The sequence below is a fragment of the Lonchura striata genome, chromosome 2 (genome assembly GCF_046129695.1).
Source record: "Lonchura striata isolate bLonStr1 chromosome 2, bLonStr1.mat, whole genome shotgun sequence".
Taxonomy (NCBI): domain Eukaryota; kingdom Metazoa; phylum Chordata; class Aves; order Passeriformes; family Estrildidae; genus Lonchura; species Lonchura striata.
In genome coordinates, this window is record NC_134604.1 from 4617604 (window position 1) to 4761782 (window position 144179).

The following is a 144179-nucleotide window of genomic DNA, read 5'->3' on the forward strand; positions in this document are numbered from 1 at the left end:
TTTGACTAGTCTAACCTTTCTGGCTCCAGTATTTAAGTATTATTAAATTCTTCTTTAACTCAGCTTGAATCCTAGGAATTTCTACAGGCTTCACTGCTCGAGATGTTTTAGCTAAAAATTACTAAATTTTTTCTGATTCCCTGTATGAAGTTTTATTGTACTCATATGAAGTTGCTTAAATACATACAAGCAGAGGTTGTGGTTAGTTTGAAGTTGTCCCATTCACCCCTGTGGGTTTTGGATTTAAAAAATCCCCCTAGTAAAATTTATCAAAACTCTCAGGGTGCACTGTTTTTCAGACAACAAACAGTTATGTTTGAGTTTTCAGCCACTCCCTCTGCTCAAGTAACAGTGATGTGATTTTGATAGCAATAGTCACAACAAATGTCTGGGAGAGTTTTTAGAATCTTTAGCATCTGAGTTTTTTCAAGACACACCTCCTGCACTTTGGTGAGGAGGGGAGTCTTTATGTTGTATTAATCCTTCAGCTACCTAAAAATATAATGAGACATTTAGAATCTGATTAAACATGCATTCCCTTTGATAACCACTGCAAGGGGAAAATGTCCCATACTTTTCCCCTATTCAACCTATCTAATAAAGCTGGTTGGTGTTGTTATTTTGATCACATGTTGTTATTTTGATCACCTATGCTGCTTCCTATGTGCTCTTGCACAGCAAATTGTGATGCTGAAGGGGGTCTGTTGGTTACCTTCAGATTTCTTACCATTATTATTGTTGTGTTTTTTAGAGGGCAATCTTCTTTTCCAAAAAACAAAAGATGTAACAACGACCATCAAGCTCTGTGCTGGCACAAAATTGCTGTATACCACATCAGATTTTTTCCTTTCTCTTGCAATAAATCTGCTGTCCTAAAGTAAGCTTGTGTGCTCCTTCTAGCTCAAAGAGGACACTGCTGTTTCATTACCTCCAAGGTAGCACCTTTTATGTGTATAGAGAAGTCTAAGGTAGAAGAATACCTCACTAAATAGAAAGTAATTCCAAATTTCTAAACATAATGTAAAGAAGATGTCTCCTATTTCTCTAGAGGTTTGCAGGATAAGCTCCTGGCTTGTAAGCACACAAAGGGGGTAACATAGAGCACTTGAGCTTACAAGCAAAATTCCTGTTAATCCCAAAGTTTCCCCAAAGGACTGAGTAGGTCTCTAGGAAACAAATACCAATAAACTAAAGAGACAGCATCACCTTTTACTCAGTTCTCCCAAGAACTCACCCTGATGCTGCAAGGGCCCTTTCGCTTTTAAGCTGTGGCCAACAGAGCTGACCACAGCTTCTCTGTTTTTGATAAAGACTCAACATTACTCATTCCCATAGTTGTGATTCCACACATTTGTGTGCAAACACCAATATATTCTCCAAGGAATGCACACTGTGAATCAATAGACAGCTTGACAAGAAGTCCAGCCTATCAAAACTGCCAAGTCTAGAGTATGACCCACCAATATATTATCTTCTTTGTACTTTTTCTCCATTTAATCTTAAATACTATCATCCAGTTTTTGCCTCTATAGACATGACACTTACGCATGTCTTATAATATTCTGCAAGGGATAAATAATTATTTCCTTTCTTACGCTTGTTGAGTCCATCAGGGCAGGCTAACCACACCAGGATGAGTTTATTGAAGCCTAATTTAAGAAACTATGTAAGATTGTGAGCTGTCTAGGAACACTACTTACTAATACACGTGTGAGAAAGGAGGTTCTGGCACTGTGAGCACAGGAACTCCCATGTGAACATTACTGTTCTCCTGGGGCAAAGCAATGAGCCTCCCTTTGCCACACTGTAGTAACAGGATATAAAATTTTCTCTGTACCACACTTGTGCTGGCAGGGTGACCATGTGAGTCATCAGAAAGGGATGAGATGAGATGGTACACACAATTTGATCTGCAGGGAAATAACCACTAAATCACATTATTATTTTGTGCCATCATAGCTGTGAATGTTAACAGGACATCAGGTCTTAAAGCATCTGTCTGTGTGTATCAATGCACTCCTAAATAAATGTTTACTACAGACTGTACTGAAGAAACTTAAGCCTTCTAATCTGGCTTGCCTGTCCATGTTCATTTTCCTCTACTCTGGCTCTGTTGAGGCTTGAAGTTGATCCAGGAAAAAAAACAGTAATGCAAACTTCCAACACTGGTTCAAAAAGCTTTGTACCTTCAAGCACCTCCCAATGGCCTGATCTACCACCCAGAGCATTTGAAACCTTTGTATTTTGGTCTCACTGCCACATTCTCCTTGTGGGGTCAGCACAGACTGAATGGGAAAACACGCAGAATCATGAAATCATTTAAGTTAGAAAAGACCCTTAAAATCTTCCAGTCCAACTCTAAAACCAGCACTGCTAATTTGGGTTGGAAGGGACCTTCATGACCATCCAGTTCCATTCCCTGCCTTGGCAGGGACACCTTCCACTAGACCAGGTTTCTCCAAGAACCATCCAACCTGCCCTTGGATGCTACCAGGGATGGGGCAGCCACAACTTCTCTGGACAGCCTGTGCCCAGGTCTTAACACCCTCAAAGTGAAGCATTTTTGCCCAATATCCCATATAGCTCTGCTGTCTGGCAGTTTGAAGCCATTCTCCCTTGTCCTGTCCCTCCAGGTCCTTGTCCAAAGTCTCTCTTCAGCTCTTGAAGCCCCTTTAGGCTCTGACAGGGGCTCTGAGGTCTCCCTAAAGCCTTCTCTTCTCCAGCCTGAGCACCCTCAGCTCTCAGCCTGTCTCCAGAGCAGAAACCACAAATATCAGCCTTAGACCAAGTCTCTGTCACTGCTCCTCTGGCTTAGTGGCATAGGAAGTTTACATGCCCTATTATTAGGAGACAGAGCCTAGAATGATGTACTTGTAACATGGAAAGCACAGCTCATTGCCTATATTTAGGTAGGATGAATCAAGGCCCTTCTAAAATGTTTACAATGCCTTTTATTTATGGCATAAACCGGAAGATAGAAATTACACACGTCCCAGATGGAGAAAGATGTTTTATAGGACACTTGGTTATACCAGGAACCCTGTTGCTTGCTTTTTCTGTTCAGCTGTTTCTTCACTTCTCCTACAGAAGCAGCAGGAAATCTTTAGGGACTGGTTTTCCCTCCTCCCCTGTTTCCAAGAAACTGCACTTCTTTGATCTCTTTTAGTAACAAAACCTGGGCCTGCCCTTTTTCCAGCGGAAACAAGTGACAAAGTGAAAAAACATCCTTATCTGAGTATAAATTGGCACAGTATCTGGACTTCAAAGAAATTCCCCTGATTTACACTTCTTGCAGACCACAATTGCCTAGGTGTTCATGGTGGGTGAGAGCCTGTGCTGCCAACCTTGGTCAGCAAATTAAAAACATTGTTAAATAACCTTTAGTCTAATGTTTATTACTCCAGGCTGACGTGGTTACACTGATTGTTGCTGTACTACGTTATGCTAGAGAAGGCTACAGCAAGGCTGTTCTGCCTTGGTGGTGGATTTCAGTGCCTATGCTGCTGGGAGTCTTGGATGTGTTTGTTCACAAGAAAAAGTGAAGTTTAATCTTTAGGTGGAGAGAGGGAAGCAAAAAACCAAACCACTGCAGAACTTCACAGTAGAAAACTTAAGAGAGCAGTTTCTTTTTTTTTTTTTTTTTGCCTTCCTCCCTCCTTTTCAATAACCAAGTTTTGCCTTGAATCTAAGATTCCAAGTGAAAGAAGCTCATGGCTTCCTCCAGAGTGAGGTTATGCAGGTGATTCCTGTTGTCTGGGCTCATTTTATAGCTTTTCCCTTAGCTGGACCCTTTACTGAGACTTTGCATGAGCAGTTGGTTTTCATTGTGCCATCTTGAAGACCTCTGGAGCACATTCACTGTTGTGTTTATAAAGAAGGATCTGGCAAACAAATCCTTCTGCTACACATAGATGCCAACTCACACAGTCCCACTGCCCTAGGAACCAGCCCCAAAGCCCATGCTGGCCATGCTGTATTGCTCACTCACATTAAAAGGGGTGTATTCCCACCTCTGAGCTTGGAGGGGCCATGCCATGAAGTCCTTAGACTGATTTCTGGGGTCTCAGTTCCTCAGGCAAGTCTATTCCAGAGCTTTCCAGGAAAAATTATTTGCAGAGAGCTCCTTCCTATGACCACTGCCCCAGACCAGGGCCAAGTCCTCCAAGCATCTCAGCCAAAGCTCAGCTTTCTATAAACAAGTAACTCCCAGGAGCTCTCTGTGCTCTTCATCACCTCTGAAGGTGGGAATGACAGAAGGATGGTCTCCTTAGCACATGCCATTTCAACTTTTATCTTTTTCCCCTGCAAAAACTGTGTTTGTAATCTTAAATCTCAATTCCTTCCATGAAAGCATACCTTCAACCTCCTTATTGAGCATTGGAGGAGAAAGTTTTGGTTCATTCTTCCCTCTATGAACAATTTCTGGTCAGTTTGTAAGAAAGAATGGGATTATTGACACATGCTTTTAGATATATTTTAGGAAAAATGCAGTTTCAGATGTAGTTCTGCTAGGGATGGGTTCTCAAATGTTGAAGCTATTCTTTGAGGAAGCTCATGCTGTCATAACAAACAATTCACCAAAATAGAAACAATACCCTGGGAATCTGAACATCAGAGTGGAAAGTCAGCTTCCTGGCAGATATTTGTAAAGTGCTTTGAAGATGTGAAGAATGACATTGTGGCTAAGAATTATTTGTTCCCTTTTTTTGTACTATGATGATGCTGAGCTTAAGGGGTTTTTTCAGTGTGTAATACAACAGAAGCAGCATCTATTCCACACTTGGGGATTTTATAAAAAAAGGACACAAACCAACCCCCACCAACACCTCCCCCACTTATATAAGAAAATCTCTGCTATCAGCAGAAACATAAACAGTTCTGGTTTATGTATAGATTTTTCCATAGTTCTCACTACTGTAGTATCTGAATAACTCTAGAAATATTTAATAGCTACAATAATGTGAAAGAGTGAAATAGTGTTGTTCATATTTTTCCCAGAGGGAACTGAAGCATGGAATTAAGTAACACAAAGTGAAGCAGAAGATTAGAAATTTAATACTGATCTAGTGAATCCCAGTTTATTGGAAGAGAAGTGAAAAGAAGAGAAGAAAAGAAAAGAAAAGAAAAGAAAAGAAAAGAAAAGAAAAGAAAAGAAAAGAAAAGAAAAGAAAAGAAAAGAAAAGAAAAGAGAAAAGAAAAGAAAAGAAAAGAAAAGAAAAGAAAAGAAAAGAAAAGAAAAGAAAAGAAACATAAAAAACCCCTCAAACAAATGAAAAAGCACTTTAATCCAGAAACCATTTAGTATAGTTTTTTGGCCTGAGTTGTACAACCCAGATAAGAATATCTCAAAGGTTCCAGGTAACCCCAAAGTCTTGGAAATGATGAATTTTGTCTAATTCCTTTGTGTTTGGATGCAAATCATTCTGACCATCTACAATCCCCCAAAAAGAAGGCTTTTGTGAGTTGTGAGTGGTTTTTGTGTCTATTTCATGTTTCAGCTGTATCACCTTCCCATCAGGTGGGCAGGAGAGACGTCCTCCAAATGCTCATCTGAGAATGGGGTAAGAGAGAGAGCATTATAAATGACATCACAGCATGAAAAATGTGAGTTAGAGCTCACCAGCTTTACAGGAACCAAAGGAATAAATCAAGAGATGCAGGTCATTTATAATTCCTTGTGTTCATAGTACTCTTGGCATTTCAAAAAGTGAGATGCACCTTTTACACTGTGAATTATTTATCCTCTGGAGATGTGATTATCACACTATTAACTTTTAGCACCAGTGGAGTGTGATAGCTGGCTGCAGATGAGACACCATCCGATCTTCAGTCGTGGCTCAGCCTGATTAGCTATCCAGAAGGCAGATTTGGGGTTGGTTTGTGTTCTTTACCTCTGATGTGACCTCCAGCTACTCTGAAACAGTCCTCCCACAGCAAAAGCTTTGCTTTCCTTGGCTTGTATAGCTCAAATAATCCAACTGTCTATTAGACTTCATATTAGGATGGGGACAGTCATGCCCTGGTATCTGCTGAGGTTCGTGAGAAGGCTTTGAGGGGATGGGTGGATCAATGCTCCCCAAGTCTTAACAAGACCCATGCCTCTGCTCGGGGGTGACTGCTACCTCACAAAGTTTAAAGAGCAGCCCTGGTGCAGAAAAATGTTATCAGACTCCTGACATGACTTTAATTGAGCCGTTTAAGGGGATTCAAGTCAAGCTTCATACTCTGAAGTGATTTGTGTGACTATGGTGAATAAAGCTTATTGCTCCCAAACTCAGAAGGGAGATATCCATACCACACACACCAAAAAGAGGATGGGAATGATAAATTTTCCCTGTATACCCATAAACAAGCTTCAGGCCAAATCCCAAAAAAGTTTTTTTTTTTTTTTTTTTTTTTTTGCTTAGGACCTCTTAGCTAGAAAAAGACTAACAATAAATTAACCTAAGATATCTTGAACGAGCTTTACCAGCTCTACTTAGGTAGTAGGGTATTTTATAAAGAACAGAGAGGGAGGGAAGCAGCTTTCTTTTCCAGTGTTGCCCTTGTTTGCTGCCTGTTAACACAGAGGCTGTTGTCAGAAGCATTCATGTTTTCACCTGATTTCAGACTCTGGGAAGAAGATTAGACTGACTATAAATTAATATATCTTAACATGCTCCTCCCAACTGTTCCACATAGAAGCATGGATGAGAAGAGACAGAGAAATAGTTTTATATGACTGGGTAACTGTTCAGTTGTTTTCTTGATTGCTTTTCTGTGATTTTTGCACAGTTTAGGAAGACTAAAACAAAATACTTCTTTTGCTTTAATCCCACTTAGCGGGCAAACTATTTTCTTGATCTGTAAGCCAGACATGGCAGGAGGACCTTAAATGCTGGAGCAACCCACACAGAGTGTCTCTTTCATTATAAAAAAGTGAAGATTCACAAGGTCTGGAGTACAGTTATGGACATCCTTATCAGCAGGTATTATGAACACAGAGCATTTATACAGAGCCTAAAGACAACTAAGGGGAGAAAAATTCTTAAGAGTATTCTGATATTCATATTTGTACACAAATGTATAACCTGGGGCTGCACAAGTCCCCAAGCCACACTCTATAGGCACAGAGGAGTTCTTGGGGCAGTATCACTACCCACTGGTGTTGTTTGTATGCTTCTTTCCCACCCTTCCACCCCAGAAGGGATGGAGAAAGGGAACAGACCTGTTCTGATTCAACACAGTCATCCTTAAGCCCTTAACCTGCTTGTAAAAGAGTTTGGAAAGTTCTTTGGCCACCTCCAAGTCAGCAGAATCACTTACTCTGTGACCCAAACCTTTGCTTCCTTTCAGCTTGTTGAGCCCTTGCAAAACCAACTATTTTCCAGGAAGGTGGAAGACCTGGAGGAACCCAAGGCACCCCTTCAGTAAGGTTGGCATGAGGAGCTTATATCTCAGCAAGCAAGAGAGACCAGGGCAGGTTTTCATCTTTGTTGTAGAAGAGCAACATCTTAGAGCCAGTTAAGCAGTCTGGCCAAAGTTTTGTGGGGTGGGACAGTGCAGGAAGGAGTTGGATGCCAGTTTCTCATGTTTTGATCTCATGCCTTTCTTCCTGCAGGTCCATGATGCAGCTGTGATGCTCTGCAAGTAATTAATATCAACTCCACACTAAAATAAAACCAGCAGTGGCTGAGCAATGAGATTCAGACAGGAAATGCCTATTCATTGTCTTTTCAATCCACTTGCATGTGAAGCCTAGAGCAGACAGCAAAACCAATTCAACTTCAATCCTTCTAACTCTATGTCATCACTGGCCATTGTCCTCTTGCCCTAAGTTAATATTCATCTCTGCTACCCGGGAGATTTCTGGCTGTTTACATATTGAAATATTATCCCTTTTATCCCTTGTGATGGCTTAATGTCTCATTCCCTCTTGGCTTCCCTCCATTTCTGATTCAAAATTTCACAATATGGGACCATTTCAAATAAGAAACAGCTCTGATCAAGGCAACTGCTGCAGCTTTCATTTTTATAGATGATGACTAATGCTTCAGCTTATGATTGTGGTCAATTTTTGTTCTCCACCCCAGTGCTTGGAACATTGATATGGGATTTTTAGTCTACTAAGTTCTCAACATATTGTTCCTATTAGGAGCTCATCTGTGACTGATGGCATCTCTGGAAATGGCTCTTCTCCCACCCACCCTGTTTAATTCCTGTTGCTGACTTCTGTTAACATGCCTTTGGTTTACCCTGAGCTAAGGACCAAGATCAGCATCACACCCACCCCTGTGTGGGAACAGGCTACTCTCTGTCCTTTGGGATCTCCCCCAGCTCCACCCTTTCCCCTTTTATGTCTTCCAGTCATCTCTGCAGCCACCAGATGATGATATTTTCCTGTGGTCTGAGAATGTTAGTGATGGCTCACCCAAAATGCTCATCATGGTGTGTGTGAAAGTTGCCATAAGGAAGAAAACTCCTACTGCTAGTGGCTTCAGATCCTAAAGCTTCAAGGCAAGTGAAGACCCAAAACATACATCCAGAAAGATCTCAGAGCAAGAATACTTAAAAATCTGAAGGGGAGACATGAGAGACAGGGGAGTTACTCAGTTATGTCCTTCACAAAACACTTCTGATTGTTCTAACAGCTCTCTAAGGGCTTTTGGCATTTGCATACAGACTCCTGACAACATCATACAGTCATGGAATAGTTTGGTGAGAGGTCATCTGCTCCAATACCCTGCCATGGACAAGGACACCTTCTGCTAGACCAGATTGTTCAGAGCCTTGTCCTACCTGGCCTAGAATATTTCCAGGGATGAGGCATTTGCCCCCTCACTGAGCAATCTGTGCCAGTGTTTCATCATGCTCACAGTAAAAAATGTTTTCCTTACATCTAGTCTAAATCTACATTCTTTTGGTTTAAAATCAATACACCTTGCTTTATTTTGACAGATCCTATCCAAAACTTTGCCCCTATCTTTCTTATAAGCCCTTTTAGGCTCTGGCAGGGGCTCTGAAGTCTCCCTGGAGCCTCCTCCAGGCTGAACATGCCCAACTCTCCCAGCCTGTCTCCAGAGCAGAGGGGCTCCAGCTCTCAAAGCATCTCTGTGGCCTTCTCTGAATTCACTTCAGCAGCTCCATGCCCTTCTGATGTTGGGGACCACAGGGCTGGAGGAAGCTCTGCAGGTTTGGTCTCACCTGAGTGGGGCAGAATCCCATCCCTTGAGTTGATGCTCATGCTTCTGGTGTTCCAGCCCAGGGCATGGCTGACTGTTTGGTCTTCAATCACACATTGCTGTGTCACCTCCAGCCTTTCATCCCCTACTACCTCCCAGCCTTCTCCAAAGGGCTGGTCTCACCCATCAGCTGCATTAGCAACAGACACAAGCTGAACTCCAGCAGCTGCTACAAACACTGAGTAAACATTTGACAAGAGATTTACTTTTCCCAAGGATCATCCCATGTACACCAGACAAAGGAGGCATCTGATGTATCTCAGCTTTACAGCTGATGTGCTGAGCAGATTTAAGAGTCATAAGGGTACCCAAATACTATGGAAATCAATAGGATCTGGGCATGTGTGTACTTCTGAGGACTTCAGGTTAAAATAATTTGATGACTGTTGTAGAATATGGTTTTTTTGCCCCTTGTCACATGATGAAATCCTCAGATCTGCAGGGTGCAAGGTGCTGCCTTCCTTGAGACAATATATACAGAGAAGAGATCTCCAAAGTTGGGGAAACAAAGACCTTTCACTAGCTAGGTCAGAAAATGGAAACATGCTTTAAACACCTCTAGCCAAGACATGACCCTCCTGCTTCAGCACCGGGGTTTTTGTCCTTGCTGCTGGATTCCATTGCCCAAATTTTCTGTTCAGAGAATATTTCCCATTCCATTACAGTACGGATCTTGACAACATGTCCCAGAAAAGAGTGAGAAAAGCCTTGGATATGTCAGGGTATCAAATCAAGTCTCTTCCTTATAGCCAGTGGAGCAAGAATGAGATCCTGGGTTGCCGGAGCTCACCCTGGGTCAGGGGTAGCTTCGTGTGCTGGAAAAGTCTCTCCTCCAACTCATGCTTCCAAAGAAAGGCTCAGCAGTCTCTCTTTTGGGTCTCAAGGCAGTTTATTGCAAGTTATCCAAAAGATTTTCTTCTGGGGTGCTGTGGTTTGCTCACAGCTCAGGCAGAGGCACACACACACCCTGACATCCTCTCTGACCCCGACTGCTTCTTCTCTCCCCGCCCAGGGCTGCTGCTGTCTTTTATATGGTACATTACGTGTTACATGGTTACAGTTTTCTCCAATGCCTATTACCTATATTAAATGGTGCTTCTCTATCTTTTATATGGTACATTACGTGTTCCATGTTTACACCTTTTCCCCAATGCCTATTACCTATATTAAATGGTGCCTTTCTACTCTAAACCAAACTGTGAGTGCCAACATCACCAAGAACATGGAGGTAAGGAAGAAGAAAGAGGGAGGACAGGACAGGCCCAAATCCCTCCATCTTAAATCTTCTGACCCCCACGTACAAAACTAAAACCTCCCTATACAGCACTCAAAAATTCTTCCCTTTACTTTGTGACTACTTCTACTATAACATCCAAACTTTTGTGACTTCTTGTTCTTTCTGCAAGGTAGGTAAATCATTCCAAAAATCACAGCTGTTTCCAGCTGCCTGCCAGGGTCTCAAATGCTTCTGACCTGGACTCTGTGGCAGAGCTGAGATCAAAAGCTGACCCTTTGACTGCCAGTTGAGTGTTTCAACCACATGAACACATTTGCTGTGATATTTGCTCTCCCTTTTTGTGAACTTTTCTGTATTTTTCATACCTAATTTGTCCCTTGTTTTGGGTGGTTAGGAACCAACAGATTCCCTAAATTAAGCAAGTGTTGGTTCTTGGACGTCCATAGATAGAAGGAAGCTCAAGCAAAACAGGGAGAAACACAGAGATCTGCAGAACCTGAACGTTTTGGACAGTGAAATTAACATCCAAAACTGGAGCCTGAATTTGATGTGCTCTTTACTACCTTGATCCTTTAGGTAGTACATCCTTATAAAGAGCCACAGTATTTGATATTTAATCTAAATACCTTCTACCTGTCCTACAGATATTAACACAACTTCTTGTCACTGCCCTGGTGGCTGCCAGTGTGTTGAGAGCTGCATTTTCTGCGTCTCCATGAGGAACAAGCATCACGGTAGCCTTTTCTGTGACTTCCCACCAGGTTATTTTCAAGTCCCTCCTTCCCTCAAGGGTTAAACTAACTGCAACAAAGATAAGCTACCAGCGGGGACAGCTTGATGGCTCCCTTCATGTCTCTGCAGAAGTAGGTATTTTGAAGTACAATATATGCATGCTGCTGCTTCATGTCCTTGCAGGCTTCTGTCTTGGGGACTCCCAGTTTTACACCTACTTGCCCAAAGCCATTTGCTGTGGTGGTTCCAAGCACCTTTTGTTTTCTCTTGGAAGAACACTCCTCACAAGTGCTGTTTCATATGCTCTCCCTGCTCCCGTTCTTGCTCTCCGTGACTCTTGGTATTTTCCATCTGTGCTATTTCAGCCACTTTGCCTTGTGTCTTTCCAGCTGGGTTGGGCTAAGCTATAAAAGGAATTTGACTATCTTCCCTTGTTCCTTGGCACAGAGCCTTGGGCTGTACACAGCTTGGCTAAATCATTCCATGCATTCCTTTCACTCTGTAGTAAGAGTGCAAAGGTTTTGTCACCGTGCCCCCCTGCAACAGGAAGTTACTGCTTTGCAGCTGCCTTGACTCAGATCTTGGGGTGGATTTATCTCAAGAATCTTGTGTACAGAAAGATTCCATGGCAGCACTGAATAATAAACAGATGATGGAAGTGTGTGCAACGAGCAAGCACCATGAAAATGCTTTATGTTCCTAGACAGACATTTCTTCCCAGATCTTTCTCCTGCTGCCATTTTCCAGTTAGAAATACATGGTTTCACCCAATTGCTCAAATGTCAGAATTTTATGAAACATGTCTCAGTTACCATTTGGTGGACCACGACCCAACTCTGCCTTTTCCACTGGTGACTCTGATGAACACATGGTTTCTGACAAAGCAGACATGATGACACTGCATAAAAGCCATGTCCCACTCAAAGGATAAGGACTAGCCACAGATTTAGCTTTCCTCTACAGAAACCTGGGAAGTAAACAAACTCACACAAACTTAATGATGCCAGAAAGGGTCTCAGGCTTAAGAAGGACATTTACCTCATCTCTAAAGCCTTTTGCATGCATCAGAAGTCACAACTACTTTACTAAAGGTGTTTGTCCTAAGGAGAGAGGCCTAGCCTTAGGGTAGGGGCCATGGGGAATCCTATTTCTGTCTCCAGTGTATATCTGTTGGCACTATATATTTGTACTTTGTGCTTGTGTCTTCTCAGGAAGCATTTGAATCCATCAACTCCATATTGCAGCCCCAGAAGATCTTCCACATTGTGGTGACTAGGACATGTGTATGTCTTCGAGTGCACATGGGGTGTCCTGGAATGGACTGTGCATGCAAGATTTCCTGGGCAGTGCTGGAAGACTGTGTGAAGTGGAGGGTGAAAAGTTATAGAGTTGGCTCATTCCTAAAGATAGATTAGCTTTTCTTTACTCAGGATGATCAGGGAGGAGGCATCGTGGCTTATTTTGGGAGATAAATTATAGGACTACATTGACAATCCCAATTTCCTGCAATTGGAGAGAAATGTATGGGACAAGGTGGCTGGAGTTTTCCAAGTGTTTTCATACCTAGTTTTATCTCCCAGAAGCCTTCTATGCCAAGCCCATCCAAGTTCCTTATTACTGCTTATTTTTAAACCCAAGCTGGATATCCAAAGTCCAAGATGACTAAAATTTCCAGGATCTGTCCACAGCCTGCTTGTTTCACCCATGCTGGAAAAAGAACTGAGAATACCCAAAATTTGTGTGATGATTTGCACTGAGAAGTTACATCATTCAGCATCTGGTATCATGGTGAACATGGGATCCATCTGAGGGTCTCACATCTCCTTCCTAGAAGATGGCCATGCTTGCTATTTGCTTATACATCAAATTTTTCTTGTGTTCAGAGTGGTAACTGAACATGTGAAGTGAATGCACATCATCTCTGTGGTCTACAGAGATGATGCTCTAGGAACTTGGAAAGGTCAGTACAACAGCATGCCTTTCTGTTTCTCTGTATTTCAGACCTCTAGTTATATATTTGGTTTATGCTATGGACAGCTGCTGGATTGCAGCTTCTGGAATACTTGGTCAGGGTGATAGGGTGCTGAGTTTCTTCACAGGGTCTTATAACTGGAGAAATAACTTCTTGAAAGAGCCTTGCCATTGTACATTGGATGTGCTGGATGGTTCCCACAGGATGCCCAGAGGAAATGGCTTTTCTCTAGCACAGTTAGAAATGTGACCTTGCAATCTGTGCTGTGGGTGATGACCTCTTTAGGAAAAGGGCACTGGGATTTTCAATGAGAAGCTCAAGACAGGAGGGAATACTTTATATACATTTGCTCCAGGGCTTATAGATTACATGCTGTTCAAAGTGTTCTTTTTTAGTAAGCTCAAAGTTTAAATTCCATTTGAAGGGGGGATTTAGCATGGGCCTCTTTGCTTTGACAAATCTGAAACACTTAACATGTACTCAGTGTTCTGGTGACTTCAGTGAGAAAAAAAACTTCTGGGGGTCTGCTCAAGCGCTGACTAATGAATTACAGTAATATTAATCCATAAGCTTTTTCCTCAACTCAAATCTGAGTCAGATTTCCTGTTGCTGGCTCTATCTCTATTTGGTGCCCAGTGAAACTGGTGGAAACTTTAAAATTTGGCAGCATGTGGCAAATAAGGAAAAAAGCTCTTTAGTTTTAGTTCTGCCAAAATCTCAGCTGAAGGTTTGTCAAGAGGTCACCAGTCCACCTTTCATTACAAACTTGCTGACTGTGAACTTACATTGTTGTTTGTTTGATTTTTCTTAAGTGTCTGATTATCCGTATAAAAGACTGAAACAGAGCGTTACTGAACAAGTTTCAACTTTTTGCTAAGAGAAGCAATAGAAAAACAAAACAAACAAAACTCCCTCAATAAATCTCCAGTTAAAATGTTGCATCTGAGCAAACTACTGACATCAGTTTCTGCTCTGGGATGAAACTTTGTCCATCTTACAGTGAGCCTTTGAGCCAAAGTAATTTTTGGTCAGGTACAGTTTCTTCACGAAGGTGAAGCCCTTAATCTCCAGTCCTTCTTTTGCTGGCAGCCTGGATCCTGAATATTCTGGGACAGATGTTCAGGGATGTGGATCACTTAGAAGATAGGGGGACCTGTTTACCTTTCTTGGAGTTAGTCTGAAAGATATTATTCAAAGCCTTTTTCTTCATGATGGATTTTTCCTTTTAGTTTTAAATCAAAAGATCTTACCTATTTTTTTTTTTTAGTGAAAGAAACCACAAGTAAATTTTCTCCTCAAAAAAACCCCAAAACCAAACCAAACAAACAAACAAAAAAAAAAACCCAAACTCACAAACCCAAACCAAACCAAACCAAACAAACAAAAAAATCCATCCCCCAAAAAACCCCCACTAGTGGTCTTGGGTCCTATATGGGACACTTAAGAAAAGAGCATGTCTTTTTACAACCACAAAATATTCAAAGTATTCAAAGCAAGTCAAAAGCCTCATGACCTTAATCCAGGAAACACTGGCTGACAATTTGTGCTATACAACTTGGCCTTCCACCCAGTTGCTGTCCTGTGCAGGTTGTATGGGTGCACCAAGATAGCATTTCTAATAATCTCCTTGGAGACAAAGAGCAGAAAAATTTACATCCTGAATGAAGCAGGGATCCAACAGAAGATTATACTTCTAAGTGTAAGTTAGTTAATGCCTGGATGCCCAAGCTTGCTCCCAAAATCCTTACCAGGAAAAGTGTGTGGAAGGAAATGGGATTTTTGGCAGAAGGTCACTTATTACGTGCATCCTGAAATGGCTGGAGTGTGACATGGGCATTGGGAAACAGCAAAACTGTAGGAACAGGCAACATTTCTTGCTCCTAAATGCGTGTAGGAAGGAGATCAAGTTGCACCCCTTCCTCTACTCTTCCTGTGCTGGTTTCCTCAGCAAGAAAACTTGCATGCATGTGTGAGGAAGGATCTAAAGTGCCTTCCAGCAGGGCTCTGGCTGAGGTGGTTGTCCCCAGGTTTAGATACTTTGGTAGAAAATCAACTCAGATGAAGGAAGGATCCTCTACATTTAATGTAGCTTTAGTTTCCCATTAAGTTTCTGAAATAAATGTGTATGCTCAGTTTTTCAAGAACATCAGATGAATTTTCAAGAGGATTTTGGTTTCTTCATGAACCTGGGTACCCATCTTCCAACTGGCCTGTACCAAACACATCTGTGTCTTACTCAGGTTTTATATCCTCTTTCTACTAAGAGCAATGACCACTGTTCTACCAGAGGGTTGCTTGGGTGATACCAGAGATGTTGGGATTGCTTGGTCCTTGGGAAAACAGTCTGGGGGGATATTTGGATACCCAGCTGAGTGCTCAAGCTGTCCATGCTTTGAACCAGCAGTGTCTGAGAGGGCACATGCTGCTCCCATCTCTGCCATGACACACGAGATGGAAGCAGTGGCTTCCCAAGAGATGAGTGTGCTTGCAGTGCACTACAGGGAAGGTCTCAGGGCTTCCTGCCCACACCCTGCCTGCTTGCCCAAGCACAATAGCACAGACCCCTCACCCAGCCAGACCCAGCAGAGAACACAGAGACATCTGAGAATTAACAGGGTCAAAAAGAGAGTTGAAAATGTTCTTGTGTAGAACATTCAGTTGGGAGGAAGAGAAGAATTCCAGATTCCTGATCTCTTCACAAATGTTCTGTTATTTTCTCACTGAAATGGTGTTTTGTCTGTATTCTCTTTAGCAACACAACATAGACTTTTCCACCCCAAAATAAGGTAAGAATTTCTGGTAACTTTTGCCTGGAAATGTGGCTGAAGTAACTATGGACAATTGATAACAACATAGACACAAAGCAGACCCCCTGTCCTGGTATTAGTTGGCAAGAATTGTCTAGCAACTCAATCTAAACTACAGCCAGGAGGGTGAGATGGGAAGGAAGCCTGAACATGTCACAGGGGAATTTATATCACAGGCTACACTTTCACATGTGATGTTCTTCCCCCCACCTACTCACACAGTAGGTTTGTGACTTTAATATGTTTATTTTTAGTAGGAAGTGTAAGTAGGTAAATACTCTGAACTGATAGTGCTCTGAGAGGATATTTTAGGCAGGGAGGCTTAATACTATATGCATGCTAATTGTTGTTATGTTTCTGGGTAATATTGATTTTGGACTTGCTCCCACACACTCCCACACTCCAGGAGAATAGGTTGTTCAGCTACTATCACAAACACTCCCTGCTACTACTGTACAAACTGCTCAAGGTGGGGATTCCACACCTCCCACATCCCCCTCCTGTTCTCTGCTAAAAAAGTTGGAGCCATTGAAGGCTGCCAAATAGGTCTTTGGAGAGAATCCTCTTGTTTTTCTGCAGGATGAGTGGAGGAGAGACTATGGCCATGCAGGTTGTGAGAAATGATACTCACTTCTAAAAAATTTAAAAGGTTTATTAAAATCTTATCAAAAATACAACAGAAGACTGAATAGAAAAAATATTATGGTGCTGGGAACAGAGGATCTTTCCCACCATCAGCACCTTGGTCTGTGCCATGCATTCAGAGTGTCACATGTCCTCCTCCAAATCATAAACACAATTGTTTAGGTTGGAGAAGATTATTGAGTTGAATTGTTATGCCAGCACTGCCATATTCACCACCAAGTCACGTTCACATCTTTTGGATGCTTCCAGGGATGGTGATTCCATCATTTCTGTAGGCAGCCTATTCCAGTGCCCCATCCCACAGCAAAGCTCAGTTCTGTGAGGCAGTCTCCATGGCATAGAAATCTAGATCTTCTAGGACTATGCTGAGGAAGCTGTCTCATGCTTCTCTTTAGTCATCCTAACTAACTAAAGAATTTCTTGGTAATTTTCAAGGGGAACTTAATTTAGATTTGACATAAGAACTTCTGTTGCAGTGTGATTTCATGGTTCACCCCAGAACCCCGGGTATCGCCCCTGAACATTTCCTCCCAGGTGGGTCGATCATTCCTCCTTTCCCCACCCTGACCCTGCCACACTGTCTGTCACTCCTGGCATTCCAGAAGTGCATCAAGTGGTTGGGCAGACTCAAAAGATGCCCTCCACCTCTGGGGGGGGCACTGGGCCATCCAGGTGTCCTTTGTCCCCTGAGACCTTCTCTCCTGTACCTGGCTGGTGCCTCCCTACCCCTTCCCCCCTTCCCTCCCCCAGGTAAAAGGGACAGCAACGATGTGGTCTGAGAGTTCTGATGGAGCAGGGATTGGATTCAGAGCCTGTGGACCAGAATAAAAGCTCTGGATTAAAACCCTCCATCAGAACCAACTCCTTTCCTTCACCATTGCCTTTAAAGCCCCTCCAGCAGAGGGAAGCCTGAGGGAGCAGACCCTCTGTGAGAGGAATCTCCATCCCACTGCCACCTGAGCTCCAGCATGTCTGGCCTTGTCTCCATGCTCCCAGCTGGCCAAAAGTGTCTCTGGGGTGAAGCACCACAGTTGCTGCCATTTGATTCAGCAGCAGGAGGGGCCAGACAAGCCATGTCCCATCCCCAGCATTGGTAATATCAATAAACTTCCATTCCTTACATCACTGCTGTCCTGCTAATCTCTATAGACTGTAGATTACTGCAATATGATCACAAAGTCCAGAAAGGACAGGACAAAAGGCAAGGGAAATAATTAATTCCTTTGGAAATCACACAAAGGACACCCTTTCTGCCTCAACCAAGATCGAGAATGTGATTTATAATGAAAACGAACTTCACTCTCCTAAAAATGTTCTTGGACACGAAAATGTTTTAAGAATGAAGTTGGGTAATTTAAACTTTTTTCTCTAGGTGTGGAAGGTAAGGAGAAAAAAGATAATGGGGGGCATAGCCCATCTCAGTCGGGAACTTGATAACTTTTTGAGCTCTTATAAATTTTGCAAACAAGGGTACCACTACCAAATCAACCATCTAGGTGCAAATCGTGGCTGTGTCTCGCTGTAACAGGAGCTGCAGCTCTCTGCAGGGGATTTTGGTAGTTCCTCTCCAGTTGTCCTGCTGGCATCTGTATACCATCATTTCCCACATTCCATCTGTACATACCATGTACATCCAAATCAACCAATTTACCAGAATAACTCTTCTACCCGACTTTTGCAAAGGGACTAAAGCTCTGGGGCCAGAGTTGTTCTTGTGCCATCTCCACCTTGATTGAAAGATTTAAAAGATCTAGGTTACATTTACCCTCAAGTCTAAAGTTTGCAACCCCTGTTCCTCAACCCATTTACTTCAGCTTGAGGTTCCTATTTTATTTCCAAACAATAACTTTCCATGAAACACCTGTGCTAACCCTAACCAGAAATAACCCCAAGCCCTGCAGAACTTTCACAGTGGCTGATCAGACAAGGCAGTTCCTCACTCTCTGTGCCCTACTATCAGTTAAATTTCATAGCAATTATTTATAATACGGCCATTTGATAACAATTATTTGTTGTAAAGCTTTACTCTCTCTTCTCTTACTTAATAAATTCTGCTTTGCAGCATCTTCCTGGGTTAAGATGCTTTGGCAGATATTTATTATGATTTTGGTCTTCTCAATTCCCTTTATTACAGGAGAACTCATGCATGCCTCAGGACAAACCCAGAGGGGAACATAATCTACAACCAAATGAGTATGTGCATCTTCAAGGAATGGCTCTAGCAAGGCTCCACGCTGACCAAAATCCCTGCTTCACAGGGAAGGCAACCCTCCAGCTCTCAAATTAGTAATTCTGGGCTTGGATGTGTCACATTTACATGGTATATTTGAACAAAAGATGTAAATCAAGAGCTAAAACTATGCTGTGGTCACCTATACATCTATATTATATATTTTAATGTGAAAACCAAGGCTGCACAACGCTCAGTAACAGCTATTGCATCCACCTGTAGATTGATGCAGTTGGAAAAAAAACATTTCCAAGCATTCAAATCTTTCTCTGGACACCTTTTTAATATTAAGAAATACTAGAAAGTGACATCTGATGACAGTGTTTTGTTAGTACTCTGTGTCTCTGCAGTCCTGAAGTGGGTGCAGGGAGAATTGAACAAGTTGAAGTCTGGAGAAGAAAACAAATATCCCTGTTTCTGGGAACACTTCAGCTACAACACTTTGTTCTCACTGAATTTGTGCTTCTTCCCTGTGGTTTGTTCTCATGTCATTGTGAGTCTCTTCTCGATATAGTATTTTTATTTCACATCCAAAACAAACCAAGAGAAAAACAAGTTTCCATCATGCTAGATTTCAAAAAACCCCACGTGACATGGCCTGAGCAGTCTGACCCTCCTTTGAGCAAGAGGGTTGGACCAGATAATCTCCAGAGCTTCCTGCTGACCTCAGTGACGCAGGCACAAAGAACTGTTCCCAGCTTTTTGCTGTATGCAGGTCTTGGGCAGCATCCTTAACAGTAAAAAAACCTGTGCAGAGACACTTCCACAGCCTTTAGCTGACTTCTGGTAGAGCCTGATATGAAGGAAGTCACAAAATACTGGAGATCTATGAGGCTGTGGAACAGTTCTGGCTAAGAGCTGTAATAAACTGATTTTTTTTTTTACCATAAAAGACAATTTCTGAATAATGTATTGCTCTAATGAGTAATATATTAGGCTGTTAAAAGTAAGGATTATCAAAGTTTTAGTAAAAGTGTCATCAAAAATGGTTCATGCTAGGTAGTTTGGGCATTCAAGTGACAGAATTAGATAATCTTGGTTCCTTCTACCAAGCCAAATTATTATTGGAGTCTAAACCCCATATGTAGTGCATAAGAGACTGGCTGATATGGCTACCTCTGAAAGGCTCAGTAACAGCCCAGAAAAGCCCATGGTCCTAATCACCCACTCCCAGCTGGGTGACAAGAGTAGCTTTTCTAAATCCATTTAATAATGGCTACAGAAAAAAGATCACCAGGATCACAGAAAATTTCAAAACTGCTAAAAGCCATACTGAGCTGGAAAGTCAATGAAAACACCAAGAAACCTAAAAAAACCCCAAGCAACAAACCAACCAACCAACAACCCCCAAACAAACAAAAAACAACAACAAAAAACACAAACAAGTAAAACCAAACCAAAACACAAACAACTCTTTTTTTTTAAAGAGGCCAAAGATTGAGCAAAACTAAATTCATAGGAAGTTTTAACTAGGACCAGGTCTGGAGTACTGAACATTTCTAACAGTTATCACAGAATGGTTTGAACTGGAAACAGGATTATTTATTATTATAAATAATCCTGTTTTGAGCTATTGCTGAGGGGGCAGTCCTGGGCTTTAAAAATTATGCAAGACTATTTGATTACTCTTCAGTCCACAGTTCTTGAAAACTTAATATCTTTTCTGTACCAAATAATTCAAAGGCCCTTTTCTCTAGAATTAATTAGCAAGTTTGCAGGTACTATTTTTCCTATTTTAACACTTCAACAACTTTTCACCAAAGTACAGTGAAAACACCATCCCCCCAAACCCATCCAAGATGATTAACTATCTGCATGCCAGTCATAGCTCTACATGCCTCAAGGTACCACCAAGTTCTCTTTTTTTTTCTCAGTTTAAATCCTTAGCATCCTAATACAACTCTCAATTGCCAGTATCAGAGATAGATACAAGGCCACTAGATTTCAAATTGCAGCATCTGTGCTGATTGGAGAGAAAAGACTGCAAATGACAAAATACTATCCCCCTTGTCAAACACAGTTAATTATCCTCAATCTTACAACTGATTTTTTTTCCCAAGCTTTTATATTTTTTTTTTCTTTCCTGTCAAAGTGTCAAGGTCCTGGCACAGGTTGCCCAGAGCCTGCCCCATCCCTGGAAGTGTTCCAGGCCAGGCTGAACAGGACTTGGAGCAACCTGGTCTAGTGGAAGGTGTCCCTGTCCATGGCTGGAGGGTTGAACGGGATATGTTTTAATGTCCACTCGAACCCAAATTATTTGATGATGATACTTTACCTAAATACTAAACTGAAATGCCTCAACAACAATTTCTTCTTGCAAAGGAATCCACAAATACACCTAAAGGTACTTCTTCCCTAACTTTCTCTTTGATAAGCTATGTTAAGCTCTACATTTATCATAAGGTAAGCATTTATTTTCTGATGGAAGAAAACAGATTCAAAGATTCTCAGGACAGACTCTGAGTAGGAGAAAAACCTGAGTCCCACAGTTTGGAAGGAAACCATGCAGAGGTGTTAGCATACATTTGTCATGGTTTACTTCAAAACTTAGGGAAAGGAGCCAAGCATAGACACACAGGTGCTAAACATACTTTTGTTCCAATACAGGCAAACCCCAAAGCAGTATTTTTCTAGTTCATGACCTTAAATTATGATCATTTTTATCTGGATTCAATGTTGCCAAGCTGAAATCATCTGCCTTTGTGTGCACCTGTGGGAATGCACAACCACCTTCACCTGTGGAATCATTAGACTTCAGGAATTATTTCTGCATTAGAAACAAAAGCATATAGTCTTAATTCAAAATTTCATAATTTTTTAGACAGTTTTAGATAGGTGGTTTTGTGTTTTTGTTTTTTTTTTTTTTTTTTTTTTTTTTTGTGGTTTTTTTTTTTTTTAATCCCATTGATTTAGTCATGTATTCTGTTCAAAGGGCCCTAAGGGGCCTTTTTCTATTTTGCTCTGAAATTTCAAAAGCTTGTTTTGTAAGTCGGAGAAATACTGAGACTGAAAATAGTCACCACAATGGTTTAACCCTTCCAGAAAACATGCAGAAAAGTCTTCTGTGATTCCTTGCATTTTTAAAGGACACATAAATTCCTCATAGTTTCAGTACTTCCTCTAACTTCAGTTCACTTTCTTAGCATCCTTTTTTGAAAATTCATGTGTGTTGCTGCAGCACCAGAGCATGTTCATTAAACTGCTGAATTCAAAGCAACTAATTAATGCCATTTTCCTAGCTCTACATTTTATCCAGTTTTCTGATAAGATACAAGCCTATTCCCTACTGGGATGATCACCATCATACCTACTCTTTCTTCCATTCCAAGAAAGGACATCAAATTAATTTCAGGAATGAAGTTGCATCTTATAAGGGACATGGAATATGCAAATATTGTTTTACACACTGTTGTTTTATTTTTAGCAGTTTGATGATATTTATAGGGCTGTAAGAAGTGGATACATGGCTGAAGGGGGATGAAATATCCCAAAGGCAGGTAGGAAAAAAGCTGCACATCTGCCAGGCAGGACAAAAGAACAGGCAGTGATGCCTGGAGTTCATGCAAAGGAGAGAAGGCCAAATGCCCAAGCACCTTATCTTACTGCCATTATAAAAAATCATGTTAAAAAAAGCCCCCAACTGTATCTACCCTACATGTTATCTCACCTTGTCCATTTCTTATCTGTAAAGGTATTCATATGATGAAGTGCTGAAACACAGAAATTCAATAAAAGAATCTGAAGACAAGTTGAAATTTGGGAAAGCAGCAATACAAGAATATCAAGAATGAACACACTGATTACCAAAGTTCCTTCTTCTAAATGTCTCACATCACCCCTAGACATCCCCACCATGTGCTTCAACTTGCCAACCTTAAATCAATCCCTTCTCAGAGAAACATGAAAAGCTTTCAGATGTTAAACAATTTGTTGTCTTCAAAGAACTGTCAGATAGTTCACTGTAGCTGTCCATACCTTTGCTCCAGTCATCACTAAAGAGGTAAACAAACGTCTTACATGAAACATCAGAATAACTTGGACCAGAACTCAACAATACAGTGAATCTATTATGTGTTGAATTCACCTTACACTATTTCTGGGTATCTATTTTTGGCTGGGGAGACCATATACCTTCACCTAAAATTGAAACTGTAACTTAGGGCAATGTTCTTAGTCATAAGCTTAAGAAAAATCTTGCTCTCTTTTATATTCTCATGGCCCTCCTGTCCTACATACACCAGGGACACCCAAAGCACTGCAAAAGCCCATGTGACAATGAAAATTTGATATAAGAAAAAATAACTGTATATGTCACCTGCTCTGGGCCCTTCACAGTTGGGTATGGAAATACAGACCATTCCTTAAGCTGACTTGTGCAAAGCACAACAAACTGTCTATTTACCAATAACCAGTATTAAGCCTCTTTTTGTCATCCTGTAGCAATGTGGAAGTTTCACAATTTAGAGCATAACTTCTTCACTTTTGTTGATTGCTGTGATTTCATTAAAACCAGTGTAAAATCTCCCAAACAGTTATAAAAACCTTAACTACCTACAATGACATATTGGCAGGGTTATTATTTAACTAAAGAAAGAAATGTGGAATGTTTAATTTATAACATATTATTCTCTTCAGTCCTGAGCACTATGGATATCAGAATCCAAACCAATACTAATTTCAACACAAAGGTAACACAAAAATCATTAGTTTCATAACCCACTATTCCAGTATTTGCATGTCAAATTTATCAGGATATTTCTCCACAATTATATTCTACATTATTTTAGAACTAACGTTGATGGAAAAAGAAAACAGAAGGAAAAAAGAAGTATATGAAGGTCCTAGTGACTTCGTTTATAAGACAACTGATGTTAGAGAAAATCAAGAGCCCCCTCTTGGGGTTACTGCAAGTTCTAACATAAGTGGATTCAGAACAGGTAAGATAAATGGTTTTTTAGGGTTTGTATTTTTCAGTTTGAGCTACTCCAATTGGAATTTAACCTTAACTACAATATCAACAGTAAAATGACAGTTTAAAAAGAAAAGACTGATGCAAAAAGCTGTATTAGACTTTGGATGAAATCTACTTACAGTACTTCAGCACCAAAACTGGGCAGTTAGGCTTATACATTAATATACAATTAAATGATATGTCAAAGTCATAAAATGCTTAGTTATTTATAATGAAATCTATACAAAACAGTTAAAAACATGGTTTTATATACATTTTGAAAAAAAAAAAAAGTATTGTCTTATTATCAGAATGTATTAAAACTGGCTCTCTTGTCCCATCTGAACCCAAACCACTCTCTGTGACTTGTAACTACCACAAAACCCCAATGTATTGCTTCATTAAGCCAAGGCATAAGGCTAATTTTGAAAACCCACTGTTATATACCCATTTAAGCTTTTAAACTCCCCAAATGGTCAAATTTAAAAACAGCATGTAAGAGTAAAATATAGATTTTTAGAAGTCTTAGCTCACTTCTAAATTCTCAAGTTCAACTTGGAAAGATGTTGAACTATTTATCCCCAATTTGGAAAAACTGATTAATAGCAAAATGCACCTCCTTCTGCTTGGTTTGTACTAGAGTTAATACAACTGCCTGTTTCACAGCAACTTTTTTCAACAACTTGTCTCACTTTAAATTTTGTATTTAAATAAATAATCAAAGATTAACTAGAGTAGATGAGCAATTTGTATGCTTATGGCAGAAAGAAATGCCTCATCTACTACTACTACTTACTACTTTTTGTAAAGCATGAAAACAAAACTCCACTAGCAAATCCACTTTGCTACCAGTTAAGAGATTTTGCTTATTTCAAAATATTTACCACAAGAATTTTAAAAAAATATTTTAAACTTCTGAAATTTTTAAGTGAGCATTGAGTGCAAGAAAGCCACTCAATTCCAAAATTTCTGGGGCTTTTCAAGCACTGTCAGAGACATTTTTTCTCTCACATGCTATTTGAAAATAAAAATATTTATTAAATGTTTTCCTTTTTTTAATGGTGTTTTGCTCAACAGCTAAAAAGACACAGCAAAATAATGATCCCTTTTCACTTAAAGCTGTTTCAGTATCTGGGTAAGGGCTTCAATAGCACAAGTTGTATTCATTACAGATTTGTTTTTGAACAGGAGTACATTCCACTGTCACAGGTCTACTAAATCTTGGTACCTACATATTCTCTTTTTTTTTTTTTTTCCAAAACAATTTTTAATATTCAGCTTTTGCAATACTGTCTTGTTAAAACATACTGATGCTTCAAGAGTCCGATGAACAATTCTAGTAGGCTAAGTGCTCTAAGACATCACAATAGAAGGGCATCTTGGATGCTCAAAATCCCAAGATATTTTAAAAGTACACTCCAATGTCTCTATTCCTTAGGATTGTTCAACAGAACTTTGAGAGGGGCTGGGCTCAGTGCCATCCTCAGTGCTACTGTCCACATCTTGCTCCATTGCTGTCTCCTCATCATCAAGGCGCTGACTGGTGAAGTTGTTCAGCTCCAGGAGCCCGCTGGGTTCCACCACCACATTGGAGCTGGAGTGACAAGGGATGGGATAGTGAGGGATAGTCTGAAAGAAAGAAAATATTGAAGTTTAATGAACAATATTGAAGGTAAAGGCATCTGTGCAAGCAGAGAGATTTGTGGAAAAGGGGTTATTTGGTTTCCAAGGGCAATCTTCCCTAACTGAGGCTTCAAAGCAGCTTTTCACTGAATTGGGTTTTGAAAGGTAAAATTTGAATAATCTTGCACTCCAGGCCTTTGATTTTCCCTTAAGGTCTGGGGCAGCATAACCAATGTCAATTATCCACCATACTGTAAACCCAAAGCAGAGATAATATTTTCTTCAGCCTGATCTTTTTCAGAGAAGACACGGTGGTAAAAGAATAATCTGAGTTAAAAAGACTCACAAGGATCATCAAGTCCAACTCCTGGCCCTGCACAGGACAACACCAAGAATCCCACCAGGCAGTTCATTGCCCAAGCACTCCAGGAGGATTATGTTTTTTGTATAAAACAGAGTTCAAGCTCTGGCCCTGCTCAGAGCTGCAGCTCAGAGGCTGAGGAAACACAACTGCTATTTATTTCTAAGATTATTATTCTGGTTATTATGTTATTTATTTTTATTTGTACTTTCATAGGTTAAAAAGCTAAATCTCTGACTTTATACAACTGAAATTCTGGGCATTGTTTGACTTTGAAACAGCTCATAGCATGCCACAATGATAAATAGTATAAATTCTCAAAAGATACAGGTTTGAAGTAAAACAGAAATCTATCTTTTTCTATATAAGTAGGACTTGAAATGAATACAGAACAGGTAATTACTACAAAAGAGAAGCTAGCCCCAGTAAAGACTTCAAGAAGTAAAATGAAAAAATTGAACTCTCTGTACACAAATTGTTTCCCACATCAGAAGTATTTTCACTGTAACACATGTATGATACATATTAAAACAATTTCAATCCACCCTACCATTTGTGTGAACAGATGCCATGCCAACTTGTCTAAAAAGATTCACATTATATCACTTGGAAGCCTTATATACTTTCTAAGCTGACATTCTGACAACTTATTACAACATAAACCATCATATTTAAGGCAGCAGAATCAATGAAAATATCAAACAAAGCAGTTAGGAAATGAGTCAAAGCATTTAGGCTGAAGATCAATAGTAATTTTATCTCAGAAGTGGTCTTACCCTAAGTGAAGTTAAAAAGCTTTCTTCTGATTTCAGACCTTATTTGCTGAACCTTTTGAATAAGCACAACTCTACAATGTCATTAATTTTACACTTGGAAGCAAATTTAATAGATAATATAAAAGATTCTAGAACATAACTCCATACTAAGTTTGAAGCAGTTTTAAGCATTGTAAATTAAAGTACTTTGTAAAATGAGTTTGGTTGGTTTTTTTTAAGAGAAGGAAAACACTGAGGGCAGAGTGAATGACACACAGTATCTGAATGATACAGAAACCTGAGCCCAATTAAGAAGAATTACACTTCAATGTAGCAACTGATTCCAAGCTAAGGGTAGAAACAGAACCAGACAGAACCAAAACCTGGGGAATAAACTCACAAGTACTCAAACATCATTCAGTGGCTATCATGGCATCAGTCACGTGTTTGCTGTGCTCAATCTTTGCCTTATTTGCTCAGTCTTCTCTTACCTGGACAACAATTTCTGATGAGCTCTCTTCAGCTTTCTTTTGTGATATATGCTGAATGTGTATAAACTGGTTTGTTGTAGGTATTCCTTGTGCATCGAGTTTCCTCTCTGTTAAAGTAGGACCAACAGCAGGAGGACTTGAGCTGGATTCTGTATGTGTCTGTTGCTGGGGGATGGAAGGTGCCATCATCCCTACTGCAGCCACCCTCGGGCCCTGGGTACAAGGTGACGACTCTGCTTCACTAGCAGGTTTACTAGTGGACGTGGCCTTGTTTGGGGAATCCACTATGGTATGTTCTATGTTTGCATCAATGTGAGCTTCCACCATAGACACTCTCAATATATCTGCTACTGATGTCTCCGTAGATGCCTGCATGGGAAATAGGCTGGTAACCAGCAATGCCAGTTTGGACACAGAACTGCCACCTGCTACCTCTGAAACAAAAGGAGGCTCACGCCCCTCAAAAGTTATCTCTGTAACAGTGGATCCTTGCATTACAGTTAGATGTTGCACCTGAAAATCTAACTTTTGTTGTGCATATTACAGTTAATTTTTTTTTTTATTGAAATCCTCAGCAATATTACCAAGGACAGAATGGTACAAACAACATACTTGCTATTAGGAAGACAATTGAAACTCAATGTTTTAACAAAGGAATTAGCAATGATAGGGCAACAGTTAATTGAAGCCTGGGGAGAAGCAGCTTTTTAGGCTGCTAGATAGGATTGTAGCAGTATAATATCATAGCAGCCTAGTTTTCCTCTGGGATTTGCAGCCCCCTGGTATGTTTGCTAGTTTTCACGTCTGTTCCTGAAAGGACCAAAAAAAAATTGTACTTTTCTGTAGTTAGTTAAAATACTTTTTTCCCCATGTTCCTCAGTCTCTGCCTTTTTCCCTCCCAAGGAAAATCAAAATACTCCTGTACATGAAAGCCATATAACTTCAGGAAGATGTAAACTACAAAGGAAGAGGAACAATGGAGAATCTTAGGAGACTGCAGTGTATTCATCTTTATTTCTACAGAAATAAAAAGTGCTATGGGAGTGGAAATTACGAATGTGTCATTACCTAAAAATTAAAATAACTAGGGACAAATCCCATGAACCAGTGGTGGCTGAAATTAATAAAAACTGTCCAACAAAATACGTTTGTGAGCCCTATGGGTTTTTCCCCTATAACATGTGCTTCTCTCTCCTAGTGTCAACCTTCTGCTGGGGTAATTACTACCAGCGGAATGAGGGATTCTCTCTTGCCAAGACAAAACACTGCTACAGCGACAGGGTCGGTGTTTTATTTTTTTTCCTTGAACAGCGACGTGTATTTTGCATGCTATCAATATTCCGTTACCTGGCTTGCTGGCTGTTTCTCTGAAGAGGCAGGTAGCTGCATTTGACTCTGGGGGGGCTGGGGTTGCACGTAGATTTTTTGTGCCGTTGGTGCCTGTTGCAGTTTGGGCAGCTGCTGCGTGGTTTTTACTGCAAGCACCTGTACTACAGTTTGCTGTGGCTGTGCCACTAAGGTAGGGAGTTGCCTTTCTTTGGCCATCATATGATGTGGGGGGTGCTGTGCATCTGGTTTGGTCTGTGCTTGCTCTTGCTGCAGGGGGGTTAGCTTTTGATGCCTTATGGAAAGTTGGGGCATTTGTGGGAGTTTGTGCTGGATTTGATCAGCCTGCAGGTGGATTGTCTGCTTCTGCTTAGTCTGGAAACACTGCAGAGTTTTCACTTGCAGTTGAGTCTGTTCCAGCTGCGGCTGACTCAGTTTTTGCTGCTTTTGTGCCTGCGATTGTGTCAGGGCAGATCTGTAAAACAGGCCAGTCTGAGGATCTAAGGTGTCCATCTCTTCCACTTCTCCTTCCTCAGTTCCAAGTTGTTCACTGTGTTTGGTAAATGCAGTGTGACTGCTTAAGGCCTTAGGAAGAAGAATTTAGAGCAAGTTAGTAAAGAGGAATATAAGAATACACAATCTAGAAATAATTTTTAATGTTTCAAGTGGACTACTTTAACTTTTTTTACCATTACAGAATGCCAAGGCATGTATAAAAAGATACTCTTACATGGCTATTTCACAGTATATAAACAATTAAAATCTATTATTATCATGTTAAACTGTGGTACATCTCTATGTGAGAACATGAGCTTCACAACTAACACTCTGAGGGATTATGTAGTTCTCTCTTGTGTCAGACTGAGGCTCAAAGCTTCCTAAGGTTGCCTGGCAGTTGGATATGAGGCAGCAGGGAGTAGGAGGTGGCTGAGCCAGTAGCTCCTCACTCAATCCAGAGTCTCTCTGCACAATTAATTTTTTATTCTGTCTCTTGAAAGCCTAATCATCTTCTATAGGGTTTCTTCTGCATGGCCCCATTTAACTACAGGATGTCCTATTTTAGCAGAGATCCTCTCCTTCCTTTCTCAAAATTGCATTGCAATTTTTCTTGGGCATTACACAAACATTTGACTTTCTGAGGCAACGAGCAACCTATCCTTTGTAAACCAAAATGTATAAATTAACTGAAAAATGGTGTTGGCAAGATCAAACAGCCTATCACACCTGTAAATATATATTGCCTGACATGAGTTTATAACTCTAACACAGTACTGTTCTGGACTGCAGCTGAAGTTCCCACAAGTTAAAGCACTGCAGAGTTGAGCAGGTCCTGATCAAAGTCCTTCAAGTGGCTTCAGCAAGACTTCACCACAAAGCTACACTTCTTGTTTGAATAGTTTGGAATCCCCACAGTCCTTATCTAAGTATGATCTGCGTTTTCGATTCAGAGAAGTTTTCTATTCACAAACAAAATATCAAATGGAAAAGATACTGTGTGCTCTCTGTACTGGCCAGATTCCATTTCAGCCCTCTTTCCCCTAGGCTACCACCAATATAATCTAATGAAGTCAGGCCACCACAATACTACAACCACCCTCATCATCGAAACACAATCACAGAATGGTTTGGCTTGGAAAACACTTTAATGACCATCTAGTCCAACAGCCCTGACTTCCACTAGACCAGGTTGCTCCAAGTCCTGTCCAGCCTGGCCCTGAACACTTCCAGGGATGTGGCATCCACAGCTTCCCTAAGCAGCTCATGCCCTCCAGAAAAGAAATAATTTATAATATTTAATCTAAACCTCCTCTCCTTTGGCTATTGAAGTGATATCAAAATCATTAATTTGCCTGTACGCTGAACATTTTTGGTGGCAGCACCGTGATACATATACATTCAGAATAAGCCCTGGTCCTATGTAATTTATATGACCTACTGCTGTTTATAGACTGCTGGGAAAATAAAGGATCCAACCTGCTGCATGATATGGGTAATGGCGCCAGTGGAGGATGCAGGAATAGATTTCACCACAACAGAAGTCTGCGTTGCTGTCTGTGACTGAGCCACGTGCTGCAGCAGAGTCCTCTGGGGCTGAGATGACTGGTGGGGCTGGGACCGATGACTGACTGAAAGTAAAGAGGTCAGTGGCACTTCTCCAGAACTAACTGCAGGAACTTCAACTGTTTGCTTTTCAGTTAAGCTTCAACTGAAAGCCTACGTAAGTGAAAAAGATCTAAGCATGTAAAATGTCTTTCTCTCTGTGCTAGTGCCCCAACCTTAATGAGCTATGCTGAGAACCCTCTTAAAGTAGCAACTCTGAGGCCTTGCTTTTGTCTCTGTTTCCTACGTAACCACACTTGGTCCAAACCTCCTCTAGCCACCCTTTCCCAATACACCAATTTTGCAAGCAGAGTTTATACTTTATGTTCAGCTGGGTTCTTTATACAGCACTATAATATTGCTGTAGAACACAAGTAATTATGTGTTTTTTACACTGTTAAAAGTACGTCCACAATTGACTGCAATTAAGAACAGCAAGCCTTGCTCACCAGGCTTCCATCACTGATAAAGTGCACACAATACTCCCCAGAGCATAAACTAAATTTGAAAGATTAGCAAGATTAGATTACTAAAATAACAGATTAGAAAATGTTTGGGTATTATTAAAGCAAGTGAGGCTGATCAGAAATGATAGATCAAAAAATGTAGACCTTGTTAGGGGTCTATGTCACTTTTGAAAACAGATCTAGCTTGAGTTACAGAGCTATAGTGATAGGCTTGTAATTAAACAGTGGATTGACAGAAAAATCATGTGCTGCAAAGAAAAAAAATTCTATATTCCAGTCAGTGATAAAATATGAATCCAAAGCTCTTTATGTCTGTCCATACTAACATGCAAATATTTGTGTAGCCTAATTTCTTAGTTACAAAGTATTTAATCACTGAAGGAGAACAAAGTTTAAACTCAGTTGTAACATAGCTTAAAATTAAGAAGTTTCTCGTGACCTTTCTGAAAGGTCTTTTTTAAAGAAAGGTCAAATTTTGAATTAATATGGTAATTTTACTTTCTCACTCCGAGAAAGTTGGTTTACATCAATACTGGCCTGCATGCTGTGCCAGATTTATCCTGGATATCTCCCAACAATTCCTACACAATTGAAAACTTAATTTAAAAATAAAGTTTCTAACCTATATGGTTGTGTAGATATTCTTCCGAATGTGAACCAATACAGTGTTGTCTTCCTGAGTCTGCAGACAGACAGAAAACGGTGACACTAAGATGTGTGAATTGCTCCCTTCATCTCATGAGGAAGCACACTCTGAATCCCAGCTCCCAAATACCTAATCCTTTGGTCAAGGCACATGCAGGACATTTCACAATAGACTATAGGTCCTTTACTATCTTACTACTGAATTTTTAGCAGAAAATATGGCTATGTGAGTTACTGATAAATTCAGAGAAGCACAAATCAAACCAAAAAGAAACTCAATTACTTGCATTCCTTGGCAATGTTCAGAGAAACTGGGAGAAGGGACAAAAATCTAAGTGCAAAATAACCAGTTTAGTGCTGCAGGAGAACCTGCTGCTGCCAACCCAGCCTGCACTTCTCTGGAAGATTCCCACATTTCAAATCAATCTTTACAGAAATCCTAATATTTCAAATAGTATCTCCATATCTCCAGGAAATTTTTAGCCATTGTACTTTGTATGGTTTCTAAGCTGCAGAAAAGTACTGAAGTCTACAAAGACACTGACTGTAATCTTCCATCTTCCCTGCAAAAGGCCTTCTTGTACATCAACTTTCACAGCAAGCCGTGTCAAAAAATGGAACCTTGAAGAGAAGCTCAATGTACAATATCTGTGTCAGTGAAGATATTTGACTGCTAATTGGAAAGCACTTTAACACCATTTATTTGGAGCTTGTTCTAAAGGAGATCCAAGGGAGCATGATTCAAATATTTGAAATTGAAGCCAAATACAGCAAGTGCCATTTAAAAGAAAAATAACATCCTCCCAAGCTCAAATTTCATACAACTTAAATTCAGGCCATTCAAGGGATGGGAGCAAGGGGAGGAGGTACAGAACAAAATGAAAATATCAGATCAGACATTTAGCACTAAAATTGTGGAGCTACAGATATGTACTAATACAGTTTAATACAATTAAGTTTTATTTCTCTTTTCCAATGTAGACTTTCCATATGTTTTTGCTTTAATTTTTTAAATAATATAGAGATCAACAATATGGGTTTAAGAATTAAAATGGAAAACAGGTAATCTGATCCTTTCATGTATGTATGGGAAGTGGTGCATACCTAGTGTTCTGGGGTAGTAGGGAACATCAGAGAGACATGAGAAAGGACTTATATAAAATTGATGTGCAAAGAGGAGGAGTCAAGAATTTAAAGAGATGAATTTGAGTAACTTATATATTTTAGAAGGGCATATTTATTAGTTCAAGGCTTTCTAGAAAATGAAAAAACTGGGGCTACATTACCATGCTAAATGCACACCTGGCTTTAACTTGGGACTAAATGGATTTTAACAAACTCAATGTCTGACTCCTTTCAATATGTACAAAAACTAGGCTGGCTTTCAGTATGCTCCTCTAGTTTCATTTTCTACTTTCTTCTTACTGGACATTTTCCTTTAAGGATGGTGGGACAGTTTGTCTTCTACATCCAGGGAACGGAAAGTCCACTCAAGTAAGCTATCCTGAAGCAATCACTCTGTTTCAGTTAGAAACATTTTCCCTTATGACCCAGCAAGGCAGATGGAATCTCTGTCCCCTGCATAGGGTCTCAGGAATGAAAGAAAATACTCATTTTCTCTACAAAAAATTGCAGCAAAAACACAAGTAAAACCTATTGTAAGAAAACTCCAAAATTAAGTCCTCAGACTTCAAGTGCTAAACCATCCTCACACTAACCTTTGACACTTACCAGTTGTGATATATTCAGCCACTAGTTCTGACTCTACAACAGCAATTGAAGGACTTTCTGGAGAATGCCTCTTTTCTTGAGTCATCTGGATTGGAACAGCCATTTGGCTCAAGTCAATGGTAGGCTGCCTTGGCTTTGATTCCAACTTTTCCTTCACTGCTTTAGAAGAAAAGCAAAGCATAAAATCAACCTCTAATAAATAAACGTTCATAATAAAATAAATCTACAATATAGATGTATCAGTTTAATTAAATATAGTGAACAAATATAGACGCAAACAAACTGATACAGGATAAAAAAGAAAGAATCAAGTTGATTCAAGGTAAGTGCTTTTCAATTACAAAACTTATTACAAAAGTGTGCTTAAGCAACAAGTAACCTCTGAAGTTATCCTAAACAATCTCATGGGTTTTCAGACCTGTTGTCTGCTGAAGTTCCAGCAAAGCTTTTATTGTGGAAGTGGCTGACTGAGATTCACTGGATACGTCCTGGTAAATTATTGTAGGGTTTGTGTCCACAGGAATTTCATGTTCTGACCAATCTTGACTTCTTGAAGCAATCACATGGACTACAGGCTGAGAATCTGTTTGCAAAAAAAAAACCAAAGGCACATCAGAGAATCATGGCATGGTTTGGGTTGGAAGAAACCTGAAAGCTCATCTCATTCCAACCTCCTGCCAAGGGCAGGGACACCTTTCACTAGACCAAGTTGTTCCATGCCCTGTCTGACCTGGCCTTGGACACTTCCAGGGATGAGGCAACCACAGCTTCTCTGGGCAACCTCTGCTGGTTCAAGTCATCATACAACCATTTTGGGTTGGAGGGCTCTCATCCAACTTCTTGCTTTAAAGCAGGGTGATAATTTAAAATTATACCAAATTACTCATTACTTATTAGTTTTGAACATTGCAAGGATGCATAGTCTCATTCTGCAACACTATTGTTTCTGTTTCAATTGATTCTTGAAGTAAGATGCTGTTGATGTTATGAACAGTTTCCAGCAAAAAACCAAAAGTTCTGTATCTCAGTTTTTTGTAAAAGATTTTGTTTGAAAAATTAAGCAGGTTTCTTTGTATGTTAAATTTGCCTTGGATTGAACTTTTTTCCCAGAAGGTTTTATCAGTTCAGGTGATCAGCATATATTCAGCATTCTGAACTAATAGCACCAAAATTCTGGTAAGTTGGTTGAATCTTCAGAACGTTTTAAAACCTTACTTACATGGCCATATAGACTATATAGAAAAGGTACAATGGCTTCACTGAGACACTTGCTTTAATTTGCTGTACTGATACGTATCACAGTCACTCCTGAACACAGGTTGGATTTTGTTTATGCCCTGTTACTTATTGCTCCTCTTACACACAAAGAGCTGGATCTGTATCATGGCTTGAAGCCAGGCAGAATTCCCATCAGGACTGCATGTCTGATACACATCCTGATGCATGTACACATCTATAAAAGGACCAAGATTTGTGTTGGTCCCATGGCAGCTTTCAGACATGCAGCAGAGAGATGTTTCCATACAATCTGGAAAGACAGTGGCAAAGCATGGACTGCCAAAATAACCTCCAAAACTTGCTACCCTGTCTACCTCTGGCAGACTCTCCAGGAAGAGAGAACAGGTTGCATTGTAACAGCAAGTTGGAGCCCAGCAAGACACCTTTATCACCACTTTTCAGGATTGAAGTGGTAAGTAGCTCAAAAGAAAAAAGAAAATAAAAGTACAGGAACAATGGTGCTTCACTGCAAACAGATGGGGTGAAACCCGTGCTAAAAGGAGATACATAGAGCTCTCTGGAGCAAGCTGGCATGCTTAGAAGACAGACTACTCACACATTATTTGACCAACACAGACCTTGAGAGCTCTGGGAAGACTCTGTAGAAGAAGAACTACTGTCAGTGTAGGTTTGTGGTTCTTCTTTCACTTCTGGGAGAGATGAGTTTCCTGTCTCTGCTACCCTTGAAGCCTGCTGTAACGTTTCAGTCACCAGCTGTCTGGTTTGTTCACTCACAACTGTTGCTTGAAATGTCACTGGCTTTGGTTTTATGAGGACCTAATTAGAAAGGTAAATTTTTTTTATAGCAAAAGCACTCACAAAAATAGGTCTGAGCAATCAGAGTACAGGGTACCACTCAGATCTATGTACACCACCTACATAACATTAATGTTTTACTTGGAAAGTCTACCTCTAAATTCAGCAACTTTGATTATTAAACCATGAAATCCAAGTAAATGGCAATGCACAAGAATGTACTTCTCATTCAGCAATTTGAAGTGTTTAATACAATAAACCACTAAACAGTTATTTTTCAGGACTAGATAAAACTAGTGTGATAAGAGAAAGCTATGCAAGTGAGCTGGAACATGCACTGCACTGGTAAGGACAAGCACTTCCACAATAAATAGAGTCTTGAACAACCAATACACACAAAATGTTACATCTCATAAAAGCTTAGTTCTTTCAAATACTAAGTGCAGCCAGAGAAAAAGCTGAAACTGAAAGCATCCAGAAATAAGCCAGAGTCTCTGTATAAAGTCCCACCAACTACACAAGGTTGCACGGACAGCCAGAACAGGTATTAAGCAGAAAATAAACTTCAATAAAACCCCAGATTTGATGAATGACCTATGTCCAGACTCTGCATCTTTATTTCTAATGGTCTAACCATTAACAGTAAGATGTAAACAAGTATCTGGAGCCATGGCCAGACAGTTTCAGCTCCAGAAAAGGCTTAGTAAATCCTTTTGGCTTGCTCTAGGCCTTCAGAAAAAAGCTAACAAATGCAGATACTGTGCTTGAGAAATCAGGATTGAGGCCACCTCATTACACCACTAAGTCTCATTCCCCACAGATATATATTAAACCTGGAACAAATGAGAAAACACACTGAAAAATTATTTACTTCCCATTAAAATGTAGGGGTACATTCCAAGACAGAAAAGGGTCCTCACTGTACCTGTGTTTTCCCTTGTTGACCATAAACAATTTTAGTTGGGATGATTTTGGTGGCTGGCTGGACCGTGGACCCTATTCCTTTTGGCTGTGTAACAATCATTTTTGTGATGGGTCTTGTGGCAGTGATGATAGCAGGTTTTGCTCCTGCTGGCACTGCCTGAATAGTTTTCTCCCCCTGTAGAGAAGTCAAAGTTTACAGATTAACTTAATGGAATTGTTCAGTGAGACCCATTTTTTAAAAAAATACAGTTATATGTGAGTGTGTGTACCATGAAATAAATCTGCTGCTACATCTACATTTATTTGATAGAAAATATATTGGATAACCAAGAAGAAAAGAACCTATGGTTTTGAATAGAAAAAGCTACCAGAATCCACTTTTCCATTACCTTATCTTTCAAGCAGCTTTGAAGGGGTGAATAAAAAGAAGTAACTAAAAGACACGAAGTTTTTAAAATTGAAAATTTCTTCAAATCCTTCACAAATGTTTTTTCAAGACCACCAATTTCTGTTAACACTAACTTTGGCAAGACATCTACAAAACTTGAACTGAGATTCCAAAAAAATTATTTAAATTGAGATTCTAAAAAAATTATTTAAATATAGATTTTTGCATTGTCTTCAGGACCAAGACATTAATTATGTATGGAATTTTTTCAATTAAAAGTTAATTTCATCAAAAAATGCAGATTCACAGCGGTTTCACACTAATCATCTAACTACAGAATAGTGTTTACATATGACTAGACTCCTGATAGCTTAAGCAGTGCAAAGACATTGAGTATGCTTTTTTTTGAGCTCTGCACAGTAACAAACCAAGTGAGTAACACATTAGTAGCCAGTTCCTACCAATATCCATTAAATAGCTAGAAATCCCCCAAACCATACTTGTTGCAAAAATACCATCCCATTTTGGCAGCTACTATTGTGTAACATCATAGTATTTCCACTTGTCTGCAAATACACCTTTAATTCTAAAACTACGGAAGTTCAAAACTTAAAAAAAAAAAAAATCATAAAAGATTTTAAAAAACCTTTTAGTAGTTCTGCTACTCAAGCAGCCTTTTAAATTTCAGACAAATAAGGAATTAAATCTTATAGCTTTATCTAGGAACATTGATCTTGATCATTTTTATTTACTAGTACTTACAGATAAGCTCAGTTGATGCCAGAAACTCGATTTTATTCTTAGGTATACCTCAAGTTATCAAAAAAATAATTCACCACTATGCAGTACCCAGGGCACAGGATGCCACAATGTTACATACCACATTAATTGAAAGTGGTTCCTCTACTGTGAAGACACAGTTTGTTTCTGCCCTTTATACCCAAATGAAAAATGGCCTGAGATGCAATTATTAACACAGGACCCCGGTTCTCACTGGAGCAAACAGGCTAAATTCTAGTAATTTTCATCTACTTAATTGCTTCAGGAATACAAGATCATAATCCATGGGAAAAAAGTTCTAAAGTTTATATTTTCCTTTATATTTGAAAACATCTCCAGTTTGCTTTAAGCATATTCTGCAAATCACAGTTATTTTTCAAAGATCCCTGACATCAAGGCATGCTGGATCTGTTAAGGAGCTCATGCACAGTTTGCTTTTAATTGAGCCTTTAGCAGAATAGAGGACAAGCAGCAGCCACCATACAGCTTGTCACTAGGCTCTCAATTTGAGACTTGAAACAATTACTTACCCCAGCATTCAACAGTGTTGTTACAACATTTTTGCCTGGAAGCCCTTGAATTGTAGTTCCTTTTCCAGTAGTTTTTTGCACAACAATCACATTGGGTTTTGATGTCATTGGAATTGTAGTGATTTTGGTTGTAGTTCCTAAATTTTTGTGGGGAAAAAAAAATTATGTGCGGTTTACCACATTCTGTATATTTTCTTTCATCATAGAAGTTGGTGAGCTATAGTGGAATCACTATTTAAATTTTACAGCACATCAAGAAACCAGCAGCATCTGGAATGGGAATTCATGTCACCCAACTCAACATTGGAAAGATTACATGCCAACTCAACAAATTTTTCACCAACAGTATAAACAGGTGTGCCAAGGGGAACATAATGTGTTCTACATGAGGACAGGCAACCCCTTCTCACAAGATACAGAGCAGATTAATACAGCTTTCTCAGGCAAACATGAAGAACTTTTCAAAGGCTGGAGTTAGGGTGGGATAAGGAATCAATAACACTCAACTCAAGGACCTATTTACATAGACAAATACTCTTCTACAAATGATCTCTGCAGAATAATCTACGTGCCAAGGATGTATCTCCAGCCAAGAGAAACACTACCTCTTTCTGTTGTAGTGTAAGTGATGAGTAGATGATTGAAAAAAAGGGAAAAGAAAATATGCTATGTTTCACAACTAGTCCATAAAAGCTAAGCTTAGAAGTGTGTTGGTTTTGTGTTTTTTGTGGATTGGGGTTTCTTTTTTCTTTTGTGACTTTTTGGGGAGCTTTTTTTCTGTTAGTTGTTTTGGGGTTTTTGTTTTGTTTTAGTTTTTTGTGTGGTTTTGTTTGTTTGCTTTTTGAAGAGCTGTCCTGGCTCCTGTTCGTATGTTAGTATTTAATTAGTTCCATTCCCTTTATCAGGTTTTTAGTTACCTGCGCTGACAAGTAATTCTGGTCAGCCTTCCACAGTCCATCAAAGTACATACACTGGAGACAGTCATCAGTGCTATCAGACTGCCATTGCAGTAGCTACTCAGACAGCTTTTTATCAACAATTTCTCCTTTCTCTAGAGGAAAGCACCATTCAGACACAAAGGAGCAGCAAACCCAAGGATTCCCTTTACTACCTTCTACCCATTAGTCATGACTGTAGATTCTTCACAACCTATTTCAGATTAACAATTCTACCAATTCTGGGAAAGGGAAGAAATGCTGAGACAAGATTATGATTTATTTAATCCTACTGACTTCAGAGGCATCTAAAGACTGCTCTTTTAGCAAAAACAATTAGGCAAACAGAAAGAAAAAAGCAGGCATGATTTCCAAACTTGTGTTCTTTCAGGACAACCATTATTATCCTCATCAGGATCACACTCAGGATTCTCCTGAGCTGCTGCTCAGGAGAATAGAAGCAAAAGTAAGGCCCAGAGCCAAATTCTGAGAGAAATAATTCCTACATTCTAATCCAAAATAAAACTTCTGTTAGACATTTTTCTTCCATCAGTAACTTTTTTCCACGCATGAAATGAACTATTATATTTTTTGGAATGAGGAAATAAACTCAAAACTAGCATTAAAAGGCTTGCAGAAACAAATATGAACCTGGACATGCTACCCTGAGGATCATATCCAATCCCTCTCTGTAAGGATGCTTATGTTTTTGTTTGTTTGTTTTTTGTCCTGAGCAGCAGCTCAGGAGAATACTTCCACTTGTGTATAATTCATTACAAGATTTCAAAATTGTCTTAATAATTCACCACACCCACAACAGACTAAAAAAAGTTACTTGTTGCCAAAGATGCTGTATCATCACTAAATATAATTCTGTGGAAATCAAAACCTGTAAAACCGTTCTATCAGTTTACAGCCTAAGAGTGTGTTTAGATAATCAGCAGAGAGACCAAGGGCTAATTGGCAGAATAACAAAGATAACCAGCACGGTCTGCATAAAACTGGGAGGGAAAGCCTAAATAGAACATGGCCTAAAGGAAAGACTGACTGTCACTGGTAAAATATCAAAATAAGGTGGAGACTGCATAGCTGAATTTAACATACACAGTCCATTTTTATTCTGGTTCTTTGGATATGCAGTGAAACAGAGAAGGGCAGCACTGAGAGTATAAAATGTTTTGAATTTGGGTCAGTAGTGTTTTCTGATCTTTCTGTCCTCTGCACAACATACTAGTCCCGGCCCCACATTTCTCTTTCCTCCCAGTTTTCCTTCATATTTGCTGTTTTCTTCTTAAACACAAGAACTACCATGATCCTTAAGAACTCTCCACTTTCAAACTTCTAATTACCTTCTTCGTGCTCAGCTATTTTTCTTCTGAATTCTTCAGTAAAGGTCCTAATAACTATTCGAGCATGTAACCCACAGAAAAGCCCTGACCAATTAAAACAAGACCAAAGGTACTTTTGAAATAAAAGTCTTACCAGTAACAACAGTATTCATATGCCTACCAGAAACAATATTACTGCTGATGATTTTTCCTCCTAGAGTAGCCAGTGATTTTGGTACTACGGTTATGATGCTACCACTTGTAGTTTTCACATAAGTAGCAGCCCCTGGAGTTCCAGCCATCCGAGCTCCCAGAGAGGGGCTCACTGTTGGCCGTGTATAAGTTGCTTGAGTTCCTGTTTTAAAGAAAGAGAAAAAAAAGTTCACTGGTACAACACAATCCTCTACTAATATTTGTGGAAAAATATGTTCGTTTAGGATAAAAGTGTCAGATTTATTCAAAGATATCCCAGCCTGCAATCTGTTACCACCCTTCAAAATTATTCTAGTAATTTTTAAATCCACCGGCAATATTCAAGTATATACTAAATTTAAATGGAATATAATAGTCTTCTGAGTATTTTAATAAATGTTCCATGACTGCCTTATTTTAATTCATGTCCTTGTATGTAAGACTGTAATTTTCAATACATGTGCAGATTCTGCCTGTAGGTTTGCCACTTGCTCCCTTAGATGCTCAGGAGTCAGGCATCTGATGACATGACCAGAACTCATCCCTTCCTCTTAGGAATGACACTTCTCCTATATTATAGATAGCTTATAAAGAGAACTAACAATGAAAGAAACCTCTCAACATAGTATAAACGCTGGTTTTTAGAACTAGTCCTTTTCTGCATGCAAAGAGAACTGAGACCGCAAAAGAAACTTGTTCAAAAATAGCAACAGCTACACAAACACTGAAATTTCATTCTGCTTATAATGCTGCAGATAGTTCCCTTAATTGCTAAAGATCAAAGAGGAAAATAATTTGTTTCATCAAGAAAGGTGTGTTCACATCCAAGAGAGCACAGTACAGATTTTACCAACTAAATGAACTGCAAAACATTTGGTTTTTTGTAATGTACTCAAAAATATATCTGTGGACTACTTTAAAAGTTATAAACAGAGTACTAACCATTAGTTTATGCTAAGGACATGAGGAGATGGCCTCAAGTTGCACCAGGAGAGGTTCAGGTAGGATGTTATGAAAAAATTGCTCATGGGAAGGGTGGTCAGACATTGGAACAAGCTGCCCAGGAAAGTGGTGGAATCAACACCCCTGGAAGCATTCAAAAGCCATGTGGATGTGGCACTTGGGACAAGGTTTTTAGGGATGAACATGCTGGTGCTGTGTTAATGGTCAGACCTGATGATCTCAGAGGGCTTTTCCAACCATAACGATTTCATGGTCCTAATATTCCCAACCCATGCTAAAAAAATAAGGAAATTAAGAGTTTTCTGAAAACCAGGATAAAGCTACGTTTTAAGTTTTCCCCATGCAAGTTTACAGTCAGAATAGTCTGCATTATTATCTATAAGAAACACAAATACAACCAGATGCTCAGAAAAACACTGGGACCTTAAATTTTAATTCACTGGTCTTTTTATAAATTCCCTGCAGGACTATGAGCAAGTCACGTGTCTTTTTAAGTCCAGCTAAGCAAAACAGGAATGGTGCTGATCTGTCTGCTTGAGTATAAATCATGTAATATAAGGTACTACAGAAGTGCAAAGTATCTGTATAGGTTGCATAAAAACTTCCTTTAAAATAAACCTGGTGGGTAGGGAATAATGGTATTTTTGTGTATCAATTCGAACAGTGGAATAAAAGAGCACTCTGCAAAAAACCTGATCTAGAATAAATAACTAGAGGACTGTGAATGTGCCATTGTGCCCACTGTTCAGAAGAGGTAAGTGTCTTTTTTTGAACCCTAGGAAAGCATGCTTGATCACCTGTATGTCTGGATTTACCCTCCCTTCCCTTCTCAGAGCCATAACTTACCAGTGGGAGTAGTGACCAGTTTAGTTGTCATGATAGTCCCATTACTGCTAACCACCATAATGGGTGAATTGCTACTGCTGGGCAAGGTCGCTGTAACTGGTTTGGGAAGGATTTTACTGGGCTGCACCTGTTGAGTGATTATTTTAACACCTAGGAAAGGAGAAAGGTCACTGTTAAAATACAGGCACGATAAGTTACTTTCTGAAATGCTTTCTCAGACCAAGACCTAGTGGGTAAGTAGCCCCACAAGGCTTCAATTCTGAGCCCATATATTCTTGATCATGAAAAAAAATTATTTAATTTTTGAGTTTTTTTTTTTTTTTTTGCTTAGTTTTGGTTGGGTTTTGTTTGTGTTGCAATACCAAGAAAGTCATCATCTTTGCCTTTCATGTGCCTGTTTCAGTTCCTAGTACTTCCACTGTCCATTCCATCACTGATTTGTTGACGTTATTTTTTATTTTTCCTGGTCCATGATACAAAAAACCAGAACTTTCCCAGGAGCCAACAGGTTACAACCAAGACTAAATAGGTTCATATACAATGAACCATCTAGAAGCAAAGTAATTCTTCATAAATTCAGTCTATAAATCCTAATGTATCATAAACCTAGACAAACTTTACCATCCTGAATAAATTAAAAACAATTTCTGCACAAGGAGTATTAGTAACTAGGGAAGCAACTGTGATTCTGGCTAGGGAAGGTTATTTCAAGTAAACTGCTCTCTTTACCTTGATGAACTGGTTATTTTAAAGACACAAAGAAATTTGGCTTAAGCTGTGAGTAGAATCAGCAAGAATGAAGGATGAGGGCACCTTAGTGCCTCCAGGATTCTGCTCCTTCTCTCTTCATTTTATGTTGGGAATGGTACCTCTGTGAGATTCACTTCTCAGTTGCAAACCAGCAAATTCACAAAATCTGTTCAAAAGTACATCCAGGAGATGTGCATCTTATGATTTGTTCCATGATGAGGTAAATGCATTGCATTGTGGTGGCCAAATGCCATGGAACACACAGCCTGGATGAATCCCAGAATCAGGTAAATGCATGGATTGTGGTGGCCAAATGCCATGGAACATCCAGCCTGGATGAATCCCATCTAGATGAAGTACTTATGTTTGTACACAAGTATTCCTAGGTGAAGAGTCTTGTCCACTTGAGACGTGGAACATCCTCCAGAGATGTTTTCTTCTGTCTACACTGACTATAAAGCAGTACAGAGCAAGTAAGCTCCAAACTGAAAGAGAAATTGAAGTCACTACATCATCCAAACACAAAACTGGATAAAAAGTAAAGTCTCAATGAAAACTGGTATCTTCTAGAAAGAATTGGTCTCACATGGTATTTCCAAAGAAACTTTTAACTAAAAAGCACAATGAGCCTAAATTCATTGTAGAAGACAAGGAAATGAAGCTCACATTGATATTGTTCAGTGGCTGGAAGCCTTTTTTATGTCTTAATTAGTAGCTACTATTTTTCTTAAGCAATGGTCCTATAATCCAAAAGGTAGTTTTATCAAAGGACAGGAGTAGGGCTGTTTATTTTTTCATTCTATGCTCTATTTTAATTATTTTATCTAAATAGTATGATATAAAATAAGAATTTTACTGACAGGATTAAAATAAAATATTGATTTTATATTAATATACATAAAAATACTTTGCACTTTTATAGCACTTATTTGAGAACTGGACAACTTTGCAAACTTTATTTCTTACTATTTCTTGCTGAGAAAAAAACTGTGTGCTACAGCAGAGAAAAGCCAAGAAAGAAAGATAACATGACTTGCCCAAAGTCAGCTGAATGAATCAATATCACGAAAATAATTCAGTCTAACTTCAAGATCTAACTATATTTGTTTTGACAAGTACCTCAAAAGTATGTTTTGATTTCTGGATGAAAGAAAATAATTAAAACATGGAGTAACTTCTTTTTCCAGGTGATATAGTTGAACAACCCTTGGATCTTCAGAAAACTGGTGTTTTAGGTTGCCAATCACATTACTTTTGAAGTTATTTACATACCTCTCAACCTCTAAGATAAAAACATATATACCTAAAGCATGGTCTGTAACACCTGAACCAAACAAGAAGAGTGAAAGAACTAAATTCTTTAATTATTGTTACTTGAAATCATTAAAACATCCTTCACTATCTACTTATATCCATGTTTGAAGCCAAATGCTATACTCAAGAAATGATGCCTACATGACCACTCCCCCCCAACACTTTGGGGCAGAATTCTGCCCTACTTTCCTGAGTTGCAGCCAGACCTCATCAATGCGACCCAAGATCAACTCCAACTACCTGATTCCTGTTTGATCTGAATGGTGGGCTTGATGCCAGCTGGCAGCTGAGACTGCTGTGGCTGCTGCTGGGCTACAGAGCACGGCACCAGCTGCTGCTGCTGCTGCGGTTGCTGCTGCTGCTGTTGGGCCTGTTGGACTTGGTGCAGCTGCTGCTTGGGAGATTGCTGATGCTGTTTGGGAAACTGTGCTAAGATCTGAGTTGGATTCCCAACCAAACCTTTTGGGGAAGGTAGTCTGGTAGAGGCAACTTTAACTGCTGATGTAGATACACCTGTGAAAGAGTAAAGGGTTTATGATTCACCAGTGCCATGAGAAAGACAAGTATTATAATTTCTAAAATAATCTTAAATTTCAATTATCATTACTACTGAGAAATACATTGATATATGTGAGGACATAAAGCTCCCATGTAGCAGAAGTGCTCTGTTAGGAGGCAATGGAGCCTTATACAGATTTTCAATGTGGCAGCAGGACAGCAGCTAATGGAAAGACCACAAACCCAGCCTACTTCTGCGCTTTTTGTAATACAAATAATTCAATAATATTTTCAAAGTCTCACCTTTAGGCTTCAAGACAATACTTATAGTGAAAATATTTTAAATTTAAATAAATAGATATATTTGTATTTATAAACGTTTATAACAGCCTAGTTTAGTGGAAGGTGTTTCGGTCCCTGGCTGGAACTAGATCTTTAAGGTCCCTTTCAACCCAAAACATTCTGTGATTCAATGACTCTAAAATCACAATTGCAAGAAAGTGGCATTAGGACCATGTCAAATATTAAACCCATTAACACTGGAAGGGAGTTATCTCCTAGCAAAAGAGTTCTTTGGCATTTTAAAAAAATCAAGTAATTTTATGTATATTATAAAATGGGGCCACCTGTTTTGTGCTTTTAGGTTAGGTGATCTTATAAGCAAAAGTGATTAAAAGTTTGCAGAAAGATGGAAAGACAAAGTTCCCAAATAAATCTTATTACTTATTTCTGTCATTCCCCTACATAGCTGTCACAACCTTTACAGCAAAATCTGATTTTGTATACAATTCTAAACTACAAATCCATAAACAACAAAACAGACAAAGTCCATATCTTATGAAGTAATTTTTTAACTAAATCCCAGTTGCAGTGGAAAACAGAAACAGATGGCAGCGATAATGACAGAAATTATAGTAAAGGTACAATTCTGGCAATTTAAATATGCAATCCTTTTCTCACTACATCATTTAAGATGACTACACCATTTCCTTGGGCAGCTCTTTTCATTCTTGAGTTGAACTTTACATTTGAAGATATTACCAGTTTATGTCACAAAACTTTTCACCAGCATCTTCTGCAATGACACTAACAGTCTTGGAGGAAAAAAAAAATGTTGGAGAGATACTCCACCTTTAGAATTAAAGCCTCCTCCATGATCAAACCCAACTAAGACTCAACAGTTCAAACAGTACGAAAGTCTGCTGTGAGCCTTTCTGCTCCACAGATTAATATCTGATTATATTAATACAAGCAATAGGAAAAGAAAATAGCTCCTCAGCCTTGATATGGCTACCAAATGCTTTGAGGAATGGAACAAGAATGGAAAATACAGACCAAGAAAAATTGTGATGTGACACTTGTAATTGTCAGGCAGTTTTTCTTTCAAGTGCTGCTCACTAAGGCCCATTCATTCATTCACAGCTTCCCTTTTAAATGGTAGCTGGTGGCTGTGAAGCTGAAACAGTCAAGCTAGCATACACAGTTGGAATTTGAAATCAGAAACCTAAGAACTTTAATCAGGCCCACTCAGGTCTTAATTATAAAGGACTAAAACTGGCATGCTGATAAAATACACCAATAAAAAGGTGTAAACACTTTTCTACCTTTCAAAATTGTCACCTGGGCATGTTAAGAAGTTGTATTTACTTGATGTTAACTTTGCCTGTTTTTATAAATTGGGCTTTTAAATATGCAATCACCTTCAAATATTGAAAAATACACATTTTTCTATATTTTTCACCAGACAAAGTTCTTGAAGCCAGTCATTTTGAGGTTATATTGTTTTAGAGCTAGGCCACAGCACCACACCACATCCTCTTTAAAAAGAGGATCTGCACACTAACTGTTGAAATACAGAGGAAAACAGTTCAACAAGAACTTTTGTGGAGTCTCTTGGATTAGTTTCACCAGCAGATTTCTTTCACATGTCCTCTGCTTAACTCATATGTAAACAAAAAGCGCATTTCCCCATTTGCTATTCTCACTGCAAAGCCCAATTCCTCAATGCAAGAGCCTTTATAAGAGAATTGCCATACCTTGTGCTACTGTTGACATAACCACTGACGGTGTGGATGACACTACAGCAGTCACAGCAATGGTATTTGCAGTGCAGGAGGGAGTGGAGCAGCTGCTGCTGCTGCCCACGGAGGACTGGGAAGCAGTGATAACCACAGGCTGCTTTTGAGTAGTTGAGGCAATGACTGATGTTGGGACAAGTTTTGTAACTGCTGCATAGTTGTGGGACTTGGAAAGGATGTTGGGTACAAAAGTTGAGCTTGGAGAGGTGGTTACTATTATGACCTAAAAAAAAAAAAAAGAAAAAAAAAAACCAAGAAGAAATTCATTTGTTCCTTGTATCTGTATTTCAGTAACATGTCTGTCTATTTAGTTTTAGGGATACATGTTTATTAAGAGCTTTTTAAGACTGTCAATCACGTTTGCTCACAAGAAAAAGTTTCACCTATTTTGAAAAAGTGGTGATAAACATTTCCTTAGAATTAGGATTTTTAAGGAAAACAATTACTATTGAATTAAAGTAGAATTATCTCGTGTCTGAAGGCAAACAGACAGGAATGAACTTGACTTCATTAAACAGGGTCAGGAAGCCTGAAACCCATCTTGAGAGAAACTGAATGATTTCCAGCAGGTTTTAAGTGTCACTCTTTCAAACCTTGCAAAAATATCAAGAAACAGCAATGAGAGAAAATAGATTACTTTTTTAATTCTTTAACAATTAACAAGCACTTGCTGAGTCAATAATGGGAAATGCTTTTGATCTACAAGGCTGTAAATAGTATTTCATCAGTGAAAGAAAAATGCTGTAAGTTTGAAGCAATTTCTGCTTTATTTAGTGCTCTCAATACCAAGAAATTCTTTCTGATTTGTCTGAAGAGAATAAATATCACCCCAGTGCAAGTTACAACTACAACTCCATGAATCTGATCTGACATAGGAAACCACAGAAGTCATGACAGCATTGACATAGAAAACCACAGAAGTCATGACAGCATTGGAAGAAGTCTATCCTTGTGCAAGTCACCTAGGAAACTAAACATTTATTAAGTATTGAATATGGGGACTGTTTACATTTAAAAATTCCTTTTATTCAACTTATACGTCCCTTCTTGTACTTATATAGTTCAAATAGAATGAGAAGCCCAAAAATACAACAATTTCAGTTTACCATGCAAGAATATTGAGAAATTACTTTAATAATGCTGTTGGCCCAACAAAAACTTTGTTAATTAAAACCTTGAAAATTTAAACTTAATAATGATTCAATGTAACAAAAGATGATAGAAAAAGAAGGCACAAAAGGGCTAAAGAAAACCTGTGTCAGCACACACGAAGTCTTACGTTGCTAGCCAGGCACTACTGAAACCTTGCCTGATAAAGAAATAATATGATAATGGCACCAGAAATAGACTTAAGCAACAAATCAATCATCAAGAGAATACAAGTTTATAATTTGCTTAAATAAAAATAAGAAAAGAAAAAAAAATAAATAAAAGGGAAATAGCCACATGGATGGAATAAAAGCAGCAAATTTTATCAATATGGCTTGTTCAGCCTCTCCTTTTGCCCCAGCTCTTAGTTTGGATCTCTGCTGCTCAGATAAATCTTTAATATCTTGATCTAAGGAAAATCAAAACCTTACTACCCCACAAGCTATAGCAGGCTGACCACTACTAACCAGTGTCTGAAGGACAAGGTTTCCACATTCTGCTGCTTTTCTACTTGATTGCATTCTCCAGTAAGAACATTTTCTCTGCAGTCTTATTTTTGCATTCTGCCTACTTTTGATTTAATCAAAACATCTTTCTCAAATTGCTCTTAGGCTACAAACATGCAGATGAGCTGAAAATGACACAGCTTGCTCTAGTGCAAGAATTGGAAGTGAAAGGATTCTATGATATGCCTCTGTAGTTTTATCCTGTTTCTTAAACTGTCAGTTTACACTAGGAATACTTCCAACTGTCTGAAGTTTAAGGTCAGCTCCATTCCACCCAGAGTAACTACTTTAGGAACACAGTCAAATGACAACTTCCAGTTTAAAAAGGCAGATTATAGTTTAGAGTGAATATGAACTATACTACAACATGGCAAGTTCAGCATCAAAACTAGTAAAGATATGTAGAATGAAACTGGGTATAATCACAACTCCTGTAGTTAACTGCATTTCCTTAAATCCATGATTATCACTTAAAATACTTTATTTAATCATAGAAGGAATAAAGCCTGTAAAGCATTACAGTTCAATGGTGACTGCTCTACTGTGACTAAGTAGGTTTGTGTCTGTCTATCCTATCTCATCTTTCAGAACTAATAGCAGAGCAAAGTTCTGTGCTGTGGTGTTTGTTGTCTCTGTTGAGAGCTTAGTGAAGGTTACTTTCACATGCATGAGGTATATCCAGAAAACATAAAATTCAGGTAAAAATTTAAGTATTAAAGTTCAAATCACAACCATTGTATTTCTGAAATACTATTCTGTTGTACATGTTGAAATGATTCAAATAATCTCATCATGGATACCAAAACTGCATCCCATGTTTTACAGCAGAGAAACTGCCTGACTTTAAACATACACACACACACGCAGAAATCAAGGTGGTAATTTTGTTGTTGATGGTTTAAGTTGTTACAGAAAATCTAATTCCCAACATGTACTGAATTTAGACCTATCAGCTCTATTTTGAGAGATGTCAAAACTTAGTCCCTGAAAAAATAAGGTTATTATAACTGCCAGAAACTTCACTAGCTGGATTCCTTCCGTGTCCTACACAGGTGACTTTATTATAAGAGAATCCAGAAACTGGAGCTGTGACATTATTAGCTGTTATGACAAATCTTCCTCCAACCTACTAAAATGTCAAAACAATTCAAAGAGGTGGCATGCAGAAACAAAGAACTTCATTCACATATAACAACTTACACTCAAATTGGAAATGTCCTGTTGGATATGAATGAACAAGACTAACTTTTAATTTAAAACTATTAAAGGGGATTTCTCCCACCAAAATAATTCAGTTATATATTTTGGAGTCTCTAAATCCAACAAAAGAGGGCACTGTGACAAGTTCAGATACAAATGCTATTCTGGCTGCCTAACAAAACAAGCACTGATTTTCCTGTCATTGCAGATTAGTAAGATAGTCAAATAATAGAATGCAAAGTGAACTCTAAAATTTCCATGTCAGAACAAGTGGAGAGGCATAACTGCAGGAAGGGTCCTATCAACAGTTCACTCTTCTGGAGACTTAGTACACTCCATCTTTAACTTCCATGATATGTAACACCCATACTTAATACAACCCTACACATGTTTAAGGCAAAAAATTACTCCTGCATAAATTATAACCCTAATGTGCAACATGATGGATAGGTAAAGTCCTGGAGTAGCTGTGGACTTGCTGCACTGAATTTAATTTGATGGTTTATGCTCATACATGGATTTCTCTAATATACCTGTGTATTCAGAGATAAAATTTTATTAAGGACATTGTTAAAGAACAGTGAATCAAAAGAATCTTCCCTGGAGTGGGAAGAGGTCAGAAAGCCAAGATCTTTATCACACATTAGTTCAGTTAATCTTGGTTTTGAGGTTTCCAAAAATCGAGATATGGGAACTCTGCTAATCTGAAAAGAGTCATAAAGCAATTAAGAAGACTAGTAGGACAAATACCATACAAAGGTTTGAGCTCAATAGTCAAACTCTCACTGTTGGAAAAAAATGCTTGTTAGTGGCCAGCCTAGCATAAATCTGTTGGTACTGAGGAAAAATTAATTCCATGGAGACCCTACCTCTCCCTGAAGTCTGCTGTATTAGATAACTGTACCAAGAATGAACTTGGTCTGAACCATTCATTTTTTTTTTAAATCTTAAAAATAGAAAAATAGACACAACTGAAATGCCTCCTAAAGAATGGCAATATAGTTATGCCATAGACTAGGCACTTAAAAATCTAAGTCCAGTACAAAATTTAAACAAGGAAAACCTTTTCTGCACTTTGCACTGTGGTGAAAGCTAGGCACACGAAGCTGAAATAATGCAACTGATTTTGACCACTGTAACACTGCTAATGTAGAATGAGAAATGGCACACTAGTACTGAAAGGAAAATACAGCCCCTGGACTTTGACCAGCTCCAAGAATAAGCATTATAGATCCCAAAAAACTAGTCTCTAGATAAAAGGCTTGGCAAGGAAAACCCATGCCACCTCTCCTGGAATTCTACTACTGCAAAGAGTAATTATAAATAAGGAAAATAGAAATAAGAAAGATTACCTTTGACCAACAGTTGTTACCATCTGAAGGCTGTTCAGTGGCCTATGTGATCCAGTTCTCAGTGGACTAGTGTCCATATCACAAAACCCAACACCACAAATGGTACTAACTGGTAACCTTGTTGGCAGTCTCACCAGACAGGCCAAGAATTGAATGAGCATGGAGACTGAATCCCCTCTCATCCCTAGAAGTGGTCCCTTCAGGTCAGGGTTGAGGCACATTGGTGGGGCAGTCTGGGGGAAGCTTGCACTCCCGCTGCCTGTGCTGTACCTGTTCTGTGGATAAAAAGAGGGCTTCAGTCTCCACGGCTGTCAATCCAGGTCCTTTCACACACAGGTGAACTAAATTCATACAAGAGTTTGGTTTTCCCTTTGTTCGTTTTAAAGAGGGATTACCTTATCCCAAGTGCAATCCTTAAAAAACAGCTAGTCAGATCATAGAAAGGAAGAGTCAAACATCACATCTCATTCATTGATAAAACCAGAATAAAGTAACATTTGGCAGCTTCCCCCACATACCTTCTGTGTTGTGGTGTTTGTTGTCTGTGTTGAGGGTTTAGTGAAGGTTATTTTCACAGGCGACATGTGTGGTGGTAAGGAGTTGGCAATGCTCTGCATTATATTACTCATTTTGGGGCTCCCACTTACAGGCACTGTGATAGTTTTAGTGACAGGAGTCACTGCCTTCGGGACTTCTTTCAGGAGAACAGGGGAAGAACTAGAAGAATTTGTTCGCCGTCTTTTGCGGGGCTTTTCATCGTCATCTGAGCAGCTGACACCTGGAAAAGAAATACTTTCTCTAAATTATGTCTCCCCTGTCTGCAGATCTCAGTGCTTTCTGAAACACTACATCCTTTTTAAGTCTTATACCCTCTTTCAAGTAAGATAAAAGAAATAAAGGATAAATTACATCTTATGGTCACAACCAAGCTGTATCACACCTCAGATGCTCTTAGTCCTTGATATGGGCCACACTCAGCGCCACGAATCAGGGACAAATCACTCAAAACCTCAAGCTACTCAGTTACTGGGTAACTTCATTTAATTTGAGAGACTAAAAAAATGTAAGAGCCAGTACAGGGCTCTCATTCTGTCTACAGAAGTTTGACTAGTGAAGCTACACACACAAAGGGATTGGGATCATGCCACACACATTTTAGTTTAAACTTTTACACCACTTCAGGTTTTTTTTTGGTGGTGGTTTTGTTTACAGCAACTGGACTATTAAAGTTTATGCCCCTTTAGTTTCCTTAGACTTCAGCCTTTGCACCTACTTTGATGTCATGTTTACCCCTACAGTACCCTTCTGCCTTTCACCTTAATACAACATCTTGAGATATAATTCTTTTTTTTATTATATAGCTTAACTGTGAAAGTCAATCCTCACTTCATCAGCTTTTGCCTTCTTTGGTGCATTTTGTGCAGATACAAAATGGCACCTAACACACAATAATAAAAACAATAGAAGTCCAGGCTCAAAAGAGTTTTCTTCCTCACAATCATATACTGCACACATAGAAAAAAAACCTGCTGCAATATTCAGCTGAGGAAAGGATAACAGCATGATAAATGGATCTTAAAATGAAACTTGCAAAAGTAGGCAACAGATTCATAAATTAGGGAAAGGCGCAGGTTAATAACTTTGCAAACCTCACAGCTACGTGGTAGCATTGAGGGCAGGAAGGCTCTACAGAAGGATCTGAACAAGCTGGTTCCACGTGCTGAGATTCAACAAGGCCAAGTGCCAGGTCCTGCCTTTGGATCACAACCTCTCATGCAGAGCTACAGGCTGGGGGCAGAGTGTCTTAAGGGTGGCCAGGCAGGAAGGGACATGGGGATGCTGGCCAAGAGCTGTCTGGGTATGAGCCAGGTGTGCCCAGGTGGGCAAGGACAATGGCACCTGGCCTGTATCAGCACTGGTGTGGCAGCAGGACCAGGGCAGTGACCATTCCCTGTGCTGGGAGCTGCTGAAGTACCTCCAGTCCTGGGGTCACTCTCTGGGCACCTCCTAACAAGAGAGACACTGAGGTGCTGGAGCGCTTCCAGAGACTTTCCAGACCTTCCAGAGAAGGGTACAGAGCTGGGGAAGGGTCTGGAGCAGCAGGAGCAGCTGAGGAAGCTGGGGGGGCTCAGACTGGAGAAAAGGAAGGCTGGGGGACATTCTTGCTCTCAACAACTCCCTGACAGGAGGGTGTAGCCAGATGGAGGCTGGGCTCTTCTCCCAGGTAACAAGTGACAGGACAAGAAGAAATAGTGTCAAATTGTGCCAGGGGACATCCAGATTAGATATTAGAAAAAAAAATACCAACAACTCACTGAAAGAGTAGTCAGGCATAGGAATAAGCTGGCCGGGGAGACAACAGTCTGGAAGTGTTCATGAGGTATCTGAATGACACACTTGGGGATGTGGTTTAGGGGTGATAATGATGGTGCTGAGTTGATGGTTGGACTAGATAATCTTGAAGGTCTCTTCCAACCTTAACAAATCTATAACCCTGTTATTTATGTTTACCATGCTAACCTGTGTCAAACTATTTAAAAAGAAAAACAATCAGAAAGAAGCTGAACAGATCCTGCCTATACAAAAGATGATTGAAAATCTTGTTCCGTGTGCCTGGAGCTTAAAGACCAAGAACACCATCACAGCAAAAAGCAGTCTTGCTTTGATACCACAAACGTGGTTGGTAGTCAATTTCTAACTAGGGCCAAGATCTAATTATAGCCAACCTCTAATTAAAATTAATATTCTGGCATTCAAAAAGTGAATGATGCAAGAACTAACAAGGACAAGAAACTGTCCAGCACCACAACAGGCAATTTTGGAAAAATGGTATTCTCTCTCAGCAGGAGTAGCAGCTCATTTGCAGGTATGTGTCCAAAGGCTGACAACTGTATCTGCAGAGACAGGAAACTGAACTTGGGAGGACAAGCAAACTTCAAAAACATAGCTTTAGTTGGCTGTAGCAGTACAAGTGAAACGTGGATCTATAAAACCAGATTTCAAGTCAATGTATTTTATCCTATTCTCAATCAACCAAAATATTCTAATCAATAATTTACTCTATGCCCCTGAATAAGCCTCCCTCCATAAAGCAGAGGTTTCATTACATAACTTTAAGGTTTATTATGGACAGGCTTCTAAGTATTACTGTGAGTGCACTATAGAAACTTGCAACTATGAGTGCACTAATCATATTGAATGTGTGCAGTCATTTAAAAATCTCAAAATCCATTTAAATCCAAAATCCACATGCAGCTAAGCATGTTAGGACATAATTGTTGTTTTGGTGGGGCACCAAAAGAGAACTTTGTTTGTGGTCCTTATGCACAAAAAAACCCCATCAACCAAGCCATCAAGACATAAGAAAGTAACATTAAACTAGCAGAGCATTATTTTATGTTAAGGACAGCTCATTTCTCCTGTTTTCACTGCTGGAGTTTTGCAAGAATATTATTCTTATCATTTCATGTCAGAAATCGCTGTACAAAGTTTTCCACAGACATTTAGTTAAAAGGCAATACAGCTTTGACTGTTACTCATACTTGGTAAGTAAGGAAGCAGAGCCATGGAAAGGTTAATGGCTCAATCAGACTGTGACTTGGAAGAGGTTACACCACAGACCAGTGGCAAAGTCCTGACTAACTCAGATCTCCCAAATCTGCTCCTAAGCAAGTTTGTTAAAATCAATGTGAATGATGTAACATACTTTGAAAGACACACAATTCCTTAAAGAAAAGTAAATAAAAACAATAACAACAAAATGAAGCACAAGAAGTAGGGAAAAAAATAAAATCTAGGGACAGCCAATGAAAATGATCATCCCTGTATCATGTGTCTAGACTTGTTCGATGCTCGTTTCCATGCAGTAATTCAATAAAATCTACATTAAAATTTTAAGATATTAAGAATGTTTTCCCCTGAATCTTCAAACTAAAACCAAGTGATTAGTGCATAGATCAGAAAAATTAAAAACCTCAATGTAATGGGTTTCATGGGTTGACAGAGCCATTAACAATGTTTTTTTGCAAGTATTTATGTACTAAGTATAATTTCTGATTAGCCAGAAGCTTATACAGATGTATACATCTAGCATAAAGATAATAATTTTTAATAATTAAATATTTTTTAAAATATTAAAGGTATGCAGAGCAAGTATGAAAATAGCATTTATCTACTATTAATCTTTACTAGTTGTTTTGATAGAATCAAATAAGAACCAAAGAAAACATTTTAATAGTAAAATAAAACTACCCATGATGAGGACATATATATGAGAACATAATCTGCTTTTAGAACTAGCTGACTTACTAGCTAAACAAAGATGGGGACACATACACTCTCTCAGGAAAAAAGACAGTTTCTAGATTCTATGTCCTGGATTTCCAGATTTAATTACATGAAGATGGGTGTCTGTTAGGAATTAGTATGAAGTTTTCACAGTTGCCAAGGAACACAAGCTTCACTATGAATGACTTCCAGGTAAATCACAAAATGGCCAGACATAGTACATATGCACAAACCCCTGCCAAACTGCATCCAAAAATAAAAAAAATCTATGTCAACTGTGAAAGTGGAGAAGAGGGACCTTTTCTAATTCAACTAAGTGACTACTATGCATTAGTTCTCAAAAAGATGGATCAGAAGTTCACTGGTATACAGAAATGTCTATATTTAATTTTAAAAATATTTTTTACTTCTTGTCCTTATAGTTTTAGTGCTCCTTGCACCATTTTGAAGTGAGTGGATTTATCCTGAACACTATTTATCTGAAAAAGGGAAGCAATAAACTCATTCTCTAGACTAAATGAAGGCACAAAGGCCTTAAATGACTTGCCCAATGTTGAAGTGTTTAGTGCTGTCTATGCTTCAGGCATGTTCTCCCTTTCTTTCCCTTTTGTTAATTAGTTGCTAGTGTCACTTACTTTTGACGTAAACAGTACTTCCACTTGGCAAGACGACTACATTGGAGGCCGGACTGGCAGGTCTGGGGGACTTCACTGTTGCTACACTGCCACTTGGAACAGGGGTAGATGTTGGGGTTGAAGTGGTACTTGTGTAGGAATAGCAAACCACCACTGAAGAGGAGAAAAGACACCTTCCATATAACTGAAGTGCAGAATCCCATTATTCTATCACTATTTTTACAACTGAAACGGAACCCAAAGACTTACTGGGTCATTATCTGTGTTTTTGCCTCTGCATTCCTGTTACTGTGGAATACTCTCCAGTTTGAGCTAAGCATGGCCATGAGGTTAATGGTCTTCAAAGACAACACAAAAATCTAAACTCCCATCCTCCCATCTCCAATAATCTGTGCTGCCAATGTGAATTTTTTGTATTAATCTTTGTTTTACACTTTATAATTTTTTAATTTTAATTTTAGCTTTAATTCAATATGTTGATCTTTTTGCTTTTCTGTAAGTGATCACATCTAGACTAGTAACTGATAGAAAAGTGTTATTGCCTCAACAGTACATCAGTTGAAAAAACCAAAATATTCTTCCAGTAGTGAAAAACTGATTGTGCTGATCAGCTTTTTTAAACCACTGCTTTAAGTAATAACACAATGATACAGTACTTCTCACAAAACCAGGATAAAACAGCTTGTTTCAAGAAGTGCTACATGTTCTCCAGTTGTATGAAGCCTAATTCAAGCCTGCTGAGCCAAGCTAGTTGGAATGTGTACTACCAAAAAAGCATAGGGAAAGCAGAAAGCAACCTTTATACTTGTTCCCATAGTACATTTAATCTGAAGAAAAAAACCCAAAGCGGTATTTTCTTGATTTTCACCAAAATTTACTTGCATTCTTAAAAGAAAACATTCTGAAGCAGCTTTCATCACTTATAAAACTTTACAAAATCTAGCCATTAGTTCAAGTTTTTAAAGCTTACAGAGCTGAAGAAATTAATCAGTGAATGTAATTTCCTGACAAACTGGGTTCTTTTTATATTTCAGTTGCTAGAGTGTCAGTAACACAAAGCAGTTAGATTAATGCTGCAGATACCACAAATGCATCTTTTAAAAAGGGGTATTTTATATTTCTGTGAATAATGTTTGGTAAGAAAGATTTGGATTTTTTTAAATAGCTTCACAGAATGGTTTGGGTTGGAAGGAACTTTAAAGCTCACCTAGGTCCAACACCCTGCCATCAGCAGGGACACCTTCCACTAGACTGGGTTGCTCCAAGCCCCATCCAACCTGGCCTCAAAAAATTATCTTTAATATTTAACACTTAAAATCTAAGATACCAGTTTATATTGCAATGTTGTTTTCACATTCCCATAGATTGCAGCAGAATCCCATCTTTCTCTCACCTTCTTTGTTTCCAGTTTCTGCAGGAACTGGAAGAGACGCGTTGTGCTGAATGGCTGCATTGGCAACAGCATTCGCGGTCACAGTGAAAGCTGTTTGTGGAACAAGCCGTGGCATCAGCGGCACCAGTCGACGCCCTTCTATGGACCACTCGGAAGAGCTGTTGGGTCCAGACATACTAAACAGAAATGCACCTTCTGTAAGCATCTTGATGAGTTTCAAAATACTCAGTATCCTATTTTGAGTATATTTTTTCCAATAGTGCAAGTCTAAAATGCAGTTTAAGACATACTAGAGCACCAATACTCAACTTTCTTTATTTGATAAAAGCCATTGCATTTGTCACCTGATATAAAAACCCTCCCATTTTAAATTGAAGAGTTGACTCTTCTTTTGTTGTTTTGTTTTACAGAGCTGTTCAAGGGCCAGAGGTGTGTGAACGCCATACTCAAACCCTCCACATTAGGTTAGCTACTATTCAGGTACAGTTGCTGTACTCCCTAGTTCTGGATTACGAAAACACCAAGAAACCAAACAGATATCATAGAAGACTATTGAAATGGACTACATTACAAGGAAAAACTTTCAGCTTCAAAGGCAAGTTTTACCTGAACAGAAGAGCTTCTGATGCTTATTAAAATAGTCCCAAACAAGGTGACAGAACATGAGATTATTTAAATACTCCCTAAGCATCTTTCTAAACAGAAAGGTGTCTTCTGCTCTAGTTTGCTCTTAACCTTAGTACTTACACTCACACTAGAATGTTTCATAAAAACACTGTTATCTAGATGGCGAAATATTTTTGACTGTTTTATATGAGTAATTTGTCAAACCAGCAAAACCAAAATGGCAAATTGTTTTTCAATGTTGTAATGTTTTTAAGCAAATCAACCCATTTAATGTATTAATATATTCTAAAAACAACTTCTCACATGAAATATTTCAAGCAAATTGCAACAAGAGCTACTACAAAGTAGTTTGTTAAATGCAGAGTATATATGCTCTGTTGTTAAATCTCGATATGCTTCAGCATTCCTCATACATATGCATATTGTATAAAAAGAGCTACATAAGATACATTTTAAAAACAAAAAATAAAGGGTACAAAAGCTAGCAAAGTAGGCTTTCCTAATGAATTAAGAGAATTATGTAAGTCAAATACTGTATTACCAACCATCACTCATAAGGAATCACCATATGAAAAATAAAGCAAATCAGCACTTCAAAACTGCACCTTATCTGGATTATAATATTTCATTGAAGTGCAACACCTCAGGACAAACTATTCATGCTCTGCAAAATCCTAAGACTAGAAGTACTACTTAAAAGGAAAACTTGATTCAGGAAAAGAATCCTGATTTGACAACTACATGTTTTTCGTTATTCCCCCCTCCCCTTTATTTAAAGGGGTGTAAGGATATTGGTGGGTTTTGTTTGGTGAACAGCATACTTCTAAATCTTTAAACTTGAAAATTAAAACTTAAAAGTCTTTCTACAGCACAAAACCAGTATGCTGATTTTAACTAGACTTGGATCAAACAATTGCTAAGTCCAAGTGTCTTGCTATTCATATTAACTTCCTTTCCTTCCTCCTCACAACATTAAAGCTACAACAGTAAAAAAAAAAAAGTCAACAGCTGTAACACAGAATAAGAAAAAAATACAGTCACCTACAATGCAGCTCTACAGTAAGACTATTAAGTAATTACCAAAAATATATAACCACTTTGTCTACTACTCCTCCACCTTTCATAATCATATGGAGCTTGTGAAAGCAAATACAAGCAGGAACCAGCCCAGCTGATGCCAGCACAGCAGCTGCATCACTGAAAGTGGTGGACACTGATGTCATCGGCTTGCTGCAGCTTTTTCTACTCTGACCATTTTTTCCTTTCTATGCTCATACACTGTTTTCCACTAATCTGCCACCTCTTTCCCTCTCTTTATCTTTCCTATGTAGTTTTCTCTTTCCTCTTAATACAGCCTTTCCAAACTGATTAAAATAAAACTAAAAGCAAAACAAACAAAAGGAAACATGCTCATCCTACTTAGGAGCATCTCTATTTTCTCAATTCTCTGTTTATTCTGGTCTATCTTACAGAATGGTCTCCATGACAAAAAAACCCTGTTTCTTACATGATACTTGTACAGTGAATGGGATAGCCTTGGATCCAAAATGTAATGGTACTAAATAACTGTTTCTAGGTCCCTGTATATCTAATACAGTAATTCCTTCATCCATAGAGTTTTTTAACTATTGATTCTTTAAACCACCATCAATCCTCAAAATTCTACCATTCAGTTAAGGCATAATGGATTTCCAATAAGGTACTCTTGGATATCAGTGACAAAATTACTTGGAACTTACTTGTGTGCAATCGTTGTTAGTCGTTCATCATTTACTGCTCTCCGAACTTCAGCACGATGTCTCTCTGTTGAAATACTATTAAAAAACAATAAAGCAATATATTTTAATCAGAGGAAGACACAAGTGTTCATCTAGAAATTCTAGCTAAAATTAAGCTTATGAATAATTTATCTAAGAGAAGAAAGGGAACATGACTTTACATTTAAGATACTATCACTTAACCCTTGCTGTCACATAGAGAATGAATCGTATTATTTCTCAAAAATATTACTGAAGAATGAAAAGAACATTACTGTTCACAGGGTATCCTTGAAAAACAACTAGATTCCAACCTCCTAATGAGTTCAATACATTTAAAGAATATGGCAGAAAAGTTCACACAGGCCACACAGCATTCTTTCTTGAGGTACCTTGGGTTCAAAAACCTTGGTGTTTTACCTTGACAAAACCACAAGACAGTGTACATTCATGACCTGACTGTAACCCTTTTAACATTCAGTATCCCAAAAAGTACCAACAAACTAGTAATGCTTCTACCATTGAAGAATGGTTGTTTTAACTCCAAGGAGAACAGGAATGAAACCTCGGCAACATGGAGAATTACTTCTCCAAATTCAGATTTATGTTGTGATCCTGGTGAAAGAAAAAGCATGTAACACCTTAAAAGAAAAAAGATGACAGTTCTTAGTTTGAAAAGATCAGGGTTACCTAAGCACTTTAGAGAGTTCTCCAAGAAGATCCTTCTTCTCTTTTGTAAGGTCTCCCTGTGCACGTAAGGCACTGATGACACCTGCATAGGCCTCCAGTTCTGAAGAATTAGAGTGAATAATATTTCTATTTAATGCTCACAGCAAAGGGGGGAAAAATGTTGTTTCCTATATTATTGAGGTTATTCTAATAATTTTCAAAATCATTAAGAGTAACATGTCTTTCAATTATTTAGTGCCATTTCAAAAGAGATTGATGATTTGGAACTCTCTCAATTACTCTGCAACATAAAACATTTCTATGAAACAATTGTCTCATCACAGAGGATTATCTAGTTTACAAACCCAGATGAATGTGTCAAGCTCTCTCTGACCTGACAATTACGGCAAAAAGCTTGAAGAAACTGTTTGGAGAGTAGTTCAGAATTCTCTTCACACATACTATTACGAGTTCTATGGAAAAGCTTGGCTTAGAAAAGAAATACACTATCAAAAGAGCAACTGGTTTTCTTGGAATGCCTTTCCCTAATCAGCATGGACAACATCAGCTCTAGTTTGTTAAATATGATCATAATCTTTTATGCCTATTTACTTGCTATGGTACAACTGCTTGAATCAGAAAGAAATGCAACACAATGTGAATTAAACCTGCTCAACACAAAATAAACAATCCAGCTATTCTTAAACATAGAACTACCACAAAGACTAACTCACAAAAATACAACTCTGATTACTAGAAATGTGTAATTCCAGGTGACTGAGATGCCATGCCAGCACTTAAAAAAATTTGAAAGTAAAAAGCTACTGATATTTTTGAATGTTGTCATACTAGACAGGGTAAAGATACATCTAACGCAAATAATTAAGTCTGCTAATTTGGCAAAGAATGACTTGCTATTCTCAGCTTCACACTGTTTAGGGGAAACCCGAAACAAGAATTCTCTTGATCCTCACACAGGTGTCTTTCATTTGACACCTCCATTTCAGCAGCCAACCCAAACAAGCCCACAACAGATCCTAGTTACCCGAAACCAAGAATAAAAAGTGGGCTAAAACCTAACATTGCTGAAGTTTGCTACAAAATAAAAGACTGATGGTTTTCTGAAAGGCTTTCCGTTTAGGATTCCAAAGAGCTAATTTACAAATGAAATCAAGGAATTATGCTGAAAAGAAATTCTGGTCTCCTGTCATGATTAAGTAGATAAAACAAAAAGCAGAGTAATTTTGGTTAACTATGCAGCCTGCACAGGCATGCTGAGTGACCTATATAAGCGTTTACAGCTTCAGTTATAAAACATGCACTAATTAATGCAATGGTTATTACTAATATCAACATTTATTTAGACAATCATGTTACAATATTTACAATACTAATTATTTTCCTCTGTTAACAACTTAAAGTAATTCTCAGATGCAACCATGGAATTATTTATCAAGGGTAAACTTTTTTTTTCCTTCTGCATTATAAATAAAGAGCCTCTACACTATAGCTGTAAAAATGCACATTCTGGTCTTTTGGAAGCTAGTAAGGATTACAGAACAGCTGTAACTTCCTCCCCTTTTGAGTTTATGCAGCAACATAAAACACACAAAATAGCTAAAATGGGTTTGGCAAGTATCATTATTGCTAGTGTTAGATGCTACGATCATCACCTCATTCAGTAATAAACCACAATCAACACCAGGTCCTGCATACCTCTAGATGCATTTGAGCCTCACCTACATCCCTGCTTCACTCCTTACAGAGTACTCCCACTACTGGTGTACTGTTAGCCACATTACGTGTCGGGCTGTGAGCTGGAAAAGCAAGGTTCTCTAAAGTAGGTGGCTATTGCTGCATGTGACTGTCACACAGCAATTGTTCCCACTGCCTGTGCTCCTTCAGCTTCCAGCCCCGTGGTGTGTCTCCTCTCAGCTCATAGAGGCAGTGCCTCAGCCTTACCCTGCTGGCAGGGCCCCCTTGTGGGGACACAGCTCATGCCAGCAAACCAAAAATAATTATTTTTGAATTTTTTTTTCCTTCCTGTCAGCCTAGTTTATGTCATTGAACGAGGTGTAGCTGCAGTTCTGTTTGGCTCAGCTGCACTAGCAAGGTTCTGCCAGCACACCACTATTAGCTGGGGTAGAATTTTTTTTTTTTTCCAGGATTCCAGCCAGCACAGCTACGTTAATTAAACTTAGTAGCACATATCTGGTCAAAGCTTTTGGTATTCTACACTTTCTCCTAGTTTCTGTACTTCTTGAGCCTTGCTCAAGACTTAGGGTTGTCATCTTAACATATAGTACAGCTTGTTGCAAAGTTGTGTGTAACATCTGCATCACTGCTTCAACAGCATGCAAATCTCATATTCCCAAGAAATGAAATACAAAGGGAAAAGGAAGGGAAGATAAATTCTCAAATCTCAAAAAATAAAGTGGATGGCTCCACCATGTATGAGAACCTTGGCACAGTTAACAAACACAGCACACCATGTCTTAGCAGTCAAAACAAAATGAGAACAAGAAAAGCTGTCACTTGACAGTCACAGGAAGTTAGAGGGAGCCTCAACTTTCTTCTTGACATCATATCCTAGATTATGGTCCTCAGAAGAAACTCTGAAAAATATAAAGCTTTTTTCTTTTCCCATCTAGTATAATTTAACTGGCAAAACCCCAAACCCTTAATTACACAAATTCAGCCTTAAGAAGTCAAAACCAACTGTGCCGGATCAGATCAAAAGTTTAACTAAGGATTGTCTCCCCTGCAGTAGCCAAAAACAGGTAAGTGAGCAAATGTTTTTATTACTTTCCAAAACACAGAAGCAGCTCACCTCATATACTTAGATCTACCAAGGACAGAGCACGAAAATATTTTTCAGTGTCTATCTCTTGGGCAGGGGGCTCAAATACTGAGCTACATTTGAAACAATGAAAAAGACTCCTGTGGTTATGGCAATTGAGTGAGGACATCATCTTCCCACTTATCTGACAACCTGTGTAACTGCAAATCACAAACAGCATTCTTTAAATCCTGTTATATGTCTTCACAATAATATCTTCAACACTTGATTCATCCCTACAGTGACAGTTAAACCAGGATTCCACTATGTTTTTTTGGGGTACAAAAAGGTGTCTAATATAGAATTTGGGGGGGGGGGGGGGGGATCAAAAACCACAACAAAACAGAAAGAAAAAAAACAACTCCAAAGGTTCTCTTTTCACAGAAAATTTTTCTGTATGTTAATAGTGACAGAAAAACACAGCCCTGCAACACAGCAACTAGGACATTCAAGAGAGATTCTACCAAATCAAAACAATTCTTCTCTACTCATGTTGCTAGGGCTGAGAGTGTCAGCCAAACATAACTTTAAGCCAGTGCTGTCAAACCAATGACACATGAAAAACGCAGGAAATTACTTGCAGTTGCCTGCAGACATTTTAAAATATTTCATGCAAGCAGCATGAAAGCAAATCTTAAAAGGGCAAAATACAGACCCACAAATTGTATCTTACTGTACCCAGTTTGCGAAGGATCCTCTTGCACTCATCCCTGCTGAGGTCCAGAAGAGTAGGCCACACCACAGGCATCCTTCCCTTGTGTCTGTGCTGCCACAGAGCTCAGCCTCGCTGGAAAAGGAATATAAACGCTCAAGCCCATCATTTAGTGATTTCCCAAGCCGATTAATGTAAACTCCTCAGCCTACTCACAACTCCAGCGACATATTCGCTCCCATTCCCGCCCCAGGCTTTACAGTGGCATGAAGGAATTCGGCAGTTTCACAAATGCATGGACTTCCTATACTCTCTAGATCAAATGCATCACCCAATCCTTTTTACAGAGTGTCTATCTCCTTCTGAAGCCTGTTTTTTACAGGCTGAAACGCTCTCCGAAATGATGTTTAAGTCTCCTCCCTCATTTTTATGCAGAGTACTCATTAAAAGAATTCTTCCAGCGAACCGCACGCTCCCCTTCCCCCCGGAGAATGCGTTTTGCGCCAGCCTGTATTCTATGACAGGACAGCAAAAACATCGTGTGTGAAAATTTGCTCTCCACATACCAACACCAGCCCTCTCCCCCCAAAAAAACAACCCAAATACGGGAACACCTCGATCCCAACGCGGAGAGATTCCGTGGGTGGCGGGGAGGGAGGGCGCATGTCCCTGATGCGGCGAGGATAATAAAGGGATAAAAAAGAGCAGCCGGAGGCGAGTTGGGCAAGCGGGGCTCGGGGCGGGCAGCGGGGGTGGGGAAGGGTGGGCACCGGGAAGGAACAAAAGCCCCGACGCCGCCGCAGCCTCCAGCGCGGGGAGCGGGGGAGGGTCTGCCACAAGGGCGCCCAGAGGCAGCCGCCACCCGGGCACTCCCGGCCCGCCCTTCCCGGGGACCGCCCGGAGCCAGAGGCGCTGGGTCGCTGCCGGGACTGGGGAAAGGGAGAACGGGAGCGGGCGGCGGCTGCTTCCCCGCATCGGCCGCGCCGGCGAGCGGGGCCCGGGGCGCTGCCCTGGGCCCGTAAGGGGGCGGCGGGTCCCCGCCGTCCCGGAAACGGAGCTGCCCCCCTCGCTGAGGCGGACTAAGGCGGGGAGCAGGACCCACCTGCCCGGCCGTGCCCAGCACATCGAAAGCTCCGCGGCAGCCGCCCCGCTCCCTCCGCCGTCCGCCAGTGCCGGCCTCGGGTTTGTTTGGTGGCGGCGGCGGCGGCGTTTACTCGGGCCAAGATGGCGGACGAGCGCGCTGCGCACGCGCGAGCGCCGCGAGGCACGCTAGGAATTGTAGTCCGTGCCGCCCTTCAGCCGTGAGGAGCTGGAAGAAACGGCTGCCAAGATGAGCGCTCGAGTGAGCAGTGCGCATGCGCGGCGTCAAGAGCATGCTGGGAATGGTAGTTCTCTCGGTGTTTCTTGACGCGTGGGAAGCGGCGCACACCGTCCCGCCGCGGCTCGGCGGGCGGATACGGGCAGCCGGAGGGGACAAAACACTTTCGGCTGTCTGCAGTTTTCTCACTTAAAGCGGACGCGGTGGCTGTAGCGAACCGCCCCTAGGGAACAATAAGGAAATAAATCCCGCACCTGCAGCCGCTCCGAGGTGCCTCTGTTCCCCCGGGGACAGCAGCCACCCGCATCCCAGCACCGCCAGCGTCAGGGCCTGGCCGCTGGTTTGGATGTTACAGCGATTATCATTTGTTTTCCTGAAGATTTATCGGGAAAAAAAAAATGCATGTTTTATGATTGGCTTTTCACAAATGTTACAATGAATATTGTGGAAAAACGCCAATCACTTGGTTTTTAAAATATTAAAAGTTTAATAATAATAATATGGTTATAAAAATAGTAATACAATTAGAGTAATAAAGTTTAGAGGTAGGACAATTACAAGACAATAAAAAGCAAAGAATTACAGATGTCTGTATGCTCTCAGACACTAAGTCACGAAAAGCATCCCCTGTGAACAAAGGAATAACCTTAAAAACAATAGCCTGATGCATATTCATATATCCTTCATGGTTATGCATACATTTTATTTAAAACAAGAAACTCTGTCTGTTGTATGTCAACTGTTTCCTTTAATCCCCAAGGCGTCTTTGAGTCTGAGCAAGGCCTGAAGAAATTGGCTTCTTCTGATAAGAAAACCATAAATTCCTCTCCTCTGGAAGATTTAGGTGTTCCTTGAAGCGAGTATCTCATTGTTAAAAAAAAAAACTCCCCCCACATACATAGTCTCTATTTGAACATTATGTTGGAACCTAAAACTGTATTTAACACACTACTTAAGAGAATACAGCATAACTTTCTAACATGACACATAAAATAATTTTTTCTAACATGACACATATAATATTTGTGAAAAATGCTTATTTTGTGATTGGCTTTTCGCAAATATTACAATGAATATTATGTGTATATGTGTCATGTTAGAAAGTGTTAGAAAGTTAATGCTCTACCTGCTTTTAAACAGGATATACTTGGTGAGGGAGCTCTTACCTACTTCCTACCATCCAGTTTTCTGTATCCTGTTTTTTTTTCTAAGCTTTATTTTATTTTTACCTAATTATGGCTTCTGACCAGTACAACCTCTATCTAATTATTTCATTACTTAAAAAGTTTGTGGCTTTTACCATTACTTCTTTGACTACCTGAAAGAAGGTTTAGCCAGGCGGGGATTACCCTCTTCTCCCAAGCAACCAGCAACAGGATGAGAAGACAGATCAAATCAAGTCTTAAGCTGTGCCAGGGAATGTTTAGATTGTACATCAGGAGGAATTTTTTTCACAGCAAGTGTGATTAGCTATTGGAAGGGTCTGCCTAGGGAGGTGGTAGAGTCATCATCCCTGGAGATGTTTAAGGATAGCCTGGATGTGCTCTGGTATAGCTGACAAGGTTATGATCCATCATAGGCTGGACTCAGTGATTGCAGAAGTCTTTTCCAACCTACTTGATTCAGCGATTCTGCGTGGGGTTATCCATCAGGCTGCAGAGTACCAACATCCTCCTAGATCCAAACAAAAGAAAATAAGAGAACACCATGATGACCTCGATGCCTGTTTTTAAAGGAGACACAGTGTAGCAGATATAAAGATGGGAAGCAGCTCCAAGCAAAGGCAAGCGAGCTGTGAGTTTCCTCAGAGAGGGAAACTAAGGGAAACTGAGCCACAAATGATCAGAACTGTAACAATGAGGTGGAGACCTGTGGCTGGCGACCAGGAGCTGTGAGCAAAGAGAGAGGGGCAACCAGTCGTGGAGTTAAAGGGGGCATGGGAGGTACTGTGCTTGGAGAGTGAGGGTTTGATGAGGAAACTACATAGGGCTGCAGATACATGAATGAATCAAAAGGGATAATGCGGCAGGGAGAGCAGGAAGACCAGGCTGACATGAGTATGGACTGGAGAAGAAAAAGCTGGGTTTTGGGGTGGCCATGGGGTAACACATGCACGCTGTACCACGTGCACACACACTTGGCATCACGCATGAGCCCATGGCTTCACATGCACGGCGCAACACACGCGTGCTGTAATGCACACATGTGGCGTTGCACACAGGGTGTAACAAATACACACAAGCCATAAAACACGCACACGATGTAAAAGGAACAGCATAACACACACACATGGGGTAGCACGCACATAATGGACACATGTGCTTAGCACACACACACAAAGACACAGACATGGGGTAGCATGCCCATCATGGACACACATGCTTAACACACACACACACACACACACACACACGGCAACACACACGTAATGGACATATGCGCACACACACGCACACACACACAGGGAGTAGCATGCACATCATGGACACACGCACTTAGCGCACACACACACATACGGGGTAACACACACGTAATAGACACATACATGCACTTAGCACACACGGGGTAACACGCATGTAATGGACACGTGCTTAGCACACACACACACACATGGGGTAGCATGCACATAATGGACACATTTGCTTAACACACATGGGGTAGCACGCACATAATGGACACGTGCTTAGCACACACACACACAAAGACAAAGACGCGGGGCAGCACGCCCATCATGGACACACACACTTAACACACACACACACGGCAACACACATGTAATGGACATACATGCACACACACACACACACACACACACACACACACAGGGGGTAGCACGCACATCATGGACACACGCACTTAGCACACACACACACGGGGTAACGCGCACGTAATGGACACACGCACTTAGCACATACGGGGTAACACGCACGTAATGGACACATACATGCACTTAGCACACACAGGGTAACACACGTAATGGACACATGCACTTAGTACACACACACACACACACGGTAATATGCACGTAATGGACACACACACGTAATGGACACACGTGCTTAACACACATACATACGTACACACACACGGGGTAACACGCATGTAATGACATACACACGGGGTAGTATGCACGTAATGGACACACGTGCTTAACGCACATACATACACACACGGATTAACACGCACATAATGGACACAAGCGCTTAACACACACACACGGGGTAGCACGCACATAATGAACACACACACATACAGTAACACGCACGTAATGGACAGACAGACACACACACACGGGTTAACACGCACATAATGGACACAAGCACTTAACACACACACACATACAGTAACACGCACGTAATGGACACACAGACACACACACACGGGGTAACACGCACGTAATGGACACACAGACACACACACACGGGGTAACACGCACGTAATGGACACACAGACACACACACGCACCTCACACGCAGACCCCGCCACCCGCGCATGCGCGCCCCCGCCGTCCCCGCTCCCCGCGCGCACGCGCGGGGCCGTGCCCGCCGCGGCCGCGCGCGGTGCAGTGTGGGAAGGAGGCGGCCCCGGCCCGGCGGAGTGCGGCGCTGAATCCTCCCGGCCGCTCACAGCACTGTGGAGCCGCTTCCCGCCCGGCCTCCCCTCCGGCCGCCGCCGCCACCTCCTCCTCCTCCACCCCACACACGCACCCTCCCCCCCCGCCCCCCTCCCGCCGGCCCGGGGATTTAAAGGGGCAGCGGCGCCGGCCGGGGGAACCATGCCGAACTTCTGCGCGGCGCCGAACTGCACCCGCAAGAGCACCCAGTCCGACCTGGCCTTCTTCCGCTTCCCCCGCGATCCGGCCAGGTGAGACCACCGAGGGAGGGGCGCCCGCCTCTCCCGCTCCGGCCCCGCCACCGCGCTGCCTGTCCGAGGATACTCCGTGCCGGAGCGCTGGCTGCCTTCCCCCTGCCCGCCCTGCCTCCCCAGCCGCGCCTCCTTACCCGAGGGCGCCCGGAGCGGCGGCGGCGCCCGCGGAGGCCGCGCAGGTCCGGGCGGGGCGGGGCCGGGACCCCGCGGGCTGCGGCGGCGGCTGCGCCTGCGCCGGCAGCGCCGCGGCTGCGGCTGCCGCCCCTCGGCGGAGCGGCGGCGCTCCGGGGCGCCCGGCCGAGAGCGGGCCGGGGGCTGCCCGCCCGTGGGCAGCCCGCCCGTGGGCAGGGCGAGGCGGTGCGGTGAGATGTGTGGGGCAGCTGGAGGGGTGCCGGAGCCATCGGCTCACGTAGGGGAGCCCTGCGGTGTGGGGCCCGCGCTGGCTCAAGCAGTGAAGGTCCGTCAGTCCTGCTCTGTGGGTCAGGCGGTGTGGTATGTGCGTGGCAAGTGGGACACTCCTGCGACGGGGAGGAACTGGCACAGGATTGCCGGTGACACGCAAAACCTTACATTTTTAATAAAGGTTTGTCGGGAACGGTAATTTTTATTTTTAGCGCTGGACGCACACTGGGATTTTCCTTGTAGCAGGGATTTTCCTTTAAAGGGCATGTGCATCCCTTGGGGATTCTCGATCTTTTTTATTATCTTGCACTAATTTATATATACATAGACTCTTACAATAGGTTCATGCATATTTATTCTGTTGATTTCGAGTTACAATTTACAGTTGATCCTTTGTACAGAGAACTCTCTAATGTTTTTGTCTATTTTTGCAGACTTCTTTTCTTAGTTTTAGAGTTCAAGGGGCCCCTCTTATCTCTTTACCTTGGAGATTGCATTCTTTTATTTTTGGCTGGGACAATTTTACAAGCACAGCAGAGTTAACAGACTATAATATACAAAAAATATACAAACAGTATATTTCATTTATCTTAGCAAACCACTACGCAGTACACTTTACTTAAATCCAGATGGATTTTCTACTCTGTTAAATTTTACTCTGTTTCATTGGGATGGTGGCAAAGCATCATGAGAGGTGATGGGAGAAATTCCCAGTGGGTGAAAAGCAGGGGTGGTGTACTGGTAGAGCAAAAAGTGTGTGAGTGACAGCGGAAAATACTATGAAAAATAAATAATGTACTTAGACACAGAAACCCCCATTAAAGGTTCACCTTTAAATCAAGATAACACTCTTAAAATCAGTTGATTTAACATGATGCTCACAATATTGAAAGGTGAATAGGCATAGAGCAATACCAGTTACCTCTTTTCTAACAGTCAATAGTTAAGGCTGGGCTTTTCATGATTTATACATGGCACACACTCCCTTCCTTCCTTGAAGCTGCTTGACCTGATTTTTTGAAAAATCAAAACCCCATGGGAATCATGCATATGTAGTATTTTCTAAGGAAACAAACACACCAAGCAATTTCAAATGAAGATACATAAAAGCTTATATAGGTAGGAGCTGCTCTCTAAAGTTGTGATTTTGGATATGTTATGAAGTTCTCCTGGATGAATGCAATTCCTTGCTGTGAAGGCTATCCAGACCCCTTGATGTCTAATACATGCAAGGTATTATAACACAATCCATATTCCATATGCTTTTGCTTTAATAAGAACTGAAATCAAAGTGTTTGCTTACCTACTCTTATTCTTTCATTTTCATGATCTGCTCTTACTGTTGTCTCTTTCTACCATCTGTCCTGTCAGATGTCACAGAGACCTTTAGCATCTCACTCAAAGGAATGTCTGCAGTTTGTGTGGAATTTAAGAAAATTGGCACTGCCTGAGCTTCAGTCTTAATTTGTAAGAGGTCCATGCTGTAAAATGTGAGTCACATCAAGCTGTACAGAATTCAGCAGTAGATGACAGTTTACTGTATGAAGAAAATACCCTCTTCAGTTTATAATTTTTTTATGGAAGGACATTTTGAGTGAGTTTGTTCCATGGTAGGAGTGAGGAGTTGTAGTTGAAGGTGCGCAACTAAATGATTGCATTTTAAAGATTAATTTTTTAAAAACTCTATTTTATAAACTCTAGTATGGTTTAGGTTGGAAGGAACCTTAAAGCTCATCTCGTTCCAAGCCATGGGCAGGTACACCTTCCATTAGACCGCCTTGCTCCCAGCCAACCCTTGGAACACTTCCAGGAATGGGGCAGCCTCAGCTTCTCTTGGCAACCTATGCCAGGGCCTCCAAACCCTCACTGTAAAAATTTTTCTTCATATCTCTACCCTAAATTTCCCCTCTTAGAGTTTGAAGCCATTTTTCCCCATGTCCTATCACTAGAGTTCCTGATGCAGAGTTCCTCTCCTACTTCTTTGTAAGGCCCTTTCAGACTCTGGAAAGCACTGTGTGGTCTCTGCAACCTTCTCTTCTCCAGGCTGAGCAGCCACTACTTTCTCATCCTGTCTCCATATGGGAGGTGCTCCAGTCCTCTTGCCAGCTTTGTGGTCTCCTCCAGATTTGGTCCAACATTTTCATGTCTGTCTTTATATTGGGGCATACAGTATTTTAGATGGGGTCTCACAAGATGGGCAGGAGGAAGGAGAAACTATATGTAAACTGTTCATAACATCTTTGTGCTCTTAAAAACAATCAGTGACAAAGATGATGTTCTAAGTTCTCTAGAAGTTCCCCCCTTCATATTTTACAACTTTCTGTCCAAATTTGATAATATATTCTATTTTACCAAGGGCATTTAGAGACTAATAAATCCATGCATCCATTTAGTTTTACAGACTTGAGGGTGTTTTATTCTGTGGGTTTGTCTACAGCAGTCTGCAGATGGAGATGAAAATATGTTCCTTGTACTGCTTGCTTTCACTTTTATAGGTCAGATGGGGATGGTGAGCAAAGTACATTGTCACAAAATGTTATTTGCACTTGGCAGCTTACAGTGGGAAAGCTGAAAATAAAGTTGTTAGAATACATTTTAAAATAAATCTTAATTTAAAAAAAGTAATTGATGGTAAATGCATAGTCTGGGTAAATTGTTTCTACTACCTTACTGTTTTCAGTGTTTCCATAATAGCTGGGTAATTATCTTTAATGTTTTGCCTGCTCAGTGCTAAGCAGTTCCAGTTAGACATTCCAAGTCTCATCTTTCAGGTATTACGAAGTCAGAGAGAGCTAACCTGTTAAGACTACCTCTTTCATTTTGGCTTCTTGAGAAGATAAAGGGTTCAGAGATTAACCTTTGGAGAAGAACCACCAGTATTTAATTGTCTTTTCATATCAAACTAGTGTAAGTAGCCTCTGTTACCTACATAAGGTTTACAGTTTTATGCAGTGTAGGCAGTGATCCTCACAGTAAAATATGTTTGTTTAACTCTCATCTGTGATTGTGGCTCTGTTCATCATGGTGGCTCAAGTTACAGTTGAAGTATGAGTGTTTAGAATAAAATACTTAAGCAAAGAGAAGGTGTTCTGCTGCAGTTGCCCAGTAGTGAGGTGATATATACTCTAGTTGCAACTCAGTAAAATGCCATTTCAACTTCATGGGATGTCAGCAGATCTCTGAAAGTGTAAAGTTTGTGACAATGCCTAAGTGGTATTAAGGAAACTTTCCTTCCTGACCATTCAGGAATCACACTAGGAGTCCCCTTTGCAGACCAAGACTTTAATTGCTGTGAGCAAAGCCCCTCCAGGGCATGTGGCTCCAAATGAAACAGTGCCATGTGACTCCCTGGACATACCACACTCATATCCTTGACCCTTGGTTCTGGGTTTTCTTTAGTAGAGTCTCAGATGTCTGGTTCCTTTCAGCACTTTAATCATAACGTGATTACAGCTTGAGCTGATGCCTCTGGGGATTGATCCTGAACCAATAAATCCTTGGGCTTTTATATCTTTACAGTCTCTGCACCCATTCTGTAAGTGCTGCACTTATGTACAGCATTATTCCAAGTACCAATATAACAACTAACAGTATTACTATAGGGTACAGTACAACATAGATTCCTGTGCACAAATACTTAAATGATTACGAATAAAAAATCACATAATGATCATGATGGTTGATCATCCACTACTCTTTTGATGTGAGAATGGTGTATCCAGTTTTGTTATCTAAAACATACAGCAAATAGTATATGGCAGTATATAGTCCTTCCTATTTAACTTCCAATTTAGATTTTACTGAAAATACCTTAGTTGATCCTTCATCTCCAGATTGTATGTCATGTAGCTGTATTTTGTTTTATATATTATTTATTATTTTATGTGAAGTTGTCTCCAACCATTTATTTTCTAAGGCTGATCCTGGATATAATTCTCTGCCAAACGCTGTTCCTGTTGATGACCCCTGTAGAGGTTGGTGAGAGTTATTTCCAATATCTTGCTATCCCATAGTACTACTCCTAAACTCCAGGCTATTTTAAATCTACCTGATTACAAATTTGAGCAGTTCCCAGCCATGGGAGTTGGAGGTCTAAGCAGCTGAGATTCCAGCTGTCCTGGGAGTCTGAGTCTTTTAACCCCTTCTTCGACAATTAAAGCTTTGTGAAACATTAATCTTCCTGGATCTGAAAGAGAAGAGAGATGGTCTGGGACCTGGGATGTTAGAAGAAGAAATCCTAGTGGGAGGAGATGATGGAGTGGCCTTGGCTGGACTTTTCTTGTATAGCCATAGACTGAACCAATTTCTCCTGCAGCAGAAACTGCATTTTTAGGGGGATGCAATGACTTGAGCCAAGAGAGTGACCGGCTGCAGTGACTGCCAGGGCTGGAGTGAGAGTGACCTGCTGCAGTGATGCCATGAGAGTGGCAGGAGTGGAGTGAACAGAGAAGGATGAGGAGGGTGTGGTGGTGCCCTCAGTCTTCAGAGAAAAAGAAGATGTCTGTTCTCGAGATCCTTGGCTCCAGGGGAGGAGAAAATGAGGGGGACTGTTATCCCAAAATGAGAAACTGTTGTTCTTTGGTCCTTGGCAGAGCATCCTAAAAGGTGGAACCCTATGAACAGTCTTGGTCTGTGCACAGTGGTGAGAGCACTGTACATGGAAGGAGGATTGTCACACTGGCAGACTTTTTTAACACAAAGAGGTCGCAACTGTGTTTCCGGGGGGGGTCTGTGCTACAAGAGAGACTCCTCTCTCCCCTGATGGGTGAAGAATTGATTATTTGAGGGGTGGTAACTTGATTAAGGGTCCAAGTTTTATCTCACTGTGTTTTGTTGGAAATTGGGTGCGGGGAGGAGGAATATTTTGGAGGGTTTTCATTCTGGATTCTGTGTGTGTCTTTTATTATAATGGTAGGTTAATAAAGTTTTTTTCCTCATTTCTAAGCTCAAGCCTGCTCTGCTTTGTTTCTGGTCACATCTCACAGCACTCATTTGGGGAAGGTGTACTTTCATGGGGGCACTGGCATTGTGCCAGCATCAAACCATGACACCCACTCAAACATCTGACAAGACAGCCTCTGTTCTTATATTGTTGAGTAATCACTAGGGTTTTTTTCTCCCTCCTTACTGCTACAAACAATAATTTCATGTTTGTAGCCAAAAGTAATAGTAAATTTGCTTTCTTCTAACTCTTAGCAACAGAACAAGTAATTGCTCAGAGAGTGATGACATATACTCCATTAGGGGGAGTTGAAGCTGCAGCATTTGCATCAATTACTGCAAGTGGTTTGCTCACCAGGGGAACAGTCTGCAGTTGCATACCTTAATGGAGTCCTGTCAGTTAAAAGAAATATTTCTTTGTCTTTGTGGTATGTCTTGGAGAACTAACCAAAGCAAAAGTAAATACATGTAAAAATACATATCTAAGGAGAACTTTCTTCGGGCATGGAAGCACTGTCTGTGGAATGGTTGTTTTTTTCTACTGTTATTATTTCACTTTCATAAATCTAAACTCCCCCAGTGACCACAATAAATAAGAAGAATACTATATTTTGAAGGGAGGTGGAAAAGACAGCTATCTTAAAAACTGCCTAGAAAACATTATGACGTTGGACTATAAGAACATCTGTTTTGTTTTAAATTTTTCTTTTTAAGTGCAAATTCTTTAGAATTAAATAGTTTGGTTTCATGAGGAACTGTGCTACAATCTGTGTGTGTGTGTGACAAACGCAGGAATATATAAATGAAGGGAAAATAATCCTGAATTTGATGGGGTGATGCTGAGTGGTGAACAAAAGCAGAAAAAGTAGCTTTTACAAAAATTTGATGGGATATTCCAAAGGAAGTTGTAAAGAACTTTCCTGAACCTAGTATCAAGATTACTTGCACTCACTTGCACTCTAATTTTGAGTATGGCTTGAAATTGTAAGGGATTTTGTTTTATCCTAAGATTATCTAATTCTCCTTACATGCAGATGTCAGAGATGGGTAGAGAACTGTCGAAGGGCAGATTTAGAAGATAAAACTCCAGATCAACTCAACAAGCATTACAGATTGTGTGCTAAACATTTTGAGACATCTATGATATGCAGAAGCGTAAGTAAAAACAAGTATTTGTTTACTGCATCTTGCAAAATGTGACTGACATTTTTCACCAGAGTGCTGCCTTTTAATCTTTCAGCTCCTGGGTAACTCGTCCTTAGGAAAATTAATTTCTTAGTCTTAATTGTATCACTGCCATTCTCTGGGGCTCCACACAGGCTCTCAGCCATTGAAAATGAACAATCAGAGGACAGGGAAAAAGTGGTGCTCCTGGAAGTTTAATGTGTTTGTTGAACACTGTCCATCACTGCAGTGCTTTCTTTCACTTGTTTCACTAGAAATTACAATATTATATAAGTTTATTTGGTAATTTGCATATCTCTAATTATTTAAACTTATTAATGTCCTGTTCCTGAAGTGTGTACATGGTGTGATTTGGTTAAATTACACTCTGTTGTGGCTACAATATTTAAACACTCTTTACATCTGTCAAGCTATAATTTCCTATTACATTTTCATCCAGCTAAAGTCAAGGCACTGCCTTCTGTTAATGAAGTAATAGCTTTCAGTTTTTTTTTGTCAACAATATGATTTTAACAGCTTGCATAAGAGTAGGAAAGGGTGGACATGGGACTTTGTATCAGGTTTATTTTCAAGGCTGAATTTCACTCTGGTACATAAGCAAATAGCATCTTTTAGTTATGAATGGTAATTAAAATATGCAGGTAAAACTCTGAAGTCCTAATGATATTACACATGATGAGGTCTCTAATTAGCCAGCATCCCTGAAACAGATGAAAATTGAAAGTAATTATGATTCTGAAAGGAAATGCTATGAAACTGGGTTGGTTTGAAATGTATTTCAATCTAAAGACAAGATGACATCAGTTACAATTTTGTACTTAGTAGAAATTAGCCAGTATAGGCAATACAGGTTTACAGTATATCCAAATATAATATTTTACTTTAAATATTTTTTTTTAACTGGGAGCATGCACATGATCATCTAGAAGTCTTTTCTTCTTTTTTTTTATTCACAGATAAATTTTCCCTCAATATGATCTTTCACAGTAGTGCTTGGTGGACTTCATAGTTCTGCAAAAAGAAGTAATTGAACATTTTCACAGTGAAATGTTTCTAAAATTGTGACATAAGGAATTAAACCCAAAACACAATAGTAACAAAATGTTTTCTTTCTCATGTATGTCTTTTTATCCAGAAGGTTATTAAAAAAACCCCAAAAAAACAACATAATACTGCAGTAAATTAAAATTCTTACATCCAGGGTCTTTGATATAAAAATAATGGGAGAAAAAAGATTTGTAGTTTGGATTGGAGTTTTCTGTAGTATCTCTGTAGTGTTCTTTAATATCCCTGAAATGTAAACTGCATAGCTTAGTTTTCTCTTTGGTAACATCAAAAAGTCAAAGTGCTTTAGAATAATAACATAAACAAGAAAAGAAGGAGGGAAAAAAAGGACACAGTGTCTGAAATTTCTCAAAGTATTCCCTAGTCGAGATGTTTGTTTTCTTACAGAGCCCATACAGAACGGTTCTACGGGATAATGCTGTGCCAACTATATTTGATCTTACAAGTCACTTGAACAATCCCCACAGCAGACATAGGAAAAGGATAAAAGAGTTGGTAAGTTTTTAATGTAAAATTATTGGTTTATTATTAAAAGAAAAAATGACAAGTAAGTTAATATGAAACTTTTACACAAAAACGTAAATTAAAAATATTTAGCCACTTGAGTGTTTGTATTTTCTATGCTGTCTATTCCTGTATCTTTTTTGCTGATTATAAGTTAAATGTATTATAAAAATTTTATCTACTAAGAAAGTCTTTAAGAAATGATCTGGAAAATTAAAGTTGGTCCAGAGCTGATTCTTTCACCCAAATCAAATACATAGTTTTCCTTTCCTTATTACTACAGTGACAACTGAAGACAACTGAAGCATGATGTCCTAAAATTCTTGGTTCATGTTGATTGTGGTCTTTGGTTCACCCATTTAACTTCTGAAATCTGAACCAATTCAGACATGCTTGTTTTAGCTTACTGTTCTGAAAAAATGATCCACAGATAAAACCAAGATTGAGAAATTTTTTTGTGGGATTGTGTCTTGTGTGTCATTTAGGGGAGAAAGTATACTGAAAGTATATTTCAGGGTTATAAGTATACTGACAATTAAGAGGAATTTCACTCCTAATCTCTGTTTATACTTGAAAAATTGCAGACAATTTCTAAATACTTCTTTGTGAGTTTGGTTGCATCTGTTGACTGAAAATGGAGTTAAAGGTAGTTCAGTATACTGGCAGTATATTGCCAAATTGCAATAGTATCTATTGAATGGAATCTATTCACTAATAATTATATATATTGAAGAACCTTCTAATACAATTGTTCTAGATACATGTTATCACTGTAATAAACTACCTCAAGAAACCTCCTGGTCTTAGAATTTCTAGCACTCTTTGGCAAATGTTAGCTGGTCTCATCTACAGTATTTTTTTTCTGATCTTGATATGTTAATATTTTAAGGTCATGTGTTAGACATTGTCATCAGTATAAGTTCTTTTTATTTGTTTTTTTTAAGAGTGAAGATGAAATAAGAACATTGAAGCAGGAAAAGAGTAAGTGATCAAAATAATTGAGATAATAACTTTATTTACTACTGCTGATGAAGAAATGCAGGACTCATAACTTAGTTTATATATAGCAGGAGGATAATTGAGTTCCTTCTTGATTCAGCCAGCCAGTCTAAATTATTTCCAAAATACTCATTCACTTTTAAACTGGAAATATTCTTGTCTGGACTCTGGTAACTTAAAGGTAATGGGCAAGTAAATGTTATATTTTTGACACTTACAGTATTTTCATTTTGTAGTTGATGATGCTTTTGAACGGAAACAGGCAACTCAAGAATCGAATGAAAACAATGAGAAAAATACTGTCTCAGAGGAAGGAGGGGAAGAACAAGAGGAAAAAGCTGTCCCCTTAACACTGGAAGAAAGAGAAAACAAAGATTACCTTAAATCATTATTTGAAATTTTGATCTTAATGGGTAAACAAAATATTCCATTGTTTGGCCATAATGTTGATGAACTTCCAAAAGGTATTTTTACTTCAGATAACTTTCAGGCTCTACTGGAATACAGAATAAATGGTGGTGATGAAGTTTTGAGGAAACGATTTGAGATGACTGCAGTCAACCTTGAGTATTGTTCAAAAATTCAGCAGAAACAAATGCTTGAGATCTGTGAAAACTGTGTTAGAGAAGAGACACTGAGGGAAGTAAGAGACTCCCACTTCTTTTCTATTGTCACTGATGAAGTAGTAGACATAGCAGGAGAGGAACATTTGCCAGTGTTGGTGAGGTTCGTTGATGATTCTCACAATCTAAGAGAAGAATTCATAGGATTTTTACCATATGAGGCTGATCCTGAAATTTTAGCTGTTAAGTTCCATGCAACTATTACTGAAAAGTGGGGTCTAAACATGGAGTACTGTCGGGGTCAAGCCTACATTGTCTCCAGTGGATTTGCTTCTAAAATGAAAGTTGTGGCTACAAGACTCTTGGAAAAGTATCCACAAGCTGTGTATACACTATGTTCCTCGTGTGCCTTAAATGTTTGGCTGGCAAAATCTGTTCCTGTTGTTGGTGTTTCTATTGCATTAGGAACAATTGAAGAAGTTTGCTGTCTTTTTAATCAGTCTCCACAATTACTAGTAGAACTGGACAACACAATTTCTGCTCTTTTTCAGGACAATGACGAGAAGGGCAATGAGTTGAAGAAGATCTGCCGTTCTCAGTGGACAGGCAGGCATGATACTTTTGAGGTGTTAGTGGACCTCCTGCAAGCATTGGTACTGTGCTTGGACGCTGTGAGCAGTGACTTCTCTGTCAGGTGGAACAACTTCATTGTTGGACGAGCATTTGTACTTTCAAGTGCACTAACAGATTTTGATTTCATTGTCACTATTGTAATTATGAAAAATGTTCTGTCTTTTACAAGAGCATTTGGAAAAAATCTCCAGGGACAAACATCAGATGTGTTCTTTGCAGCTGGCAGCTTAACAGCAGTATTGCACTCTCTGAATGAAGTGATGGAGAATATTGAAGTTTACCATGAATTTTGGTTTGAGGAAGCCACAAATTTGGCTACAAAACTGGATGTACAAATTAAACTCCCGGGAAAATTTCGCAGGGCACAACAGGGGAACTTCGACCCTGATATGACATCAGAAAATTACTACAAAGAAATCCTAAGTGTCCCAACAATAGAGCATATTATTCAAGAATTAAAAGATATTTTCTCAGAACAACATTTAAAAGCTCTTAAATGTTTATCATTAGTACCCTCAGTCATGGGACAGCTCAAATTCAATACGTCTGAGGAGCATCATGCTGACATGTTCAAAAATGACTTGCCCAATCCAGACACACTTTCTGCTGAGCTTCACTGTTGGAGAATCAAGTGGAAGCACAGAGGAAAAGATATTGAACTTCCAGCTACTATTTATGAAGCTCTTCACTTGCCCGACATAAAGTTTTTCCCTAACGTTTATGCATTGCTTAAAGTCTTGTGCTTACTTCCATTGATGAAGGTGGAGAATGAAAAATACGGAGTAGGACGGAAGCGCTTAAAGGCATACCTGAGAAACACCTTGACAGGACAAAGGTCAAGCAACCTTGCTTTGCTGAACATAAACCTTGACATAAAACATGACTTAGATTTGATGGTGGATACTTACATTAAACTCTACCCAGATAAAGTGGAATTTCAAGACTGTATTCCTTCAAACAATTCTGAAGTAACAGATGATGCCTAACTTTTTAAACTCTAACCAATCTGTTGAAACAGCTTCTTCTTAATTAAGTTTCAAAGCTGGGGAAAAAAACTTACTAAATCTTAAAAAATCACTGCAATTGTGTTTTCATTTTAGGCCTTGGGCTGAACAAGCTGTGGTCAAAGATCTAAATTATGTGTTGTTAGTCCATACTAAATGTGTTTGGCAAAGAAAATCAAGCCTGACACAAGCCCATGTTCTTGGCAGAGATACTTTCTACATCTGATTGACTTAACTAGGTGCTCGTTTACTTTATTGCATCGTGGAAAAATACATTATGATTGTAGATCTGATGGGGCTGTTACATAGTCACTGATTAATTAGGATAAGAAAATCAAACTATTAAAAAGAGTATAATCTATTTCAGTTCTGTTACTTAGGATTTTTTTTAAAAACCCAAGCTTTTAAGAAAGTCTTTGATGTATATTTAAGTGGCATTTTAGAGAGTGGATTCAGCTATTGCATGATCCCCATGCTGTGAACAGGTCTCAGTGTAAAGTGAATGTCAGTGATACAGGGGTACGTTTAACGTTTTGTTGGAAGAGTCAACCTCTTTAATCTCTTGATGACTGTTTGCATTCCTTTGTGTCAGACACAAAACTTTTTTCTTTAGGCTTAAAAGGCATGGCAGGAGTTTTTAAATTCTTAAAAGACACAAAAATCTTAAAATTTATTCCACAAATGTTTAAATCTATTTGCTCTGCCCCAACTCTGATGCAAACCCATCCATCTTACAGGATGTTTATTTGTAAACTCACTCTGCAAAGATTAAAATAAGAGTTTGTTGTTTGTCTAGAAGTAATATTGGAAATATTGCTGTTATTTTTGGTGAGAATGAAACTTTTTTGTACAGTTTATGAAAATTTAAAATAAAATGTGAATTGCTTTTTACATGGCATTGGATTTCCTAGTAAAGCTATGCCTCTGGAAATGTGTTCTGTAAAGGTGCCTTTTATTTTAGCAATTTTTTCTTCACTGTTTTTGTGATTCTAGTGAGCAGCCTTTTCTAAAGACAGAGGAATCTGTGTGATTGTACCACTGATCTGTATGTTCTGCAAGGTTTTTTAAAGTATTTTGAGATAGCACTAACTACAGTGCTTTTACTGATCGAAGTTCTGACAATCAGACAGAAAGAGATTAAATTTTGAATTGTTCAAGAGTAAATTTTTTCAGCTATCCTGATGCATGTCAGGTTTATAAGTTATTTATTGAATCAAACATCACATGGCTTGGGTTGGAAGGAACCTTAAAGCTCATCCAGTTCCACCCTCTGCTATGGGCAGGGACACCTTCCACTGTCCCAGGTTGCTCTAAGCCCCATCCAGCCTGGCCTTGAGCGCTTCCAGGAGTGGGGCAGCCACAGCTTCTCTGGGCAACCTGTGCCAGGGCCTCACTGCCCTCACAGCCAAGGATTTCCTCTGCTATCTAAAGTAAATTTGCCCTCTTTTAGCTAAAAGCCATTCCCCCTTGTCCTCTCACTACAGTCCCTGATGCGGAGTCCCTCTCCAGCTTCCCTGTCTGTAGCCCCTTCAGATACTGGAAGGTCCTGTGAGGTCTCCACACAAACTTCTGTTCTCCAGGCTGAAGAGCCACAGTTTTCTTGTCCTGTCTCCATATGGGAGATGCTCCAGTCCCATTACCAAGTTCTTAAGTAAGTGGGTAAATTACAGTACTTTTACGTTCTTCACAGTTGCAGTGAGAAAGGCTCCCAGCAACAGCAAATTGAATGATTCTAAAGAATATGAGTTTGTAGTGCTCTAATATAGTCAAAACAACAAGATCAAATTTGGAAAAAAACCCACCTTTTCTAAACATTATCTTTTCTTTCCACTAGTATTTGTATATGCTTTCTAACATACTTTCATGTTATTGCAATTCTTGTCTCAATATAAAAAGTGTTTTAGCTAATAGCTTTCTCTGTTCCTCTCAATATATGAAAATAACTCCCAAATCTTGGTTAATGCTATTAAATATTTTTTTAAATTAAAGTCATATGGAAAATTGGCTCTTTTTAAATATTATCTCAATTACAATTTTAATAAAATAAATAAAAAATTATTTCCCATCTTGGAGTTCTGTGAGTTGCCCTGCTAAACACAGCAACACTGTGGTCATGAGCCCTGTGTCAGTAAAATCAGGTTGGATGAGCCCAGGAGAAGGAAAATTGATATCCAGTACCACAGAATTGGCCAAAAGATCTGAACACTGCTTTCTGACTGTGTAAATGAGGCCTTTCTGACCAATATACTGAGACAAATTGAAGAAGGGAAGCACAATAAAACTCTGCTTAAGTTACAAAGTGTCTACTGAGGTCAGCTAAAGACACGTGCTTGTGATAAACATTGCTAATTAGCTGGCTCAATCTTTTGCTTTTGAGCTGCCTTTCACAGAGATATTTAGCTTGTCTGTAAATAGGGAGCTCTGACTTACTGTAATTTGATTTGTCCTGTTGGTGAGGAATCTCTTTGATTTTTTTTATACCTATAGGAGTTAATCTGAATCGGGATGATTTGGTAGGATGCTGAAAACTAAAAGAAGGGCGATTAAAATTAGACGTTAGGGAAAATTCTTGTCTGTGTGGCTGGTAAAACACACAGGTTGCTCAGAGAAGCTGTGGCTGCCCCATCCCTGGAAGTGTCCAAGGTTGGAGCAATCTGGTCTAATGGAAAGTGTCCCTGCCCATGGCAGGGGAGTGGATTAAGATGGTCTGTAAGGTCCCTTCCTACCCAGGTCATTCTGGGATTCTGTGATTGGTCTGTGATGTTGAGGAGCAAAGGCATAGCAGATTGCAATGGTAGGTGCCTCTTCAGCAGGAGAGGTTTCTGTGGAGGAAAACAATTCACTGAAATTACAGTGTTTCCCATCTATTTCTAGGGGTGCACAGAAAGAATGCAACTGTAGTGTAATCCAGTTACACAATTTTGCTACAGCAGGTCTGCGACTGATACAAATGTGTCTGAAAATGAAATAATCACTGAAGAGAAATTTGGATTCTGTTTTGTTGAACAGATTCTGGAGAAAGGGAATTACAGTTTTTAAATATTCTGTCAATTCAGGTCAGCATAAATTTCCAAGGTCTATGTGAGGTATTTACATTAGTTTGACCTGGCATTTTGGCACATTCTATGTAATGCAGTAATTAGTCTGTTAAAATTAATGCAAGTATTGCTGCTCAGATATAATTTTTAGTGAAAGTAGATTTCTATAACTGCTCAGCCTTCCATGGTCTGTGAAAACAATGCTTGTTTTAATATACAAAATGTATTTCCTTTTCCCATGCACAGAATTCCTGCTAGAAACCAGTATTGATACTTGGAAAAAGAGCATGTATCATTTTGTCTCCTGTAGTGTTATTTCTGTCATTGTCTTCAGAAATCTTGTATCCACTTGTTCAGGTGCCAAGGTTGTGCTGTAAAGAAGTGGAGGAGCAGAACCACTTAAGGATTCTAGGTGCAACTATTCTGTCTTCCACAATCACTTTCTGTGCAACAGTGCAAAATCTCAGAATGGCCACAAACATCCCAATTACTCTTAAGCAGAGGAAAAGAAATCTCTTTATTGTATGTTTCAAGAAACAGCCACTGACCTGGAATAACAATAGGTGTTATCCCAAAGAAGCATAACATTCCATAATTTCGAGACCTCTCTACTTTCCATAAGGAAAATAGTTCCAACAAGAAATAGGAATCTCCCCAAAATTTTGCCTAAATGTAATTAGTGAGACATCAGCTCACTAATTACCACTCAAGAAAAAAAAAAAAGAGTTGTCAGTTTTAAACACATCTACAGCAGTTTCAAAATATGTGCATGCTCTTTATAAGCTATATTTTTAAAAATAACACTGTTAATCAAATAGAATTCAGTGTGCGTGTTCCGTAACCCAGTAATTGTTCATTTGATTTTTGTCATATTTTGCTGTGTTTCTAATTATTTATTTTCCTACAGCAAACTTGCTTTTTTCTTAAAACCGTGCTGATGGGTCTTCTGTTTAAGCTGGCAAGAGTTATCCCTGGAAGTGTCATTGCAGTAAATGCGAGTACTAGTGCAGTTTGTTCAGGCAGATTGAGAAGCAGCAATGACAGAGCAGATGTCCCTGTAATCCCCTATTCCTCTGTTTTGTAGTGTCTCAGAATTAAATATATCAGTGAGTAAACTGGCCATTTGACTGCTCATGTGATCTTAATACTCTTGTGTTACTCCCAATGCCCCCTGCCCCCCCCATGCATGTTGGCTAGGAAGAAATTTGTGTTCCAGTTGTAGAACTTGAGGTGCAGAGTAGATGATGGCTGTTACCGTCCCCCAAGGCCATCTACAGACCTTCCTCAAACCCTCATGGCCACAGGCTCCAAAAAGCAACACTGTAATAAAAAGATGTTTTTCAAAAATAGTTATTTTATATAGGCACCTACTAGGATGCCTTCTTCTATGATACCATGCTCTGAGCCTGGCACATGGAGTCCCAGCTGGAGCCCCGGCTTCCCTTAGAGCACCCAAGAGAGTGTCCCTGTGGCAGCTTCAGCTTTAATAAAAGGTGCTAAGAAACACTGATTTACATTTAAAAATGGAGATCCCTGTGAAAGCCAGTGCTGGAGGCAGCTCAGCGTGTCTGCCAGTAGTTTCAGGTGTCTCATGGTGTCTTTTTCACAGAGAGGGGACTGTGGAGTCTCTGATCATCTGTGGCAGTCTACAGTTGGAGCTGTAGACTGCTGGGACCACACACACCACTGTTAGAGTGAAAATTCAGCTTGTCACCTCTTCAGCCAGCAAATGTCTGAGGATCTTGGCAAAGGAGTGTCTTTCCTTGGCCCTGGAAGAACCTATAGATCAGCAAGAAAATACCTTTTGCATGGTCCCCAAACCTCAGGGTGATTTCTTGGCAAGTAGATTCTGGCAGCCAGGAGTCTTCAGAATCTGTTGTCACCAGGATGCAGAGATTGAGGAAAAGAACTCACTAGGACCTTGGGTTTTTTTGTTCTGTCTTATCCCTGAAACACCACTTCAGTCTTCATAGCTGTTTCCTAATGAAGCATTTCCTGGAAGCTCCTACTGTACACAGACACTTCTGTACAGTAAGCACTTGCTATCTTGGTGAAGGAAAGATGGAAATGGATTTGGGTCATTAGGGAAGTGGGAGAGGGATTGGGAGATCTGTGAGAGAGGTCAAGGGCACCATTTCATTGGTAATGTGATGTTGGAAGCTGGTGTAAATTCTGTACCATAACTAAAAATGGAGTCCTGGTCTTCCCCATCTCCACCTGCAGTGGTGTCCTGATTCTTTGTGCCCTTCAGGCAGGACAATATAGTAGAGCATAGATCCCATCTAAGAGTGCAACATTCCTCTTGAGAAACTTCAAGGAAAAAAAAGTGCTGAAAATGCAGACACAGCCATTTTCTCTCCTATTTGCTTTTCCAAGGTATGCATAAGCTCCTGAACATGTTGCTGGTGTGGTCCTTCAAGTGTCACTGGTTTTCTTCCAAAACTCTTGATATGCAAAGAGCTGCAAGGAGGACAGGTCTTTTTCCAGATCTAGGTGCTATTTTTCTGTGCTTGCATGCCCCATAGTTTTGTGCCCAACTTGCTGCCCTCTAAGATCACGTGTTTTGAATGTCAGCATTCTTAGCTGCCTGTGTTTTACATTTCCCATTTGGAGATTTATTGAAAGGCTGTGCATTTTAGAAAACGTTCAGCACTGCCCCTCTCTGGAGCTTGAAAGGAGCTTGAAAAGTGCAAGCTGGAAAAAAAGGAGCTTGATTGTGTTGTTTCTCTGTCTGATAAAGGGTAAGCCCATATCCAGCTGTGTGCTCTAGCAAGGTGAACTTCAGAGTCTCCGTCTCTTGTGGCTCTGCAGGACACATCTTCCCTCCCCATATTTATATGAAATTGGCCACTTGGTTCAAAGATTCTAGTGGAAGCTTGAGAAGTTCACACAAATAGCCCAGGACATTTACAGGGTTTAAAAAATTGTTTTCCTTTTAGAAACTAAAAATATAAAGTTTGAATAATAGTATATGTAAGAGCATGCAAAACTGTTATCACCATTTCTGTCTGGCAATTTAGCACATTCTAGCAGACAAGCAGTGTAATTAATTTACTTTTGTTTCCTACTGAAAAATCAGGCAGATTAGGATTATTTTAGCTTTTTAATATGATGCATATTTAATCTAAATAGCTTACTGAAGACTAGATCACTATACTTGCTGATTGATTTTATTCTGAAGAATTCAGTCTTGCAGCCCTGTCGTGTAAGGACTCATTGTCGTGTGACCAGTGCAATTCTGGTGCAGGGGTTTTGTCCCTGCATGGTTGCTTTGGAGTCATTCTTGACACTGGCAGCCCTACAGGACTCTCAGGCTGCTGACAAAATTTATCAAGTGCAGCTGCTGAGGAAGGATGCTGAATGTACACAGCCCATAGTATGTAAGGGAGAAAACATTTCCTTTTTCTCTGCTTTCCAGGTCACGGAGGTCCTCCTGTGCAAACAGAGACCTAAATGCTAAATTGCTGCTTGGCAGCCTTCAGGATGGCCTATGGGGTTATCTGCATTTAAATAACAGCCACCTTCTTTGCATTAATCTAAATGTGCTCAGAACAACTAGGGATGTGCGAGGAAAACCAGAAGGGAGAGCATTTGTTACTGGCAAATGTATCCAGAATTTATAATGATGCTGGTGATGGATTCCTCAGGTTTCAGCTGGTTAATTTGCAGCATCCTTCCCCTAGCTGTATTTATGGACAGTGCCCTTAAAATCAGAGGCCATTAAAATGACTTCTTTCATATAAGTTCAGATCTCTGAGTACTTCAGCTATTCTGGGAAATATGGCACAGAAAGACGATCAAAGGGATTCAAAGACTGTAATAATTGTTTTTATTGGACTACAAGAAGCCTAGAGAGGGACTTGTGACAAGGGTGTGCAGTGATAGGATAAGAAGGAATGGCTTTAAATTGAAGGAGAGTGGATTTAAATTAGAAATTGGGAAGAAATTATTGTTTGTGAGGGTGGTGAGGCCCTGGCACAGATTTCCCAGAGAAACCCCAGAAGTGTTCAAGGCTGGGTTGGAGGAAGCTTGGAGCAACCTGGTCTAGTGTCCCTGAGCATAGTAAGGAGTGGAACAAGATGAACTTTAATCCCTTCTAAACAAAACTCTTCTATGGTGCCATGATTCTATGAAATAAAATTCTTGGTTACTTGCTCTCAGTAAGTGATTGTCTGCTTCAGTGGTCATTTCTAAATACTTAAGACAAATGACCTGTTTTTGATAGTTCAGAGGTTGTCTTTACTCTCCCTTGGCCTTTTTGGACTGACTTTTCATATTTCTTAAGGAGTGAAATAGCTTCGGACACAGAATTTATGCAAAGGAGCCTTGTAAAACCTAAGAGTCTTCTGGAATCTGGCCACGCATTTTCCTTTACTTCATGGGCTGGCACTTTGAAAGCAAGTGCAATAATGATGAGAGAAGGAAGAGGTTTCTGGGAACAGCAGCCAAGTCTGTCCAGAGGAAGTACTTAGAGCTAGATTTGTTGTGGATTTGAACTCTTCAAGTTTGCATTGAAAGGAAGTATCAAGTGACAATCCACATTCACTGGTTCCTACTTAGTGGTCAATAATGGTTGTTATCTTCTGTGTATCTTCTGTACTACTCCCAGTCTGTTGGGATGTTAAGCTCATTAGACTTAACCTAGTAGAATAGTCCCCTGAAAAGAAACTTCAATTCCCTTCCCCCAGGGCAAAGGGGAATAAAACTGAATAAAGTTACGTAAAATATTTTAAACTTTGTATCATTTCCATCATTGTCACTTCCCTCCATCTGGTCTTCTTGGTGGTGAGGATCCCCTGCACTGAAAAATATAGAATCCCGTGGATTAATATATGTTTGGGCAGGTGGGAATGCCCAGGTGCCTACCCTGATGGGGCTAAGTTTGAAACTGTCCCTTGCAAGAGTCTAGAACTGTTGCATCATTTGCAGTGTGATGTGGTGGTCTTCCATGCAGCTTTTGTTTATACAGTTTTGCTATAATAGGCAAAAGTCTTTCATAAAAAACATTTAAGCCATAAATCATAACATTTCAGTCTCCAACTTAATGACTGCAGGAGTTAACAGTCTTGAAGACAAGGATTTGACAGGGAAGGCAGGAATATTCAGGGTGGAAGATGGTTGCTCTCAACAGGGTGATTAATTAGCACTTGATCAAGTCATTAGCAAGCAGGATGGATTCTTTGTCATGTGAAGGCTTCAGAGTTAAATTAGATATTTTTCCAGAGCATGGTACCCCAGCTGGGTGCAGAGGCATTAGTAGACAGCAGTGTCCTGCCTCGAGGTCCCTGCAGGCCCAGGGAGAGTGGGTGTTGTTTGCTGCTCTCTGCAGGACCTTGCAGTCTTGCACAGGTCAGGAGGGGGAACAACAGCAGCCCCTCCTAAGGTGAACATCCTCCCCAAATTCTTCTGGGTGAGACCCCCTTTTACCTGTGAGAGGTTTGCTAGCACAGCTGATGCTTGGCAGACTTTCTGTGTCTCCTTGTCTGCAGTTGTGGTTGGAGGTGGAGACTTTACTGGATGTGACAAGTCAAAATGAGAGGAAGAGGAAGGACAGTGAGAGGACCAATGTATTCAGCAGAGCATCTATGTGCACAGCTGAAAGGTTGCAAACAATTTAAAAATGGTCTTCATTGGTTTGCTTAATGGATTTTATGTGGACTCTACTAATAAAAGTGTTGTTTCTCTTTGCAACTTAAAATGTTGGAATTACTCCCTCAAAAAACATGACTACCACAAAAAAACACTACTAAAAAGTCACTACTTAAGTTGAAAGGGTAATTTAAAACCCCCCCTCCTATTTATTTTTCTATTGATTCCTCTAAACTTTTTAATGTTCCACAACTGACATGGAATCACATTAAATACCTGATTCCAAATATTTTGAAGATCCCTAGCTGTCTCTTTGGCCCAACCAGAGGGTGATTAGGTGTTTCAGTGTTTTAGTTTGTGATGGATAATTGACTTCAAAGCTTAAATTTGATTTTTGCAAACTGAGCCAGCAGTTTACTGGTTTTCAGTTGCAAATGAGTTGGGGGAGGACCATGGATGTAGTTTGGTACCACAGACAAGGTGATGAGTAGAGATTTGCTTACATTAGACATAGCAGTACTGAACATTGCTAAATACCCATTGTAATTCGGGCCACAGCCCACTCTTGATGAGCAACTGTCTTGTTATTGCAGCAACAATTTCCCATTATTGGCCAAAGGTCTTTTGTGAACCCTGAAAAGTCATAAAAGTGAGAATTCCTACCTAGAGTTAGACAGCCTAGTCCTAGACATCGTTCATCTTTCCTTTGCAGCATTTAATGGATTCACCATTGTCTGTGACTAGAATAAATTCAGAGTAAGGACTACAGATTTTAATGAAGGTAAGTTAAATTATAAACCTGATAGGACAAGAGGAAATTACTTTAAAATGAAGGAGGGTAGATTGAGATTAGGAAGAAATGCTTGGCTGTGAGGGCATTGAGGCAGAGGTTGCCTAAAGAAGCTGTGGCTGCCTCATCCCTGGAAGTGTGCCTGGCCAGGTTGGACAGGGCTTGGAGCAAATTGGTCTAGTGAAAGGTGTCCCTACTCATGGCAGGGGGGTAGAAAAAGATGATCTTTAAGTTCCCTTCCAAACCTTTCTATGATTCTATAATTCACATAGGTAAATGGCACGCAGGTAAAATGGCAGTATTTCCTGCTCCGCTAAAAAATTGAATTTTGCCATTGCAAAGATTGAGGGTGTGGTTTTGTTTTGTTTTGTTTTGTTTTTGTTTTGTTTTGTTTTGTTTTGTTTTTTGTTTTGTTTTTGTTTTTGTTTTGTTTTGTTTTTTAAGCAGCTGCCACAGCTGAATAGTGACTGGTTTGTGTCCAGTGAAGAACAAACTTGGACTAAATGGAAAAGCTGCACAAAGATGTTCAACATAATAGGTAATATGAATCTTTAAACAAAATCCAGTGCCATCCAAGCCCAAATACAGAAAATATTTTAAAAAATTTTTGGAAAGAACAGATGGAAAAAAAATTCTTACAAGCTGTATAACAGGATCACATACATCAGCCCAGCAGCAACGGCATATAGAATCCTTCACACACGGGCAAAAAACATAACCAGAACCAGACACAATAGTGATATGTCCAGCTCCTCAAAAAGAAGGAGAGTCAGGGTGAACAGTGTCTTGGTAGGATGAGGTCAGGCAGGAAGCACAGTAGTTAAAGTGGTATTTTATCTCCATAGAGCTGGAGTTTGGAAGATACAGGAAAGCATAATTTCAATACATTTTTTCAACTGCTTAGTTCAAAATATATCATTGAGCTCTCAACCAGTCCTTTTTATGTGTGGTGGAAAGAAGGTGATAATCAAGCTGTCCAGAAAATGAAGCAAATCTTCAGAGTCCAATATTTTCTCCTGTGTGTTTCAATGTTATTCTGCCACTAGATGTCCTGCTGACCTCACAGAGAAGAGGATGAGCTGCTTTCCTTGATGAACAGCAGAGACCAAGGTGGAAATGAAGCTGTGACAAAACCTGCTTGTAACTTTGAATTCCTTAGGGATTGTTTCTGTTTAATAATACTTCTTAACACAAAGAGTCAGTGAGAACATTCTCATCTGCCTCCTTTTTTGAAGTGTCACAGTGGGAATAAGACTCTTGCTGTCATCCATCACTGAGCCTATTTTGAAGCACTTGTTTTCTACTTTAATATTTTAATTATCTTCCATAGCCCATCTCCCTGGTGGTGTGTTTGCTCATTTTGTGGGGATTTTCTCCTTGGATCTCATATACATGGTTGCTGAAGACTAAGAGCAGCTCACCACTCTGTGTTTCCATTCATTCTCAGCAAAACTGAGAATCTTTCAACACCAAATGGCACCTTCCCAATCTCAGTATGTTTCCCATGACAGTTCAGGATAGCGTCCAAATGCAAGGAAATTCCAGGGATGCTCAGAAGCCTATGGCAGGGGAGAGCTTGGAAGAAAATATCAGAGTTCATGTTTTAACAGACTTTCCTCAAGACAATGGTGAGCGTTTTCTCCCTTTCCATGAAATATCTCTGTATCTCAGTAGCAATTATCAGAAAGGAAGTGCTGTAGAGGATAGGTGGGGCTTTGACAAACAACTGTATGATACAAATTCTAGGACTGACAAAATTGGTCAACATATCTTCTGAACAAATATGACAGCACACTCAGCCTGAGGGTAATAGCAATAGCTGCTGGACTAGAAGGTGGGATCCAGAGCTTAGGCTGGTCCCCAGGCCTGATATGACATCCTAAATAACAGATCTGAGAATGGGAGGATGTGTGGATGTCTCCTCTCTTTATGTGCTCCTTCTAAGGGAAAAATTGTACCTAAAACTAATGTGTGATTGAGTGCAAATCCCTTTTCTGCCTTTCACATTTATTCTCTTTGCCTTCTTTATTATGACTTGGGTCAGTAGTAAAACTTGGCATAGGACTGAGCACTGTTCTGAATTGCAAAGGAATAATTTCCCACTCTGTGGCTAAGGTAATGCACTGAACATCTCCACTCCTCAGTTTCACCACCTTAAAGCAGAGCAATAGTGACCCAAAGAGCTTGTGACCTTGTAATGTCACAAATCCCAGGGGACAGAGATGACACTGAGCTGCATGAGCTCCTGTGGCTCACCAAGTAAGAAAACTAGTAAGGTTTTATGTGCAAATCGTGCTGCAGCATTGAGACTATTTCCAGTAATCAAATAGTCAAACATCATACAAAACCCTTAAATCTCTGATTTTATCCACAGAATTGAATGGCTTTATCTGTGTTTTTTCCTAGAAAACTGATAATGCCATTAGCACTTAAGAGGAGTTCCATGGGGATTTTTACTTTATTTGAAGTCTGGTTGAGTCTAGCTTAATTATCTAATTTGTTCTAGTTCATCATCCAGCTCATTGACTTTCATTTAGTGGTTCTTCCAAGATGCTCCAAAGCCTGTGGTGCCTGGTCTCCTTTGATCATAGATAGAGAGAGAATGTTACAGCCATAGGCACAAAGACACTGAGTTGGTTCATTGCTTCATTTAATTAGAGCAAAAAGCTGGAACTCAAATGGGAATGTGACACACTTTTTCTAGTTTACAAATGGCATCTCAACTATTCTGAAATAGGTTCCTTTGGTGGTATTTCAGTTGTTTTGCCAACCAGCTCCTCCTTTGCTTTGTGAAGAGTTTGTACTCAGAGACAGCAACATTTATGCTTTGTAAGTGTTTTGTTCACATTTTCTGTGTTGTATTTGGGTCAAATACAGAGATGACACTTCCATACTGCAATTAACCCACTCTTTTGATAAATTGACTTGATCTGAAGAACTTACCTGGTGGTTCCTGGGATAGCATTTCCAAACAAAGCAAGTAAAATCTCTTACCCAAAGCTGAATTTTGCTTCTGTAAGACCAGCCATCACCCACAGGCAGCTGGAATGTGACACCAGAGCCCAGCATTCAGCTCAAAGTGAACAGCAGTGCTCATTTAGCCTGGTAAGTGCCAGGAGATAAAGAGAGGTCTCCAACATCAGACAGATGGGGAGCTGCAGGAACAAGTGCAGAGGAAGCTATGAAGATGCTCCAAGGGCTGGAGACAGGTTGGGAGAGCTGGGGATGTTGAGCCTGGAGAAGAGAAGGCTCCAGGGAGAACTTAGAGTCCCTGCCAAGGCCTAAAGGGGCTCCAGGAGAGCTGGAGAGGGACTTTGGACAAGGGCCTGGAGGGACAGGACAAGAGGCAATGGCCTCCCACTACCAGAGAGCAGGGTTAGGTGGGATATGGTGAAGAAATGCCTGACTGCAAAGGTGGTGAGATCCTGGCGTAGGTTTCCCAGAGAAACTGTGGCTTGTCTCATCCCTGGAAGTGTTCAAGGCCAGGTTGGTGTCTTGGTTTGAAGGTAAATTTAGGAGAAAAACACTCTGAAATGAGTGTTTATTCACTAAATAAAGCTGCTACAGTGAATAAAGCTGCTACAGTTTCCTCAGAGGCGGCTGTGAAGATGCTTCTCAGTGAACATGAGAAGCATGTTCCTGCTATGAACACCCACATTTGGACTCTGATTTTGGGAACCATGAGGTGGCGCAGTTAGCCTGGATGTCAGATCACAGCTAGCTACACACTGGTTACGTATCTTCCCAAAATATGTGTCCACTCCCCAGCTGCATAACTACAACCACATGCTAAGGAGCTGCTGCTTTATGGTTTAGCTGAATCACCTAACCCCTCTTATGTTTTGCCTTCCAGGGGGTCAGTGAGGTACTGTGGGAGAAGAAAACGCAGTCAAGGGTGTTGTGGTCTCATGTTAGCAAGTGTGGGATCCCCTTCCTCTACTTTTCTTAAATAGGACTTAAAAAATAAACTAACTCTAAATGCATTTCATGCCTCCTCCCCAGGAAAGCACTTCAAGGATATTGCTTGTTTCATTCGTGAGGCAGCAGAATGCAAACTAACAGATACAGACCGTGTGGCAGAAGATGGTGGTGGTGGCTACCCTCCCTCTGCATGCCCCATCTCCACTAGTGGGAAGAAAAGTTTGGAGAGCTGTCTGCTGCTTCTGAGTAGCATTCTTTCCTCTGTCATTGTGTGTCTTTTGGGCTTGCAAAGGTATGGTAGGTCCAGGATCCTGGCTGACTTCCAGGAAGGGGGAATGCACTGAATATTCTCAGGTTCCTCCTTGGTTTGAAGTGGAGCTGTTGTTTTTTTCTTGCTTCTTCTCCCCAGTGATTGCAATGCCTTGCTGCATTCTCACAGACTGCCACAGAGGGGGTGCATTCCAGTGGAAAATCTACATCTGCTCGTGAACAGGGACACTGCACATGCAGAGAGGACAGCTTGAACCCTGTGTTCCACATGAGCTCTATCCTGGGATTAAAAATCCTTTGGGATACAAAGGGCATTTCTACCCTGGGATGCCATATTTGCTCACGCAATGCCTGCAACTCCACTCAACCTAGAGCTCACCTTCCTGTGGTGAAGCTGAGGTAGATGGATCCTCTCCTACTGCTGGCAGTCAGCATGGCCATGATCTTACATGGACAGGTGCTGTGTGGGGCCATGCAAGCACTATGTATAACACACTCTACCAGGAAGTTGTGGTATTCTTTCCCTAGAGCATCACAGATCTCAGGTGAGATACAATTTGAATTTACCCTCCTGCCTCACAGGCATGTTTTGCTTTGTCTGTAAAGGCCCTTCCAGTATTGTCGGATGCTGATCCTTATCACCTGTACACTTGAGAGATCAAAACAGCCTCAAAAAGCACCTCCAAACTCTGCCATGAGTGCCCTGCAGCCTGCCTGTTCTGGCCACATTCCAGCACAGGAGAGGAGCTCCACGCTCTCCCCTGCAAGTACCACACCATAACCATCTCCTCTCCTGGCCAAAGCTGCAGATCTCCAGAATGTGACACAGACCACTGCTGCCCATAACAACCAGTGGGTGCAGACACTGCCCTTGGCTCCAAGTGCCCCATGTAGAGCAAAGACCACAGGGGCTGTTTGTTAGGGTGGGTCTGTCTCTGCTGAAGTGCTCTGCAGTTGCCTTCCAAGCTCAGTACAGTGGTCACCATATCTCATCTCAAGCAGCACCAGTTTTTTGGCAAGGCTTAAACCAGAAGAGTCCTTTCATGACACTGCTTCACTTGACAGTCACTGCACTGAAGCCACCATCTAAGCCATGAACCTAGCATTCCTCTGGGCACCTCAGAAGTCCAACTAAATCCATGTGAGACCTAAATCTCCCTTCTGAGGTGCCTTCCTCCACTCATCAGGTGCCCAGAGCTTCTGAAAGAACATGCTTCAAGGTGCAGTTAATTGTATTTCACGTTTTCTTCACCTTCCAAAATTGCTTCCCACCTTCCCTCAGCAATTCCTATGATGCTGGTTCCAGGATCAGTTACCCAAAACCTAGCAGGTCTCCCACTTGGGTGTGCTGAGATGTGGAGGTATCATACCTCCTGTTTAATTTCTGGTCTTGAGACAGTGCATTGGGATCAAAGATGGGGGCAACTGCTACAGCAGGAACCTGACCACCCTTGACACTGGGTGTCACTGGCTGGGGTGCACCCAGCCTGCCCACAGCACCCTTGGTGCCCGACTCAGGCACCACATCTGCTTTTGCTATCAGCTCCTGGCTGTGAGATGAGCCCTGCAAACCTACACATTCCTCCTTGCTTACACAACATAAGCTTTATTTGTTTTAATCAAAGGAGGCCCTGATAATTATTAACATATTTAATTATTTTTACTCTGAGTCACTCAGCTCAGACGTGGAGTGATTACAAGGATTGTCTTTACTGCACAGACCCAGCTCTGCAGCATTTGCACCACCAAGTAATGACTATTTGCGGACAGAGCTCCCATTGATGCGGGTCTCACAGCCTGACTTTCCTTCCAGTTTAAGCTGCTTTTTGCTTTGCTTGGAAGTGCTGGCCTTCACAGGAGTAAAACTGGGCACATTCAGACAATTTTCAGGGCTGAGACTTTGCATGCTGAGGTTGCTGACTCTGGGACAGCGCTGGCAGGGAATGATACTCATCTGAGCTTTGCTCCAGCCCTGCACCTCAGGAGGGGTGTTAGTCCATCTGCACTCCTCAGAAACTGCATCACCCCACCCAGGACCTCCCCTCCCAGCCTTGCCAGTGACTTGCATGGCTTCCCACCAGCAATGACAGCAGACTGCAATAGGTGGTCTTTGTCTGAGGAAACTCATAACTCTGCAACTTTGCACTTCCACCTGATTTATGAGGTTTTCCAGCCTGGGCTGGCCCATAAATTGCAATCATTCCTAGCCTCAGTGGTTCACGGTGAGGCTACCTGGAACTGTCAATGTGATTTCCTCCTTTGTTGTCCATCAGGGCTTTGGAAGGAAGTGCTGCCCTTGGAAAATACCCAGCAGCAGTTTGGAAGGTCTGGGCAGTTTGGATGGGGACCAGACCCATGTTTCTGGGGTGCTTTTGCATTGGGATACATCTACGCCATCCTGAGTGAGTTGGTTCCTGCTGACTCCTGCATGACCTGGGACTTTGTCCCTAAAATACAGCAGGGCACTGTGACCATGGATTTGCATTTGGACAATGCTCTCAGACACATGGTATGACTCTTTGGGATGGTGCTATGCAGGGCTGGGAGTTGGACTTGATGATCCTTCACTCTCCTAGAACTCAGTTTATTCTGTGATCTGGGGTTCTTTGATCCCATGGGACTGCCTTGGTGCTGAGCATTCAGGAGAATTAGTGTGGCTTTTGAACAATAATTACTTTAATTCTCTGTTCCACCAGTGAGGTGAGATTGCATTAACCAAATATACAAGGAAATTATGGAGGGTCTCAAGGATGCACAGAGGAGGCCTTGGCAGGGCTGGGAATTGAGCAAAAAAATGCAGATTCATACACAAGATGCTGGCCCTTGCTGAAATACAGAACTTCTTTTGTCTTGGCTGATTTTACTGTAGATTCCAGGAAACAGAGCTGTGTCCTGGCATGTCAAGGCTTGTACCTATCAAAGTTAGTGTCTAATCTTGATCAGGAATTTGCATGTGCAGTGATCACCCCAAAGTCCTTGTATTTTTGGTGTCATTTCATTGCTCTAAAATTTTTGTGTATGTTCTGAAGCAGTCCCCAAAAGCCACATGGCCACAAGCTATGCATGAGACCCTGTAAACACAAAGTGCAGGGGAGGGGGCAGAACATGTGCTTGGAGCTGATTTTAGCTCCTGCACCTTAAGTACATCCTGGCCCCTGTGATGGCCATGTAGCACTTCTTGGGTTATTATAATCCAGATGGGCTGCCCGAGCTAATTCCCAGCTTCCAGGAGTGACTGTTTTGGCAAAATGAAATGAAAGAACACGTGGGGTGGCTCTCTCAGTGCTGCTGCTGCTGAGACTTGTAGCAACACTGCATCCTCCATCCACCACTGCTCTCCATCCCCTCCACAACCAACCAGACAAAGCTCCTTTATTGCACAGCCAGAGCAGAGAGGGGAAAAAAACAGAGCAATTAAAACCAAGACTACATTAAGGCAGAGAAAACCACAAAAAACAGTGCCTGCAATCCCAGCAGTGCTAAACCTATCTGCTGACTTCCCTTCTGAAAACAATCTTGACCCCACCTGGGTGGGAAAACGCCTGTAGTTGTAACCACCCTGCCACAAAAACACTAAAGGAGGTATTTGTCTGAGCATTTGATTGCAGAGCTTGGCACTCAATTCATTTCCTTCTACAAAATAAGAAAGCCAAGATGCTTCAGGTAACAGGGTTAACTGTCAGGCCAAGAAGTCTGGGGGTTTCACTTCCTACAAGTTTTGGCACAGTAGCTACCTCACACACAATTAATTACCTCAGCACCAGATTATAGTTGCAGGCTCCAATAGAAGTGAAAATAGGAACCAATTAAATTAATCTATATTTACTTTGTAAGCATATTTTCCTTTGGTAATTCTTTGCTTTAATTTGATAGATTGAACTCCAGCATTTTGTTTTTATTAAGTGATACAACCCTAAAACCAGAGGATGAAATCCAAACCTGTAAAGCTAAGAAATCCCTCTCTTTCATGTTCAAAACCATGTATGACATGCAGTTAAAAAAAACCAAAACAGAATGTCTGCACATATCTGGACTAATAAAAGCATACCATGAAATATGTGGTAAAGTGCCAGCATGTCTTGCTGGAAGTACATCAGCATGAGCTGGGTTGGAGCTGGTGGTTGACAGAATGTTCACACCAGAGCTTGAAACTGAGATAGACTTTGGTGTCACAGTGGGCAGGCTCACAAAACAGCTTGCATGGGAGAGAGCCATGGTGTAATGTCACCTGCTGTCAGGGAACTGCCTTGCTAAATGCAGCTGCTTAAAATAGGATGGTCCCAGTTTATGCCATTATCTTTTGGCATAAATCAGAAATGGTTAAATACTTTTGTGCTCCAGTAACTGCTTCTTTTTCACGCAGTCTGGATGTTTCTACAGCACATACATCTAGGAACAGCTGAAGGCCTTTGTGTCTTTTGTGAGCTCCATACACAGTGACTCAGAATGCAGAAAATGCTCCCGTCACAAACTCACACGGGGAGCTGATAAGGAGCTGTAGGAGGAACCTTGGAGCAACAAACTGGGAAGGCAGGGATGAGCAAGGACCTGGAGTGGTAGATGAGATGTTTCAGAAACTTGGCAGGCAGCAGCCCAGCTCCAGAGCAGGGCAAGGGAAAGGCTCCCTGGAATGAGAAAAGGCTTGGGATCCTGAGGTTTCCCCTGAGGCACCCTAGCAGATGGTGGAAGTCCTGCTTTTTATTGAAGTAGGATATTAATAAGGTCCCAGTTCTTCAGCAAAGGCTCACCTATGGCAGAGGAAGCAGGACTGGGCTGCACTCCAGTGGTTGCAGGGAATTCCCTCCTCCAAGCAGCTCGACCATCTTCCTCCAAAGCCAAGAGCAAGAGAGAACTAGCAGCTGCCCCAGCACCGTTTCTTCCCACCCCAATTCTTGTGATATCTCTGCCCCTCCAAGAGAAACCTTGGGATATCAGACATGCAGCCAGATGCCCTCCTTCCCCGAGTTTGGCAGCTCCTTTTCTCTCCCTTAAGTACCTGGTAGTTACTGTACCTTAGCAACAAAAATGGGCGGAAATTTCCTAGGAGAAAAGAAAAACAAAAGGAAAAACCTTAACCTCCAACGACAACAATAAATGCAGCAGAGCTAGGGATGCCCAAGATGGTAATCTTATAAATGAATGTTCCAATTTATTAATTAAAGAAAATTTATTAAATGGTACAAATGTAAATTTAGAGAATAACAACGAAAAGCCATTATCAAAAAAAAAAAAAAAAAAGGTCAGTGCCGAGTCTGGGATCAGCTCTGGGTGAGACACAGGTTTGACCCCTACAGCAGAGGGTCTCCTATGCTCCACACTGACTGTCCTGTCACAGCAATTTTTATACAATTTTTCTTGCCCGAGGCAGAGTCTCTTTTCTTCCTTTTTGGACTGCACGTATTCATGTGGAGTTCTTTTCTCTGTGGCAAGTTGAACAAAACATGTCTGGAGAGTGATGAGAGTGATGAACACCCGTGATTGAGTTCCTGGAATTAGGTATTGAGATGTATCTCCTGATGGCTCTGGATATGTCAGTCTCAGATATTTATTGTGTCTTCATTGTTTGGGTGCTCTGGGCCACCTTGATGGATGATCCATCTCTGGGCTGGCCACATTCATTTGCCTGTGAATGAAATCCTCTCTTTCTTGTCCAGGTGGTTTTGACATTGTGTTGCAATCCCCATTGCTGGCTTGTGCATTTAAAAAACTTTTTATAAGAGTATATCTTAACTGTACATAACTATAAAATATATAACAAATTTATTTGCACAAATTATCATATACACGTGTAATAATAGTGTGACTCTGTGACTTGGAGATCAGGAGAGAAATTTATTTGCACTGATAATGGTGGCCTGGACTTGTGCAAGATGGAAGCAAATATATGTCCTCATGGACTGTCACTGTTACTTCATGAGGAGCTGGGAAGAAGCCTCTGCCTTCCACTGAGCTGGCAAGAATGGGGGGAAAATGGGGAAAGCTTGCCTCTTTCTTTTCCTGAAAGGAAGCTCACTAAAGTTGCCAAAGATTTCTTGCGGACACTTTAATACCTTTAGAAAGCCATTGAGTTTCTTTTGGGCTCTGAAAATCTATTTCCAATGTTGCTGTTTTGTCACCCTAGCATAGTGTGTAAATTTTATAGCCATAGAATTGCTACTCAATTTTCACCCTCTTGATGGTGATTTATGGATTCTGTAATAAAGCTTAAACCCTCTTCCTCTCCTTGTTAGTGCTGTTTTACACACTTCACATAGATCAGTGCCACAGTACTTGGAAGAGTTTATTGGACAAAGTCCCATAAAATCCAGATTTCTCTTCATTTTGGATCTCCCATGCTTTAAATCAGGGAGATGTATGGCAATTTCATCTCAGTGGACCCACAAACAGAAAGTGGAGAAGGAGGGAAAAAAAAGGATCTTCAGGACATCACAAGGACACTTCTCTGGTATCCTAGTGAGACAACAACATCAGGCTGTCACAATGTGCTGGATAGGTCCTTGTTTTCTTTGCCCATGCAAACATATATTGCTCACTTAACAGAATACTTGGGAGGATAGAGATAAAATTGCACAATCATAGACTATCCTCAGTCAGAGGGAATCCACAAGGATCATTGAGTCCACCTCCTGGCCCTGAACAAGACACCCAAAAATCACAACACATGCATTTGTTTGTTGCTGAGCTGTTGCAGGTCAGGAACATTGTTTGCTCCCCTCCAGTGCTCCAAAAAACCTCCCGAACCAAGGAGACAAAACCACTGTTAAGTGAAAGACATGCTGCATCTTTGCAGTCTAGACTTCCCCTGACCTATTTGAGCTGATTTCCCTTTCTGACTAATAGTTTGTCCCTTTTAGGGCTCTTCTTGCTTTCTGGTGGTGACTGTGATGAAGAGGCTCCTGGGAATGTTCTCTCTGACATTAGCTGCTGTATTTCCACAGGGCTGGGCTGTAGATGGGGTCAGATACAGAAAGCCAGAGCTGGGCCTTGGGCAAAAGGCACCAATCCTGATCTGTGTGTCCCATGGTCCATCTGCTGGTGACCTGCGATGGAGGAAGCTGTTGTGGGTGGTCAGTGTCCAGAATCTAAAGAAAGGCTCCAATACGTAGTTCTTCAGCCACGATGAGACATTTTACTGCTTTACCACCACACCCCAAGAGCCATTGTTATATTTGACTTACTCTTCCACCAGATGTAGGTTTTCTGTTTTAAAGCAGAACTTAAAAATGAAAACTGTGCAAAGAGTGATTTACAGTCTGTGTTACCACTGGGCCAAGAAGTGAGGGCCTGAAGAGATGAACTTAGTCTCCCCAAATACTCCACTTCTGCTTTTCACCTTCCATGAACTCCAGCAGATTGATTGTGCATAGCCTCTGTGCACTCTTTTCTACTCCAGTTGAATTTGGACATCCTTTAGAGCAGGAGATCTAGCCAGGCTGTGCCAGAATAACTCCAGAAGTGAAACTGTATGAGCCATCATTGCTGGGACATGCTCAGCAAACCATGAGAATATCACATTATCATATCTGTGCCCTCAACCCTTCTCCATCCTTATTGGAAACCTCTTGTGAGCCTTGAATGAGCTTCGTCCTCTGTCTCCCTTTAAAAACTCATTTCTGACTTAATAATTTTAGGAGAGAAGATGTGCTTATTGAAACACATGAAACTTTAACACTGTCAAATGTCCCCACCAGACAGAGAAATTAAACTCCTGGGTTGTTCCAATTCTTGTCTCTTCACCCCTCACCCTTTTCCCTCATGTGCATTGACTGCATCAATAGAAGTATATTTTGTAAGTTGTCCAAGCTATTATTATGTCAACATATTTTGAAAAGCCCTTGAAAAAAGTAAAAAGTCACAGAAAGATTCAAAAGCTTGGAAAAAACAAATCTCATGGTAGATCTTCACCTGCTTCACTTACCAAGGAAAGGGCAAGAGGAGGTTCAGAAAGCGTGGAAGTTTGCTCTCAGGAGAAAAGAGCCAGAGGCAACAGAGCCTTGTAGTCTATCAGAGGTCCAAGGCTGGAGCCCAAAAGCAGACATATTTCATTTCAAAAAGAGCTTTAACAGTCGGAATGATTAAGTGTTGAAACAAAATACCAATGAAAGTAGTAGAGTGTTCCTCCTCAGATATTTTCAAATTGTGAGCAAATGCCTGTTGGAACAGAGGCTTCAGCCAAGCACAAGTTATTGCGTTCCTTATTGGGGTATGCAATTTTATAGGCCATATTATATAGAGATCAGACTAGATGATCTTATGGTCCACTATGACTTTAAAATATAAGAAATAGGTAGTTCTGGATCAAAAGGAGCCAGGTTTCCTCTGGATTTGTATTTTGAGGCTGACTAACTCTGCTGCCTTAGAAGACACAAAGTCCAATTGAAGGCTTTCTCATTTTATAGCTGTGCTTTTAAAAAAGCAGACTCTACTTTCAAGTTGTATTTGTCTGGCTTCAAATGTGGTTATGGGTCTGCCTCTCTGCTTGACTGACTAGAAAACCTTTGCTCTCAGGAGGATACCAAACAAAACTTTTTTGGCCTCTAATCTCCTGCAAGAGTGGTTGAGCTTGGCCAGCAGAGTCAGATGCTGTTAGAGTGGGAGTAGACAGACATGAGCACGCACAGTCTCACAGTCTGACAGAGAGAAGTTTGCAGCAGCTTCCTTCCTCCCGACTAAAAACAGAGAATTATAAAAGTTAACATTAAAGGAAAATTTTTCTCTTCAGATGAGCCAATCAGTGCAGAAATCTGGTCTCTACTCAGTTTTCATGACAGGTTGGCAGCTCACCCCCTTTAATAAAAGCTAAAGTGTAATTCATTGTCCACCTCATCTTACCGAGTTAGGATTCAATTAAGAGCATTTCTGGGCTGTATTTTAGGAGTTAGTGTCTGTCAAGATTTTACCTTGCTTTAAACCCTTCCTGTCTCTGTGTCATGCTGTGTGGAAAACCTTCACTCTTTGAAGGAATCCATCTCCTGTATCTTTTACCCCACACCCTCCCCAGACATGAGGGTGAGCTGATTTTTGTTAGGCAGCAATAACAACTTGTCAGGATGCCAAGTTCAAAGCTTCCAACCTACTGCCAGTGTGAAGCCCAAGAGTGAGGTCACGACTAATCTCAGACTTCTGACCTTTCAGACACATCTACCATTACTAGATCAGAGAGCAAAAGTAGAAGAGCTTATTTTGAAAGGTTTTAGATTTCAGGTGAGGTCAACAAAAGATTTGCCCAGATGGAAGAAATCAAGAGGATAATATGGCACATATTAGAGGAGATGAAAGGCATTGTGTAAAACAATCTCCTCCTTAGCCTAGAAAGGAAAGTCTAACTACCAGGGTAATCTTCCAGTAATGGCAAGTAAACCCAAACAGTCAGAAAAATGTAGCAGAAATCAGGCACTGTCCTGGAAAGAGCAATACAAGCTTAGAAATTCAGAGTGACAGGATTTATAAAATCTGCCAAATAGCGTACACTCCAATCTCTTAAACTAGTGGGACTTAGGTGTCTTGGTACTTTTGAGAATCCCATGGGGCATCCTTTTGCATTTTAAGCAGTGTGAATATCTTGGTAACCCCACTGTGGGAGCTTGATTTGGCACATTTGGAAAAATAATGAAAAATAAGTGTCATGTGGAAATTAGAAATATTTAGGCACTTCACCCAGAAGAACCACACAGAAAGACATTTATTATCCAGCCCACTTCAGCTCAATAGACATCAACAGACCTGGTATCACCATGCCATTTTGCAGATATGTGTTCCCAGCTATTCTGGGAGCCTGTAATGGGATTGGAAATTAAAACCAGATTTCCTGACTACCAGCTCTGAGCCATTGATTAAATAGAAAAAGCATCAAAAAATGGATTTCAATTTCTGAAACCTTTTGGGAAAATGACAGGATTTTTTTTTTTTTTTTGAAATTTCTTTTTCTTTAGAGGAAAGAAGGGAAACCCCATAGAGATGTGACTACAGTCCTTCCCTCTCCAGGTTTCTTGTATATGTCCTCTTGCAGTTTTTCTTACTCAGTGATGATGCCCTGGAGGAACAGGAGCACTGGTGAGTTCTTTGCTGGGGATGCACCACTTGGACTAGCAGGTGGATGTGTTAGCATTTCATCTGCATCCAGGATTGCATCAGTAGAAGACCATGTCCTAGGGTAAAACGATAAATTACACAGAAATTAAGTCAATGCTGCCTTTTAAAGAATAATACTGAAGTTTTGCTAATCTGAGGTGACAGATATGTAAGCACTCAGATCTCTTGGAAGGAAATCCAGCCCCAAAAGATATTTGTTGCTCTACCCAATGCACTCTGGAGGGTCTTGTAAAAGAAACCTTGTTTTCCATTCCTTGGACACTTTTGTTAGTGTTTTGGATAAAGACAAATAACAGAAGATGCTGCTGTCAATCTCTGTGCATAGGATTTTATCTGGGTTATCTGGGCTATTTTCAGCTCAGAGTGGACAACTACACCATATGGGATTACCATATATGTGCTGCATTTATTACTATAAACATAAATGTTGTTACAAGAATAAATCAAATTAAAATTTAGACTTTTCCATGTAAGTTCAAATATGCTTTTCTCTCTTACATTTGTTATGGCCCATCTCTGGAGGAGCCACATACATTCACTTGTAAATGAGGTTTCAGCATAGACTGAGTTTCACCTGTGTGAGGGCGACTCCTAATACAGATGTGTGTTTTCTAAAAATACTCAATATTATATATACCATACTAAAACTGGTGAGAATTACATTCAGTACACAAAACACTTGCAAGCAATGGGGCTACAAGCAGGGAGAACTCAAGTGTCAAGCCTCTGAGCAGGAGAAGTCCATGGCCAAGAGTATCTCTGCTCCCAATGGGGAAAAGACTGCCCACTCCTGCCAAATCCCCCTTCCACCACCCCACCTCCCCCCAGGCCATTACAGTGGCATGCCAGAGCATGATTTTTTTTTCTTTTGTTTCATAACCACTGCATATTAACCTAGAAAACTCCCTTCCCCCTTTCCTGACAACAATGGGAAGAAATTCCCTGAGAAGCCTAACACACAACAGTATCAGAGCCAGCAGGGTACTTCATTCAAGTATTTTGTGGTGTTTTTTCAGGCTCGGGCTAGAAAATAAATCAAATTCTGTTACAAGACAGAGTGAGACATGAGAAGACTGCAGACATCTCCCAGATATCCGTGTGAAATCCGATTTGAGCACCTTTTGCCTGACTTCCAGTGGAGCAGCCTCCAGATAGGAGGTGTGATGCCTCTTGTGGGAGAATTACCATCCATCAGCAAGGATATCACAAGTGGTTTGTGTACAACTCCTACACTAATCAAGGCATTCTCCTGGATAGATGAGCTCACCATGTCTCAGGCAAATGACCACTGGACTTCCAAATGAGCCTGATAAACAGCATATTTTCAACTGCAATCCAAAGAACCTTCAATGCCGTAGAAATAAGACTATAAATTATAGTGCAAACAAGTCTTAGCTGGAAATATGCTGTATCCAAAAATGATAGCAGTAGCACATGAAAGCAAAGCAGTTGATAGGAGGGGGAGTACTAATCTAGATGTGGGGTTTTTTGACTTCCGTTTTACTCATCAGATTTAAGTTTAAGGAATATAGACAGAGTGAGCAATGGTTCACTGTCCTGAATCATCAGGGGACAGATGGATATTCCATTGAGACATTGCTCTGTGGGCTGATCAGAGAGAGCATCTTGCCAAAGAAGTGAACACAAATCTTTGGGGACAATTAATTCTTTATATAACCCAAACGTGTTTGTTTTGTTTTGGTGGTGGTGTTTTTTTTTTTTTTTTTTTTTTTTTTTTTTTTTTTTTTTTTGTTTTTTTTTTTTTTTTTTGTGTGTGTGTTTCTTTTTTTTTTTTTTTTTGGTTGGTTGGTCTTTTGGTTTTGGTTTTGGTTTTGGTTTTGGTTTTGGTTTTTTTTTTTTTTTTGCCTTACAACCTGTTACATTTCCCTGTATTTGTATTTCATTCTGAATGCATGGGGACCCGTTTGCTGTAGCCTTTTTTGTCTGATTGCTCCTCTTAGAGCTCTTCCCAGTGGTGGCCCACAGTCATCTTTCTTTCAGATACGGTATTAACTACAAAAAAGGCACATAGTTAGATGTGCCAACTTCTAGTATATTACCTGAATCTATTTCCTAGGAAGAAATTATGTCCTTTACATATATGGAGGGCAATATATGGGCAGTTACATCTCTGTGGCATCCTTTTGCATTCAAAGTCACATCACTATTATATAACATCAAGTAGTCTTTAGTCTCCCCCTGTTGCCAAGTTGTTTTTTGTCAGAATGCTGTCTGCCTTTGAAATGGCAATCATAACATTTTCATGAGGCAAATGAGAGAACAGTCCTATTACAGACCATTAATACAAAGACATAATGTAATGAAAGTCCTCACACAGGGGAAAAGCAGTAGGTGATGTTCCCACAAAGCTATGAGTGAAATCTTCAGTTGTCCTTCTTTCCCCAGTTCTTTGATCATTGAAGCCATTTACAATATTATTATTTTACTTATAATTTTTGTTCTTATTTGCTCAGATGAAAAGGAAGAGATACAATTTCCTCCTTTACAAATGTGTATCTCTGGATTGATTCTCCTCAGCAAATAATCTGAGCTCTTTTTAGAAAGACAAGCAGAAAGGGATTTAGGTTTCTGCATTGAGAAAAGAAATGTGAGGTACTGAGCTGTTATGAATAAGCCTAATTTGATTTAAGTAGAATAAACTTAAGAGTGGAAATTAGGACCTGGCATTTTTTTTCTTCCTGAGATGTGATGTAAGTTGGAAAATATTAAAAAAGATCTGATATGATACAACAGAGAGTCTGAGAAAATTATGCTTTAATCATGCTGCTTATTATTATATATGGCTTTTCTATCACAGGGAAAAAACCCTCCTACTTATTTTACTAATTTTTATAGTTCCAGAAAATGAACCTGTTGTTATTCAACCAGTTTCTCTTCAAGGGAAACCTTGAGCACTTCAATCAATTTCCTTCAAGCACCAGTTTTTAAATCTGCAAAAATACATTTCTCTGTGTCAGAGCAAAGAGCACGACTTAAGAAAGATCACCTCCCCAGCTCCAAAAATATTATTTTGGGATTTTTTTTTTTTTTTTTTAAATCCTGGACAATGTTTAAAATGAAAGTGCTTTGGGCAATATTGTTAGAAAGATCACTACAGAGATACCAGAGTGGGAAGGACTGGGAGAACTGTGTGCAAAGTTAGTATGTGCCTAACTCCTGTGATGACTGGCACAATTGCTCATCCCATAGCAATATGTTTGGCACAAGAACAAGGAATTCATGCTTCTGTAACCTGATGCAGCAGCGAGCAGCAAAGGCATTGGGAAGGTTCATCTGAGTGGTTTTTGCTTGGCTTCACTTTGGCACCCATCTCCAGCTCCTGCTGAGCCCGTATTAAATGGTGCAAAAAATCAAACTGCTTCATATGGATTTCAAAGGAGGTGAGTTTTCACAGCTCCCTGGTCATTTCTAACAAGCTGTGTCTACAGCACGTCCCTTCAGGGTCTGGCCAGCTGCTGTCAGCTCTCCTACCAAAAAGTAGTACCCTATGACTGATGATGTATAAAATGAAATATTACTATTTTTTCTTGGTTTTTGTTGCTTGATGCAAAGCCTGCTGTAGGTGCCTTTGTTCTTTGCAAGAATGGAGATTAATAATTTTTATAATGAAAGGCTTGAATGACCTCCCTCTGAGATGAGCAAAGTGACTTCAGAGGGGGCTGCAGGAGTGCTGGGCAAGTGGTCTGGGTTTTTTTTCTCCTTGCTATTTGCTTTTCTATTATGAAGGACAAATTTGGGACTGTGCATGGCAAATCTCATCCAGGCTGAAATCAGTATTTTCACCTACTGAATATCAAATTGCCTCTATTGAGGATCAGCATTCAGCACTGCCACCAGGCATTTCACAGCACATTAATTAATCAATCCAATCAATACACCTCATGATCCTGACAACACTGCAGAGCCATGCTTTGGGCAATCTCATCCTGAGTGCAGCCTGACTTTTCATGCCAACACACCAAGAACCCGGACCTCCTGCAGTGCTGATGGATAATGCAGGACCTGGTAAAGCCTGTTGTGACCAAGACAACTTCTTGTGGAACCTCAGAAGGCCTTTTGTAAATGTGGTCTGCAGCTCCTGACAGCTTTCTTTCTGTTGCCTGGTTGGCCTTAGCTGATGCCCAAGGGCAAAGAATACAGCACCAGCTTGTCAGTGAGTAGCTAAAGGTGTTTTCTGTATTTGCCATGCACGTGCATTACGTGGGGTCACAGAATGCTGTGGGTTGGAAGGGACTTTAGAAACCACATAATTCCAACCCCCCTGCCGTAGGCAGGGATGTCTTCCAATCAAACCAGGTTGCTCCAAGCCCTGTCAAACCTGGCCTTCAACACTTACAGGAATGGGGCAGCCACAGCTTCCCTGGGCAAGCTGTGCCAGGGCCTCACCAACCTCACATGGAAGAATTTCTTCCTAACATTTAATGCAAATTTACTCTTTTTTAGTTTAAAATAATTTCCCCTTTCCTATGACTATATGCTCATATAAAAAAGCTGCTCTCCCTCTATTATAAGCCCCCTTTGGTCACTGGAAGCTCTAAGCTCTCCCTGAAGCCTTCTCTTCTCCAAGCTGAACACCCCCAGCTCTCCCAGCCTATCTCCAGAGCAGATGTGCTCCAGCTCTTGGAGCATCTCTGTGCCCCTGATCTGGATCTGCTCTAACATGTCCGCGTCATTCTTATGTTGGAGACCCCAGAATTGGGTACAGAACTCCAGGTAGGGTCTCATGAGGGCAGAGTAAAGAGAAAGATTCTTCTTTGACCTTCTGACCCGCCTCTCTTTTGGTGCAACTCAAACCTATCAGTGCACCATTCCCAGAGTCACTGCAGTACTGGGACAATGCATGAAGCAGAGAGAGCAAGCTCCAGGTCCAACTCCCATGCCCCAAAGTCTGTTTAATATAAAATCCTCTCTTCAAGGACATATCAGATATTAAGCTTTTAAGATCAGATACTACACGTGGCCAGCACCAGCAGCAAATCTGTCCTTTCTCTTTGCATGGCTCCTTCAAAGGAATAGATGCATGTAGATGACCCAGCTGATGACAATACTTATCATTGTCTTGTTATTTCTTAGCCTGGAGCTTGTGAAAGGAAAAAGCTGCAGTAAAGCCACTTCAGTTCTCCTTCTGCTCATCTTTGGGACTTTTCATAAAATGTCAAGCTCTGTCCCTTGCTAGAATGGGACCAATTCATGGGGAAATTTGGATGCAAACCAAGCAGTGTTTTGGCCTTTCTTGTCCCAGACTAAGATGCTTCCATGACAGCAACATCACCAACCCCCCACCTCCAACAACCAGCAACACCAACTGAAGCAAGTCCCTGGTGCCAACAACATTTGAAGACTCTGTCAGAACTGTACTAAGTTCTGATGAAGTACTGCATTATCAGCTGCGAGGCACATGTCATCACTCAAGGTTTGTAGTAGGGTAATTGAGATCCAAGCTTAGAGGCAGATCTTTCACGTTCTGCATGTCAATGACCTTGAGAAATGTGACGTTCTCAACAGCAGGTAGCAGCTACTGGAGATTTTTCTGCTAACATGGAAAATAAAAAAAGGTACAGGAGGAGCAAACTTATTGTTCTGAAATGGACTGCCTCCATTCATGTACTGGCTGATCGCATGCATCCATATTCTGCAGTGCCAACTCCTTCTCCTCATACAGTTTTATTCCCATTTGGCTTTGTTCCCCAATGTAAATCAGCCAGAGTCTCCACAGTGATGGAGTCAGGTATCAGCCTGGTGTTTGGTTTCAGCCCATCTCCTCAAAGTTTACCATAAGTAAAGACATAGAGAGGCAGCAGGTGGGTGTCATTTCTTCCCCAGATCCTTGGCAGCTACCTGGCACTCGTGTGAGAGGGTCTTCAAATAGTGTTGGAAAAACCCACCATATAACTACAATAATTTAAATAAGTAACTAACCTGGAAAATGTCAGAAGGCACACAATCAAGATAGCAATTCTCAAAGGTAATCTAAAACACAATTTAAATGCATTAGAGTTTCTGTGTTTTGGTTGTTTTCTTTTGTGCCAGTTTGGGATTGGATGGAAGACTTATTCCATAGGGGAAACCCAGAGTATGACTCAAGTCTGGGAGGTCAGAAGGCATATGATGAGTTTCTTTTTCTGTTCTCTCTTCTTCACAATGTTTTTTTCATGCTTTTTTTTCCAGTAAGAAGTAAAAGAGCCTGAGGAACAACACCCTTTTCCTTCTTCATGAAGCTATCATGCTTTCCATTTCCCACCAGTGATAAACTTTTTTTTTCCCTCATAGGAAATTACAAGAGAAAGAATGGTTGAATAGAAGCAAACAAAAAAGAGTAATTTTCTTTTTCCATTGAAAGGTGTTTTTCATCCCCCCCCGCCCCCCCCCTCAAAAGGTCTGATAACTATTTTACCACCCTCTTTTTGCAATTAAGTCCTTTTTTTCCTTTGAGTTAATCAACACACTTCACTCAGATCCGAGCTTTTCCTAGCAGGATATAACGACCAGATAATTTTGTTGCTCCAGTTCCAAACCTGCAGAAGACCTGGTGTGATGGAAATCTTAACTACTAATCAGTAATTAGTGTGTAAGGAAAATTACCCCCACCACAAACCCAGCCTATCGGGAGCTGCCCTTACAGCAGAGCTGGGTGTGAAGGTTTCTGTCCTGCTTTGTGCCTCAAATGGGGTAGCAGACGTGGAGAGCCTCTGTGGTTCATTGCCACAGAGATGTGCCTGCAAGGTTATCTGACTGTTCATGTCTGAGTGTCATACATTTGGTCTCTGCTCCATCAGCCTGTCCATCCTCTCCAGGAGAAGTGCATGGTTGAGAAGAATACATGTGCCTTCTTCTGTGCATTGAGCACCAATAGCTCTGTAACCTTTCTTCACCCAGGATCATCCTTCACCAGTACCTCCATCTACCCAGTAGCCCTTCAGTAATCCCCTGACTGCTCCTGAGGATGACCACCAGGGATGTGCTGCAGGGAAAGGGAGCAATGCTGTTTCCACAGAATCGGCAAATGGTTTGGGTGCAAAGAAATCTTCAAGAACATCTTGTTCTAACCACCCTGTCATGAGCAGGGACACCTTTCACTATCCTAGTTTGCTCCAAACCACATCCAACCTGCCTTGAACACTTCCAGGTGTGGGACAGCCACAGCTTCTCTGGGCAAGCTGTGCCAGAGCCCCACCACCCTCACAGCCAGGAATTTCTTCCCAATATCCCACCTTACCTTGCCCTCTGGCACTGGGAAGCCATTTCCCCTTGTTCTGTCACTCTAGACCTTTGTCCAAAGTCCCTCTCCAGCTGTCATGGAACCCCTTTAGGTACTGACAGGGGCTCTAAGACCTGCCTGGAGCCTTCTCTTCTTCAGGCTGAGCAGCCCCAGCTCTCCCAGTGTTTTAGTGTCATCCCAGTGTCTCTACAGGGGTAAGGGAAGGCTGCTGACAACAATGATTTTCTAATCTATCAGAAAGTGGATTGGAGATTCATTTCCTACCAAACAACACTGTGACCCTGTGGTCATTTAGAACCGACACACACATCACAACATCCTGCAGACAGTAATTTATTTGAAGGAGGGAAGGAATATATTGTGGAGCAAGGGATGGGGCAGAAGGTGACAGCTGCCTGGCGTTCTCAGGCAAGGGTGGGTGCAGGGAAGTTAAAGAAGAGGCTAAACTCATTTCCTAGCAGTAGCTCAGGAATAGGAGAACTGAATAGCCACAAGAGGATGGCTTTGCCAGCCACAGGTTTGTATTGTTAACTCTTCTGCAGTTGAACATTCTGGTATTACATGTTGACACAGATGTCAAAGTTATTGGTTAAACCCACTTAACTCCCCCTCTCTATTTGAACCTTTTCTTTGTTGTACTTCAAGAATTTTTTGCCTTGCTCTGTTTATTCAGCCAGCTTCAGTTGTGGATACATTTTCTCTGTTTCTTGTCACAAATATATTCTTGTTTAAATGTCAAGATTGACTATTCAGGAGGTTATTAGCCTCAGGAAAAAAAATCAGGACAGTATAATAATATGCCATGATCCTGGCATGTTCTCACCATGGCAGTGAATGTTTATGCAGATAAGAAGAAAAACAGAGATTCTGAAGGGAGGTGAAACTTCAGTCTCCTGTACAAATCTGATGTAAATCTCCAATTGCCTTTTTTACTTTTTTTCTTTTTAATGTGTCATGTTTTTTCTGTGAGAGGTGGAAGGATTTCTGAAGAGACACCAAAAATTAAAATACTTGAGCTTTCCTTTCAGAAGAGAAAAACTCAAAATAGTTGAATAGAAACAAATAAAGAAGAGTAGATTTTCCATTGTAAAGACATTTTAATTGCCCCAAAATGTCTGATGAGGCAATATTTGTCCATGTCTGCTCTGGGAGTTTAAGTCAATATTTGGTGGAAGTTAGAAAGAGATTCCTGCTATTGATCCACATTTGCTTATTCTGGGTTTTTTGCAGTTTTCCCAACACATTTGTTCTTTGTCAGAGTCTGAGACAGGATATGGGATTGCTCAAAGCTCCGATCCATTCCTGGCAGCCCCTCTCACTTTAGCTCAGTTTGCATGGCACAGTCAGGAGGTCAAAACAGGGTCCTGCTCTGGGGTAGGGTGGATTAAAATGTGGAGGAGGGCTCTGGATGTGCTCAGCTGAGAGCAGAGCTCAGTCCACACAGCTCTTGGGTGGAGGGCAAAGTGTTGTACCCACTTCAAAGCACCTGGCTGGACCTGATGGCTGGACTGGGCACTGAACTGCCCATCTGCATCCTCCCAGGTCCACAGACCTCATGTCAAGACAACAATTTATAAACACTTACCAGGAAGGAGTTCAACATTTCTAACGCTCTCATCTATGGATTATTTATTTTGGCATAATTCTCTTCCATGCTGTTGGTGCTTAGAGAATCCAGAATACAAACACAAGTACAACTCTAACAGCAGGAAAAGAAACAGAATTTTGCTGATCCTTGTCCAGAGGACAGGCTTGAGACATCTGCTTAGAAAGTCTTTTGAGGGGAATATCCACTACCTATGCCCTTGTTTAATGCTCTTTGTCTGGAAAAAACAAAGTTCTAACTCTTTCTCAAAAAACAAGAAAGCATTCAGCAGTTAGCAGGAAGTCAAAATTAATTTATCTGTGAGGAAATAATATGTGTTATATATATATAACCAGTTTACATACCAGAGTTTGTGTGCTCATTGGACTGTGCTTAGGTGTGGGCTGCAGCTCCTTCCTGTGTTTGCACAGGAATATGTGACTATGGATTAACACACATTAAAACACCTTGGAGCTGGTTTATTTCCTCTGATCAGACCAAGATAAAGCCCTATTTCAAGCATCCCCATGCCCCGTGGTAGTGAAATACACAGTTTAATTAACGTGGTGACTTAGAGAAGACCTTAGATTTGGGGATCTTGATACAAAACAGCTCCCCACCCCGAGTTGTTGTAGGAGGTCTGCAAATGAAAGCATGACAGGGAAAAAATGACCACCCTGTGGGTTCATTAATGAATGTAATGGAAAACCAGAGGGATTTGAAAGGAGTCTGGGTTTGGCTCCATCATATTAATCAACAGCTGGTTTTGCCCTCCTGTAGCCTCCTTGACTATAAAACAATGCAAAGGGGTTTCTTCTCATGCACAAATGCCACTTCATTCAGTCAAAGGCAACTTTCTGTTGTACACAGCACAGCAATGCAGATCTGGAGGGGAGACCAAAATAAGAAATAAAGAACCAGACAGCAAGAATGGGAGGAGGAGAAATGTATCCCCCTAAAATACTCTGAAGGCTCAGTCTGAGGCCAGCTTTTCAAAGAACCACATGAGCTGGCAGTCTGCATTGGGGCTGCTTTCAAAGGTTAAAATGAAAGTTTTGAAACCATCAGAAGACAAGCCTTAAGTTTGTGCCAAAATAGTGGTGGAAAATTGTGGCATAACTGTTCCTAAAATTCCCTGATTTTTAAATTTTTTTAAACTAAGTTGGATGGATCATTTGGAGAAGCAGACATATTTTTAGGTACTTGTCAGCTCTTGAAAGGCATGACACAATTCTTTGCAATCTGGTTTTCTTTCAAAGGCTTGCATGAGAAATTTATAAACAAATGAGTTATTTCAGATCAATGAGCTTCTGCTGCTTTTGTGAATGTATTACTTTGTGTGTCCTCTACTCATGTGGGTATATGACTGCTTTTTTTATGTTGCTTTGAATCCAGTTTTTGCTGAAATTGTGTGAGTGTGTCTTAAAAGTTCCTTTGGGGTAAAAGACCTGGGGATAAAAGTCCTTCCTGCAGGAACAGCAAACAGTTATGTTGGTGATCAAATGCACAGCACATGGGTACACTCAGTTTTGGGATCTCCATCACTAAGTACTGCCCTGTTGATGTGATTCAAAGCTGAAGCCTTGGCTGCTGCCAGGGGCCACAGTAGGATCCTGATGAAATCCAAAGTTGGGCAATGAAAATTTCTGTAGAAATTTCAAAATTTCTATCTCGTCACCTTTCACAGTCTGGGGTCACCCAGATCCTCTTTGCTGCCCTCACCCTCACCTGCTCTGTGCTCCATCACCTCTCCAATTCACCTGTCTGCTGGGGAGGCACCACCACATGGTGAGCCTGGAGTGTTAAGTCCTGTGGGGCTTTCCTGGCACCTTCTGATGGTTAAATGTTCTCCTTTATTTCTTTTGCTTCCATCTGATTTTCAGGACCTGGTTTTAATGGGGTATGTGAAATAGCCAGGGAGTAGGTGTTTGTGGCTTGCATGTTTTAGCAATCATACTTGATGATCAAAGCATGAGGAGGCAGGCATGGTGGGATTTATATACAGTAGGGTCCTTGCTGAATATATATATTGAGCCATACAAACTATTGCTACCTTCCAGCTTTATTATACCTTTACTAATCTTGAGTGCTTGTTTTTCTCTTCTCCTTCTCCTTCTCCTTCTCCTTCTCCTTCTCCTTCTCCTTCTCCTTCTCCTTCTCCTTCTCCTTCTCCTTCTCCTTCTCCTTCTCCTTCTCCTTCTCCTTCTCCTTCTCCTTCTCCTTCTCCATCTCCTTCTTCTCCTGCTCCTCCCCCTCCCCTTCCCTCTCTCTCTTTCTCTTTCCCTTGCCTTCTCCCTCTCTTCTTTCCTCTTCTCCCTTCTCCCTCTCCCCTACTCACTGGTGGCAAAAAATGCAAGGTAAAGCAAGCCATGTAGAAGAGACAGAGGTCTGTTCTCAAAACCACCCTTTAAAGCAGGTGACAGTTGTCACCTGGGTGTAAATCAGGGTTTTCCATAACTAGGGCTGTACAGGTTTGCAGCAGCTCACTGTCTTCCCTGTTTCAATGCAATAATGCTCAGGAGTGGAGCAATGCCTCTGAGTATTACAAACATGAGGATTGAGATGGTGGGATGAACCTTTCTGTCTCTGAAGCTGGCCAGGGTGGTTAGATGACTTTTTCTGGGAAGGATACATTAGGGTTCCTTTCATGGCATTTAAGACAAGGGTAAATAAATCAATTGCAATTCTTGAGGCTTGGACAGAAAAGCTTAGTTTAATCTCTACCTCTGAATGGAAGTGATGCCTGACTGGAAGAAGCCTTTATGTGCTCCAGGGCTGGACATATCCTTTCACATATCGTAGCATAAGCTATGGCAAGGGATGCTTAATCACAACCTAAATAAAACTAAATAATGTAATAATGCAGGGAAGTCTTGAAGCATAGATGTTAAAAATAGGTTAGGAAGTACTGTAAAATATTTGATAGCTGTTAAGTGTGGGAATCCAGAGCTTCCCTCTGGCTGCCCTGGAAGGCCTGGGACCCTGGCAGGGGTCAGGAACCCCCCTGGACAGAGCCCCCAGAGACACTGTCTGTGATCTCTGTCCATGGAAAAGAGTTTTCACTTTTACAGGATGAATTACCAGCTCTGAGTGTTTGATATCAGTAATAATTAAGTGTGGCCCGGGTGCAAAAGTAAAATTTTAGGATTCTAGATTAGGGGTCCAAAGGGGACAAGATGGAGGAAATTGGGTGTGTCTTGTCCTTTTTCTCCTTCTTCATGCCCTCCATGTCTCACTGTGGTGTTGGCATTTTTCTGTTGGTTCAACCTGGGGACACACTGTCCAACGTAGGTGACAGATATTGGCACGTTATTGTAAATCCAGCCCAGGGAGTTTCTGGTATTTAATGTTTGTCACATCCCACTGAGGGCAGAGCCCCACACACTGCCCTGCAGGACAGAGCTGGGCAGGGCAGCAGAACATGTGAGAGATAAACAGAATAAACAACCTGGAAACCAGCACAGACCAATTATGGCTTCTGCTTTGGCAGGGGGCTGACAGACAGAGACTTTCTACAATCTCAGGATCATCAATAGCTCAGATTCCGACAGTTAACATGTACTGTTAGTTTGGTTGTGGTAAAAGGGGTTTAAAGGGGTAGTTGTCAGAAGTACAGTACTCTATGTACCATAATACACCTAAGTAAAGTGCACCACCCCCAGGCGAAACGAGCCAGCCTGGACAGAACTGTAATGGGCCAATCAAGCGCCCTAAACCTTCATGCAAATGAAGGATTCAAACAGAAACCAAACCAAATGGACAAAAAACAGGATAAAAAGGGAGCTTCTGACCCACTGAACCTGTGCCACTCCACCTGGAACATTGGGACATTGCTGCTCAGCAGACTCAGCACTGGCGCTGCAGAATCCTCGACAGGAATGCTCTTGCTCAGCCCATGGGCCCCCTTGCTTTAGGCCTTTATTTTTATTATAATAAATGCTGAAATCATTTTTAGTACCAGGAGCGTGGTCCTGTTTTTAACAATAGATAACCAGATTCTGGGGCAGATGAGCAGCTGGCTGGGTAGGATCCCATCCATCCATCTATTGTGCGTATTCTGCAAGACTTCTTTATCTTTCAAAAAATTGTGTAGAAGATGCAGGTCTAGAGCTCCAAGCATTTGTGCTGGGAAGACAACTTTCTGACTCTGATGGCTGTTCAAATGGAAAAGCACAGCATCTCAATATACTTCAAGCCTTGGGGACTCATTCATTTCATGGCTGGGGTAGAAAGAGAGAGGTGGATTCTCAGCTCCTACCAGCAAATTTCTTAGCACTTACCCAATTTATTTTTGCTTACCTAAGTATCACCAGTTGGCTCTGAACCAACAGAAGCAAAGGATGATAGGGCCAGTTTTAAAAGGGCCAGACATAAAAGGAGCACTTATCTCCAGCTAGGCTTTATCAGACAAGAAGGCAAGCCTTATCCCAGTGGTGTAATCCCCTCTTCTGGAGGCTCTTGAATGCCAGCAAGAACAAAAATGTGCTGGGTAGTTACTGTTGCCTGGGGAAATTTGAAAAATCACCTGAGGGCTTCCCACTACGCCCACCCTGGCCCACCATCCCCCTTGGCTTTGTCAGCAGATAATTGTTCACTTTGCAGTAGTTCCTTAGGAAAAGCTGAAGCATCTTGTTTCTTCACCTGGCTCACTCTCTGCAGGGAATGGGTGGATTACCCTGTTGGTAACCTCCTTCAAAAGCTCGTTGATGTCATCAGTGTGTTTCTGCTATAATAATAATACTGGTGGTGTTTCAAGCCTGGCCATATCTGATTCGTAATGTTTTACCTTAGATCAGGTGCTGGAAGTGTTTGATGTGGTGCCAGCCAAATACCAAAATGTATTCTGCAGATGGGTGGGCCAGAAACGATAAATGCTACCATGGGATGAAGGTTCTGAATTGAAAACTGTTTTGGGGTGATTTATGATGATTAATCTCTTCACTGATCATTCGTTTTATGCTGAAAAATTGCATAATGCCCTCCATTTCCACAGACTGTGTCTGTGCTAGGTGTTTAGGTGGCAAATGTGCAGGCATGGAGTAGGAAAAAAGTCAGTCATCATCCAGATAAGCTGGTTTACTGACAGACCTGCATGGCTGGGGAGGAAGAGCAGCTGTGGTTGATCTGGAAGAGCACATTCTTCCACCATCATACCTGCTGGAAGAGTCTGTCCCATGGCTGGCATTGTGTAGTAAAATCACCAAGCTGATGAAATGCTTCTAGGGGAGATAAATGGCAGCTTACCCACATGGAAATGCATCCACATTGAGAATGATGACTATTAACAAAGACAAAGCTTGACTGACTTCACCTGCCATCAGTGGATCTGGAATCCTGAACAGCAGGCTGCATTCTGTCCCTTCACCCATCCTACAGCAAATCCCATCTCCCCATGCAAGGCATGCAAGATGAGTCTTCTGCTTTTTGCTTTTTGCTGATGTCTTTGCCAAGTCTGCAGCAACTTCTGCTGTTTCCCTGCTTTTTCTGGAAAAACCTCTGCAATAACACCTGCTTTCCCCCTAACTTTACACTACCTCTGGGTTTAGCAACAGCTGGAAAGATACTTAAAATCTCTTTTGCCCACCTCCACCTTTGCAGGCTGTTTAAGTCTCAGGCTTATCCTTCGGGCTTTCCCAGCCTCAAGAAAGGGAAGCACGAGGAGGCAGGGGGGAAAAGCTGATTTCTTAAGTGGAAAGACAAGATGTGCCCCTCTCTTGCATCTCCCCCTCAAGTACAGCCTGAATCAGAGTGTGAGAGGAGACTGGGTGTAAATGATTGTGGAATCTTTCTGAGCTGATCCATGGAGGAGTTTCTGGTCCACCAAGCCTGGTAAGCAGTGACAGCATTTCCATCAGTATTGGCTCTGTGGTGCTCCAATTCATCAGGCACCTTGATGGGAAAGTGGTGCATTTCTTTACAAGACAAAGCTGAAGGGAATACCTGAGCTGCAGCAGTAAATAATATAAGTTACTGTGTGTAGTTCTTTATCATCTGTATCTAATGCAAATGCTGACTGCCTCCAGGGTAATAAAACATCACCCTCAGAGGAAATAATAATAATTACCTACCTGTAACAGTTGCCTTAACAATTTCCTGTAGCCTCGTTACAGCTAATATTTAAGGAACTATATAATATATAATAAATAACATTAATTTATAAGCCAGATTCTTAACACTTATATAAGACCTTTCTAAATGTTAATCCATCAATACTCAACACTTGGAAAGGCTTAACTGAGTGTCAAATAATGAGAATTATCTTGATACCTCTGAGGATAGCCACAGAGGTCATCATTATTTTTAGCAAAGAGGCTGGAATTCAAGCACTTGATTCTTATACCACAAGATATCATTGCAGTCACTGGTTTGGTATGTGTAGGTAGGCACATATACACCTATATTTAATATAACCAACGCTGAAATGGGTTAAGTGCACCATGATGTGCAGAGGTGGGTCTGACATGAAGTAACAGAAGTTTTAGGGAATGGATAATCTCCAGACATGCATATGTGTTCATACATACGTGAGGTTGGAGATAAACCTTATAATTTTCCACATCTCACTAGGAATGTGGAAACTGCTCTTTGTAAGCAGGTTTGTAAAATTCAGGAGAAAACACAGACTTTTCCTTACATCAGAGGCTCGGAGGCAATGTCAGAGCCATGGCTGCAGTGGAAACAAAGAAGCAAACCTGATTTAAGAGCATAAATAAATGCAGGTGATCGTATCAAATTAATTTCATGTGCAGTTGTCTTGAAAACAAACAAGAACAGGTCAGAGCCATTCTGCTTGTAATGGATGTTGAGATTTCTTAACTAGAGGTCAAATCTCTTTGCTGATTGGTGATTTTAGCCTATTGCTCATAGGATGGTGCTAGTCAAAATTGTCTCCTCACTCATGCCTGGGGGAAGAAAGGAAAAAGCAGTGGAGGTCATGAGTACTTGGAAGACACAGCCCAGCTGTGTCTGTTCACTTTGCCTTGCTCTGGATTGCACATTTGTGGAGCAGCAGAGCACTGCTGGAAAAAGGGAGGCTGCATCTAACCAACATGACATTGTCCAAGCTGGTTGAAAACCAGATATAATGACCTTCACGGCTCTACATTTTGCTTTTCAGAGCAGGTCTTGAAGAAAAAGACAGGGTTTGGAAGAGCACATTTTATTCTTGTCATTAACAGGTTAAATAAATAATAAATTCCTGGAGGAAATGCTTTACTAATTAAGGTCAAAAAGGAAATTACTGGTTTAAACTGAAAATAGCTACTCCAAAAAAAAAAAAGCTGGACTGCACTACAATCACTCACATGAGTAAGTACAGCAAACACAGTTTAGCCTGGAAGGAGCTAAAATGTGCACAGATAAAATCTTACTTTGAAAGCAGCAACAAAGGAAACCTAATTTATATCTCAGTTGGTGACTTGATATGTTTTGCAGAGTTTCTCCATAATGTATTGTAAATCATAATTCATTTTTACAATGCATGAAATTAAAATAGTACATTTCAGGATTTTTTTTTTTTTTTTTTTTTTTTTTTTTGAGAGAAAGAAAACTCTGTAAGCAGCATTGGGATATCAAAAGAGATTTTGTCAAGGAGAGACTTCTTTTGACTTGGGACCTTTGTATCAGGCTGGAGATTGGCAACTAGATGGACAACAGTTAATAAAAGCATGTCTGATAGATGTGTGGGTGCTTGAGTAAACTGGAGCAGATCAGAAGCTGACTGCAGAGTCTCAGCATGGTGCTGGTTCTCAAGGAGCAGGGTGCTGGCTGGAGCCTTGCCAGTGCTTGTGATGGGAGCATGGCAGCAGTCATGGAATCCTGTAACAGAATCACAGAATGGCTTGTGTAGGAAGGGATCTACAAGAGCATCTCATTCCAACTTCTCTGCCATGGCAGGGACATCTTCTGCTAGACCAGATTGCTCCGATCCCTGTCCAGCCTGGCCTTGGAACACTTCCAGGGATGGGGCAGCCACAGCTTCTCTGGGCAACCTGTGCCAGGGCATCATCACTCTTGTAGCCAAAAATTTCTTCCCTATATCCCATCTAACCCTGCTTCTGGTAGTGAGAAGCCATTCCCCCTTGTCCTGTCCCTCCAGGATTTGTCCAAAGTCCCTCTCCAGCTCTCCTGGAGCCCCTTTAGGCCCTGGCAGGGACTCTAAGTTCTCCCTGGAGCCTTCTCTTCTCCAGGCTGAGCAGCCCCACCTCTCTCAGCCTGTCTGCAGAGCAGAGGTGCTCCAAATGTGGTTTTTGGGACATCTTTGTGGCCTCCTCTGGATTTGCTCTATGTCCCTCTTATGTTGGGGGCCTCTCTCTTTCTTTTGCTACTTAACCTCGATTCAGCAAGCACTGCTGTTCTGTGGGAGCTGAATGTTGGGCTCTGATGTCATATTACAGTAACAAAATTCAGCTTAGGGAAAGGGGTTTCACCTGCTTTGTTTGAAAATGCTGTCCCAGGAATCACCAGGTAAGAAGCTCTTTGTATCAGGCAGCTGATATGAAAAACTTGCTAAAATATTTGAGTTTCTTTCAGTTTGGAAATCTCATCTCTAGTATGACTCAAAATGTGGTACAGAACAACAGCAAAATACTTTAAAATATAAATGGTCCATATCTTGATAAGTCAAGACAAAGAAAGTGAGAGTGGATTAAAGGAAAAACAGCTTTCAAGGGTCAAAACCATTCCCAAACCTACATTTATCCAAAGGAGACATCTGTTGCATTAAGAAGCTGTATATAATTTCTGGAGTTACTAATTTCCTTCATGTAGGAAGAGTTACTATCTCTGTGTGTTTCTGATCTTTTCCTTTATGCTGGAATATATTGTGTGTTTCTCATCTAGGGTAGCATTTAATTTTTTCACGAACACTGGGAAAGTCACAGGACAAAGCCAAGGAGGTGACTCTGGTCACCTTGTCCAGAACACAGCAGCTTCAGACATTTGCTGGAATTATGAGCCCCCAGTGGAGCTGGGCAATGTTGTCCCTGTCTGTACATGCAAGAGATGTGTTTTGCTGAAAGATGCCAGTTGTAGGTGGGAGACTGTGGGTCTCAGATTCAGTCAAAGAAAGAAACTGAGAGTTTCTAGCCAGGCAAAAAGCCTGGGAAAGTGCTGGGAAACAATGTAAATAATTCTTTATCTCTCTTATTGTTCACATTGTTTATAGTTAAGTTCTATCACTGTGCGTCAAGCACTCTGCACCAATGCTGTGGGTTGTTTTCACTTCAGAACCAATGGATTTGATCCTTGCAAAACTCTGTATAAAAGAGCAGTGTATTTTGAATAAATTGGAGTTTTACTCTCAACAACCTTCTGAGTCAGTCTCTTCATTCCCGTCCTTCCTCGCTGGCAACAGGAGACAACGAGTGCTTCTGTTGGACCAGGGCTGGGGGCACTTGCAGCTTCAAGTACAGGATTTACTTGACTCCTTTTTAATTTAAGCCATGAGTCATTGCCTGTCTACAACAGTCACAGCCAGAAAGCCCTCTAACACAAAAAACCCAAAAAACAAAACCAACAACAACCTATCTGTTAAATAGATGTCCTCCCTTTTCGTGCTGTTTAGACAAGAGACCACCTGCATCCTGTTTGGTGATCTCAACCTTTCATCAGACAAGCTTTCTTTGACACTTCTTTTTCAAGATACCCATTCCTTTGTCTTTCACAACTGTGTGGTGTACCCAGAATAGATCTGCTGAGTAAAAAAGAAGAGTTACATTCTTCAGCCTGCTGTCTGCTCTGGGATGTGATCATGCTGTGCTGCACAGGCACAATTCTGGCTTGTGGGCAGCTTATAGCCCACTGGGACCCTTGGGTCTGTTCAGCTGGGCCCAGCCTGGGCTGCTGTGTGGGGTTATTCCACTCCTGACATGAGATTTTACATTTCTCTTGAGGTCTGGGGGCTTCCTGGGGGCCTAGCCAGGCTGAGTTTAATGACAACATCCTTTGGCAGCATTCAGTATCTCCTATTTGATCAGCTGGTCTTCCCTAGAGGACTCTTGGCCAACTCTAAGATGTCGTTCAACCTGCTGCAAGATCAAAAAGCCTCTGTGGAGCTGATTGATGATTTATGGCTGAGATTGAGGCTTTGTCCAAACTGTTGCTCTATTTGCATAAACCTTTCAGGCTGATGGAGGACTCCACAAATTAAGTCTCTGACTTTTATTTAGACTCTGTGAAAATTGAGTTGTTTCCAAGTGACTTTTCATCTCACCTCAGCGTGAGGAAAATCCAGTCATGGAGTGAGGATCCATGCAGATCAAGGGCTCGCTTTGTAGATCTGAATCAAGGATTTTCAAAATGTTTTTTCCAGGGGCAAGTGATACGACTGAACCAATTTAATGCACATATCTTTTTACTGCATTTACTCAGTGTCTGTTTATGATGACTGTAAAGCAAACCCAATGTTTAGGCAAGTGGGCTCCCCTTTATGTGCTGGGATTTCGTGTCTACCGTGGCCTGTTAGGCTTTCGAAAAGGAAAACCAAAAAAATGTGCCTAGTTTTACAATAATGCATTATTGCATCATTCTTCATGTTATAAACCACAGAAAAAAGTGGAATTATTTTTATTATTTGTATGACATTAGGCCTCAGGAAGAGCCCAGATATAACCCCATTTACTACTGTGCAACCAAATACGGTTTGTGTTGGACTGAGTAGCCCAAGAAGGTGTGTTACTCTGTTCTGAGAACTTCTTAGCTCAATGTCTTGCTTAAGTTCATGTACAAAATCTGTGGCAGAGCTGGACCTGGATGGTGAGGACCTTTGAAGTACAAAGGGCAAGCAGAGAGCTGTGAAGAGGTTTCTGAGAAGGGACCATGGTGGTTTGCTGGGCCAGCACTCCCCTGGTGTCTGAAACCTCCTGCTGTTGATGTTCCAGGAGAGAGAAACTGGACAGAAATGATGTTTCCTCATTTTTGAGGGCTGGCTTTGCAGCCTGGCTATTTTTTTTTTTTTTTGGAAGCATTTAATAGTCATAGCTGATCCCCAGATGTGTGGCTAAATATAGTATTTTTTTTTTCTCTCGCTAATATTTGGATATTAAAAGCTAGAAAAGAAACTAATGTTAATAAAGAGATTATGGGCAGATTACTCCATGTTTTCTTGCCTTTTCTCGTGAAAATGTTTGTGCTGGTCCTAGTGAAAGGCAAGCTCCTGGATGTGACACCCATGTTGGGTCAGGATGGCACTGCTGACTTTTGCCTGTCCTGCTGAGCTGTGTGCATGTCTTCGAGCAATTTGCCATTTGTCAGAAAGAAATGGGAGACAAAACTGCTCTATCTCATGCTGCAAATGCAGGTGTGTCCCAGGGGTAGGGGGAACTGAATGAAATCTCCCCTATCCAAAACCCTGAATGCCACTCTTAATAATAAAGAGATTATATAAATGCCAATCTCCTAATAATAAAGAGATTTACTCCAAGCCTTTTCCCATAAAACTCTGAGTATACATCTGTGTTGTAGGATGAAGGAAAACATCCTTTTGAAACCTGAAAGCAGAGCAAGAGGTAAAACCTTATAAACTTGACTTGGATAATTTGTAATCTCAATACTCGCTGTCTAATTTCAGTGATTTATTGCATTTTGAACCAACTGCTTCTAAGTTTGGGATTTCAAATAAAACCCAGGTTTTGACTGTGCCTGTGCAAAGGGTACAGAAGACCACATGGAGAGCTGGTCCATGGGTCAGCCATGGATACAACCTCAAGCTGAGAAAGTCTGGAAAGCTGGGGGAAGGGTCCCTGGTTTCTAATACCCTTTTCCTCAACATGGGCCAATGTCAGAAGTGAGTTATTAGGACAGATGGCCCCTTTGATCTGTCCCAGAAAGGTCATTCCTGCATTCTTATTCTCATCAGTGTTTGTTACAAGTAACACTACATCCACAGAAATTTACAGATGTAAAATGAAGACCTAGGAAACACCAGTATAATAAAAAAAAAAATCCTTATTTTATCATTTTCTTTCTCATGACGAGGCTTACAGTGATATAAAAATAATTCAACTTCAGACTCAGCTTCCACATGGACTATTTTAACCAGATTAGATAAAGACAGACTTTATTAGAAACTGGTATTTTCACAAATGTGCTGCAAAAGAAGGAAAATGGAGAGCAGCAGCAATGTCTATGGTCAGCATTTCCAAAGGAAACAATATTTATTGATCATATAATGTGTGAGTATACTTGCGTCCCTATGCAGAACTTTGAAATACTGAAATCAAATTTGTCCCAGCTCTGGCAGAACAAAAAAGGACTCAGAGAGAGGAAGTTTGAAAATTCTGCAAAAGCTGATGGAAGGGAGAGAATCCACTATTTCCTGCAGCAAAGTTACTGTGTCACTAAGCAGCAGATAATCCCCACTCTAAAAGTTACTTTGGATATACTAATGATGGGAAAACTTTTGGCCAGATCTTAAAATTAATGAGCTATGCAATAACACCAGCTTCCAAGCACGGGTTCTGCAGCTCATGCAATAATTTCTTTTGCCAGGGCAGCAGTTTCAAGGATTGTGTTCCATCGTGTCCATCTGTAGTTGCCTATGAGTGAATGTGAGGCAGGCCCAGGTTCTTGGTGATGGGAATGATTTGCAACACCAGGTTGCACTTGCTGCCAGTCCTGTCTTCCCTCCCTATTGCCCTTCAGCCTCTCTTAAAACAATTCTTCCCAGTTCAGGGAAGCTGCTGTGCCCCTGTCCTCCCTGCTCAGCTATTTCAAGGCAGCTGCAGGGTTTGAAAACTGGTCTTTCTTTCTTTTCTTTTCTTTTTTCTTTTCTTTCCTTTTTCTTTTCTCTCCTCTCCTCTCCTCTCCTCTCCTCTCCTCTCCTCTCCTCTCCTCTCCTCTCCTCTCCTCTCCTCTCCTCTCCTCTCCTCTCCTCTCCTCTCCTCTCCTCTCCTCTCCTCTCCTCTCCTCTCCTCTCCTCTCCTCTCCTCTCCTCTCCTCTCCTCTCCTCTCCTCTCCTCTCCTCTCCTCTCCTCTCCTCTCCTCTCCTCTCCTCTCCTCTCCTCTCCTCTCCTCTCCTCTCCTCTCCTCTCCTCTCCTCTCCTCTCCTCTCCTCTCCTCTCCTCTCCTCTCCTCTCCTCTCCTCTCCTCTCCTCTTTTTTAATCTTTTTTTTTTTCTTTTCTTTTCTGGAGACACTTGTTTTTTAATTTCATGCCCAGGCACCTGTCCCAGTAGATCTCTCCTGTGCTCATGGCAGCCCATGGCAGATCAGCCTCTTGTCTACAAGGGTCATCTCTGGGTGGACTCCACAGGGCTGTCTTTGTAAGCACCAGGGACAGAGGGAGGGCAGCATTTACCTGCATCTGTCTCTTGGGTCTTCTCGTGCTCCCACAGATGCCCTGGCCCAGCCCAGTGATGCCTGCTGAAAAATTGGGAAGAATTTTCCTGCAGAGCCAGGGCTGGGGGCTTGCAAGGGCTGTCCCAACTTGGCAGGCAGAGCAGGGCAGCAGATGAACACAAAGATAGTCTCAGCATCACAGGACACATTTTACTAACTGAGACCATGAAAAACCCTGGGGGAGTAGGAGGAAAAGAGGGAATGGAGCAAGCGAGATGCTGGAACCAGCAGTGGCTGCCTGCTCCAAAGAGTCCTCTAATAATGCCAGTGGAGGCCATTCATGCTTTACTGGGATCTCCAAAAGTGTTTATGGGATGATTTCTGTGGAGTGGTTGTGCTGGAAGCAGTTTAAGGGAGGTATGCTGTTATTAGAAGATTTTTTTTTTTAAGCTCCATTTTGGACACTTCTTACTCTTACATAACAGCAAGGAATGAGCCCCAGCAGCTGTTTGCTATTTATTAGAGTGCACAGAGGAGCAGTGAGGAGGGAAGCAGCAGGGAGGGCTTCAGCAATGTGGAGAATTCTTCCTTCTCCTTTTCCACAGGTTTTCTGCAGGGCTTTATTCAATGCTTATAATTTCCTGCCCCACACAGACATCACAGCAAAGTCCTGAAGAGCATCCCATGAAGCCAACACTGTGTGAGCTGGTACTGCCCAACCCTCAAACTGCAGACTCAGAAATCATCATTATACCGTTTATACTTTTTCTGTTTTCATGTTCATCTTTTATTATAAAGAAAGTCTTCAATTTGTTCCTTCAGACATTACATAGTCCTGACCTCTCTCCTGTATGGCAAATGGAGAGATAGCAGATTTATGCCCTGAGAGACAACAATTTCTAATGTCTGGTGTCTTGAACAGTCCTAGTTCAAGCTGTCATAAAAACCTTTATTTTGCCCTATATATAACTCCATGTAAAATTCTCCAGACACATTTATGAGGCTGATTATGGCTTGTGACCAAACTGTAGGGAATAAAAGTGGTTGGCAAAGCCAGTAAGACTCCAGGAATTTCAGCCCATCAGTGGAGAAGCTCTTTTGCTGCCATATGGCCACTGCAAGGAAACTGAAAAAACTCAGTTGTGAATCACTCATTATGGGAGATGAAACTTTCTGCATGGGGAGTCCATTTTCAATCTGGGAATATTTTTGGTGCAGGGAGAAGGCCAGTTGGGGAAGGTCAGCTTTGGAGTCTGCTATGTCACTGCAGTCCTGCAAAAGCTCATTCAGCAGAGGCAGCTTTTAAACTACCATCCCCTTTCTGATGAAAGATTCTGCAGTGTCTCTAAACACAGCATTTGAAATTTCACTCATCTCTTTTCTCTTCCCTGCCTCCTCTCTGATCCCTTGTTCAAGCTGTCAAGATTTACCAGCCCTGCTCTGCTACATTATCAACACATACAGCAACTCACAGGTAACCTTTGCTCTTTCTAGCACTGCACAGCCAGGAAAGCTGCAGGAAAGGGAACATAATCCCATTCTGGTTCATTCATCAGCCACAAAACCATCTGCTGTGTGTGGAGCACAGGAGTTTTATTAGCCGTGTGATACAGCAAGCAGAAAGGGCTCTGCTATGTTGCCATATGCCCAGGAACGGGATAAAACCTTTTCCTTCCCTCAGAGGAACTTGAGCAAGCTCCATCACACTCCTTGTACTGAATTTCATTCTTTCCCTTCTCTTTGCTGCAGGCTCTCTCACCCCAAAAGATCTACATCCCACTTGGAAAGCAGTGGGAACCTTACACAAAACTTCAATGAAAAGTTTCAGACAAAGTCCTGGCCTCTCTAAAGGCAATGAGAATTTTGCCACTTCTTCCTGTGAACCCTTTCACTCCAGTAAGCCATGCTGCCTTAGTGTGTGAGCAGAGCTTTTATTTTCCCTGGAGCCTTATTTTCCATGCAGGTGGAAAACAGAGGTGCAGAAGGGCTGCCAAGCTGAGAGGCAGGTATTCTGCAGCTTCAAATCCCCAGAGCCATGTATTTTACAAATTCCCTGACCTAATTTTTATCACTAAGGAGGTCTAGTGCACTTTCAGCTGGGGCACAAATGAGCGTGAAGAGTGGTATCATTGGACCAAAGACAAATCCTTCCCACAAGGACTTATATCAGGTTAGTCAAGTGAAAGGTAGGAGAAAGGAATAGCACTTGAAAGCCATTGACTTGGCCTCTTGCCTACTCTTTCCTCCCCCACCTTGTAGCACTTGCTGATGTTTTCAGGGGTTTCTGTTCATGTCTGGTCCTTTCCTCTGCTCCTTCCCACTATTGCTGTACCTCTGGTAGCATGTTGGTACACAGGCATCTCCTGAAGGGGTGGTTTAAGAACTACACAGAAATGCACAGGAACAATGACTGGGACTAGTAGAAAGAAAAAAAGATCAATAGACACTTAGGACCCGTTTGGTGGGACCTAATCCAGGCTATTCCAGCCTAAATTGTTCTATAATTCTGTTTGCAACCATGACCCTTTTCTTTTTACCTCTTTTGCCTATTTGCTCTCCCCTGATCCTCACTGTGCTGTCTCAGAGCACCCAGGCTGCACAGGATGGATACCACCAGCCCATAAGACACCCAAGGGTTCAGCATCCTCTTTCCAGCACTCCCTGGTTTCCCACTCTCCAGTCCTACACTGGCTTCACTCTTCCACAGACTAATTGAAGCCACACCTGGTTCAGATTTTCAGCTCTGCTCAGATCCTTTCAAGTATTTATTTTTTTAACCTTCAAATGGTTTCAGATACTAGTCAGGACCTGGACTATGAAAGGGGAAGAGGACAACATAAGTTCAGGTGAAACAAGAGCTCCAGAAGATTCTTCTGGAGCCACCAGGCTGGCACCAGTCCAGGCAGGTGCTCTCCCTGGAAACCAGGTCCCCTGGAAGAGGGGATGGTTTACTACCTGAAATTTGTATTCCTTCTAGGGAAAGCCTGGGTGAAAGAACAAGTCTGTATACTGACATCAGGACTGCAAGAAAAGCACATATAAAGCTGTGAGCATGTGGTAGAGATGGTGGAGAAATAATCCTCCCCAAGAGTTACTGGAGTGACCTCAGCTGTCTGCTGAAGGAAACCACCCCATCACCATCTCAGCAGCTGGCTGGGACAGGGTGCTATGGCCTTGGCAGTGAGGAGCCCAGTCCTCCCCTAGGATCACCCCAAATTTCTTGGGGTCCAGGCCTTTTCAGACAGGTCCAAATACTTCAGGTATTTGGAGCTGGCTCATATGAAACTTAAACACTCCCATTTCTGGCTTCCAGAAGGTGGTGAGCCTTTTTCCTGGGCCAGAACCACAAGATTGACTCTAATTCACATCTGTGTTCAAAATAAAGCTGCTGTGAATTGTCCTTGATACAGAGACTGCATTTTCCCTTTTCTACAGTAATTCCTTTTCCCTCCTGCTATTAAACCCTTGCCAAATTTTCAGCCTTAGCTTTGAATCCCACAAATTTATGTGTCTACTTCCCCTGTTTGTAACTTGAGGTTCACAGGACTTCTCTGCTTCAATCATTATCTTCCAGGCCCTTCACATTCCTGTTGGAATTGCTGACTTCCAGAGTGTCAGATTGTGTACTGTACCCCAGCCCTGTAAATCATGACCCTATGTATCACTTTTAAGCATGCTGTCTTACATTTGGTCATGTGAAAGTACCTCTAGTTTGTTTGTGCTTGCATATCAACTACAGTGAATTACCTCCTGTTAGCAACTTGTCTTGGTTTTTATTGCTCTTGCCAATTCCAAAGCCATATGCTATATTTATCCATTACAATTTTCATGCTTCTTCTTAGCCTTTGACAAAAATCTTATATAATGCAAATCTACAGACAAATCCATCTGGAGTACAGCTATGAAATGTATTATTTCAGAATTGTGTGTGCTAACAGGCAGCATCCACCCACGTGTGAGCTGAGAAGTTGTTCATCACAGGCAGGGGGTTTAAATCCTGATCAGTGTGCTGGAAGTCCTCCTCTCCAAGGTGTGAATATAACAGAGAAGAAAACTTTCAGGTTTGAGAACAGCCCATTACTAACCCCTCTCTCCCATCCATCTGGGATAGTAGTTCATCGATAATTGGGATGCTCTCATGGATCTTGCTGTTCAATTTCTAAGCCTTAGTTTTCCCACCTATAAAATTGGCGTTTTAGGGAACTTCTGTGGTGAGGGGAGGGGAGGGGATGGTGGGGAGGAGATTTGGCTTCATACTAAAATTGTTAAGAAATCCAGCACAGCTTTTGCTCAGATTGACCAGGCCAGATATTTTGCAGTAGAGCACAAGCTGTCCCTGCATAAATATTTCCCTCAGGAAATAAGATGTTCAGATTTGAGACCACTGAGGATCAATTCTTCCTCAAAACTCTAGGCTTATTTTATCTCTGGCTTTAAAAAAAATAGAAAGAGTTGCAAGCTCTGCAGAAGTGTTCCAAATCCTGCCCAAGTTTACCGTCACAAAACAAAAGGTACAGGACAAAGCTGGAGATATATAAAAAGAAAGGGCCACTCCTAAAAACTTGACTCTCTGCCTCAGTTTTGTTTAGTGTTGAATGGCAACATTCAATTTCTTTGTAAACGGTTCTACAAAGAAATTGCATCTCTGTTCCAGCATGTAAATCAAGACAAAATGAATTCTGATCCTTTTTATTTTGGTAAATCAAGACAAATTGAATTCTGATCCTTTTTATTTCGGTAAGGCACTTAGCATTGACTCAAGTTCCTCACAAACAAAGTCTCCTGTAGGCAGTGAGGAATCTGCCTGGTTGTGCAGGGTCCTGTCTGCTCCAGATCTCAGGAGATGCTTTTCAATGTCAGAAGTGAGATGGTTGCTGGTTTCAGCAGTTGATTTTAATCATCACACAAACATAGAATGGTTTGGGCTGGAAGGGACCTTTAAAAGTCATCTCATTCCACCCCCTGCCATGGCCAGGGACACCTTCCACTAGACCAGGTTGCTCCAAGCCTCATCCAGCCTGGCCTTGGACAGTCCCAGAGATGGAGGGGCAGCCACAGGTTCTCTGGACAACCTGTGCCAGTATTTTACAACCCTCATAGTAAAAACATGATTACTTATATCTAATTAAAAAACTTGCATGGTAGGAGCATGTTGAGCTCAGTGTACCATGCTGATCTCTTTAGGTGTTGCTCTACCATCCAAATGCACCTGGGGTGTGAGTCTGCTGCAGCAGCAGATGTGCTGGCTTGGAACATCAGGGAGCAGCCTGCAGCTGTCAGGATAACCTCTGGGTCCTTCCATGCTCCTGCATCCTAGACAAACATAACACACAACAAACATAACACTCATTGTTGCGAGCCCCAGAGGACACAGCATTGACCTTGGAGAGGTGCACAGTGTGTGTGTTTATGTCTGCTTCCTGAAATGCATGGGTTTAAAAATGCCAAATGGACTTTACGAGGTTTTTAAGTTTGGTTATTTTTAATTACTACAGGGCTCTGTATTACCACAGTAATTTTTACCCCAATACATCACATAAAACTGCCTTAGCAGTCCTCAAACAACATTAGATGTCACTTTGACATTTCTAGTGTGCACTTTGAGGATCGCTTTTAAGACTTAAAGGTAAAACTGTGAGAAAACTGTCATGTAAAAATACTGCAGATAAACCTCAAAAGATTTAACAAATATAGAATAACCAGGGCAGTAAAATGGATACTTTTTTTTTTTTTGAGTGAACCTAAAGGGGTTTTATTTTTCTTAATTCCAGTTGAACAGCCCACTATGTCTTTTCCTGGAGCCTGTAGACTTGAAAACAGGTTTCAAGCTGAACAGAAGTGGTTGGGATATGTGATCTATAAATATTAGGGTAGCTAAAGCGTGAAAGCAGATGATGTGAGCTTGGGTTTACAATACTGATGCTGTCTCCTTTTCTTTCAGAATTGCCTGGAGTTATGAGATGCAGCCTTCTGGATTGTATAAATGTTACATAGTTGAGTGTATGAAAGAGGGGTCGATCTTGCGAGCATGTGGGCATTGGCTGCTGCTCCTCCTGAGTGTCTGGAACTGCAGATTTGTGAAGTGAGTGAAGGGGGAATGTTTTGTTTTGGTTTTTGTTTTATTTTGTTGTGTTTTTGAAAGATCCAGCCATTCCTCTGATATTGTCCAGGTGTGGATTTGAAGCCCGAATGTTGCCCCCTCCTGTGGGCAAGAGGAGCTTTATCACAGGCTGCAGTGAAACTGAGACCCTAAATCACCAATTGCTTTTAACTAGGGACACATGGATTGTTTTCCTATTTAGTGAAGCAAACCCTTGTAGTAGGTTTACAGTTCAGCTGATGATCCTCTGGGTATGGAAGGATACATGATATTCTAACCCACATAGAAAGGCCCCCAAGGAGCCTCCAGCTGATGGAAACAGATGATGGTTCAATGGAAACCAGCAGATCAGCAGAGTCATGCTGATTACCAGCAGCTCCAGATCTGGTTCTGATGGCAGCCAAGGCTCTTCACCTCTGGGTAATTGAGTGTTGTCTCCATTCCCAGAGGCTCAGATCTGGATCTCATTGTGCTGGATCTAGGTCAAGCACTGAAGGCACCTTGTGACCCAGCACTCCTTGTTGTCTCCATCTGCACCTTCATTAGCTTTCAACATTGCAGTTGTGATGCTGCTGGGGAGTGTTGCTGCTGTCTTGGGCAGAGAAGATGAGTCAACCAGAGAGCTGAGTAGACTTGAAGTACTCAAGAAAATGATTGAGGGCTATGTCTGTGACTGCATGTCCATGAACATGTGTGTGCTCTCCTAGTTTTGCTCTGAAAACTATCTTCAACTATTCTTCTACTCATCATCTTCAAATGAGCTCCGCCCTTCTTACATCTTCCGCTCTTCCCTTATAATTGCTCTTCCCCATTTGGGTCCAGCATGGACTTCTGCCCCACCACTGCATCCAAGGCTACCCCCACCATCCTCCCTGTCTCTGAGACCTATTGGCCTGGAGGCCTGGGGCAGGAATTTTTCCCATATCTTCTGCTGTTCATGCAGTGGTCTCCCCCTCCTCATGTTCCAGGTCCTCCCACCTAATCCAACTCCCTTCTGCACATTAAGCTTCCTCCAGAAGACTCAGCAGTGCTAACCCTTCATCCATTAAATGCCTTCCCTGTCCCAGCAACATCTAAGTGTGGAATGATAGATTAAAATCATGATAGATTAAATGAATACCTGATGTATACTGGCTTCCCAGAGTGCCACTCCTTGTAAAACCAGAGAACTCAGCTGCTGAACTCTTTGGGGCAGGATCTGTTTTGTATTTATATCCTGTAAATTTTCAAATCCATTGCTGGTGCTAACAAATAAATAGTTATGATTAATCATCTATCATTTTGGGCCTGATTCAGCTTTGATTACATCAGTGGGAACCTTTCCATGTGCTGCATGGGAGTTGGATCAGATCCACAATCCAGCCTCTTTTCAGCTCAGCGCTGTCCTTGAGGGGACTTTGTCTTGTCTGGTTTAAGGTGTTTGCATTTGGGCAGTTTCCCCTGCTTTTGTGAAGGTAACATAAAGTTACACATCAAATTTGGAAATGTGACCACCAGGGACCTCCAGAAACTGGTGTTTGGGGTCTGAGAGATTGTCATATTTCACATTTTTATTCAGTCCATGAATTTTAGCAATATGAGGCTGGTGAAATAACGTAGACTATGAAATTAAACCTCCTCAGGACAGGGGTGGAAAATTCTTAAAGCCAGCCTGGGCAGTGCTCTTGTGATATGGCACTGTAGCTCAGAGAAGGTGACCGAATGGAAGATGCCAGTGTGCATTTTTTGTGCCACTATCACATGAGGGTTTTAATTAGTATCAAAATTGCAACTCTTAGTCCTTTTATATACAGTGGAAAACAATGCAAAAGCAACTGCAGGCACAAATGGCTCTCAGGTGATGCAGCTCAAGCAACTAAAAATGGAATATATGATCAGGTGGCAGAGTTTGTGTGCATGTTCCTAGACCACGTCATCCCTTCTGCCAAATGGCAGAAGGAAAATACAATATAAGGAAAATACCATAAGGAATCCAGCAGACAACTGAATAAATCACTGTTTTATGTGCATGGAGCAGATCCTGAACATCATCCAGTCCTCTGAGACACCTGTCTCTCTGGTAACATGGCAAAAGGGTTCCCTCTGTAACAAGATACTCTCTTCATCACCCCACCAGCAATGAAGCAACATCACACATTCTGCCAGACACCTGGCGAAATTCTTCCACCCCTGATCCCTTGATGAACACCCCTATCCTCAATGAGAAATTCTTTCTGAGATTTTCACATGGGGCAGAGTTGTTCCTCATTGAGTATAAATCCTGCTGCTGCAGGAAATGTCTGTAAATGAAATTCTTTCCTAAAATGGATCAACTGCCTGGGAAAGTGCAGGCACAGCTTAGGAGCTAGCCTCAAATGTTTTTATATATGAGATAGTAGGTGAAATATGTGCTATCTCCACCCGTGTTAGGAAGGATCTATCTGAATGTGCTCATATGGCTTATGTTGGTGTCTAATCACTCCTTCAGCATTAAAGATCTCAGCAGATTGTCTATGTGAAGTAAGGTGTGAGGTATTATCATCATTATGTGGAGAAGCAGCTGATGAATACAGAGATTGTCCTGCCAAAAATATCTCTTCTTGCCCAGTTAATGTATTAATTCCCAGAGGTGCTAGCCCTTCCACCGAAGTGGAGTCCTGGGATTAGTAAGGCAATTGTTGTTAATGCAGCTTTGCCAAGGGCTACCTTCATCCCTGCCCCTCTCAAAGCTGACATAGAGCACTGATGGTGCTAATCCCCAAATCTGGAAACATTTTTCTGGTTGGCACCTAAGGTGAGAGTGATGGAGATACTACCACCTTGGCTGTTCAGAGTGTGAGGTTGTGAGGTCCAGCATGAAAATCCTTCAGGAAACAGACAGTCCTGTGTGCCACAACTCCTGGCCATGCCAGAGAACCTTCTCAAAATAGATTTTGTTCCTGTTAAGAGCCTCTCAAAGAAATTGTCAGTTCCTGCTTATTGAAATAATGTAAAAAGCGAGGTTTAACCCATAAACAGATATTTTTTTTTCATGAGTTGTCTTATGAGGCAGCACAATAAACTTAAAATTTGAATTCCAGGATGTCCGAAACCAGGGAGGCAGTGATGACTGCCTGATGTGAAGGGAAGCAGCTCACAGTCAGAGGTTGTAGAAAGGCATCTTTCATCTGCTGAGTTTCAGTGCCAGCAGTCTGCAGGCAGCACTCAGAAATGCTGTGCTGCTTTTAATCCCAGTTTCAGGGATTAAAATTGGTATTTCTGTAGAATCTTAGAATTAGATTTTGTGTTGGAACTTTTGCAGGTCATCCAATCCAGCCTTCTCCTCTGACCAGGGCTAATTAGACCTGATTTCTCAGGGACTTGACCAGTAAAATTTTTAAGAATTTCAAGGATGGAGATCCAGTTGGGAAAAACCCATCCTTTGGATGAGTCCATTCATGGGGATAAAATTTGGATTTCTTCAGGCAGTACAAGGAAAAGGAAAGATGCTTTGTAGGCAGATGCTGTGTTATCTGGGCCTGAAAGTCCTGAAAGTCAAGACTCAGGTCAGGTCAGGTCAGGTCTAGTTCCAGCAGAAACCAACACTGTATCCCAGTGAGATCAAAAATATTCCCCTTACCCAGGTTTGTCAGCACACAAAGCTGTGGCAGAAGGTTTTTAATGGTCTTGCAATCACTTTTTGAAGGTAAATTATTGCAGATTCCAGATCAGACATGATGTTTTCTCCTCATAAATCTGTATTACTTCTTCAGGAGTTCCAGACATTTTGGTTAGCAAGTCAGATGAGGAATAAGCAGTTTCTGGGGTGCTCTTTTCACCTGGTTGTTCTCTGGTACAATGAAATTGTCCTCTGGAACTGCAGAATTAATGAGCTAGCTAAAGACCTGAAAGGTATTGACCAAATCCTTTCACTCAGCCTCGAGATGAAAAAAGAAACAAAATTTGTTAGAAAGATTCTTCTATAAACAGTACAAAATTGTAGGTTCTTAACAACTCTTTGCTCTGAGTACTAAAGGGATGTTTTCTTCTCTCTCCTCTGAAGACAAAAGAAATCTGTCTCAGCACTTTTTCTTGTCTTCTAGGCAACTGAAGAACAATTCAGTTGCTATGTCTTGAAGAGTGGAATCTCTTTAAGTCAACCTCTTCCTCATGAGATATCATTGTCCTTAGCCCAGCAGCTGATCTGGATGTTTGGAAAGGAGACTGAGTCCACACAGAGTGCAAAATTGTATTTTACCATGAAATAAATGTGTGCTAATGCATCTACCTATGTATTTTCTTTTTGCTCTGAGACTGTGCAGTCCAGTTCATGGAAAACACGTTTTGCTTATTCTCGACATGTGCCAGGGAGGCTGTTTGCACAGACTTTTCATTGCTTTGTTTTTGTTTTCCCTGAAAGGAAACATGCTAAATCTTCAGAGTCAAACGTGTTTTGCTTGAGACTCAATTTACTCATTAACTAATTGTGCTGGCATGGAAATGCTTCAAGATAACAAAAGGCAGCCTGGTTGGATGGAAACAGGAAATATTATCATGCAGAAGGGGAATTTGCAGGACAGACACACTCTCCCATCTCACAACTCAGTGTTGGAGCAAGCACTGGGAAATTATTGCAGTGCTCATGTCAAGCCACGATGTGTTTTTGGGTCATGCTCAAATGGAACTTCTTGGCAGCCTGCAATAGGCACAATGGTTTGGACACTGGCAATCGTTGTGAAAAGGAGGAAGAAGGTAACAAAGTCCCAGGGTGGAAAAAGATGAAGGCAGGTGTGATCCAGAGGATCCAGGCTTTGCAGAGTAAGGAGGAGTTTGTGTCTCACTGCTTGTTTTCAGCACAACTGGTGTCTGTGTTGGGAACACAATTTTAGGGGCAGGGTCTTCGAAGGGGTGTGGAGTCACTTGGCTTCTTGACATGTTTTGGTAAAAGACAAGTGTCTGCTCCTTATCAGACTGAGTCCTGCGTCTTGGTCTAGTTGATCAGGGCATTGCCAGAATCTCTAAGGAAATTAATTGGTGAAAAACAGTACAGATGGGGGAAAATCAAGTTAGTTTTGATAGCCTGGCTCGCTTGCTTCCTTTCTCCATTAAATGCTCTTGTATTCCTTTCTCTATGGAATAACCTGAGCTGTGCAGAGCCCACATGTTGTGAGAGTCAGGCAGAGAATGATTACTTCACTGCTCGGGAAGATTTTTTATCCCAGAATTTGATATTACTCCTGATTTTGTATGGAAAGGAAAGTATTAGAACTTGGCTTCAGAGAAGCAAACCATCAACCAGAGGATGCCCTGTCTAGCTGTGCCCTGGAGCCAGAATCCTTGTGCCAACCAATCTTAAGAACTTCTTGGGGATGTCAGCTGGGGAAGTGATGGGCAATTCTCAAAGTGAGGGAGCCTGGAGATCAGATATGAAGCATTTCTGAGATATGCATTCCCCAAAAGCCCACCCAGCCCAGCAAGTAGGAAAGTTTTCTCAGGCCCCGTTCTCAGAACTCCAGCCAAGCTGAATGCTCATCCCCAAAAGATTGCTCAGAGTTAGTTGTTGTGGCTGCCCCACCCCTGGAAGTGTTCAAGGCCAGGTAGGACAGGGCTTGGAGCAACCAAGTCTAGTGGAAGATGTCTCTTGCCCATGGCAGGGTGGTGGAACTGGATGATCACTAAGGTGCCTTCCAACCCAAACCATTCCATGATTCTAAAATGCTTTGATTTTAGAAATTTATAACAGGAACAGGCTCTGCTGATATGTTCCAGCTCTCTCTATGCTGTTTTTCCATTACCCATACATGCTATTGGGATGATGTGAACCCTCCTGAAAGTTTTGAGTTGGAAGGGATGAGAGAGAAGACGAGATGAACATGTCTAAATGAGAAATAATGAGAATGCTGCATGTGATCCAGATGTCATCTTGCACTTTCCTTGCTGGACACACAATATCATAATGGAAAACAGAGAGGTTTCCCTTCTAGTCAATGGTCCAATTTTCCTCCTCAGTCTTTTTTAAACATATCCTCCACTCATCCCCAGGCTATGGCACCAGTACACAAGGAAATACATGCTGAGAGGGGTCTGTCCTGGCAAATTCAGGGCCACTTTATAGACCTTCATAAACATTAAAAGTGCTGCAGGGGGAAAATACCCCAAATCCTTGAAAATTAAAACCTTCTCCTAAGATTCTTCTTCTACAGGCAATTTACTTCACAATAAGTCATTATCTGGGGCTGTTTGCTTGCAGAAACGAATTAAGGAGTACGTTCAAGGATCTGGAACCCATTATTGAGGTGTAAGAAATCAAATCTTTGTAATCAGGACATAAATAGCAAGCAAATCTGGACATTAATCAAACCAAGCATTCAGATCATCCTGTGAGACAAATATGAGTCCTAAGAGGAGCTGAAACATTTCAGGCAGACTAAGTGTTGATTTTCAAGTTATTCTGGAGAAAATACAAGGACAGGAAAGAATAAACAAAGCTTTGAGCTCAGTTGAGTCTTAGCCAAAGATCTGCAAGAATTCAGAGTCAGATCTGGGGAATCAAGGCTAATGGATTAGGTAGGAACCATGTCTAAAAATAAGTTGGAGGTAGTCTGAGATGCCAGACTACATCAAGCTTTTAGTGTCTTCAGCACAGTTGGGACATATGGCTGTTCCTCCCAGCAGCTAGCATAGTTCACTGCTCTTTTTTATAGCTGCATTGATCTGACAGCTAGTGAGAATGTTGCTGGAGCTGGATGGGATAAACAGAGATAATGTGGGTTCAGCTGAGTGTTTATCTGGATTTAGGCTTCTTTGGGCTTATGCACAGCTGCACACAATGACAGTGGTACCATCAGCTCCATCAGGAAGGGTTCATTCAGTGTGTGGTTCACTATAGGTTGGTGTCATTGAGTCCGAGATGTAAAATATCTCATTACTAAATGAAAAAGAAATTAACTGGACAGATTCACAGCACCATTGGCTCAAACTGAGTTTAAGGAGGAGCCAAAATATACCTCTGAAAAATATTCATTTAATGCACAAAGGTTTCTGGAGAAAATGGATCTGCCTTTCAGTTTGTCTCTTTTGTCTTTGCTAATCAAGGATGACATGAAAAAAGATCCCTGACTCTGCAAGAAGCCCTGTGCTACTGATGCTACATTCTTAACACTGTTCTTATCATCTTTATTTTCATAGCAACTACTTGCAGTGGCACAGTGGATGATGACTTCTGAAGGAGAATTAACAATAGCAGGCAAAATCCCAAAGGAACCATCTGATTTTCCTGTGCCATAAAAGACACAGTTTCAAGAGGAATAAGAAAGAGCAGCAGAAAATACAACATGGATGCAGACTTGTTTTCAAAACAGGTATCTTATTTTGTTTTGATAGGATACGAATTTCTTAATTTCTTGCTATGAATTGTTTGTGGAATATAGGCAATCACAAATGAATCAAGACCAGATCACAAGGCATAGGATGAAATGGGACCTCCTGGGTTGAAATGTCCAGTTCCATGTTAATCATACTTAATCATATTATTTGAATTAATTAATAAAATTGTCAGCTCCATCTGAAAAACATACTAATTTCTCACACAGCCCTGATTTCTTTGGAAAGTTTATCTGGATTCTCCCAATTCTGCACATGAGAAATAATCTACTTTCTAATCTCACTTCATTAGTCAACAGGTTATGACCATTTGTGCTATACTTTTTAAACATAAGGAAGCCAAATATCTCACACTCTTCTTTCTCAAGGTACCTAAATAAAATTAGCAAAGAAAGAAAGTCAGTGTAACATAAAATTATATCATAGTAAAGTGTTCCACTGCTATTACTAAATTAACATCTGACCAGAACCTTCACATCTGAACAATATTAATTTTAAGGCAGATGGAATCTAGCTCTGCATTAATTGCCTGGTCTTCCCTGCTTAATAATCTCATGTCTTGATGAAAACCCTGTGTGCCAAACCTCTAGAAATAACAAAAATTAGCTCCTGGAGGAAATGTGGAATGCAGTGGGATTTAGGGAAGAGATTAGCGCTACAGTTCCACTGGCACTTTGGATTGTCTGAAGCTAACTCTAACATGAAACAAGTATAACTTTTCCACCTCTGGCTGTAGTTTCCCACTTTCCACTCCCTCCTTGGGCCAGCATGGATATTTTGTTCAGTGAATCAATGTGAGGGACTGATCCAGTTTCAAGAAAGCAACACTGGTGCAAAATGGTTGGGGAGAGAAATAGGAAATGCTTCTAATATACCTTATGTGCTTTAGGATGGACTGAATCATGTTTCCTGAAGTATCTCTTGTCATTAACTAGGGTGTGGTTCAAACCTCTCATGCCTCCCTCCAGGTGGTGCGAGAGGCATCCTTCCACCTCTCTGGGATCTTGTTAGAGTGTAGGCAATATTGTTTTGTGGTTTACCTCCCAGCTGAAGTCACCTACTGAATAAGTGCTGAGCCCTGCAGAAGTCTGTTAATGCCACTTTTCATGATCTAAACAACACAAAGAAATCAATGCCAAACATATACTGAAATGAGCTATGGCAAAAGATGCATGATTTAGTAATGTGAAGCATAGCGAGCTCCTGTCAACTGTCTTCAACAGCTCTGGAAATCAGGCACCATATACCCCAAAGAGCAAGGCACATCAACTCAGCTGTCATTTCTGAATGCATTGGCCTATGGCCCAACATCTACACATTTTCGAGCAACCAATCCAGCCAAAATAATTTAGCAAATCAGTGATTGGCATCATAAATGTATGTATGGCACCACAAATGTAATTCATAGTATATACAACACAGAGAACAGAGCAGATTAGTAAGAAGCAGGACTGCATCACAGCACGAGACAATACCAGCAGGAGTTGTCTAACAAACAGAAAATGACGTGTAGTTATAGAGCTGGAGTTTTTCCATTGGCTGGTGAGATTTCTCACCATCTGGAAGGGCTTTGAAAAAGAGCAGGAAGAGGCTTGATGAATGTTGTGTGGGGGAGTGTTGGCAAAAGAAGGTTTGACAAGCTGAGCAAGCCAAGCAAACAAAGACCGCAGCCAAAACAGAGACAGAAGGGAGCGAGAGGAAAGAGGTTGTGTGGGAAATGAGAGAAGAAGCTTGACTTCATCATGAAAGAGATCTGTCAACCCATTACAGTCCACATCACTGTGTGTGGAAGACTAAAAGATCCTTGCACTTCTGTGAAGTCCAAGGTGATACGAAGCTTTGGGCTGCCACCACAAAACACCTGCCTGGCTATCACCAGTCCCCTGATGTGACCCCACCAGCTTTCACAAAGAGGTGTGTCTATGGAGAAGGGTGCAGAGCCCTACTTTGCCAGAAGGAGAGCTGCTGGGTGGATCTACCAGCACAACAACCATCATTTCATCAGAGCAAGCGACGAGCTTCGAACATTTGAGGGAGGGGCACAAGATAACACTGGCAAAATGGTCTCTTTGCTGAATGGACTGCATGGCTGCCAGGAGTAGTTCCAGGTTAGGTTAAAAACAGCATTGTGGGCATGGATTTTGGTTGGCTGGTCTATGTGGACTGACTGGTGGGGGAGAGAGAAACATTCATCTGCAAAATTCAACCTACTATGAAATGCAGGGAAAAGCAGTCCCTGTTTTTTACACTTTATCTCTCTGAAGAACCATAGCACTCCAACACCATCATTTTCATGCCATCTCTTGAAGGGATTTCCAACCTTCACAGCTGCTGTTGCCTTCTAATTTTCTCCCTCTATAAACATTTCTTGCCATTCCTCCCTTTTCTCCCTGATAAGGGGCCTCTCACCATGCTCTGAGTTGTACCCACCACCCTCATCACTGGACTGCCAAATCTGGCAGGACCAGTGCAGATCCCAGGATAAAAAGCCTGATGCTTTGTCTGTGGTGTTTATCCATGTCTTTGTGAGTGCTGGAATCTGCAGCTCTTCAACAGGATGGTTCTCAAACTTCTTGAATACTTGGGCCAAAAGATTTTTGTGGGTTATCAACTACCATGAACCGCCAAACTTTGAAGGGAAATAGTTCTTCAGTACAATTCCACAGAGCAGGTATTATGGCCTTGTAAGCCTGAGTTTTGCGATTTAACTCATGTTCATCTCCCAGGACAATATTCTTGGCTTCAGTGAAGCTCTACTCAGTTCTGTAAACAAGAATTTTGAATTCAAGGAAACAAGTATTTTGAATATTATTCTCTGTCTATGCTAGGGTGCCCTAGAGGTGCTGCAGATTACTCTGACCTAAGCAGGGACAGAGTGAAAATGAAGGGCCTTAAGGCTGTGTTGTTTCATCATTATTACAGATCCAATGCAGGAACTTCATCAAGGTTGTTTTTCCCCTTCTGTTGTTGTGTTGTACCAACATCCCTAAGAAAGTTTGTGAGAAATCTGTAACAATATTTCCTTGGAGATGATGGGAGGTTGGGCGATGAATACAGCTCTTGCTGGGTCAGTGTGATAGTGAATGTTACAGACAACAGACTGGCAAATGAGACAACTACTGCAAGACTGCATATTGAGCTAATTATTTCAGTATTTCTCTGTTTATAATTGCTGCTTTAGATGTTCTCTATTGTCTGTTTGCAGAAAGAGGGAACAGGACTGTGGACTGGTCCAGTGTTATATACCCAAATCTCTTGGATGGTCTTCTTAAACAGCTTCTTGTTTCTAGGCACTGTGATGGGCTGTGTAATTTGGTAGCCCTCTGTGTGTCTGCATCCACCCATGCACAGAAGTGCATGGATGGGCAAATATAACAGAGCCACGGCTGTGAAGATGATCTGTAAAAACTCAGATCTCAGCATCCAACTAGAATAAGTTATATAGCTATTGATGCAATCCTTTCCATCACAGAATCTCAAAGCATTTAAAGGTATTAGTATTTTCAATCCCATCTAAAATAATAGCTTCAAGAGTTGTACCAAGTCCAGCCCATGTCTGCAAGGCTTGATGAGAACAATCACATTTTCTCCCTCCTTTCAGATGCTCTCAAACTCTGCACTTGTATATTGCTCTTTTTTGTCTACATGTTGATCAGTAACGAACAGAAAAATTTCACTGTTTTTGCACTGTGCAGTCACAGATTTAATCCCATGCCCCTCCCTTCTCTGATTTATGAGAGCAGACCAACCCTGCAACCTTCTCCTTTTAACACTGCACCTGCACATCATGGCTAACAGCTTTAGCTGCTTTCCTGCAATAACTCATAGAATCTCTTTCCTAGGCAGCCACGCCTTTACATTAGCAGATATTTCCTCTACTGGTGCTTTACTTTCTGGCTCATTTTTTGATTGCCCTTAGCCTTTCCCCAGATGCCGAAATGATCTAAATCCTGTGGTAACAGTCTGTTCTGTGTTTGGAGTGTGTTTAACTCCTAAGGCAGCATCACATTTGACTTCACTGCTCTCCTTCCTTTAGCTCCACCATTGCTGTTAAGAAAAGCAATCCTAAAGCTGAGGTGCAATGAACATACACAGGGAAACTCCACAAGAAACTTCTTTCCCATCAGCAGTAGTTGTACACTTCTTCACCTTGTGACTAGCTTTTGTCTAGAATTTTTTTACTGGGACACTTTTTGTGTCCCTGATCTGGGCTTAAGGCCCTGATTATATGCTCTTTAAATGACCTCTCAGAAAAAGGGAGATCCCTCTCTATCATCTCTATCTCCTCTATCTATCTCTATCTCTCTCTCTCTATCTATCTATCTATCTATCTATCTATCTATCTATCTATCTATCTCTATACCTCTATCTCTATCTCTCTCTCTATCTCTATCTATCTATCTATCTATCTATCTCTCTATCTCTATCTATCTATCACTCTATCTCCATCTTCATCTCTATCTCTATCTCTATCTCTATCTCTATCTCTATCTCTATCTCTATCTCTATCATCTCTCTATCTCTATCATCTCTCT

At 41.0% G+C, this 144179-nt stretch overlaps 2 protein-coding genes, 1 long non-coding RNA gene and 1 other non-coding gene across 16 annotated transcripts; 1 reads left to right on the top strand and 3 right to left on the bottom strand.

Moving 5' to 3' along the window:
- Window positions 1–22238: 22238 nt before the first annotated feature.
- EMSY (EMSY transcriptional repressor, BRCA2 interacting) lies at window positions 22239–65167 on the bottom strand. Of its 11 annotated transcripts, none has more exons than XM_021532439.2 (21): window positions 65023–65167; window positions 63947–64055; window positions 60451–60550; window positions 59743–59817; window positions 57377–57552; window positions 55984–56136; window positions 51580–51839; window positions 46813–47077; window positions 44519–44791; window positions 42215–42364; window positions 40395–40568; window positions 37951–38087; window positions 36254–36427; window positions 35151–35349; window positions 33713–33877; window positions 33295–33450; window positions 31541–31600; window positions 30326–30477; window positions 28373–28936; window positions 27026–27394; window positions 22239–25424 (listed from the first exon to the last, which is right to left on the bottom strand). In XM_021532439.2, exons 2-21 carry the CDS (start codon window positions 64014–64016, stop codon window positions 25230–25232), a joined length of 3867 nt encoding a protein of 1288 aa, XP_021388114.1. In that variant the 5' UTR covers window positions 64017–64055; window positions 65023–65167; the 3' UTR covers window positions 22239–25229. The 11 variants fall into 11 exon arrangements, with proteins under 11 accessions (XP_021388114.1, XP_021388113.1, XP_021388112.1 ...); XM_021532438.2 differs by having other exon boundaries at window positions 33295–33453; XM_021532437.2 differs by having other exon boundaries at window positions 40368–40568.
- A 534-nt stretch (window positions 65168–65701) lies between these two features.
- Window positions 65702–69304, bottom strand: LOC144248937 (uncharacterized). Its single transcript, XR_013342123.1, has 2 exons — window positions 69240–69304; window positions 65702–66912 (listed from the first exon to the last, which is right to left on the bottom strand). It is a non-coding gene; the product is annotated as an uncharacterized LOC144248937 (long non-coding RNA).
- On the top strand, window positions 68955–84559 carry THAP12 (THAP domain containing 12). 3 transcript variants are annotated; one of them, XM_021532431.2, is made up of 5 exons: window positions 68955–69102; window positions 75483–75603; window positions 77086–77193; window positions 78147–78183; window positions 78438–84559. In XM_021532431.2, the coding sequence occupies exons 1-5, from the start codon at window positions 69014–69016 to the stop codon at window positions 80381–80383; spliced, it is 2301 nt and encodes a 766-aa protein (XP_021388106.1). In that variant the 5' UTR covers window positions 68955–69013; the 3' UTR covers window positions 80384–84559. The 3 variants fall into 3 exon arrangements, with proteins under 3 accessions (XP_021388106.1, XP_021388107.1, XP_077647069.1); XM_021532432.2 differs by lacking the exon at window positions 68955–69102 and adding an exon at window positions 69374–69688; XM_077790943.1 differs by lacking the exon at window positions 68955–69102 and adding an exon at window positions 71392–73481.
- Window positions 84560–108917: 24358 nt separating this feature from the next.
- On the bottom strand, window positions 108918–109099 carry LOC116184345 (U2 spliceosomal RNA). The gene has a single exon (XR_004149112.2). It is a non-coding gene; the product is annotated as a U2 spliceosomal RNA (small nuclear RNA).
- Window positions 109100–144179: the final 35080 nt, after the last annotated feature.

Coding starts and splice junctions, on each gene's coding strand:
- EMSY (XM_021532435.3), bottom strand. CDS start 64,016: ATGCCTGTGGTGTGGCCTACTCTTCTGGACCTCAGCAGGGATGAGTGC. Junction 60,551..63,946: donor GAGGATCCTTCGCAAACTGG/GTACAGTAAGAT, acceptor CTAATTCTTCAG/AACTGGAGGCCTATGCAGGT. Junction 25,425..27,025: donor CATCAGAAATTGTTGTCCAG/GTAAGAGAAGAC, acceptor TCTTTCTTTCAG/ACTATCCCTCACTATCCCAT.
- THAP12 (XM_021532431.2), top strand. CDS start 69,014: ATGCCGAACTTCTGCGCGGCGCCGAACTGCACCCGCAAGAGCACCCAG. Junction 69,103..75,482: donor TTCCCCCGCGATCCGGCCAG/GTGAGACCACCG, acceptor CCTTACATGCAG/ATGTCAGAGATGGGTAGAGA. Junction 77,194..78,146: donor GGAAAAGGATAAAAGAGTTG/GTAAGTTTTTAA, acceptor GTTTTTTTTAAG/AGTGAAGATGAAATAAGAAC.